Source organism: Taudactylus pleione, unplaced genomic scaffold (assembly GCF_031769625.1).
Source record: "Taudactylus pleione unplaced genomic scaffold, aTauple2 ptg000313l, whole genome shotgun sequence".
Taxonomy (NCBI): domain Eukaryota; kingdom Metazoa; phylum Chordata; class Amphibia; order Anura; family Myobatrachidae; genus Taudactylus; species Taudactylus pleione.
Genome location: NW_028284714.1, coordinates 1266553 through 1392967, shown reverse-complemented (window position 1 = coordinate 1392967; position 126415 = coordinate 1266553). Strand labels below are relative to the sequence as shown.

The window sequence follows — 126415 nt, the reverse complement described above, 5'->3', positions numbered from 1 at the left end:
GGGGTGGTGGCTACCAAATCTCAACCCCATATTAGGTAACAGTCTTAGTACCAGCTACTTGCCTGGTACAAAATAACATAAACAATTCTTATCTCTCACACATGCACAGTAAGCAATAGCATATATAACCAGAACACAGATATAGTGATGTGTCCTGGAATTTCCAGTAGTGCCCAATCAGTTTCTAACATCTTCTAATAGCAACATATAAAAGACAGTACACAAGATTGAGTCACTTGGGGTACAAAGGCAAAACAACATTAGAGGCATGGTCTGGAATAAGCCAAGCTTTAATCATCTCAGAGTATTTAGATGTAAAACATTTGCTCACACACCTAAAGAGTAAAAGGCAAATGCTGGATCCCATATTAGTGTAATGTATCATGCTTGGATATTGTCAAGAGAGCATGGGATTCAGACTTTGGGACACCACAAACAAAAAGCTCATAAAATCAAGAAATGTTGTAGCACCATCTAAAATAAAGCTGAAACAAGAACTGCAGAACAAGTTTCCTACATTGGACATGACAGCATCAGATAGAGTATCTGAGTTAGAAGCTGACAATACAGATATCCACACTCACCAACAAAGTAGAAGTTCTATGAGAAAAAACAAGGAAAAAACAGCCAAGAGATATTCTGAAGAATTTGCAAATATCACAGTCTATGAACCTCAAAATATCCAGGAAGTAAAGTCAAGCATTGACTGTGAAGAATGGAAAACAGCATTAGAACCAGGGGTGTAGCGAGGGTGGCTCCAGTGGAGCACTTGCACCAGCCAAGGTACTGGAGATCAGCCATCAGACGAAGGGCAGAGCACCTGCTGAGCTGAGCATAAAACACAGAAAGAGATTTGTGCCTCCAGATGGGGCATGGTGTGGATGGAGTAGCGCTTGTGGCTCCCCCCACACCAGACCCACAGTATGGATGCACTGAACTCTTTATGTGCTTTAGGCTCAGTTCATCAGCAGGTGATTCCCTTCTCCACCAGTTGAATGCCTAATCTCTGGCACCCTGCAACAGTAAGGAGGGGGAAGGAGATCTGATTAAGGGGAAATATCTGTGTGTATGAAGGGAGGGGAGCTTTGTTAAGTGGAAGAGCTGTATGTGTATGAGTATGTGCGAGGGTTGGTCTGTGTGAGGAGGGTGAGATCTTTGTGAGGGGAGAACTTTGTGTGTGTGTGAAGGAGGGGATCTGAGTGAGAAGAAGTTCTGTATGTGTGTGTGTGTGTGTTTGTGAAGGAGGGGATCTGAGTGAGATTGTGTGCGTGAGGGGAGAGCTGTGTAAGGGGGAGAGCTGTGGTGGGATCTGAATGAGAGGAGATAGTTGTGTTTGAGGGGAGGAGATATGTGTGAGAAAAGGAAAGAACTGATCTGAGTGAATGGGGAGAGCTATATGAGAAATGTATACACTGTTTGTATTTATATATACATTAATATGGAGCCCGAGGCAGTATTTTGCATAGGGCCCTGTGGGATCTTAATCTGGCTCTGGGACTGAATAGAAGGGAGGAAAGGAGGAGCCACGGGCAACAACAAAGTGGGAGGAGGATGTGGTACCCTCCCATCATAACCCCTGGCTTCTTATCTTTTCCACCTCTGAGTTAGGTCCCACCTACCAACCTGGTCCTGACATCAGCTGGCCCAGTTTGCATGGAGGAGAGAACTTGGCGGCTGTGTCCCTGCTGCTGAGGGGAGGCCTGATCCAGGTGCTGCTGCTGCTGAGAGCCTGGGTTGTGGCACCTGTGACTGGGAGAAGTCCTAGTGGGGAGTCTGATGAGGTCACGCCTGTCTGCTCTGACACCAAATGCCAATAAAAAGCACCACTATGGCATGAGTATAAGCAAAACTATTGTGGCATAATGTATAAAAGGGACACTACTATGGAATAACTTAAATAGGAGGCATTTTTTTAGGCATAATGTGATTAAGGGGCACTACTGTGGCATAATGTGAACTATGGACATTACTGTGGCATAATATGAACTGTGGGGACTACTGTCTAGCATAATGTGAAAAAATAGCCAAAACTTTGGCATAACGCAAAACTAATGTGTGGGATAATGTACATTGTGTCCATTATTTTATAACATAATGTGAATAAGGGGCACTACAGTGGCATAAAATGAATAAAAAAACGACTGTGTGGCATAATGTGAATAAGGGGCACTACTGTAGGGCATAACGTGAATTGTGGGCACTATTGTGCAGTTTATTTTTAATTGGTGGAATTACTTTAGTGGGTTGGAATATACTAGCCCTCCATGTCCCGGTTCGATACTGCCCCTAATGTTAATTTTTATTTCTCTTTAATTTGCCCCTAGATGTTGGACACGCCCCCTACTTGGCACACTTGGGAGGCAGGGGCACCTTATCACACACCTTCTCTGGGCGCCGTGGCTACATGCTACACCCCTGATGACAATGGTACATGGACTATACAGTAGTCAACCGGCTAAACCACTGTAAAACAGTCATGAATAAATGGATCCGAATGCAGACGGAACCATTGCCCGTTATAAAGCCTGTCTCAACGTGAAAGGATATACACAAAAATCTGGTACTGATTACAGAGATATCTTCTCTCTTGTGACGAGGTACAGTACATTACATTTAGTTATTTTCATATCTGCCATGTATGATTTATACCAATTAGACTTTGATTCAGCTTTCTAAAATGGAGAATTGCTAGAATAGATTTATATGGAACCTCCCGAACATTACTGTGAAAATATGTTCCAAGAAGGAGAAGTCTGTTTACTAAAGAAAGCTTTGTATGGCTTGAAGCAAAGGGGTCATTGTTAGATCATTAAGCTAGGTGCTGTACTACTTGAAATTGACTTTGAACATTCACAGACTGATCATTGTCTCGAACACAAGTACTGTATATAGATCAGAAATTGTTCATCATTGTAGTATATGTGGATGATCTGTTACTAGCAGACCAAGTGCTGCACATAACAAGTGTTAAGCAGCTTCTATAAAAAAAATTTGCACATCACCTGAGCTTAGAGACATAAACACTCACTATTGATCAGCAGACATACATTGAAGCAATACTTGAGAAGTAAAGGATGTCAGTGTCACGCTTGCCAACAGAGTATTGAAAGCTGTGGTCCCAGGTTGTGGGAGGAAATGGAGGCGAGGGGCCTGGATATAAGATCACCTCATTCACAGGTCTTTAACATTGGCGAAACCTGGTCAATGGTGCAGAATCTAACCTACAGGGAGGTGTTCACCAGTGACCCCTCCAAGAGGGATATGGGCTTAGCTGCACCCTGCAGGCAGGTCACGGTCCTTTGACCAGGTATCCAAGCTTTGTGGGAACAGAGTTTCAAAATATCAATGGCCCAGGGGATATGCCTAAGCAAAGGCACAAATATACAGAGGGAATTCACTAGAAGGTAGTACCCTAGAAAGGACACTCTAACGCACTTTTGCACTCAAAGATGGCACTAGAGGTGAAACACCAGCAGAGACATATTAACACACTTTTGAGTTGAAAGCTGGCACCTGGGATGCGCTCCAGCAGTGGAGAACTGACGCACATTTGCGCGGAGAGCTGGCACTTGGGGTGCACTCCGGTAGTGTTGAACTGATGCACTTTTGCGCAGCAGAACGCACAGAAAACACAGGCAGAGATATAATTGCACTGTTACTTGAGGTGATATTAGTTATAATAATTCACAGGCAGAGATGTTAGTCAAACTGTTGCTCAGGATGACACTGGCAATTGGCACACAGGCAGAGATGTTAGTCGCACTGTTTCTCAGGATGACACTGGCAGTTGGTACACAGGCAGAGATGTTGTATGCACTGTTGCTCAGGATGACACTGACAATTTGGCACACAGGCAGAGATGTTGGTCACACTGTTGCTCGAGAGAACAAACGACAAACATTGTTCAGGCAACTTCCTGGAGTTCTGAACCGCATATATACCCAGGTTTAGCAGTAGATAGGAGCGCAGCATCAGCTGACCGAGACCATGCTACCATTGGTTGGAGATACTGTCAAATGAGAGGAACTACCATGGCAGCGCCCATGACGAGAACTCCGATCCCTGAAACACAAGGCCGACCATGGAAGTCCGCAGGTGCCTAAGGCGGAATACTCAGTGCATCACCCACCACCGCACCAGACGTCTGGCCACACGAGAAGTCAGGGGAAGCCGGTGTGGAGGTAAGAAATGGCCAATCCAAGTCTGAACCCTGACAGTCAGATGCAAAACCGATGGGAACTCCCACTGACAAAAGCAGTAAACTAACCAAAGCCATGTCACCTACAAGTGAAGCAGGGTTAGATGACATGAAAATATAATGTATGCCAGTGTTGCAACTCATCCAGACATCACATATGCTATGAGCCGGGTAAGCCAATTTGCTATTAACCCAGGGAAGCAACACTTGACAGCAGTTAAAATAATCTTCAAATACTTAAAAGATTCATCCTCCTTAAAGCTAGAATTTTTCCACATCTTTCTGTGATGCTAACTGGGGATCACATGAGGATGATGGAATCCCTACGTGAGATATCTACTTAGTTGGCAGGCACAGCCATCGGTTAGACAAGTCCACCACTGAGTCGGAATGCATGGCACTTACAGAAGCATCTAAGGAAGCACTATTCCTAAACAGACTTTGGGCAAATTTTACTAAGCGGCGGGTTCTAAACCCCAGCGGTTTGGTGGCAGTTTGATGGCGGGTTCTATTCTGTTCTAAACCCTCTGGGCTTGGTGGCGGTTTTGCAGCTGTTTCTAAATGACAGCCCTGTTCTATTCTATTCTAAAATGTGTTTTGACTGCGGTTTGGCGACAGTTTTTCTATCTGCAGATTTACTAAGGCCAAAACCGCTGAAAAACTGCCGTCAAAACACATTTTAGAATAGAATAGAACAGGGCTGTCAATTAGAAACTGCTGCAAAACCGGCACCAAACCCCCGGGGTTTAGAACAGAATAGAACCTGTCGTCAAACCGCCACCAAACCACCGGGGTTTAGAACCCGCCGCTTAGTAAATTTTGCCCTTTGTGTCAATTGACTCTTTTAGATCAGGATGAAATCATCAAAGTGGAATGTGATAGTTTCATCCTGATCTAAAAGAGTCATTTCACACATTATGTACAGCCTGTGCTCCTGTACTGCATTGAAGCCAGCCAGCCACCTTTACTAAGATGGCCACAGGTACATGTTACTGCGCATGCACAACCCCGCGCCCTTGCACCATCTTAGAGTGTGTGATGAGTACTGCACGGACATGCAGCACATATTCTTCCAGGGTGTAAGTACCTCTGTTACTACCGCTGTTACCACCCATTGTCTCTTCCTACATATACTGCTTACTCTATGTATTACCGCTATTACCAATGATACTGCTATTACATACTGTATGTAATCGCTGTTATCCTTAATAAACCAGCAAGCCTGATTAAGGACAAACTGTGTGGCCTAAACTCCGTTTCACAAATCTACTAGTGCCTATTGTGAACTTTACAGGTTCTACACCAATAGAACATATCACCAGAATAAGTCACGTATCTCCCAATATTCTACCACAGCTATGAATGGCACAATGCTTTCATAGTATAGTTACATGTTTAACTCATTTATTAACTAATATTATTGTGTTTTCGAGAAATAACATTCAACTACATGTAACTTTTTTTTAGGTCATAATCCAAAATAAGCATTTAGAAATTATATTACATTCATCTGACAGATATTCCAGCAAAAAAACCCCACAGAGAACAACTGGTGTTTAAGTAACAGCAATATCGAGGATCAGATGGCAAATGTTTGGAGAAATGGCACAGAATGAGACTGTGAGCATACAAGACAGATTCAGTGTCACATTCATTAGCAGCATATGAACACCACAGAGAGAAATATATCAGTTTCCAATATCGATACATTCATCTTGCAGACAGCAATTCATTTACAGCATGCACAAGAAAACCAGCTCAATATCCTATTCCCTATAGCTCTACACATGCATTAGGGTTTTTTTTAGATGTCATTCTGCATAAACCTGCAACACACTCTGGGCCTGATTCAGAGCCGCTCATAAGCGGCCGCTAGTTCGCTCCGAGCGATGTTCGCACAATTGCGCATGCGTATGGGTCGTAATGCTCATGCGCCAACCAGTCATTGCGGTCAGAAATCGAGTGCTCGCAAAACAGCGAGTGCCTGCTAATTTGAGTGACAGGATGAGGCGTCTGTGGGTGGTAACAGGAGAAGGTGCTTGAAAACGGGGAGTGGAGATCCGAACGCAGGCGTGCCAAACAGTCAAAACGGGCGCTTTAAGGGTGTGCATAATTAACAAAGCAGCGTCATCGACCACGTCACTTCGTTGTCTCTTAGCCTGAACTGTTCGCATGATTGCGGTAGGAAAATCCAACCACAAGCACTGCGAGCAGTTCAGACGCCTTTCGATGTACTCGATTAATCTAATAAATAGCGGAGATGACGTATGATGCGAGCGGCCTATTTACAAAATAGCGAGCGCATGTTTGTTCGCTCGCTCAGACATAGAGGCGTCAACAGACCGCAAAGAGTGAGCGCTCAATTTATATAGCCGGCCCCTTTTTCTGAACGAGCGAGCGCAAATAGCGTCCGGCTCTGAATCAGGCCCTCTGTATTTATATGCAGATATATGTTCTCATAAATACATAATAATGGATAGATTGGCTCAGGAGAATACAAAGAAAGCCACAACAGACCAAATGCAAGAAGGTTCTGAAGGTTCTGGGTCTGTAAAATATATGCACTTACAATTGCACTAATGCAAGCAGACTTTGGGCTCTTTGTTAGTCCCTTCGCTTCTTTAGGTAACATCTTACCTATATGCAGTTCTCTTTGTCTATGAAAAATGTCCAGTACCAGTTCTTAGAAAATAGATACTGGTACTCATCTAAAATATCAAGTTGGTACAAGATTTAGGACTCTATTAATCACAATCTGCACTTTTATTGCACTGGATCAAAGCTCATCCCGGCAAAAATCTGGAAGCAGAGTGATAGCTGGATTCAGCTCCAGCATGCAAGGGCAGCCGCTGGCTTGCAAATGCATCAGTGGGGGAAGACAGGAAAAATCTGCGTTAGAATAACTCATAGGCTACTGTGGGCTAATTCCATCTTCAGTTTTACAAAAGCAACAGGGGCCAAGATATGGCATGCTGCACTTCAACTTTAATAAGTATTGCCCCTTAGTATCTACTAACTCTGGGCAAGTCTTCAGATACCTATTTTGTTAATTTTTGAAAGGATTTCACAGATTTATTTCTGTTTCCAGAACTTGTTTTAAAAACTAAAGATGTACATATACATTATTTATGTTAACCAACATATATTTATTTTTAAACAATTGTTATTGGTTTTTTAAGAGGCAAGTAAAAGGTACATACAGAATAGGTATATCAATGAAAATAAACAATAGAAGAGCACATCATATGAAATACCAGTAATCAATGCAGATGACAAGGTAAGGATGTATGTGATTAGTCAAACTGAGGAACCCAATATTCCTTCAACCAATTTTATTTTAATGGTTTTTATTGTACAGCCTGTTCTCCCCATGTTTTTTACATTTTTCACATACAGTAGGTTTTAGAAAAAAAATGTGCGCCCGTGTTTTTCAATTGAATACAACGAGAATTGATAGTGTGCATGACCATGGTAATTAAAAAATGGTCACCCCTATGCATATTTAAACCTTTTCTGATGTTACCCACAGATGTGTCCACATTCATCATTGCTCTAGTCACAGCAATCAGGCATCCTAATCGTAGCATTAAAATAGCATGGGTTGGTGTGGTAAGGCATACTAAGGTGCAAGAGGATCCACGGCATGCAATACACAGCTTCACTTCTGGGTGGAGATTGCTGCACAAATTAGAACTACAGTGCTGAATAATACAGCAGTGGATGGATATGGCACTACAGAATACAATAGTTAGCCCTGACCAGCGGGCCAATCACATACAGTACTGCACAGTGTAAACAGTCTTTTTAATATACTTTACTGTAGTAATACTGCACAACGGCCTATTTTATTAAAGACAGCGCATGCGATTACTTGTATAGCCATGTATATTGTTCTACAAGAGCCTAGCGGCATTTTTGGCAGTGATTTGTGGCACTCACACAGTGCTGACATGCCTTACAGTGGGGTTGAGGGACACTCACCACTCAGCTACAAGTGTCAGCACAGAAAAAGGTTTGTTTAGATTAAACACTGCTTGTGCAACTTTTGCATAACTACATTTGTCACACACACAGAGTAATTGACGCAGAAAAGCAAATGCAGGGTTAGGAAACACCAAAATTAAAAAAATATTCAATACGATGAGTTACATTCAATAAAAGAAGATTCTGACACTAGTGTCGTGTATCCTCTGCCTGTTAAACTGCTACTACAGGCAGTGAAGAGCAAGTTATAGCCAACAGGTGTGAAGCTTCCTGCCAGTAGCCTCTGTGGTTCAGTGGTTTAGGTCAATATCTAACAGAATATGAAGACTATATGGTCATAGAAATTCAGAGATATTAGTTGCATGCATTTGCAAATACATGGGAGGCTGCTGGGCCACGTCACGGCTTCTCTGTTACCAGCAGTCCCTAACACAAAGGGGTTCACGTCCAGGGCGCAGTGCACCCCAAAAAACATCCAGCCCAGGACCCCCCCAGGGCATCACACGAAAATAGAAAAAGAGTGACAGTGCAGTGTAAAGTATAGCTGTGTGTGAGTAATCATTAAGTGTGGAATGAGAGGTTAAAATATATGTGAAAAAATACATGAATAATAAACAAACATAAAAGGTGATGTGAAAAGCAACTATGTGTATTAGGTGGTGATGCCCTGAGGAGGCCCAGCCAGACCAGTCCCGGGGGCCCTACGCCCAAACGCTTACCCCAAATGTAAAATATACCAATTATAAGGCCTCATGATAAAGGCACATATATAATTTTGTCAAATGTAAGGCCTCATGATAAAGGCACATACATAAATGCATCCAAATTGAGAGCCAGCTTACCTGGGAGTCACCCCTGGGAACTCCAACTTGCACTACTAGAACCAGCATGCCCTACTAATGCTGGCTCCTTCATGCAACTCATAACAAACAAACAAAAATGGCAGCTGCTCAATCAATCCAGCAGTACTAATCAGGTGCATGAAAGGGAGGGGTCACACTAAGTAGAAAAAGGAGGGGGATTTAACCCCCTATTGTACCTCAGCACACTGAATAATACCTGCAACAATATATGAAGACTATATGGTCATAGAAATTCAGAGATATTAGTTGCATGCATTTGCAAATACATGGGAGGCTGCTGGGCCACGTCACGGCTTCTCTGTTACCAGCAGTCCCTAACACTAAGGGGTTCACGTCCAGGGCGCAGTGCACCCCAGAAAACATCCAGCCCAGGACCCCCCCAGGGCATCACACGAAAATAGAAAAAGAGTGACAGTGCAGTGTAAAGTATAGCTGTGTGTGAGTAATCATTAAGTGTGGAATGAGAGGTTAAAATATATGTGAAAAAATACATGAATAATAAACAAACATAAAAGGTGATGTGAAAAGCAACTATGTGTATTAGGTGGTGATGCCCTGAGGAGGCCCAGCAAGACCAGTCCCGGGGGCCCTACGCCCAAACGCTCACCCCAAATGTAAAATATACCAATTATAAGGCCTCATGATAAAGGCACATATATAATTTTGTCAAATGTAAGGCCTCATGATAAAGGCACATACATAAATGCATCCAAATTGAGAGCCAGCTTACCTGGGAGTCACCCCTGGGAACTCCAACTAGCACTACTAGAACCAGCATGCCCTACTAATGCTGGCTCCTTCATGCAACTCATAACAAACAAACAAAAATGGCAGCTGCTCAATCAATCCAGCAGTACTAATCAGGTGCATGAAAGGGAGGGGTCACACTAAGTAGAAAAAGGAGGGGGATTTAACCCCCTATTGTACCTCAGCACACTGAATAATAACTGCAACAATATATGAAGACTATATGGTCATAGAAATTCAGAGATATTAGTTGCATGCATTTGCAAATACATGGGAGGCTGCTGGGCCACGTCACGGCTTCTCTGTTACCAGCAGTCCCTAACACTAAGGGGTTCACGTCCAGGGCGCAGTGCATGAAGGAGCCAGCATTAGTAGGGCATGCTGGTTCTAGTAGTGCTAGTTGGAGTTCCCAGGGGTGACTCCCAGGTAAGCTGGCTCTCAATTTGGATGCATTTATGTATGTGCCTTTATCATGAGGCCTTACATTTGACAAAATTATATATGTGCCTTTATCATGAGGCCTTATAATTGGTATATATTACTTTTGGGGTGAGCGTTTGGGCGTACGGCCCCCGGGACTGGTCTGGCTGGGCCTCCTCAGGGCATCACCACCTAATACACATAGTTGCTTTTCACATCACCTTTTATGTTTGTTTATTATTCATGTATTTTTTCACATATATTCTAACCTCTCATTCCACACTTAATGATTACTCACACACAGCTATACTTTACACTGCGCTGTCACTCTTTTTCTATTTTCGTGTGATGCCCTGGGGGGGTCCTGGGCTGGATGTTTTTTGGGGTGCACTGCGCCCTGGACATGAACTCCTTAGTGCTAGGGACTGCTGGTAACAGAGAAGCCGTGACGTGGCCCAGTAGTCTCCCATGTATTTGCAAATGCATGCAACTAATATCTCTGAATTTCTATGACCATATAGTCTTCATATATTGTTGCAGATATTATTCAGTGTGCTGAGGTACAATAGGGGGTTAAATCCCCCTCCTTTTTCTACTTAGTGTGACCCCTCCCTTTCATGCACCTGATTAGTACTGCTGGATTGATTGAGCAGCTGCCATTTTTGTTTGTTTGTTATGAGTTGCATGAAGGAGCCAGCATTAGTAGGGCATGCTGGTTCTAGTAGTGCTAGTTGGAGTTCCCAGGGGTGACTCCCAGGTAAGCTGGCTCTCAATTTGGATGCATTTATGTATGTGCCTTTATCATGAGGCCTTACATTTGACAAAATTATATATGTGCCTTTATCATGAGGCCTTATAATTGGTATATTTTACATTTGGGGTGAGCGTTTGGGCGTAGGGCCCCCGGGACTGGTCTGGCTGGGCCTCCTCAGGGAATCACCACCTAATACACATAGTTGCTTTTCACATCACCTTTTATGTTTGTTTATTATTCATGTATTTTTTCACATATATTTTAACCTCTCATTCCACACTTAATGATTACTCACACACAGCTATACTTTACACTGCACTGTCACTCTTTTTCTATTTTCGTGTGATGCCCTGGGGGGGTCCTGGCCTGGATGTTTTTTGCGGTGCACTGCGCCCTGGAAGTGAACCCCTTAGTGTTAGGGACTGCTGGTAACAGAGAAGCCGTGACGTGGCCCAGCAGCCTCCCATGTATTTGCAAATGCATGCAACTAATATCTCTGAATTTCTATGACCATATAGTCTTCATATATTGTTGCAGGTATTATTCAGTGTGCTGAGGTACAATAGGGGGTTAAATCCCCCTCCTTTTTCTACTTAGTGTGACCCCTCCCTTTCATGCACCTGATTAGTACTGCTGGATTGATTGAGCAGCTGCCATTTTTGTTTGTTTGTTATGAGTTGCATGAAGGAGCCAGCATTAGTAGGGCATGCTGGTTCTAGTAGTGCTAGTTGGAGTTCCCAGGGGTGACTCCCAGGTAAGCTGGCTCTCAATTTGGATGCATTTATGTATGTGCCTTTATCATGAGGCCTTACATTTGACAAAATTATATATGTGCCTTTATCATGAGGCCTTATAATTGGTATATTTTACATTTGGGGTGAGCGTTTGGGCGTAGGGCCGCCGGGACTGGTCTGGCTGGGCCTCCTCAGGGCATCACCACCTAATACACATAGTTGCTTTTCACATCACCTTTTATGTTTGTTTATTATTCATGTATTTTTTCACATATATTTTAACCTCTCATTCCACCCTTAATGATTACTCACACACAGCTATACTTTACACTGCACTGTCACTCTTTTTCTATTTTCGTGTGATGCCCTGGGGGGGTCCTGGGCTGGATGTTTTTTGGGGTGCACTGCGCCCTGGACGTGAACCCCTTAGTGTTAGGGACTGCTGGTAACAGAGAAGCCGTGACGTGGCCCAGCAGCCTCCCATGTATTTGCAAATGCATGCAACTAATATCTCTGAATTTCTATGACCATATAGTCTTCATATATTGTTGCAGGTATTATTCAGTGTGCTGAGGTACAATAGGGGGTTAAATCCCCCTCCTTTTTCTACTTAGTGTGACCCCTCCCTTTCATGCACCTGATTAGTACTGCTGGATTGATTGAGCAGCTGCCATTTTTGTTTGTTTGTTATGAGTTGCATGAAGGAGCCAGCATTAGTAGGGCATGCTGGTTCTAGTAGTGCTAGTTGGAGTTCCCAGGGGTGACTCCCAGGTAAGCTGGCTCTCAATTTGGATGCATTTATGTATGTGCCTTTATCATGAGGCCTTACATTTGACAAAATTATATATGTGCCTTTATCATGAGGCCTTATAATTGGTATATTTTACATTTGGGGTGAGCGTTTGGGCGTAGGGCACCCGGGACTGGTCTGGCTGGGCCTCCTCAGGGAATCACCACCTAATACACATAGTTGCTTTTCACATCACCTTTTATGTTTGTTTATTATTCATGTATTTTTTCACATATATTTTAACCTCTCATTCCACACTTAATGATTACTCACACACAGCTATACTTTTCACTGCACTGTCACTCTTTTCCTATTTTCGTGTGATGCCCTGGGGGGGTCCTGGGCTGGATGTTTTTTGGGGTGCACTGCGCCCTGGAAGTGAATCCCTTAGTGTTAGGGACTGCTGGTAACAGAGAAGCCGTGACGTGGCCCAGCAGCCTCCCATGTATTTGCAAATGCATGCAACTAATATCTCTGAATTTCTATGACCATATAGTCTTCATATATTGTTGCAGGTATTATTCAGTGTGCTGAGGTACAAGAGGGGGTTAAATCCCCCTCCTTTTTCTACTTAGTGTGACCCCTCCCTTTCATGCACCTGATTAGTACTGCTGGATTGATTGAACAGCTGCCATTTTTGTTTGTTTGTTATGAGTTGCATGAAGGAGCCAGCATTAGTAGGGCATGCTGGTTCTAGTAGTGCTAGTTGGAGTTCCCAGGGGTGACTCCCAGGTAAGCTGGCTCTCAATTTGGATGCATTTATGTATGTGCCTTTATCATGAGGCCTTACATTTGACAAAATTATATATGTGCCTTTATCATGAGGCCTTATAATTGGTATATTTTACATTTGGGGTGAGCGTTTGGGCGTAGGGCCCCCGGGACTGGTCTGGCTGGGCCTCCTCAGGACATCACCACCTAATACACATAGTTGCTTTTCACATCACCTTTTATGTTTGTTTATTATTCATGTATTTTTTCATATATATTTTAACCTCTCATTCCACACTTAATGATTACTCACACACAGCTATACTTTACACTACACTGTCACTCTTTTTTTATTTTCGTGTGATGCCCTGGGGGGGTCCTGGGCTGGATGTTTTTTGGGGTGCACTGTGCCCTGGACGTGAACCCCTTAGCGTTAGGGACTGCTGGTAACAGAGAAGCCGTGACGTGGCCCAGCAGCCTCCCATGTATTTGCAAATGCATGCAACTAATATCTCTGAATTTCTATGACCATATAGTCTTCATATATTGTTGCAGGTATTATTCAGTGTGCTGAGGTACAATAGGGGGTTAAATCCCCCTCCTTTTTCTACTTAGTGTGACCCCTCCCTTTCATGCACCTGATTAGTACTGCTGGATTGATTGAGCAGCTGCCATTTTTGTTTGTTTGTTATGAGTTGCATGAAGGAGCCAGCATTAGTAGGGCATGCTGGTTCTAGTAGTGCTAGTTGGAGTTCCCAGGGGTGACTCCCAGGTAAGCTGGCTCTCAATTTGGATGCATTTATGTATGTGCCTTTATCATGAGGCCTTACATTTGACAAAATTATATATGTGCCTTTATCATGAGGCCTTATAATTGGTATATTTTACATTTGGGGAGAGCGTTTGGGTGTAGGGCCCCCGGGACTGGTCTGGCTGGGCCTCCTCAGGGCATCACCACCTAATACACATAGTTGCTTTTCACATCACCTTTTATGTTTGTTTATTATTCATGTATTTTTTCACATATATTTTAACCTCTCATTCCACACTTAATGATTACTCACACACAGCTATACTTTACACTGCACTGTCACTCTTTTTCTATTTTCGTGTGATGCCCTGGGGGGGTCCTGGGCTGGATGTTTTTTGGGGTGTACTGCGCCCTGGAAGTGAACCCCTTAGTGTTAGGGACTGCTGGTAACAGAGAAGCCGTGACGTGGCCCAGCAGCCTCCCATGTATTTGCAAATGCATGCAACTAATATCTCTGAATTTCTATGACCATATAGGCTTCATATATTGTTGCAGGTATTATTCAGTGTGCTGAGGTACAATAGGGGGTTAAATCCCCCTCCTTTTTCTACTTAGTGTGACCCCTCCCTTTCATGCACCTGATTAGTACTGCTGGATTGATTGAGCAGCTGCCATTTTTGTTTGTTTGTTATGAGTTGCATGAAGGAGCCAGCATTAGTAGGGCATGCTGGTTCTAGTAGTGCTAGTTGGAGTTCCCAGGGGTGACTCCCAGGTAAGCTGGCTCTCAATTTGGATGCATTTATGTATGTGCCTTTATCATGAGGCCTTACATTTGACAAAATTATATATGTGCCTTTATCATGAGACCTTATAATTGGTATATTTTACATTTGTGGTGAGCGTTTGGGCGTAGGGCCCCCGAGACTGGTCTGGCTGGGCCTCCTCAGGGCATCACCACCTAATACACATAGTTGCTTTTCACATCACCTTTTATGTTTGTTTATTATTCATGTATTTTTTCACATATATTTTAACCTCTCATTCCACACTTAATGATTACTCACACACAGCTATACTTTACACTGCACTGTCACTCTTTTTCTATTTTCGTGTGATGCCCTGGGGGGGTCCTGGGCTGGATGTTTTTTGGGGTGCACTGCGCCCTGGACGTGAACCCCTTAGTGTTAGGGACTGCTGGTAACAGAGAAGCCGTGACGTGGCCCAGCAGCCTGCCATGTATTTGCAAATGCATGCAACTAATATCTCTGAATTTCTATGACCATATAGTCTTCATATATTGTTGCAGGTATTATTCAGTGTGCTGAGGTACAATAGGGGGTTAAATCCCCCTCCTTTTTCTACTTAGTGTGACCCCTCCCTTTCATGCACCTGATTAGTACTGCTGGATTGATTGAGCAGCTGCCATTTTTGTTTGTTTGTTATGAGTTGCATGAAGGAGCCAGCATTAGTAGGGCATGCTGGTTCTAGTAGTGCTAGTTGGAGTTCCCAGGGGTGACTCCCAGGTAAGCTGGCTCTCCATTTGGATGCATTTATGTATGTGCCTTTATCATGAGGCCTTACATTTGACAAAATTATATATGTGCCTTTATCATGAGGCCTTATAATTGGTATATTTTACATTTGGAGTGAGCGTTTGGGCGTAGGGCCCCCGGGACTGGTCTGGCTGGGCCTCCTCAGGGAATCACCACCTAATACACATAGTTGCTTTTCACATCACCTTTTATGTTTGTTTATTATTCATGTATTTTTTCACATATATTTTAACCTCTCATTCCACACTTAATGATTACTCACACACAGCTATACTTTACACTGCACTGTCACTCTTTTTCTATTTTCGTGTGATGCCCTGGGGGGGTCCTGGGCTGGATGTTTTTTGCGGTGCACTGCGCCCTGGAAGTGAACCCCTTAGTGTTAGGGACTGCTGGTAACAGAGAAGCCGTGACGTGGCCCAGCAGCCTCCCATGTATTTGCAAATGCATGCAACTAATATCTCTGAATTTCTATGACCATATAGTCTTCATATATTGTTGCAGGTATTATTCAGTGTGCTGAGGTACAATAGGGGGTTAAATCCCCCTCCTTTTTCTACTTAGTGTGACCCCTCCCTTTCATGCACCTGATTAGTACTGCTGGATTGATTGAGCAGCTGCCATTTTTGTTTGTTTGTTATGAGTTGCATGAAGGAGCCAGCATTAGTAGGGCATGCTGGTTCTAGTAGTGCTAGTTGGAGTTCCCAGGGGTGACTCCCAGGTAAGCTGGCTCTCAATTTGGATGCATTTATGTATGTGCCTTTATCATGAGGCCTTACATTTGACAAAATTATATATGTGCCTTTATCATGAGGCCTTATAATTGGTATATTTTACATTTGGGGTGAGCGTTTGGGCGTAGGGCCCCCGGGACTGGTCTGGCTGGGCCTCCTCAGGGCATCACCACCTAATACACATAGTTGCTTTTCACATCACCTTTTATGTTTGTTTATTATTCATGTATTTTTTCACATATATTTTAACCTCTCATTCCACACTTAATGATTACTCACACACAGCTATACTTTACACTACACTGTCACTCTTTTTCTATTTTCGTGTGATGCCCTGGGGGGGTCCTGGGCTGGATGTTTTTTGGGGTGCACTGCGCCCTGGACGTGAACCCCTTAGTGTTAGGGACTGCTGGTAACAGAGAAGCCGTGACGTGGCCCAGCAGCCTCCCATGTATTTGCAAATGCATGCAACTAATATCTCTGAATTTCTATGACCATATAGTCTTCATATATTGTTGCAGGTATTATTCAGTGTGCTGAGGTACAATAGGGGGTTAAATCCCCCTCCTTTTTCTACTTAGTGTGACCCCTCCCTTTCATGCACCTGATTAGTACTGCTGGATTGATTGAGCAGCTGCCATTTTTGTTTGTTTGTTATGAGTTGCATGAAGGAGCCAGCAATAGTAGGGCATGCTGGTTCTAGTAGTGCTAGTTGGAGTTCCCAGGGGTGACTCCCAGGTAAGCTGGCTCTCAATTTGGATGCATTTATGTATGTGCCTTTATCATGAGGCCTTACATTTGACAAAATTATATATGTGCCTTTATCATGAGACCTTATAATTGGTATATTTTACATTTGGGGTGAGCGTTTGGGCGTAGGGCCCCCGAGACTGGTCTGGCTGGGCCTCCTCAGGGCATCACCACCTAATACACATAGTTGCTTTTCACATCACCTTTTATGTTTGTTTATTATTCATGTATTTTTTCACATATATTTTAACCTCTCATTCCACACTTAATGATTACTCACACACAGCTATACTTTACACTGCACTGTCACTCTTTTTCTATTTTCGTGTGATGCCCTGGGGGGGTCCTGGGCTGGATGTTTTTTGGGGTGCACTGCGCCCTGGACGTGAACCCCTTAGTGTTAGGGACTGCTGGTAACAGAGAAGCCGTGACGTGGCCCAGCAGCCTGCCATGTATTTGCAAATGCATGCAACTAATATCTCTGAATTTCTATGACCATATAGTCTTCATATATTGTTGCAGGTATTATTCAGTGTGCTGAGGTACAATAGGGGGTTAAATCCCCCTCCTTTTTCTACTTAGTGTGACCCCTCCCTTTCATGCACCTGATTAGTACTGCTGGATTGATTGAGCAGCTGCCATTTTTGTTTGTTTGTTATGAGTTGCATGAAGGAGCCAGCATTAGTAGGGCATGCTGGTTCTTGTAGTGCTAGTTGGAGTTCCCAGGGGTGACTCCCAGGTAAGCTGGCTCTCAATTTGGATGCATTTATGTATGTGCCTTTATAATGAGGCCTTACATTTGACAAAATTATATATGTGCCTTTATCATGAGGCCTTATAATTGGTATATTTTACATTTGGGGTGAGCGTTTGGGTGTAGGGCCCCCGGGACTGGTCTGGCTGGGCCTCCTCAGGGCATCACCACCTAATACACATAGTTGCTTTTCACATCACCTTTTATGTTTGTTTATTATTCATGTATTTTTTCACATATATTTTAACCTCTCATTCCACACTTAATGATTACTCACACACAGCTATACTTTACACTGCACTGTCACTCTTTTTCTATTTCTGTGTGATGCTCTGGGGGGGTCCTGGGCTGGATGTTTTTTGGGGTGTACTGCGCCCTGGACGTGAACCCCTTAGTGTTAGGGACTGCTGGTAACAGAGAAGCCGTGACGTGGCCCAGCAGCCTCCCATGTATTTGCAAATGCATGCAACTAATATCTCTGAATTTCTATGACCATATAGTCTTCATATATTGTTGCAGGTATTATTCAGTGTGCTGAGGTACAATAGGGGGTTAAATCCCCCTCCTTTTTCTACTTAGTGTGACCCCTCCCTTTCATGCACCTGATTAGTACTGCTGGATTGATTGAGCAGCTGCCATTTTTGTTTGTTTGTTATGAGTTGCATGAAGGAGCCAGCATTAGTAGGGCATGCTGGTTCTAGCAGTGCTAGTTGGAGTTCCCAGGGGTAACTCCCAGGTAAGCTGGCTCTCAATTTGGATGCATTTATGTATGTGCCTTTATCATGAGGCCTTACATTTGACAAAATTATATATGTGCCTTTATCATGAGGCCTTATAATTGGTATATTTTACATTTGGGGTGAGCGTTTGGGCGTAGGGCCCCCGGGACTGGTCTGGCTGGGCCTCCTCAGGGCATCACCACCTAATACACATAGTTGCTTTTCACATCACCTTTTATGTTTGTTTATTATTCATGTATTTTTTCACATATATTTTAACCTCTCATTCCACACTTAATGATTACTCACACACAGCTATACTTTACACTGCACTGTCACTCTTTTTCTATTTTCGTGTGATGCCCTGGGGGGGTCCTGGGCTGGATGTTTTTTGGGGTGCACTGCATCCTGGACGTGAACCCCTTAGTGTTAGGGACTGCTGGTAACAGAGAAGCCGTGACGTGGCCCAGCAGCCTCCCATGTATTTGCAAATGCATGCAACAAATATCTCTGAATTTCTATGACCATATAGTCTTCATATATTGTTGCAGGTATTATTCAGTGTGCTGAGGTACAATAGGGGGTTAAATCCCCCTCCTTTTTCTACTTAGTGTGACCCCTCCCTTTCATGCACCTGATTAGTACTGCTGGATTGATTGAGCAGCTGCCATTTTTGTTTGTTCAATATCTAACAGAGCCATCACCTTGGGTTCATTTCCCATTAATTTTCATGGGCATATGTGATTTTGTAATCAATATTATTTTATCTGCAGTATACTGTATATTTTTTTAATTTAACCTTTGCATACCATACTGTATCTGCACATTGTTCTGCAAGCGCCTTGCGGCAATTTCAGCAGTGATGTGCAGCACTCACAAAGTGATGACATATCTTACAAATTAACAATGGGGTTGAGGGGCACTCTATGAAATCACCGCTCAACTACAAGTCTCAGCACAGAAAAAGGTCTGTTTAGATTAAACACTGCTTGTGCGACTTGTGCAGCAGCAACAGTATCTGGCTAACTGCAAATATTGAAAGTCGCACACACAGAGTACTTGATGCAGGAAAGTACTGTAAATGTAGGGTCGGTAAACAAACCAAAATAAAAAAAATATTCACTATCATCAGCTACATCAAAGCTGGACATCGGTTCTACTCGGAAACCCCAAATTTGGTTCTGTCAGATCTCTCCGAATCTGATCCGCTCATCTCTAATCCTTAGTACTGTGATAAATTTAGCAAAGCATTATAAAGCACTCTGAAAAACAAGTGTCTCCATCCACCACCACATCTAACACTGTAGTTGATATTGGGGGCTTAAAAATGGCAGGTTATATGTGGGGGATGGGTGGATTCTCAATGGCAATAAAGTAGTAGGAGAGGCCAATAGTAACATGAGGAAATAGGAAAGAATACCATGTGTGCGCAAGCATACAGATACTGTATGTCCTCATACATTGTTGTTTTAGCTGCACAAAATATCCCCTCTTGGCGTGCCAGGGTCATTGCGACTTACCTGCTGTAAGTGTCCTTTTTTTATAAAATCTGTCTTATTTGCACCGCTAAAAGCTTCAGGAAGTGACAAAATGATATTACTAGCATACACTGGGCCTGAATCAGAGATGGAAGCTATTAACACAAGCGCTGCGTATTTGTATGCAGCGGCTGTGTTAAAATATACAAATGCTGCAGGAGGCCTTGTGCAAAAATATTTACAAGAAGAAGCATCATTGGATCAAACTTCGTGAACATCGGTCATCTGAGTAACCCTCAGATTATTCAGGATGTCCAGTGAAGCTGCATCCAAGGACGCAGCCATTGGCTGCAGCACACCAAGAAAACAGGGCCGACATGCCTCTGACGCTTAGGATTCCAATGGTCAGAATACCAGCACCATTATCCAGACTGTCATCAGAATACTGGCTCCGGAATCCCAACAGGAAATATCAGGTTCGGGGTTAGGGTTAGAGGTCAGGTTTAGGGTTAGGGTTAGGCACAAGGTAGAGGGTTAGGGTTAGGCTGTGTGAAGGGATGGTTAGGGTTTGGGGGGAGGGCTATGGTAAGGGTTAGAATACTCACTAATATGCATCGGGATGTTGACTGTTAGGATTCCGGAGCCAGTATTATCACCGTAGAGATTCTGACCACCAAGATTGTGTACCCAACCCCTGCAAGCGACATTGCAGACCCAGATTTACAAATGCGTGTGGCGGGTTCTCCACATTTGCAAATCTCAAAAATTTGAGTTTTGCATAAACATTGCATTCATGTAAATCTCTGAATTAGGCGCACTGATCACTGGGACTTGCTCTACTTATACATTTGTGTGAGACTAAGACGCAAATCTGTGTTAAAAGGGGTCCGATACAAGCGCCTGCAGCTATTCCTACAAGTGTATTCCGTTATAATGAATCTGAGACTCTGTATATGATTTGTACTAATTCCTTTGTGAGAAAAGTCTCAACCTATTATCTCTGGTTCACTGTGAGTGTTTTTTAATGCAGCTACTATGCAACTAAGACACAATATTTAGTGAAATGTTTGCTACACTACTTTGTGGTGAGCATCTCAGACGTGCCAGGTGTAATTGAGAGAACTGACAAAACTGAGGGAGGTCTATGTATCCAATGGAAAGGTCCGAGACAGAGGAGACTCCGCTGAGTGCAGATTCGAGGTGAACCCAGCATTTGGTACCTTTGGGGGGTGTGCCAGGTACCAATTGACTCATTCTAGAGGCTTCATAATATTTATCTAGCGATGGGAGGCCGAGACCTCCTCCTGTAGTACTTTTAAAAAGAATATAATTGCGTATGCGAGGTCTCCTGTTGTCCCAGATGAATTTATCATAAAGCGATTGGAGAGAGGACAAGGGGAACTGCCACAGTGGAGTCTGGAAAAGGTACAAGAGTTTGGGAAGGATGATAATTTTAATCACGTTGATGCGATCAACCTAAGAAATAAATAAAGTCTGTCAATAAGAAATGTCTTGTTTTATCGCCCTGAACAGGGGAGGGTTATTTGCTTTATACAGGGTGTTGTAAAATATTGTACTGTAGATCCCTAAATATTTAATGTGGTCCAATCGCCAGGTGAAAGTGAAATTAAGATGAAGGAGATCTAGGGATGGTTTCAGAATATGGAGGGGTAAAGCTTCTGACTTGTCATGGTTTATCTTGTAACCGGATATTTGCCCATAGAGAGAAAGCTTGTGAAATAGATATGAAAGAGAAATCAGGGGATTGGTGAGAGTGAGGAGGACATTATTGACGAAAAGAGTTTGTAAGAAGAGCCACCAACAGAGATGCCATAGATGTCCGGGTTTGCTTGGATCCTGCATACCAGGGACAAATATTAATGGAAAGAGAGGACGCACCTGCCTAGTACCATTAGAAATGGGGAAGGATTCAGAGAGAATACCTGCAAGAATTGCGGTGGAAGGGCTATGATAGAGGGCCTTAATGGCCTGTAGAAATTTACCTCCAAAGCCGAAACTGAGGAGAGTATTTATCATAAAGGGCAAGGAGACCATATCAAAGGCCTTCTCAATATCATGGCCAAGAAAAAGGGAGGGGAGCCTAATAAAATTGATGTGGTGGATGAGGTCTACTGTATTTCTAGTATTATCAAGGGCTTGACGGAGAGGTACAAAGCCCTCCTTTTCTGGATGGATAAGAGAAGGGAAGGATAGGGTTTATATGTTTGCCAGAATTTTGGCAAAGAGTTTGAGGTCAGTGTTTAAGAGGGACATCGGTCAGTAGTTACAAACCAAGTGGGGGTCTTTACCTGGTTTCGGAATAACCATTATTTTGGCCCTTGTAGTATCTGGGGGGAAGAAGCAGCCCTTGAGGATTTGATTATAAGAGTTTGTGAGTTGGGGAACTATTGAGCCCTCAAATGCTTTATAGTAAGAAAAGGGAAGACCATCCGGGCCAGTTTCCTTAGTGGGTTTCTGTAACTTGAGAGCTTGAGAGACCTCCTCCTCAATTATGGGGAGATTAAGAGTCTCAAAAGTGGAGGAATCAATCTGGTAGAGCGTAAGAAGACAAATAGTCAGTAAAAGAGGTGGGAAGGGAAGATCAGGGAGAAGCATGTTCCTGAAGATTGTAGAGATACTAATAATAATCTTTAAAAATAGAGTTGATTTTAGAGGGACTACTGTTTATTGAAAGGAGTCTGAGGAGTCCTTAAGCATTGTGATCACCAAAGTAGCCTTACGAGCCTTCAAGAAATTAGCTAGGAGAGTGTCTGCCTTGTTGCTCTTTTCATAGAATCGCCGATTCAGCCACCTAAGAGATTTTTCTAGTTTTTCAAAGTGGATGGTATTGAGTGCTGATTATGCTGAGGTGAGTTGGGGAGAATAGATGCATCAGTGAGGTGAGTAGAGATAGGAAGACTACAAAGAATTAGAGATGTGCGCCGACCCCGTGTTTTGGTTTTGGATATGTATCTCCTAGTGTTTTGGATCTGGATTTGGTTTTGCCAACACCGCCTCTTGCGTGTTTTGCTTTTGGTTTTGGATGTGTATTTTTTTTCAAAAATTTATAAAATCTGCTAAAATCACATAATTTGTTTTTTTCTTTTTGCTACAGTATTATTAACCTCAATAATATTAATTTCCACTTGTTTCCAGTCAATTTTGACCACCTCACATCTCACAATATTGATTCTTTAATCTAGTTAAGGGCCAAAAGGTTGCATCCAGCTAGCTGCCTGACTAAGCTAAGCGACAGCAGTGGGCGGCACTAACATGTGGCAGTTCAGCTTCGAACATGGGACAGAGTGACATTGCACTGGTAGACAGGATGGCAGTTTAATAAACTATATGACCCCTAGGAATTTTAAAAACCAAGAATGTTTTACTTAACTAGGTCAAAGGCCCAACAAAGTTGGAATGTTCATGGACTGAAGACAGGGAAAGGACGGAAGGATTGATTAGTTTTTAATTTATTTAATTTAATATTTTGATTCTTAAACATTTATATGAGAGAAGATCAATCTAGGATCTAGTTCTTCAGTTCATAAAAGACATCTTTGATCTGGAGGAGGTTTTTTAATCTCTTATAAAACATGATCTAATAAAAAAAATGAGGTGGCCTTGCTTGTGGAGGTGCTGCTAGCACATACTGTAAACAGATGTTGATTAGTTTGTACTCTGGGAGGATGTTAGGGATAATGGGACCAAGACTTGCTGTTTACTTAAGAGGAATCCAGCCTGTAGTTGTTCGCCCACCCCAGCAATTTGGTGGTTCAGAATTTTCTTTAAAAAAATGAGAGGGGCATGCAGAAGATGCTGTCTGTGGCTATTACAATTTCTGGACACTCATAAACTATAAAATTAAAAATGTTAGGCAGCAATGCCCCAAACAGCACATAATGCAAAGAAAAGAGGTGCAAGATGGAATTGCCCTTGGACCCTCCCACCCACCCTTATGTTATATATATGAAACAGGACATTCAGTTTAAAAACCAATCACTTCAGCGATAGGGACTGCCACTTGTGGCTGAAATGATTGGTTTGTTTGGACCCACCACAAAACAAGCTGCCAATGTGTAGTGGAAATTGGTGGAAATGATCCCATACACAAACTGGCTTTACAACATAGGTAAGATCAGAAGTCGTAATCGTCATCCCCATCAGTGTGTACATCCTCTTCTTCACACAATATTAATTCATCCCCACTGGAATCCACCATTAGAGACGCTTCTGTATTTTTTTGACTTAATTGCTGGTAAAGGTCTTCCTCGTGGAATTTGTAATTCATTTTGATGAACATCATCTTTTCCACATTTTGGGGACGTACAGAAATCTCCTATGCTGATCACTGACAAGGTTCCCGGCTGCGCTGAAAACTCTTTCAGAGTACACATGGGAGGGTGGGCAACTTAAGTAAAGCAAAGCCAGTTTGTGTAAGGGACTTAAAATTGCCTCTTTTTGCTGCCAGTAGTGAAACGAACTGTCTGACATGCCTATTTGGATGCTATCCCTAAAATAATCATCCACCATTCACTGAATAGTGACCATATCAGACAAAGTCACTCAATGTAGGCAGTTCTTTCAGACCCAACCAGATGTCATTAGTTTTTGCTGACTGATCTGCATCACCAACAGCAGTGGGTCTCTTAGGAAAATGTAGTTTTTTCCTGACAGCTGCAGAAACTGATGGAGGAGAAGCCGCCATGTCACATGCTGCTTGAGCTGACAATTTTTTCACCAACAGCTCTTTGCATCTTTTCAGATTTATGTCCGTAGGAAAGAAAGACTTAAACCTAGGTTCAAGTATGGTTGCCAAAATAAAGTGATCTGATTTCAAGCGATTGATGACCCTTGGATCCTGGGGAAACAAATAAAGGGCTTGATCTACAAGTCTGACATACTTAGCGGAATCACTCCATTTCAGCTCCTCCTTCAGTTTTTCAAGCTGCTTTTGCAAATGTCTGATTAGGAGAATGACCTGACTCAAGCTGGCAGTGTCTGAACTAAAAATTCACATGTGGCAAGTTCAAAGAGTTTGAGAACCTTGCACAACCTAGAAATTATACTCCACTGGGCTTGACTAGTGCATTCCTGCTCCTCTCCCTATGTCATAGACCGTAGTGTAGCCTTGGATTGCCTTTTGCTGCTCCTCCATCTGCTGAAGCATATAGAGGGTAGAATTCCACCTAGTTACTACCTCTTGCTTCAGCTGATGGCAGGGCAAATTCAACAGTTCTTGCTGGTTCTGCAATCTTTGACACACGCAGTTGCTAAATGTCGATAATGTCCAGAAATCTTTTGGCCACCGAGAGCATCTCCTGCACGCCCCTGTCATTTTTTTTAAAATGTTGCATCACCAAATTAATTGTGTGAGCAAAACATGGGAAGTGTTCAAATTTGCCCAGATGTAATGCTCGCACAATATTGCTGACATTGGGCCTGATTCAGAGCCGGACGCAATTAGCGCTCGCTCGTTCAGAAAAAGGGGGTGGCTATTCAAATGAACCGTTTATTTAATAAAAACGCCCCCTGGCCGCTCGCATCATACGTCATGTCCACTATTTATTAGATTAATCGAGTACATCGAACAGCGTATGAACTGCTCGCTATTCTTGTGGTTGGTTTTTCCTACCACTATATTGCGAGCAGTTGTGAGTATAAAATAACCCAGTGACGTGGTCAATGACGCTCCTGTTTTAATTATGCACACCCATTAAACGCCCGCTTTGACCTTTAAGCACGCCTGCGTTCTGATCTCCACTCCCCGTTTTCAAGCACCTTCCCCTGTTACCACCCACATACGCCTCATTCTGTCACTCAAAATAGCAGGCATTCGCTGTTTAGCGAACAAACGATTTTTGGCCGCACTGACTGATTCGCGCATGCGTATTATAAACCGTACGCATGCGCAGATGGGCGAACATCGCTCGAACGAGCATACTGCCGCATACGAGCGGCTCTGAATCAGGCCCCTTGTCAGAAATCACAAATCCCGAGGAGAGTCCAAGTGGGGTAAGCCATTTTGCAATGATTTCCCTGAGTTTTTCGAAGAAGTTCTCAGTGGTATACATCTTAGTGAAATCAGTGATACACAGAGTAGCTTGCCTCTGAATGAGCTGGCATTTCTTAGATGATGCTGCTGTTGCTGTTTGCACTGTTGAAGGCAATACACCTACCCAGTGGGCTGTCACAGTCATGTAATCTTTAGTTTGCCTTGTCTCACTTGTCCACATATCTGTGGTTAGGTGGACAGTGGACACAATGGCATTTCGGAGGACATGTCCTTGTACAGATTGGGAATTGCTATTCTAGAGAAGTGGAATCTAGAAGGGACATGGTAGTAGGGACACAGAACCTCCAATAACTGTGTAAAACCCACTGCATTAATGATGGATACTGGATGCACATCTAATACCAGCATAGCTGTTATGGCATCAGTAATCTGCAGTGCAATTGGGTGTCTGCTTGTATACTTGTTCCCCATTGCAAAGGATTGTTTGGCAGTCAATTGTTTGGTTAAACTAAAAGTAGTCTTCTTCCTGGTCCCCTTCTGGGATGAAGACCCACTCACAGCAGTAGCAGCAACAGGCGTAGCACAGAAGGAACCACGGATAGGAGGGGAGTCAATCATTCTCATGAAATTGGATGCAGGATTACTACATTCACAATTGAGGATGTTGATGATGATGCAGGTGTTGGTGGTGGAGATTGAAGGCGCTTGGATGCAGCTAGAAAGGAGCAGCTAGGTGACACTGGACTGATTGTTATTACATTTTTTTTTAGCCAAAGTTTTATGAATTTGAAAAACCCTTTTCAATTTGATGAATGCACTGCAAGTGACGTAATAGGGAGGAGGTTCCTAGATGGTTAAGGTCCTTACCTCTACTCACTGTTACTTGGCAACGGTTACAAATGGCTTGGCAAAGGTTGTCCGAATTTGGGTGGAAATAATTCCGCACATGAGAAGTGGATTTTTTGGTCCTTTTCCCAGGCATGACAACAATGGGATTTTTCCCACCATGGGCAACAACTGTTGCCTGATTTACAGTTTTTACACAAACATCCTCGGCATCAACATCCTCATCATCATCCTTGTTGTTATCACCAACGATATAAATATCCTCCTCGTTCTCCTGGTGCAATTCTACAGAAGCATCCTCGATTTCTACATCAGCATGTGCAGCTAATCCCCACATTTGCAGAGGGCACACAACTGGTGGAAGGAGGATCCTCTTCAAGTACAGTATTAGAAAGGTCAGGCTCACATATGGCAACCGCGGACACACTTGGACAATCCTCAGAGATCTGTGACTTTTCAGAGCACACAGTTGGCTCTGGTGTCTTACTCCTCTTAACAATTTTATTTTTTTTATACCTCTACTACAAGCAGAAGGGCTTAAATCATCACAACTAGAACCACCAGTCATAAATAAAGGCCAATGCCTTATCCTTTCCTTGCTACTTCATGTAGTGAGTGGGATATTGCCACTTTTTTTTGTTTCTCTAAAGCTGACTTAGCTTTAGATTTTTTTTTCTTTAACAGGGAAAGAGTTGATTTTACATGGCCTGACTTAAGCCCTGGGGCATTGGCCTTCATAGATGACGTTGACGGCCTTGCATTGTCATCATGATTCCTGCCGACAGCTACAAGACTGGTATGTGGTTCCTGCTCTCCTGTCATGTAACTGTCCTCCATACTCACTGTGGTATTGCAGCAGTGTCACCAAGCAATTATAGCACAGCTAACGTGCGGCTAACGCACACAACCACCCAAAAAAACCCTATTTTTAAAACTGGGGAAGAGCACCCCTGAACGAGGCAGCAGCCCCTTGATAAATGACACAGGCAGCACCCCTGCATACCTACATTGCTTATAAGTGTGGCTAATGCACACACACAGAAAAATAAACACTTAATATATATTATTTTTGCACTTGGGTGGGAGAGCACTCCTGAATGAGGCAGCAGCCCCTTGATAAATGACACAGGCAGCACCCCTGCACAGCTACATTGCTGATAAGTGTGACTAACATACACACACAAAAAAAAAATTATATATTTTTTTGTACTTGGGGGGGAAAGCACCCCTGGACGAGGCAGCAGCCCCTTGATAAACAACACAGGCAACACCCCTGTTCACCCCTGTTCAACACAGGCAACACCCCTATGTTGCTGATAAGTGTGGCTAACATGCACACGCACAGAAAAAAAGACGTAATATATATTTTTTTGCACTTGGGTGGGAGAGCACCCCTGAATAAGGCAGCAGTCCCTTGATAAATGAAACAGGCAAAACCCCTGTGCAGCTATGTTGCTGATAAGTGTGGCACACACACACAGAAAAAAAACACTTTTTTATTTTTATTTTTTTCACACTGGGAGTGTGCACCTCTTTTGGACAGAGCACCCCCTGGACAACACTTGATGGACTGCAGTGAAACAGGAGCCACTGAAGCCCCCCTCTTCTGTCTGCAGCATAGCTCCTACAGACAACACAGCCCTTATGGACAACAGCACAGCACAGCACAGCCAGCCCCTATGGACAACAGCAGCCAACCGCTATGGACAACAACAGCACAGCCACTCTGGACAACAACAGCACAGCACAGCCCCTGCTTCCTCCTCACTTTCCACAGCCAGAATTAAAATGGTGGCAAGTGCAGGAACCTTTATACAATCCAAAACCCGCAAGAATCCGACAGCAGGATGACATTTTGCCTTGCTTTGAGATCCGTGTCAGTCGGGAAAACCCAAGCCAGACTCGGATCGCACCTTGGATCTGTAAGTTTGGGTGGGTTTGGTTCTCAGAGAACCGGACCCGCTAATCTCTAGTGACAAGGTGAACGAAAGTGAGTTTCCTGCAGATGAACTATGGGCCTGGTTCAGAGCCGGACACTTTGACAGAGCGCTCGCTCTGAATCAGGGCCGGCCTTCTGTTTTTTTAGAGCGTCCTCCTGGCCGCTCGCATAGCTGTGGGTGACCACCCACAGCTATAGCGAGCAGCCAGGAAGATGGTCGCGATGGTCAAGACCATCACAACCATCGGGCTTGCGAGGAGATCCTTGTGGTAGGGTCTCGTTGTCGCAAGCCCCAGAGTGCTTTCGGCTCTAATCCCTCCATTTGGGCAGCCACTCCCCCGGCCCACCCCCCAAAGGGGGCATGCTGTCACTCAACATCGACAGCACGCCCCCTGTGGTACGAGACCCAGAGCGACGGTTTGCCCGTCGCTATCCGGGTCTCGCGCATGCGCACTACAGAGCCGGCTCTGTCGTGCGCATGCGCACTGGGCCACCATCGACCCGCTTGCAAGCGCATAGCGCTCGCGAGTGGGTCTGAATCAGGCCCTATGTCAGCTTTCATTGTCTGAATGGTATGGAATAAAAGCGGACATTTCTGAGAAGTGTTAAGGCCTTGGACATTCATTGAGGCTATAGTCAAAGGCATAGTAAGAAACGGATGTAGATTGTGATGAAATAAAGACAGGAGGGGTGGGGGAAGTAAGAGACACTTTTATAATGGGGAGAAGTGGTGGAGAGGTTAATGTAATAACTTGACAGAGTAAGCTCCGTAACTATAATAGAGTTGTATAACAACAAGTAACATCATGGCATCAAATTGTGGGTAGAGAGAAGAAAAGTAAAATAAAAACATTGCGTGCATAACAAATAGAAATATTGTTTAAACAAGACTTTCAAAGAAAAACAATGCCTTCTTGAATAAACTTGACAAGTCAATTGTATAAATGAAAAAGAGGGGTTGAGGGGGATGGGAAGGGTAGAAGGCAATGTGAATACCGGGAGGGTAGCAAAACACATTTTATGGTTATAAATCAACAACTAATCCATAAACATAAAAGGAGCAGACAATCGGACAGGGTTGATATATGACCACAGGGAGGCGGGTCACTCACGAGTTGCCGAGGTCCCAATCAGGAGAAGGGCCAGATTCTTCCAGGTGATGAAGTAAGTCCTTACAATCAGAAAGATCTCGGATAAGAATGGTCTTACCATTCAAGTTGACTGTAAGCTTGAAAGGAATCCCCCAGCAATATCTAATTCTCCTATCTCTGAGGGCCTTGGTCAAGTCACGGAAGTCTCTCCTCTTAGCAATCATCAGGGGGGAGAGGTCTTGGTAGAATTGGAGCTTGACTGAGTTGAAGAGAATGTGAGGTTTACCTTGGGTATCTTTGTAACTGAGGAATCTCATATGACGTCACACGTCCATTGTCCCTAGGCTTTGGTCGAAAAGCTCAATGTACCCTTTCCAGGGGTAATGTTCTAGAGCCAAGATCAGGAAGCAGGAAGGAGAAATGTTTATGGAGATATGATTCCAAAACATCTGGGTTGATGGATTCTGGGATGTTACATATACTTATATTATCCCTGCGTTCACAATTTTCCATATCTTCGTTCTTAGGGCCTGATTCAGACCCGCTCACTAGGCTGCATTCACACGCAGCCTGCCGATGTTTGCATTCTGTGCATGCATATGCATTGCAGTGCGTGTTCTTGAACTAGTCCATGAGATCAGGAAGCGTTTGCTCGCTGCGCAGAGATAACTCGCTAGATTGAGTGACAGAAGAAGCCTTTTGTGGGTGGTGACAGGGGATGGTCGGTGGAAATGGGGGAGTGGTGGTGCGAATGCAGGCATGTCTGAGCATCTTAACGCCGTTTCAGAGGCATGCATAATTAAGACGTAGCGTCACATGGCTGAATATTACATTGAAGCACTCAAAGCGCTTGCTGTAGGGTATGGACAACCACAAGTGCTGCGTTCGCTTCCGATGGTACTCAATGTTACCGATAGTTGCATACACATTCTGGAGATGACATGCATAAGTGGACATCTTAAGACAGGCAGGTGGGTGTGTGCATACATACCGTGTTCACACGCCATGACATAGTGGGTGTGCTAATGGTTTGCTGTGCGATAACGGATTTGCATACTTTAGCTGCGTGCAAACACATCTAGCAAGCGGGTCTGAATTGAGCCCTTATAGTACGGATATCAGAGTATTCAGTAACGATGTGATCCAGATCTCTGCCGGTTTCATACAATGCTTTCTGGAGACCATCTTGGCCAGATTCAAGTTTAGTGGTACTTGCAACGAGGGTTGAGACTTCAGCTTTAATGGAAGCAACTGCTTTGTCAAGTTTTGTTTCGAGAGAGTCCTTGAATTCTGTGATAAGGGAATGGAAAGATTTGGTGAGTGATGTGGGTGAATGCAAACCATCCTTGTCCATGGCACCTAAAGGGGGGGAGGGGGGACCTCTTTCCTGAGAAAATTGTGTGCCTCTGGTGAAGTGTTGCAAGTTGTCCCCTCTCCCTTGTTTAGGAGTCTTGGGAGAAAATTTCTGCAGTCTGGGGCACCGGGAATGAAACCACAGGAGAGAACAGTGCCAGTGAACTTATCAGGGGGAAAATAAGGGAGAGAAGGAGTAAAGTAGCACAGATAAAATAAAGTGCACACATCAGGGAAAGGTATTGGGATCGGAGCAGCCAGGGGATGGGGGTTTGCCTGCTAGTGTGACATTATAGTCAGGCAATCAGGGTTTAGAAAAACCAGGAGGAGTAGTAGTAATGGCTGAAATATAGAAGAAACGAGAAAGGCTGAATTAATTACTTTGATAGAGCACCACAATAGTTAGGTATAAGCACAGATAGTGTATAATGTGGCTGTATTCATGTACAAACTATCAACAGGTGTTGTAAGCAGCACTGACAGGTAGACAGAGAAAGCTGCTGTAATGAGGTGTGATTACAATAAACAGCCACAAGAGGGAGCCTGAGGAATAAAGGCAAACCAGATTACCTAGAAGTATATAATAATAAGGGGTATTGTACAGAATAATAGATATTGCCCACCTAATTGTTATTTTGAGTGAGGGTAAGGAGGGCAGTTAAGACAGGTTACTATAAAAAAAATGGAGGGACTGTAACCAAGGGACATGGAGGGTCAGGCATTCAGAAGTAGCATTGTGGCTCTATAGAGACTCAACCCCACTTCACAGGATGAAGAGAGGGGGATCTTTTGAGGGTTCCAAGGTCAGGGATCGGCTGCTTGACTTGAGGGCACTGGTCGCGGTCCAGCCAGCAACTAGTATGCCTTTACGAGTCAACTCCAAAACAGACGCCACAGCTGCTGGGAGATCCAAGATAGCAGGCTGTTGGTGAAACTGGGAGCGAAGGGCACAGGTCCTGATGCTGGAGTCGGAGCATCTGAGTGGTGAGTATAGAACCCCACTAATCAGGTGCCGCAGCACAGTAGGAACTACAGCAGACGTGGTGGGAGCAGGTGAGTTTGTAGCAACGGGCGTCAGGACCTCTTCCAAACTCCAGGTCCCAACTTTGTAGTGGTAGGTAGGCTGCAACCTGCAAGGAGGCCCCACAGACTCCACCACCCGATGAGAGTTAGCTGGGGTGCCCAGGTGGGGCACTGTAAAGGCAGCCAGTTGTTCAAAGGTACAGTATAAATGGGCAAGGTGTAATAAGTTAGCCAGGAGTCCTAAGGAAGCACATCCGCTTTCAATGGCTGTCAAGCCTCATCCCGTGTGCACCTTTTTTTAATTTGTCATCAGTACACTGTACAGTAAATCATGACAAAAAGACCTAATGCACAAATAATGCATATTTTACTCATGTGTATCTGCATGTGTGCAAATTCGTGTACTACTACTGTAGTAAATGTAATATCAATAATGTGTGTAAATAGCCTCCGCGCATGTACATTTTCCGTATTACTAATGATAATGCTAATATTAATGATGATAGACAGTATAATACTGTACTAGCAATTATGTCATAGAGTCTGTGCCAGTGAGTTTATATAAAAGAAACAACTGTCATGTGTACTAATACTATTGTTCTGATTATGGGCAGGATGTATCATGTATCACATGTCACATGTAATACATCTAGTGATCAGAAGCATTTATTGACAGGGAAACCCTGTCCCATATTTTACCAATGACTGCACACATTCCACCTGATGTACTTCCCACTGTTATCAAAACACCATCACAAAGCCACAGCTGTATCACCCCACAAGTGTAGACAATAACATCTCTCACAGAGACACTGCTCACAGAAAAGCAACACATAACTACCTCACTGACAGAAATACACATCACTGCTTCACTAACAGAACTGCATATTACTAGCTCACTGACAGAAATGTACATTTCTGACAGAAAAATGTCAAGAAATGTTAAAATCACTACATAACTCAAAGGACATGACATCAATCCTCACCAAGGAGGACTGGTACAATAACGATCTATTCAAAGAACTTGAATATGACTTACCTGAGCAGCCGCTTCAGAATCCAGCATGTCAAACAGTGAGTAGACATGCTAACCTTGACCCTGAAGAAGCATTAAGCACTTCCTGCCAGTACAATTCACTGTTCAATACGTTTTCTTCCCAAAATGAACCAACTTAAAGTGACAGTAGTCATTAATGTTTAAACAGCTTATTCTGAATGTTACAATATTTTATTCACTCACACTGTTATCCAGTTAAATATTAATTCATAAAAATAATTAAAATGAAACAGCCTATTCTAAATTATTTTTATCTCCTATTCCATATCAGTTTCACCCTACATCATATCCACATACAGCTTCATAGAGCTACTTTGTCAAAACAGGGACCATTTTATAAGATAAATATACCACTCTTGGGTGTGAGTCATGCTCTGAAATACCACTCTTGGGTATATGTATTAGATGAGTGGTTTGGATTCCTTGGAATCCGAATACAACTGAACATTGGGAATCCAAGTAGATCCAATCGGCGGCTCATATCTTCTGACTCTGATTCCACTTTGAGGCAAAACATCATCCTTGCAGCGTCAGATTTTTGCGGGTTTTGGATTCTATATAAGGCACCGCAGATGGGACACAGCACCATTTCCTTGTGAAGCACACTGCTATATGCTGCACTTAACTCTGCTGTGCTGTGTTAGTAATGTCTATATATATGTATAGGGTGTGCACACTGCTGTGTTGTACTCTGCATTATAGGCTGTGTCCAGATTCACAATTCACAAGTGGCTGTGCTTATTAGTCAATGTGTAGTGTATAGGGGGTGCAAACTGCTGTATGCTGTGCTGTACTCTGCTGTATAGGTTGTGTCCACACTCAAAAGTCACAAGTTACTGTGCTGCTTAGTCAATGTGTATAGAGGGTGCATGCTGCTGTATGCTGTGCTGTGTCCAGACTCCATCAATAAGACACACATATATAAGCCCTTTGACTCCACTCCATGCTATTTGAATAGAGCTGCTCCTGCGACATCAAAAAATAAAAAAATTAAATAAAAATATTGTATTGTACTGTTTTGTGTGCTTTGTTTTGCTGACAAGCATATATAAGCCCTGTGGCTTCAGTGCATGCAGGAATACAGCTGTGCCATCAACTAAGAAAAATAATTGTATGGTTTGTACTGTTTTGTTTACTATGTTTTGTTCATGTGCAAATATAAGCCCTGTGGCTCCAGTCCACACAAGAATAGAGCTGAAATAAAAAAAAAGAATAATAATTGTACTGTTTGGTGTGTTTTGTTCACGTGCTTATATAAGCCACGCAGTGATCTGTGAATTGAAAAATAGATAACGTTCCGTTTAGAGAACAACAACCAAATACTGTCACTGCAGCTGCTGCCACCAGTAATGATGATAACGCTAGTCCTTCAACATCATCTACTAAAGCTGATCTTCAAGGGCATAGATGGTCTAAGTCAGGGCAACTAAAATAAAATAAAATAGACAATACACAGTCCTAAAAAAAAGCACATCTAATAAATTAATAAATGCTGTTGCTGCTGGGGATGGATCTTCATCCACAAGGGAACCAATAAGACTATTATTTAAAAAAAAAAACTGACTGTGAAACAATCCTTTGCAAGTGGAAGCAAGTATGACAGCTCTCGCCCAGTCGCAAAATTGAATATTGAAAACAATATTGTGAGCTGTTAGATGGTCAAAATTGATTGGAAATTAGTGGAAATTATTGTTATTGAGGCTAATAATACTCTAGGATTAAAAAAAAATTAAAAACCAAACCCGGACGACAAATTAGAACCAAAATCAGCAAAAATGGTGCAGCGCACATCTCTTATATATATTACAGCAGGTACACAGAATCTTCCATACAGCAACACAGTTCTTTTAGTGGACCCTCAGGTCCAGGATCCCTAACACTAGTCATCCCTGAGCCTATAACCTGGATTACTAATTCACCATCTGGATCATTGTGGATTGCACTGACACAACTGTAAAGACAGATAACAGGTGCTGCTAATTAGCCTTGCTTGTGGCTTACAAGTGATCCCAGGAAAACCTGGACTGGATCTCATTACCATACTGTTTATTGCTACATCTCTACCCAAACCTGCTGCTCCACATTAATTTCATGTGAAAGAATGCTGTCCCTGTCACACTCCTTCCCCCTTAGATTCAACCACTCTGGTGAAGCAAAAACTTTTTCAGGCAAGCTCTCTGCCTTGCTCATCTCTATTTGCATCATCCAACTGGGAACACAATCCTCTACCACTTTCCTGAGCTCACCTTGCACCCCCTAGCTTCACCATATGGTTGCTCGTAGGTTCGGGACCCACGAATCTTCTGGAAAAGGTATCAGCACTGAGGTGCTGTTTCCGTGGTTGATGCTGTACCTCAAATTTGAATGGCTGTAAAGCCAAAAACCAACGGGTCACCTGGGCATTCACCTCTTTGTTTGTGTGCATCCACTGTTTGGGAGCATGATCTGTGATTAGTGGGAATTCTCGACCCAACAGACAATATTTTAGCGACTCTACTCCCACTTAATCACCAAGCACTCCTGTTCCACAGTTGAGTACTTGCGTTCTCTGGGCAGCAATTTCTGGCTAAGATAGAGTATATGTTTCTCCTCCCCATCTACCTTCTGGGAAAGGACTGCTTCTAAGTCTGTTCCAAAGGCATCAGTCTGCAACACAAACTGCTTCTTAAAATCAGGCACTTGCAAAACAAGCTCTACACAAAAGGCTTGTCTTAAATCCTGCCAAGCAGTCTCTGCTGGCCTAGACCACATTATCTGGTCTGGGGATTGTTTCTTAAGGCACTCAGTCAGTGGAGCCGCCCTAGTGGCAAAATCATGTATGGATCTGTGGTAATAACCCACCAGACCAAGGAATGTTCTGAGTTGTGATTTACATTTGGGTTTAGGCCAGGTGAGGACTGCTTCCACTTTACTGGGTTGAGGTTTAACCCACCCTTTGCCTACAATATATCCCAAGTATTTCACCTCCACCATTCCAATGACACAGTTCATAGGGGTAGCAGTAAATCCATGTGCCTGTGAAGACTGTAATACTGCCTCTACCTTTGGAAGGTGTAGCTCCGAGTCAAATCTAAAGATCAAGATGTCTAAATATGCAGCTGAATACTCCCTGTGGGGCCGAAGTAACTTATTCATAGCCCTCTGAAAAGTTGCTTGGGCTCCATGCAAACCAAAAGGCAGCACTTTGTACTGGAACAAGCCCTCTGGGGTAGAGAGGGATGCTTTTGCTTTAGCAGCTTCAGTTAAAGCCATAGGGTAGGCATCAAACTGAGAAACTTTATTTAACTTGCAAAAATAATTGCAGAATCTTAAAGCCCCCAAAGGCTTAGGCACTAAGACAATGGGGTTACTCCATTCACTGTTTGACTCCTCTATGACCATTAAGTGCAGCATCTCCTCCACCTCTCATTTTATTGCTGCCCGTTTTGACTCAGGTATGCAATAGGGTCTCTGCTTTATTATCACCCCGGGAGGAGTAACAATATCATACTGTATGATTTGGGTCTTTCCCCGAATAGCAGAGAATAAATCTTGGTTTCGTGCTACTAAACTCACCACTTCCTGTTTTTGGCTAAGACTGAGGGTGACCTCAATGGGTACGTGACAGTCTGGGTTTTTTTGCCACTAAAGAGGGCTGACTGGCACTTTCTTTCCAGGGTTTTAATAGATTTACATGGTAAATTTGTGCCTCCTTCCTTCTACCCTCCTGTTGTACCCTGTAGTTTACAGGTCCCCCCGCCTCTATGATCTCATAAAGGCCTCACCATTGAGCATACAACTTGCTTTCAGTAGTAGGCACAAGCACTAGTACCTTGTCTCCTTGTTTGAAAGATCGGTCGACTGTGGTAACATTGTAATTGTGTTTCTGACGCTGCTGAGCTCTGTCCATATGTTCATTCAGCAGTGGCGCAATCTGCCTTAACCGGCCATACAATTGGGACACAAACTGAACAATATTAGAATCTTGGCATGCCTGTTGCTCCCACCCTTCCTTTAACACATCTAAAATCCCTTTAGGTTGCCTCCAATAGAGGAGTTCAAAGGGACTGAACTCCATGGAGGATTGGGGCACCTCTCGAACTGCAAGCATCAAATCCCAATCTCACTTTTCTTGTGACATCACCCTCTTTATCATCTTTTTAAGGGTCTGGTTAAAGCATTCTACTAGGCCATCTGTTTGCGGGTGGTAATCCTATCTAGCCTTAATAGTCAGCACAAATTTTTTATTTCATTAATTTAGATACAAAATGGGTACCTTGATCCGTCATAACCTCTTTTGGTATTCCCAGACGGGTGTATAGTATCAATAATTCCAGGGCAATAGTGATAGATTTCATATTACGTAGCAGTATGGCCTCTGGGTACCTTGTGGCATAACCTACTACCACTCAGTGTTCTCCCCAGGCTGTTTTTGGCGGGTACACCACCCGGCAAGAAACAGCCTACCACCCGGCACTTTTGGAGCCTGCAAGTGGGGACAGTATCTGGTAGCTGTATAAAAAGGACAAGATCCTACAGACTTTGCAGCTTTTTCATAATCAGACGACTGGGCCTTTAATAAGAAGATAATTAATATATAAAATGTTATTTCAAGTTTAAATAATTTATAAAGTCAGGGTTTAAAACATTTTATTATTGCGAAGGCCCCCACCTGACTAATTCTTGATGCCACCCGGCTGGAAAAATTTTCTGGGGAGAACACTGCCACTAATATGTATTGATGCCCATGAGCAGATTTTTTCTACTGGCCCTATCAGATCCATACCAACTCTCTCAAAAGGTACAGAAATGTCAGGGAGAGGAACCAAAGGTGCCTGAAACCCTGGTCGTGGAGCGGTCTTCTGACACACTGGACATTCTTAACAATATTTTTTTTACTGCTGCATGAATACCTGGCCATAAGAATCTTAACTAAATATGCTGGAGAGTTTTCTCCTCCCCTAAATGGCCACCCCACAGATGTGTATGAGCTGCCCTCAACACCAACTGCTCGTGTTTCTGGGGAACCAACAATTTGTCTACTCTATTACCCTGCAAATATGTTACATGATATAACAAATTATTTTTATATGCAAAGTATGGAACACCTTCTGTTGGTAAAGCCATAATTACTTTACCATGTACTTCTACAACATTTTCAAATGCGTTTATCAAGTTCCCATCATTCTGTTGGTCTTGACCTAAGTCCTGTAAAGGCACTTCCTTGCCAATGGGAATCCACTGTGCCTCAGTCTCACTCCCCTCCTGCTGCTCACTCACCAAGGAGGGTGTTACAGCCACCAAACTTTGGGATACTGCAGACCTTGGCTCTTGGGACACTTCTGATGTGCTCCGTCTGCTGTCATCATGCCAAGTATCCACCTCTTGTGGTAACGGAAAATCCAGACCTAGGATCAATGGGTAGGGTGGTCTGGTGGCTACTGCGGCTACCACCTTCAGAGATTGCCCTTTTATCACTACCAGGAGGTGCACTCGGGGACATTCTTCTACATCCCCATGTACACATATTATCTTTACTAGGGGTAGCACCTGATCAGCCCCGGTTGGAACCAGGTTAGCAGAGATAATAGTTAATTCACTGCAGTATCTACTAAGGCCCAGAACTCCCAACCTTCCACTTGCACCATCAACCAAAACAAGGTAGTCTCCACTGGGGAAATGCTTCCAGCAGCCATGCTAAGCACCGGTTGAGTTGTTTTTCCCACACTGCAGTCCATCGGCTTGCCCTGCTTTGGGCAGTCCCGGTGCACATGACCAGGCTTGCCGCAATGAAAACACACAGCAGGAGGTGGGTTGTTCGCTTTAACAACTGAGACCTGGGTTTTAGGCTTGGGTACTAGCTAGATCCCCTGCTTGGCTTTATTACTTTAGAGAACATGAATATTGATCCCACATAGGAAATCCATCAGATAATATTTTTATATAACAAATAAAGTGAAAAAACAAATAATTGCTTGAAGACACTGATATACAATCTAAATTGGAAGCATAAATTTAGTGGTGCTCCCCAGAATACAGTAAACAGTACTCAAATATATAGTTTTAACTAGAACTAGACAAGAAATTCCTTTTTTGGGGCGCACTCATTGACAGAAAAATTCTTACTATGACAAAATGTGAATAGTGACATAAATTGTGCGAATACCCATTCTTGCAATTTTTGAATAAATGATCTACAATTGTAATCTAGCAGCTTATTATGTAAGTATGTTGTATGGGAATATAAGTAACTCTTATGCTGCCCATCCACTAGGCGATTTTGACAGGCGATTGCACGATAACGACGTCGTTATCGTGCAATCGTTTGCAAATCGTCCACAAATCGGGCAGTAAAATGTTAAAAATGACCAGCGATGCATGCGCCTGCTGATCGTTTTTAACATCTATCAGCGCCCGAACATGACGTTGAACCTGATGACCGTCGTCAGGTTGCCATGTTCGGGGATGATTGATCTGCATACACTGAAAGTCTGAACATTCAGTGTATGCACTTCACCCCTAGGGGGACGACGGCATGATTATGATATCATAATCGTGCCATCATCCCCGCATCTAGTAGTAGATGGGCAGCATTACACTAATGTGTAACTATGTGATTTAAGCTATAATACAACAATAGAAACACAACTTTTGCAATTGTGATTCATGGGACTGATGCCTTACATATTTTGATTAATGAGCATCCACTCTTGCATATTTGATTAGTCACTGATATGATGAGAGGAGATGTGCAATGGTAATAAGATTATGGATAAGGATTCTTTATCCTGATGATTAGAATTAATTTTTCCTTCTGCTTCAGACTATATATGTATATTTGTTGATATGCATTTAGTAATTGAAAAATTTGCAGATGCTTAACAATACACTTACTTTTATGTATGCTTGTTAAAGAGAAAAGATTGATAATTCCAATATACTGTATGTGACTGATTCTGGAAACAGATAAACTAACAAGCTCACCTGTTACATAAATAAGTATTGTATCTTTCAGTGATGAAACTGATTTTAAATATTTGGGTGGACTTATTAATTACAGTAGTCCTGAATCCCTATTATTTTATGATATATTAATAAAAGGTATGTTTTAATTTATGTCAATATTAACACTCTAGAATTTTGTCATAGTAAGAATTTTTCTGTCAAAGAGTGCTCCCCAAAAAAGGAATTTCTTGTCTAACTCTAGCTAAAGCTATATATTTGAGTACTCTTTATTCAATTTCCCAAGTCAGGTACAGCTCAATTACCAATGTTAACTCCTCAAATGTTTGGGGTCAGCTTGTAGAGCCCATTGTTGTACAACTCAGTCTAATGCCCATATAGCATGGTCTAGAGCAGTGATTCCCAACCTCGGTCCTCAAGGCACACTAACAGTCCTGGTTTTGGTGATATCCAGGCTTGAGCACAGATGGTTAAATCAAAATAACTGAGGTACTAATTAAGTCACCTGTGCTCAACTATGGCTATCTTCAAAACCTGGACTGTTAGTGTGCCTTGAGGACCGTGGTTGGGAACCCCTGGTCTAGAGCAACCATTTCCACCACACACTGTGCAGAATTTTTATCTGGCTGCAACTAGGCTTTACTCAGTCTGGCTATTTTTGCCAATTGTACTCTAGGAGGCTCAGATGGGTACAACCACCACACATGAAACTCCCGTGCTTTACTGGGGCCAGTCACCCCAACCCTGCTGAGTATAGCCTCTTTCAGATGAGGATAGGAGCTGGCCTCAGACACTGTTAAATCAACATATGCTCTTTCTGTCTCCCCTGTGAGACAGGGAGCTAATGTGGCAACCCACTCCTCCTCTGGCTATTTTAAGCGAACATCAATACGGTCAAAGGTGCACAATAATGCCTCAATATCATCTGTTGGTGTAAGCTTTTGCAACAGCTCCCGCTCCTGCCCAGCTTTTCTTATTTCCTGTAAATCAGAATGTAGTAACTGTATTTGAGTTTGCTGCCCAGCAGCCAGAGTTTGCTGACCTGCAGCCAATTCAGCAAACACTTTCTCCACTTCCTCCATATTACACTGTTCTTCCACTTTGTGGATAAATATAGCAGGCTTAATTAACTCTCTCTTGCAAACCAGATTCCCAGCAATATATATCAGCTGGTTTCCTTTACAACTGCACTACATTCCCGGGGCTCCCAGCTCCATATACAGGAATTAAGCAGTTTTATATTGTGCACAATTTGCATATACACATGGACTAATTATCACTGTGAACAACTGCCATTTTATGGCTGGCCTGCCACACTCACCTACCCAGCTGCTAGTAATGCGACTCAGACTCACCAAGCCACTGCGCAGTGGGTAGCATCCTGCAATGCATCTCACTGCCACTGTGGGTGGATCTGGTCACTGTATCTGGGCTCTTGCTGTGTAGTAGTATCCAGTAAGGTCCCTGTTTGGCTGCCAAATGTTATAAGAATCAGATAGGCTGGAATAAAATCCTACAGAAGCTTATTTTATCACCAAAGGCAGATATACAGGTCAGTGCAGTGTTCACAGACAAGATGTTACAGCAGGTACACAGAATCTTCCATACAGCAACACAGTTTTTTTAGTGGACCCAGGATCCCTAACACTAGTTATCCCCGGGCCTATAACCTGGGCGACTAACCATTAGGATCATTGTGGATTTCTACTGACACAACTGTAAAGACAGATAACAGTTGCTGCTAATTAGCCCTGCTTGTGGCTTATAAGTGATCCCAGGAACACCTGGAATGGATCTCATTACCATGCTGATTATTGCTCCATCTCTGCCCAAACTTGCTGCTCCACATTAACTTCATGTGAAAGCATGTAGTCCCTGTCACAATATAAACAGTATATATATATATATATATATATATATATATACACAAGGAATAACGGAAGGCACTCAAGAAGACTTAACAGCTCCAAAAAACTGACAGCAAAACTGTTGCTAAATGTCAACGTTTCAGTGACATACACTTTTATCAAGACATGGAAAAACAACATAATGACATACCTTAAGTAGTGTTCACCCTGTGCGCCTGCACCACGCTGTCTCGTCCCAGCCGGAGTCCGATGACGTCACTGTTAGCGCCAAAGCGCCGGCGTCATCGTCATCGCAAGGGGGCGTGTGCACCAATGTGTAACCCATCACCTAGGTAACAAATACAAAACGAGTCCTGTAAACGAAGATGACTGGACTATGAATAAACATAAGAGGCTGTGTATAATCTACTGTCATGTGTAGCCTCATGATGTAATATAGCAAGAGAAAAGCAGGGAGGGGAACAGGTACAGAAAGCAAGTATATGAATTCATTTCATTGAGACTGATAGGATGGAGTGTCTGAAGATTGTTGATCCAACGTGATTCATGTTGCAAAAGGATCCGTCCCCTATCACCACCTCGGGTGTTGGGGGGAATCCAATCTATCATTTTACACTGTAACATGGATAAACCATGTTTAAAGTCCCTAAAATGTTTAGCGACAGGCTGATCCACTTCTTTGCCCTCTAAGGCAGCTCTGATACTCGAACGGTGTAGAGCCATACGTTCCTTAAGTTGCCTGGTGGTCTTGCTGATATAAAGGAGACCACATGCGTGGCTCCGAGCTTTGCCAATCTATATATGTGCGAAGTTGAAAGGGATCTGTTTTTTTCATCATCTGAGATTCGAGGATGCATCTCAACATACTTACGATATATCGATGACATTTTTATCTTATGGACAGGCACCAAAGAATCGTTCTCCCACACTATAGATTATATCAATGCTACAGATTCTCCTATTAAATTCACGTTTGATAGCAACTTTGAATTAATACACTTCCTTGATGTAGCTGTGTCAATCAATGAGAAATTAGAAATCGGCACTACGATCTATTTCAAAGCAACAGACAGAAATACGTTCCTACAAGCAGGCAGTTTCCACCCACCACCTCTCAAAAAAGGTTTGCCATTCTCACAGTTTCTCCACATTATACGGATCTGCAGTGACCCAATAGATGCCAGACAACAGATTGATAACATGCTACTCAAATTCTTGTCCAGGGGATACAGTCCTAAACTACTTAAAACAGCAAAAATCAAAGCTCTGCAAATTTCCAGAATGGCAGCTCTCAGCAACACAAAAAAAAATTCAAAAGAACCCAAAATATTATGGGTACAGGATTTTTCCAACAAATCGCGTGATCTGATACATACTGCCAAATCAGCATGGCCCATCCTCACGACGGATCCTTCCCTGAGGATGCTCCAAGGTACTGGGATAACCCCTGTGTTCAAAATGGGTCGCAACATCAAAGATTGGATCGTACGCAATGACATCTCCCAACATAAATCACAAACCTCTGCCCATTTCCTCACCAAAATGCCAGGAAATTATAAATGCACTGGCTGCATTACTTGTAGTCATTTAGAAACAGGCAATGCCTTTGTCCACCCTCACTCTGGCCGTAAACTACACATTAGGTATGTCCTAACGTGCACCAGTCGCTTTGTAGTCTACTACATACGTTGCCCATGTGGTCTCCTTTATATCGGCAAGACCACCAGGCAACTTAAGGAACGTATGGCTCTACACCGTTCGAGTATCAGAGCTGCCTTAGAGGGCAAAGAAGTGGATCAGCCTGTCGCTAAACATTTTAGGGACTTTAAACATGGTTTATCCACGTTATGGTGTAAAATGATAGATTGGATTCCCCCCAACACCCGAGGTGGTGATAGGGGACGGATCCTTTTGCAACATGAATTACGTTGGAATCACAATCTTCAGACACTCCATCCTAGCGGTCTCAATGAAATGAATTCATATACTTGCTTTCTGTAACTCTTTCCCTCCCTGCTTTTCTCTTGCTATATTACATCATGAGGCTACACATGACAGTAGATTATACACAGCCTCTTATGTTTATTCATAGTCCAGTCGTCTTCGTTTACAGGACTCGTTTTGTATTTGTTACCTAGGTGATGGGTTACACATTGGTGCACATGCCCCCTTGCGATGACGATGCGCTAACAGTGATGTCATCGGACTCCGGCTGGGACGAGACAGCGTGGTGCAGGCGCACAGGGTGAACACTACTTAAGGTATGTCATTATGTTGTTTTTCCATGTCTTGATAAAAGTGTATGTCACTGAAACGTTGACATCTAGCAACAGTTTTGCTGTCAGTTTTTTGGAGCTGTTAAGTCTTCTTGAGTGCCTTCCGTTATTCATTGGATATTTGTGCTGATTGCATTTGGAAAGGGCACCGGAGCCATACCCACTTGTGTTGCGAGTGCCGGGTCCACTGGTATTCTATATATATATATATATATATATATATACATACATACATACATACATGGGCACAAACGTGGGGTGTTTAAGGGGATACACCTCAAAAGCTATTAGTGGTACCGGGCTGAAATTTGGCATGGGCGAGTATAACTGTTGCTCGGTGCTGCCTGCAAAATTTCAGGGCAGAAACATAAAAATTGAGGATTTGGGAGTAATTCAAAGCTCCAACTGTCACTTCTTTCTGACATTCTCAATTAGGACAACTTTTCTGCAGTTCTCTATGGGGGATTTTTGTGAAGGCATAACTCAGGGTAGGGGGCAAATTTAGACTTGGGCTTTGTTTTATTATGTAGCTATTGTCCCAGAATAGGGCCTTTTGGAGTTCAGGTAATTGAGAAAGTTACAGTTTTTAAACTATTACTTCACAACTCCGCCATTATACAGATAGGAAGTTTCAATTCTTTGCGCAGCCGCAGTAGGAGCTTTCAGCAGGTGTATTCACTGTGGCTTATAAAAACTGGAAATACACGGACCTTTGTACATTAGTAGTGTTCTTAGAGAACACTATTACCCGAATGACAGCTCCGCCTGGGATTTCAGTTCAGAAATCCCAGTGCGGCGTGCTCATTGGTTGAGAGAGGCGAGCCTTCTGCCTCTCAGCCAATGAGCTGTTCTCACCATTGACTTCAATGGTGAGAACCGAGCGTGTCCTTTTCAAAAATGGCACCTCAGCGCCATTTTTGAAGTTCAAAGATGGCCGCCACGAGCCAGTCATGGCTTGTGACGTCATCGTCCAGCCCCCTTGGCTGACTTATATACAGCCAGCACGAGGTGCCATGCAGTCAGTTGTCGGCTGGGGAGCTGGAGAGAAGACCAGCTGAAGCAAGAAGATGCCGTGGAGGCCTTGGATGGGCGGCGGCCAAGGAAAAGAGCTTAAAGGCCTCCGCTCTCCAGGTGAAGATGCCATAGAAGTCCTGGGGGAAGTGGCAGCCATGTAATAGAGCTTAAAGGCTGCCACCCCCCAGGTGAAGGTGCGGCTAAATAAAATACTTTAAAAACTTGTTTTTATTTTAATATTTATTTTGCAGGGGTACTATAGGTACCAGCAGGCCCTTAATGCCCCACCTGATGGTACTTGTGGTTCTCCAAGTGCCAGTATGTGGGGATGCCTGTTGGGACATGTAATACTCCTGAAAAAGACAATATTTATATTGTCATATGCACCACACTACACAATCAACCCAGCACCCACGCACAGGGGTGCTGGGGATAGCCCTGGGCTATCAGGCTGGCCCTGGGGTGCCCTGGAGAGTGGAACTCCTTTATTGGGGGGTCCCCAGCTCCCCAGGGATCCCTAGCCTGGGCTGACTAGTGGTCAGGGGTGGTGCTTCTGCTGGGGGGCCCGGTGAAAGGGCTCCCCTGGCTGTGGCAACACCTCCCATTAGAAAGAGTCCGGTGATGGTTCTGGTAAAAATAGGGGGACCCTACACATTTTTTTGCCCTGTATTTCCACAACAAGGGCTGGCCCAGAGCCCAGTGCTGGTTGCGCAGAATATGGGGGACCCCTATGTCATTTGTCCCCCGTGTTTTGGCAACCAGGACTGGTTCTAAAAAGCCTGGTGCTGGTTGTGCTTCATACGGGGGACCACTACATCATTTGTCCCCTGTATTTAGCACAACCAGTACTGGCTTTCCAAAGCCTGGTGCTGGTTGTTGTTTCTGAGGAGGGGGCCACTACATTTTTTTTTTACACAGGTTTTATTTTTATTAAACAGAATCACAGATGGGTCTCACTGACCCATCCCTGCTTCTGTGTTTTTATAAATACAGGTATCATGGATCATTCAGATCCGAGCCTGCATCAGTCTGCTTCTACCTTCCCTGGGTCCTGCTGCCTGCACCACTGCCGACACTAACAGCATGGGTCCCAGCCGCAGCTAATGCCTGCTATCTCCCAGGTCCAGTTGCAGCTTATGGCTGCTTCCTTCCCCAAGGCCACTGCCACTACAACCCACACTGACCTGCCATCTTGGTGCACCCAAGTGAAGCCACAGTGAGTACACCTGATGGAGGCTCCTACTGAGGCTGCGCCTCAAGTTAAAACTTCCTATCTCTATCATGGTAGATATGTGAGGTAATAGTTTAAAAACTGTAACTTTCTCAATTACCTAACCCCAAAAGCACCTACCCTGGAACAATAGCTACCTAATAAAACAAACCCAAATTGTAAAATTGCCGCCTACCCTGAGTTATGCCTTCCTGAAAATCCCCCATAAAGAACAGCAGAAAAGTGGTCCTAAATGAGTGTCAGAAAATACTGACAGTTGGAATTGTAAATTCCTCCCAAGTCCTCATTTTTTATGTTTTTGTTTTAGCCCATGCCAAATTTAAGCACCATACCTCCAATAGCTTTTGAGGTGTAGCCCCTTAAACACCATGCCCCCTCGAGGATTTCTCTAAGGGAAAATTCAGTTTTTTTCGAGAGGACCCCTACATCGCTTGTCCCCTGTATTTTGGCAACCAAGACTGGCTCTGATTAGCCTGGTGCTGGTTGTGCTTAATACAGGGAACCCCTACATTGTTTGTCCCCTGTGTTTAGCACAACCAGCACTGAGGATCCAAATCCTGATGCTGGTTGTGCTGTGGAGGCATGTAATATTTTTTATTATATTACACATTCATTTTTTAAAACAATACTTGGATGGATCTCACCAATACGTCCATGCATCTGTGTCTTATTGATTTGATTTTCTCAGGTGCATGCCCAGCACCAGTGAGTCCCTCTGTCACCTGCTAATGCTTCTGTGCATGCCCGTTGCTGCCACTGCTCCACACCTCCACTACTGTCACTGCCCCACACACCTGCAGCCTGCCCCTGCAGCCGTCTCTCCCTCTGCACCCTTAAAACACCCCCTGTGTACTGTCTTATGGTTTTACATGTCCCATTAAGGCTTCTTAGATATGATCTGTAATTTCACAAAACCTACTGAATTTGTTCCACTCAAACTAAAAAAAGCAATGAATTTACAATCATTAAGGCTGACGCCTTAATGAACTTGTTCATTGCGCAATACAGATATGGTATGCCATCACACCCTGTGGTTAACTGCAGATTCAGCGCTCTCACAGAATGAGTTTGTTGTCATTCACAAAATGGTGGAGCTGCTAATTCACATAATTGTGTGGTTATTGGAATACACACATGCAGTCTATGCAACAGAGGTCTAAGCAGAAAATAGAGTTGTACAGATGGGATAAAAGTGATGTGGATGGGGGAGGAGACAGAGCAGTGTGGATAGGTGAGATGAAAAGGCATGTAGAGGAGAGAAGATTAAACAGTACAGATGGGGGGGTACCCAAAGTGATGCAGATGGGTGAAAAACAGTGGTGCAGATAGGTGGAGGAACAAAGTAATGCAGATGGGTGGAAGACAGTGGTGCGGATGGGGGGAAACAGTGGCACAGTTTGGGGGGACAGCGACGTGGATGGGGGTAGAGAGTGGCATGAACTTGGGAAGACAGTGCAGTGCAGATGGGTAAAGACAGATTGGTGCGGATAAGGGAATACAGACTAACACAAATGGGAGAACACACATCAGTAGGGATTGAGGAATACAGATTGGTGTTAATGGGTAGGAAGACAGAGTAATGCGGGTGGAGGGAGGAGACAGAGTTCCACAGTTGGGGGGGACAAAGTGGTGCAGATGGAGGAAGAAAGAGTGCCGCAGAGGAAAGGAAGACAGAGCGGCGTTGCTTAGGTGAAGGCAGTGGTACAGAAGAAAACAGAGTGGTACAGATGCAGGGTGGTGTGGATGGAGAAGGACAGATGCAGGGTGGATGAGAGAACACAGACTAGCACAGTTCAGAGACCACACAGCATTAGGGATTGGGGAAGACAGATTGGTGTGGATAGGGAGGAAGTGGTGGCGATGGGGGGGACAGAGTTGCACGGTTGGGGGGACCAGAGTAGTGCAGATGAAGGAAGAAAGAGTGCCACAGATAAGAGAAAGACAGCAATGTGGCTGTGGAGAAAGAACAGATGCAGGGCGGTGCGGCTGGGGAAAAACAGATTGGTGCTGTTGAGGGAACACAGACTAGCACAGTTGGGAGACCACACAGCAGTAGGGATTGGGGAATATATAGCAGCATGGAGGCATATAGGAGAAGAAAGTGTACATGCATAGCAAAGTATGATAGTTTTAAAAATAAGGGAGCTGAATGTGTATTCTAAATGAGATAAATGTACAGAGCGAGATTGATGTTGGAAGCCAGTGAGATTGTTGTGGTGATCGAATGGGAAGATTGTGGACACTGAGTTAGTTGTGGGAGCCACATAACTACTCAAACCTCAGTTGCATAGACTGCATGTGTGTATTCCAATGAGCACACAATTCTGTGAATTAGCAGCTCCACCATTTTGTGAGTGACAGCAATCTCATTCTGTGAGAGTGCTGAATCTGCAGTTAACCGCAGGGTGTGATGGCATACCATATCTGTATTGCACAAGGAACACGTCCATTAAGGCGTCAGCCTTATTGATCGCAATTTCATTGTTTTTTTAAGTTTGAGTGGCACAAATTCAGTAGGTTTTGTGAAATTTTAGATCATGTCTAAGAAGCCTTAATGGGACATGTAAAACCGTAAGGTTTTTGTCTATGGAATACACATATATATATATATATATATATATATATATATCATATATAAAAACAAACACCCACACACATATATGTGTGTGTGTGTGTGTGTGTGTGTGTGTGTGTGTGTGTGTGTGTGTGTGTGTGTGTGTGTGTGTGTGTGTGTGTGTGTGTGTGTGTGTATGTGCTAGATGATTTTAATAGGTGTACGAAATCTCAGGCGCTTTTAAATCTTTAACTAACTTGGCTGTAATGACATAATATGAAGAACAGGTGCAGATTTTATGAGTTTAACTAAATTTTTTTCACAGAATGATTCTCATCATCTATCTTCATAGAACTACAAGCCTCTTGCTGATGCTGATAAATGTGGTACAGAATATACAATTAATAAAATCGGCAATATTTCACAGATATAGTAAGAGTAATAGTGTGAGACAAACAGAATTTGCATGAAGGAAAGCATGAAGTATTTTGATACAGGAGAACAGTTCTTGATATGAGCACTGAACTGTCTGAGCCTGTCCTTTCTACTCTAGATCAATCAGGTCCTTAAATATAAATTATAATCTTTGCAATACCTGTGCATGTCCTGGAAATCCACCTGCAGAAAATACTGCACCCTGCCTTCTGATAATATCTATGTAGACTTGCATTGAATTTTTACACAACAGAACAGTTATGAAATTCACACGTCATTAGGGAAATGTCATTGTAAGATTATCTATCTGAAACTCAAAGAATAAATCAACACAGGATACATTTACCTATATTCCACAGTAATGTCAGGAATATATTTAAAAGAAGTTATTTCACTAATCTTACTTTTGCCACTGCCAGGTACTGTATCTTTAAATAGTGTAGGACAAGTGGTGATGTTGCCCATAGCAACCAATAGGTTCCAGCTATCATTTATCTATTACATTCTATAAAATAATAGCTGGATTCTGATTGGTTGCTATTGGCAACTGATCCATTTTCCTAAGTAGATGTTTTATTAAATCTTCCCCTAAATTCTGGGACTATTCTACAAGAGATCTGCAGCAGCCACATATATACATAATAATGTTTTGGGTATAAAAGTATACAGTTAATGGCCCTATATCCAGCAATCTTCATTTTGATTAACCAAAACTTTGTTATACTGAGACATGACCTAGCCGAAGCAGCATTTAGACTTGTCCATCTGCAGCTCCTGCAATTGTGAGGCCCTGTGCCATTCTACTTGGGACCTAAAGGCTGTTGTTGCCTGTTGGACCCCTGCATCCTCTCCCAGAGCCCATGTGGCATGCACGGTAGAGTGTGATGAAAAAACTAAATTGTGAGTTTGAATATCCAATAGTTGGACTCAAATAGATAGAAATCTTTGGAGTAGACATTTAAGAGGGGGTCCGTGCCCTCCCCCCCCCCAAAAAAAGGTCAAAATATTTAAATTTTCTACGAAATGCCATCTTTGCCGCATGTACTCCTGAGATCGGCTGGCACTATTTTCAGGTATTCTGACAAAAAAAATTTGAGAGGTAGGGAGTAGGGTTAGACCTCGGAAGCCTACCATCAAATGATGGCTGGACTTTCACCGTTGAAACTTTCGATGCAATGGTAACTAACCATCACATCAAAGTATTGAATAGTAAAAACTATTTATATGATTTGTGCATGCGCAAAAAAACCTGCAGCACAGTTGGCAGGGGCTAGGCTTGGGGCATGGCTAGAGGCAGGGCCTGGAGCAACATATATACTGCATCCTCTCTTGTGTAGCTAGCAGCACTGCTGTGCTGTGGGGACTGAAGGGAACACTATATTTAAATATATAGTCCGACTCCAGAGTCCATCATGTCCGGCACTGGTGGGGAGGCTACTGAAATGAGTAGTATGTTACAGCCACACAGTGAGGAGCAGAGACACAGCCAGTGGTGTAGCCTGTTGCCATGGCACCCCCGGAGCATGTGTGTGCTATCACCCCCCAAGTATGCCAGGTAGGGGGCGTGTCCAGTAAAGGGAAATAAAAATAAACATATGGGGCAGTATCAAACTGGGGCATGGTACAGATGGGGAAGACAGGGAGGATGGAGCAGCAAGTCAGGATGAGAGCTGGAAGGCCTTGATGATATATTTCAACCCACTAAAGTAATTCCACTAATAAAATAAAAGCCACACAGTAGTGCTCACAATTCATGTTATGACACACAGTAGTGAACCTTATTCACATTATGCCACAGAGTAGTGTCTTTTAATCATGTTATGCTACAGTGGTGCCAATTATTTACTTATGCTACACAGTAATACCCACAATGCATGTTATGCCACTCAGTAGTGCCCCTTATTCAAGTTATGCTACACAACAATGCCCACAATGCATGTTATGCCACATAGTAGTGCCCCTTATTTACATTATGTCACAGTAATGTGTTCTATTCATGCTATGCTACACATAAATGCCCACAATGCACATCATGCCACAGAGTAGTACCCATTATTTCACGTTATGTCACAGTTTGGGCTATTTTTCACATTATGCTACACAGCAGTCCCAACAGTTCATATTATGCCATAGTAATGCTCATAGTTTACATTATGCCACAGTAGTGCCCCTTATTCACATTATGCCTCACAATAGTGCCCCTTGTTCATGTTATGCCACATTAGTGCACCTTATACACATGCCACAGTAGTTTCCCTTATTGGCATGTGGCATCAGAGCAGTCAGGCGTGACAACACTTACCGCTCTGGCTCCTCCCAGTCATGAGTGCTGTGGCTAAGGCTCTCAGCAGCATCACCTGGCTTAGGCTCCCCTCTGCAGCAGGGGCACCACCACCATTTCTCTCCTATATGTGAACTGGGCCCAGCTGATGTCAGGGCCAGGGTGCGAGGTGGGACCCATCTCAGAGGTGGCAAAGAGGAAGAGCCAGGGGTGATTATGGGAGAGGACTGCCTCTTCCCCCTTTGTTATTTCCTGTGGCACCACCACTCCTCCCTTTTGCTCAGTCCTGGAGCTTGATTAAGACCCCACAGGGCCCTACACAAAATACCGCCTCAGGGCTCCATATTAATGTATATACAGTATAAATACATACAGAATATATATTACTCACACAGACCCCCTCAATCAGATCTCCCCCCTCATTCAGCTCAACTCCCCTTACACAGTTCTCCTACCTCACTCACCCTCCCCTCACACGCACAGTGGTCTGTCACCTCCGATCTCCCCCCTCGTCTAACCCCATCCCCTTAGCTCTCCCCCTCCCTCAGCCCCCCGCACACACAGCTTTGCCCACTCACTGAGATCACCCCACATAGCTCTCTTCCCCCTCACTCAGATCCCGCTTGACAAACATACAGATCTCTCCCTCACAAGGACCTCCCCTCCTCACACAGACCAACCTCCACACACACACAGCACTTCTTCTTAACACAGCTCCCCTCCCTTCACACACACAGATCACCCCCTTACTCAGATCCCACCCCTGCCCGTCTGAGGTCTGATATCCCCTCCACACTGTTGCAGGGTGCCTGAGATCAGCCATCTGACAGGGTGGTGGATCACCTGCTGCTTAGTTGAGCCTGAAGCAATAAAGAGATCAGTGCCTCCACACTGGGGGCCTTTGTGTGGCTGGAGCCACAAGTGCTGCTCCTCCCACACCATGCTCCCTGCCTGTACTCTGGAGGCACTGATCTCTTTATGTTATGAGCTTCAGACTCAGCTCAGCAGGTGCTCTGCCCCCCGTCAGATGGCTGATCTCTGGCGCACTGGCCGGAGCAGACGCCCGGAGCAAGAGCTCCACTGGAACCACCCTTGCTACACCCCTGGACACAGCTGACACTGACAGTGTGAAAGTGTGTCTCTGTGCTGTGTAAGTGACCGCTGCTGGGCGAGGCCTGTGCTCTGATTGACTCTCTGTGACAGTGAGGGCTGATCAGAGCTAGAAATGTGCCCTGTTGCCGAGCAGCAGCCTAATGAGATTCCTGAGACATGGCTAAGAGCATTAGAGGATCTGTTCAGTGTCCTTTGTTTGGAGCGCCTTGCGATTTGCCAATCAATGTTCTTCCGTCATATGCAGATGTCAGGTGCAAGCTCAGATTGGAGGAAATCCAAAAGCTTCTTTTAAAGTAGTTGCTTATACAGTTGCCAAAAACATTGAGGGTGTATATGCTAAAGCCTCAATTACCTCTATTAGTCATCAATGTGTAGTTCAACTTATTACAGTGTACCACAAAAAATATGAAAACGCCATGAAAACCTATTAAAGCAAGAAGATCCTTGAATCTAAGTCATGCCAAGAGAAAGTCCATGCTTTCGTGTAGGACGCTAACTCTCTGTTTGATATTGCAGCTTGCAATTGCCGGCCTGTGGAATGTTGCACTTGCGACAAGTCAAGAGAGGTTCCTCCTTCTGAACAGGAGTTTATGAATGACCAACGAACTTCCAGGCTTATGTTTATAGAAGGAATAGATGTTAAGGTGACTGAAGAAATTAGAAAGTGTCTAAACAGGAAAGAAACACATGTACCAGCACAGACTGGTGACTTAGCTCCTGATCCTTCGCCACATTCATCTGTTCTTCAACCTGCACGTGCACACATAGGCTATGTCACACAATATTCTTCTAGTGAATCTAAAAGTGATTCAGACACCGGCGAAGATTATTTTAAGCCATTAAAGCTTGAAAGCTCCTCATCGCAAATGCACATTAGTCTTTCAAACACTGTAAGTGATCGATATAGTATGTCACATAGGGAAACTGCTGCCATATCAACTTCAGTTTTGTAAGACTCATCAGTTATTGATCACTCCAAAGTGAAGAGAGCGAGGTCAAAATTGAGGTCAAAACTGACAGACACTGCCAAGGATGAGCTGAATCTGGAGGCATTTTGATGGCCACAAGGACAACACAATTTGTCAAGTTAAGGAGTGGGCTAAGTTTTACAGAAGATAAGTCATGGAGGAGCATATATCTGTTGACGAAGAACCAGATAGTCGGTATATTGGTTATGTAACAACTCCTGGAAATTCTGCGTCCGACATCGCTGATAGCACTCTTCAGTACCTGGTACAAAGTAACATTAATACAGACTAAATAAAGGCTATTGGCTGCGATGGCTCAGCCACTAACACAGGTCATAAGGTTGTTGGAGATAAAACTAAACTGAACACTTCAGTGGAATATCTGCATTCTGCATTTGAATGAATTGCCATTTCATAGATGGCCCAACTAGCGGTCCTTCATCACATTCATGTGCTATAAGAGGCCAGTTGTCTCACTGTGATAGCCTACCAATCAAAAAATTTAATTGCATAGACGTTAACTTACCTGGTTTCGATTCCAAAGAACTCAGCAAAGACCAGCAAACCCTGTATGAACTGTGCAAAACAATCAATTCGGGACATTGCCCTCATGACGTCTCCAAGCGCGATCCTGGCACGATTTCTCGCTCCAGATGGCTGTTTCAAATTAATTGCAGTTTCTAGTACAGTATAAAATAGAAAAATAGAAGATGATGAAGTCTTATGGTTTTCTTAATGTATACCATCAATGCTATTGGAAGCCTAAGTGCGGCCTTAGGTCTGACAGAGCATTTGTGCAGGACATTAGAGTTTGAGAGTTTATGATGTACCAAACAGATGTGTAATATAGGTTGTAGTCAGCATGTCATCATTCATAATGTCGACAGTACAATGTCAACAGTCATGATGTCTACATTGCAAAATGCTGACAAGTTCACAATGTTGACATCATAAATGTCGAAAAGTGAAATGATGACTTTTGCAAAATGTCGACATTAGGTTTAGGGTTTGATTTAGCGTTAGGCTTAAGGTACTTACCGCCGACACAGCAGCACAGCCGCACCACTGATTGCCGACATTGTTAGCATTTCATCAGTGTCAACATGCTCAATGTTAACATGGTCAGTATGGACATGTAACAAATCGATATCATGACCATGTTGATATGATGAGCGGGGGCGTGACTGGACACTGTTCCTGGAAATTCCGGGAGAGATGAGGCCAGGGTTTACATCGGTGGACGTATATTTCCTGGCCGCGCGACGACCAGAAGCTGGACAGGTTGTGGTAAGCTTCAGCTTCCGCAGCCTGGCCAAAGGAACAGCCATCACGACTGACGGTCGCAATGGTTGTGATGGTGATCCCAGGCTGTGACCTCGGTCACAGCGCTGGAATCGCAGATGCAGCAAGGTGGTGTCTGTTACCTCCAAAAGCCTCCTGCTATTTTAGATGGATGGAATAACACAGCTGCTTGTGTGCAGCTCTGCAATTTTGTCCATCTCTAAAACAGACCCTAAGAAAAACAACATGGGTTTGTATATTTAAGACATTTGGGAAAAAAATTGATGAAGCAACATTGTTGATTTTAGGACATCAACGAATCTCAAATAAAAAGTATAATTAATGATGAGTATGAGATATAGTATGTGATGAGTGATGCATGATAGGTACCGATAGGTACCGCGGTAAGTGATGATTTAGGAATGTTGATTGTGATGAGCAGCAAGTAATGAGCGATATGTAATAGCAGACATGAGCTGAGAGATACAGTAGCATGAGAAATGATGGGGGAGAATGAGAAAGCCTTATTGATACCTTACCACACCATGTTTTGCTTATTTAAGTTTATCTCCAAATAGAAGCACGCACGTCATTAGAGAAAAGGAACATAGAAAACACAGAAAGTTTACAGTGATCTTTACTTTGCACATTACATTTTACCCTTCAGTAGTCTCCATTCCATTTACAGTCTCTGGTGACTTTATCAGGTAATTGCCAATCTGTTAATGTACATACAACTTCTATATATATGTAGTACATGGAAAGGAGCAGTGAACACATTTTATATCATTAAATATAGCATATGCTATTTGAACCAACTTGGACTGTGACCTGCTCTTTAAAACGCCAACTATTTTATTGTTGCACATACAGTACTGTAAGTCCATTTGCATCTCATAATAGTGTGTTTTGAAGTGCTGTGCATGACTCAAAGCTTACACACCTATATTTAGAATTACATGTAAGTTGGACTTGTAGCCCGTTTTATCTGGAGAGCTGTATGGGGGCATCTATGTGAACGCTCAGTAAAGTAAGGGCATGCACATGTAAGTTAATTGTGCCCCTTGGAGACGCATCCTATATAGGAGTCATTCATGCTACAGTACTTTAGTTTTCTGTGTGAGCTTGTATATCAGGATAGAATCACCATGTTTTATTTTTATCTACTGCCTAACATGCCACAATACATTGCAAGGACCCGTGTGGCTGTTAATTGACAGCCATGCAGCTTACAGCCAATCAGCGGCCACTTAGCGGCCTCTGATTGGCTGGAGGCCTGGCAAATGACAGACACCACCCGGTCTCCATAATTTACCGGGGTAGTGATGTATGCATAATACATACATCTCTAGAGTGTCTGCATGGTCCAGGCTATTCATTTTGTTATGTTGCAAAATCTCTGGGACTCTACTAGACAAGAGGACCAAAATACGCCAGGAGATAGGTGAGTATTGGAATTTTCCTTTTAGGAATACTGTACGAATTCTACTGGACAAGGAGACCAATCACCTGGTAGAAGGTAAGTATGTGTGAGTGTGTTTAGTATGTAATAAAACTTTAGCTTTCTATGGTGTGTGGGTAATGTGTTTGTTTTTTTTTACAGTGAGGGTACGGGTGCCGGCAACTTGCTGGCACTTGCAGTTCCACAAGTGCCAAAAGGCAGACACACTGGCACAGGGCCGTAACTAGGGTGGTGCGACCTGTGCCATGGCACAGGGCACCGCAGGGAAGGGGGTGCTGTTTGGGCCTGTCAAATTTCCTATTTATTATCATTCTCACTTTTGGCATCCTCTACTTTTATCCCCAGAATGTCTTGGCCTCCCCATGAGGCCATGGAACTTTTTCAGGTGCACTATCTTATGTCCCTATTTAAAAAATGGCGAGGGGGCGCCAAAGCTCTCTCTGGCACAGGGCCCCAAAAAGTCTAGTTACAGCTCTGCACTGGCACCTGTAGTCCCCACTGTAAAAAACAATAGTAAACATATATTAATCTCACTATTACCCCTGCACTCACCTGCAAGGGGTGCAGGGAAAAGCCCCGGGCTTCAGCCTAAGCCTGGGGTGCTCGGGAGAGGAGGGGACCCCTTTATTGACCCCCTCTCCTAAGATCCCCGGCTTGGTCTAACTAGCTTGAGGTGTTAATGCTTTGGCCAGGGTGACCTGGTAAAAGGGTCTCCTAGCTGAGGCATTACATCCTGGCTAGTTTGAGTCCTTTGCTGGTTTAAAAATTAGGGGGAACCCCACGCCATTTTTTCCCCCTATTTTTAAAACCAGGACCGGCTCTCAGAGCCCAGTGCTGGTTCATAAAATACGGGAGAACCTTACACATTTTGTGCCCCATATATTTAGAACCATGACTGGCTCAGGAACTCCACGTCATTTAAAAAAAAAAAAAACTTTTTTTTTTTTTAGCTATTTACAGGCAGAGACATACACAGATCACACTGATCTGTGCATGTTTTTCCCAAACATGCAGCTCAAGAGGTACTGTATTTGAAACTTCTATTTAGGGCTGAGTTTGATAAATTTTCACCCGTGATTATAGTCATGATTCTTGGTAAATTTCTGAGTTGTATTTCTGGCTATAAAAGTACCTCCGAGTTTGGCCAATGGTGTATTTATTTCTATTTATGTTTTCATCTGAATTTTTAGGAGAGTTTCATGATTTCTCATCCAAGTTTGCCTTTAGTAAATTTGTGAGTTGCAATACCCAAACACACCTGTGCTTGCAATCTCGACCACAATTCTTCATGAATTCACTCAATTAAGTTTAAAAATGTACTTGGACATCCAAGAAGAAATAGCAAAGAGACCATTGGAGATACGAGTCAAGAGAGAGGGGGAGAGGTCAGGGGAGGAGAGGTAGATCTGAGTGTCATCAGCATAGAGCTGATATTGGAGACAAAAGGAGCTGATGAAAGGTCCCAGAACAGAACATTAGGGGACATCTACCATTAGTGAAAGTGAGGGGAAATGGAGTCATGAAAGGAGACAGAGAGGTAAGAGAGGGCAGTATCACTCAGGCTGATGGAGTGAAGGATTTGCAAGAGGAGAGGGTGGTCTTGGGATTTGGCAGCAAGTGGGTCATTGTTGACTTTCGTGAGGGCAGTTTCAGTTTAGTGGAAAGGATGGAAGTCATACTAAAATGGGTCAAGCAGGGAGTGGGAAGAAAAAAAGGCGGAAAGGTGGTTGCAGGCAATATACTCAAGGAGTTTGGAGGAAAATGGTTGAAGAGAGATGGGGCAGTAGTTGGAGAGACTGCTAGGATCATGAGTGGGCTTTTTAAAAATAATGGGGGAGACAAGGGCATTCTTGAATGCAGAGGAGAGAGTGCCTGATGTGAGAGACAAATTGAAGAGATTTGCAAGATGGGAACATGCATTAGGATAACGGCACCGGATAAGGCGGGAGTGGATAGGGTCAAGGGGATAGGTGGAAGGGAAAGGACCAGAGGGCCATGACTTCATCTTCAGATACAGGGGCGAAAGTTGTCAGAGAGGTGGTCTGGGAAAGGAGTGGATGGGGTGCTGAGGGTCTGGTGGGATGAGATGTCCTGATGTATGGAGTAAACTTTAGATGTGAAGTGGGTGGCAAAAGTCAAGGGCAGTGAGTGGGGAGGGGAGGCAATTTATGATTGCTATGGTTATGTGAACCTCAATTCTGGTCAGGAGATTACCACTCTGTAATCTGACCATAGTCATGCATCCCAATGAAATTGCCCACGCTGTCCCATACATGCTCATACACAAAGACACATCAGCTATAAACATATAGTCCCACAGACAAGTGAAAAGAACTGTACAGTGATTGTACAGCAGCATATTTCAGTGAATCAAGTATTGGGTATATTGTATACTCTTTCATGCTTCAATAAAATATAAATTAGAAAAAAAGATAGGGGCAATCAAGTTCCTAAGAACGACTGTCCTTGCACCTGCAGAAGGAAAGCCCCTGCCATCAGAGGAAATCCCAGTGAGGGCAACTTAAGGTTTCCCCTCAGCACTAGACAGCAAAAGGAGACAAGATCCATTAATCCAGGTCAAAGGTACTTCCTCCACTCCCACATCCCAGACACTACAGTACAGTTAGTGGGCTAACGAGAAACAGGGCAAATATAAGTAGGACACAGAGACCCATCATCCACATCAGGCAGGCAGAATAAAACCAATCACCTGTTCTGCAAGCCTGCACGACTACCCAACAGTGTGTTAAAAGTCTGCAACCACTGGTGCAATGACTGAGTTGCTATCCAAAGCTGATGGACACAACATGCCAAGGACATAAAGACCTCAAGCAAGAGCATAGCTATAGTAGGTGCAGAGGGTGTGACTGCTACAGGGCCTGGGCTGCCTCTGGGGCTTGACTCTTCCCAAGCATCCAGTTGCATTGCCAATGGGCGGGCATTTACCACCTGAGCCCCAGTGTGCTGTCCTGGCCGGCTCCATCTCTGCTCACTGATGCTGGGAGTAGGTATTGCTGTGCTGAGTGCTGTGTATATTAATTTGCCTATTAAATGACAGCTACATTAAAACATTGGGCAGTCTTGCGCAGAAGTCGCCGGTGCCTGCAGTCCGCAGACAATTACATTTACCCCCTTGTCTGCTAGATATTATATTACATACTAAGGTGAGCTTAATTTGTGTCTTTAAAAATGTCACTTATGTCTAAGAGCCATACATTATAAAAATAGATAATACCTGAACATAATGTATTATTAACATTTTAATATAACAATGAAATATCCATTTAATTTCAACATCCTAAAGAGAAATGCTCCACATTGTTAAGTCTGCTTAGTGTCAAATATGTTTTAAAATATATAAAAATAATATAGAAATATTTAACATTTTCCATGACACTAGTGTTTATGATCATAATTGTCTTGAAAGTTACAGCTATATACTTACAGATTACTGTAGCTCTTATTAAAATTTTTACTGACAGACCATACACATTTCTTCCTGTGTGTTCTTGTGCTTCCTGTCAGCTATCACTATGGAGAGCAAAATGTACATTCATTAAGTACAGTATAAGCATTAATAATTTTATTGTACCATACAGTAGTTTTTTATACAATTACATTTATTATTATTATTATTATTATTATTATTATTATTATTATTATCACTTTTATTAGTAGTTTTATTCAACTTAAATCCATTTTACATTACCCATATGTTTTACTTCCTGGGGACAGTGCCTGACTATTAAACCAACTATTGGTAATTTAACGAACAAATGCACACAGGGGCTGATTCTGAGTAGGAAGCAAAGCACAAAAGAGCAAGTAACTTTACACCTAGGTAATACCATGCTGCACTGCTGGTGGGGCAGATGTAACGTGCAGAGAGATTAGATTTGGAAGGGGTGTGTCCTAACTGAAATATAAATCGCAGTGTAAAAATAAAGCTGTCCAGCATTTGTGAGCTACATGCAGTACAGCCAGTATTTACCCTACATGCAAAAAAAATGTATTTGCACCCCTTGCATTGAAACATGGATTATTGCAGATACACCGTTAATTGTTGTTTTTGCTTTGCTCCCAAGTACTATAACTCCATATAAATCTAATACCCCTTTCATGCATACAGCAAAATAAATAAATAAAGAATAACACAAAATGATATATAGATATGACTGGGATATATGATCCTCCTTATTCGAGTTCTTCACAGACTTATGGTAAACTGCTGTGTTCTGATTAATCTGGATAGAACTCACCAAATAGAACCTATACGGGTCCTTGAAAGGTTTCTTTAGCTTTCTCTTCCTTTCTCCTACCGGTTAATGGTTATCCTCACACACATCAAGCTTATGGAATAGGACTCACCTATATACCCCTTGTCACTTTCACATAAAGGTATCTCTGTAGAGGGATAATGTCCACTAAATTACACCTCCGTTTTCAAAGTAGAGAGAAATCGGATAAACCCGGGGAGCAAGGTGATCTCAGCCAGATGGAAAAAAAAACAGTCAGATGATATAGAATTTCTTCTATTCAGGTATATTCAAGGTCCACCACCATCAACGATTTTCAGACCACAAGGTCCTTCCTCAGGATGTGGCTTGGACCCAACAGGAGATGGTATTTATACCATATCCTCTATACAAGTGATTAACATAAAAAAATACTTATTGTACTTCTAATAAAAACATACATTGATAACATCCCATAATATAGATATCCCAATGGTGCAGTGTATTTCAAAACATCCACTCTGAGATTTTAATCCAGTACTCTCATATCTAAGTGTTACTCCCAAGGAGCACATCTGTATTAGGAGTCCGGATAACTTTGCTGGCTCCCATATATAATTCCATCTGCATATAGGTTCCTCCGTGTAATGACTAAAGGAATAAGATGCCCACTGTCAGCATCTATAGATGCTGAAATACAGATTGGTGTATTTGAGATGCACCATCAGTCATGCCATCCAAACTTGTACCAGCCCTATGGCAGGAGCAGTCTCTCCACCTGAGCATGGTCTCCTATGTGTTGAGCTAGTGGCACGCCCTTGACACTCTCATAACACGCATAGACCATCTTTATGCATCTAAATATCCAACTCCCAGTCACCACACAGGAAGACCTACTACATTTCCAATACACTTCTCACTGCGTGCATCCAAAATAGCAACTGCGACTCTGTACGAACACAATTGGGACGCATGCGTAGTGCGGCTTAGACTATGCACAGCAGAAAAATATGCTCCACTGCATCTGACATCAACGGTGCCTGCAACTCAGAATCAGGCCCTTTGGCTCTACAGCTGCTGAGGAAGTAGAAATCACAGCATGCAAGAGCTTATAGTTCTACAACAGTTACCGATCTGCTGGTTGCCCTATTGATTTATATCATGCTGCCTTTTCAGCCACTGGCTGTCCAGCTGTTGTGAAACTACAGCTCCAATCTTACTAGGACTTTTAGTTCTACAACAGCCGAAAATCAGTCTGCTACTCTCCAACTTCTGTGGATCTATAGGTCCCAGTACATATGCTGGGATGTGTTATTCCACAACAACTGGGGCTGCACAGGGTGGCTCTGCTCTACACAGTGCGATTTGGTTGCTTATTTTTTAAGCGGTTTCTTGTGAGGTTGTTGGTGGTGGGTGGGTGGGTAAATAGTACAGCTAGTGTTGGATTACATCATGTTAAAATTAGATTATTTTACAGAGTTTTTTGAATGGGGCCAAGAATAGAAATTCTTTGTGCCAAAATTCTGCCATATTTTATAAATGGCAGCAAATGCCTTTTTTATATTTTCTTACATCTGCTTGCAAATTTAAATTTATTTTTATATGCAAGTTCCCAGCTACAAACACTTTTTATTCACTTTGTATCAGCCATCTACAAACTCTGTTGGAACAGACACTGTCCTGCCATCCCACCCTGGGCTGCAGGGGAAAGGTTGGGAGGTTGAGCAGCTAGTGAATAGATGCTGCTCACAGGCATGTGGCATCTAATCATTACAAAGAGGAACTGAGAGCAGCTCAGCAGCTCGGATTGTCTTAGGCATGCCCGCAGCGTGATGAAAAATGAGGGAATGATGTACAGTCAACCCCTCTATTCAATGAGGCCATGCTCTCATGTCAAGAGGCCGAACCCCCTTTCCACACGAGTGCTGTCCTGCTACCCACCTCACAAATGGTGGGATGTATGCAGTTGCCAACCCAAAGTTCCATCTGGGTCATTGTTCTAATGTCTGGGTTGTACAGCTGGTCGGTTATTTTTGTGAGATGAGGAGTTTAGTCTTACTGTTTAGCACATACTGTATAATCAGTATGCTAATAAAAAAAAGCCTTATTGAGCCAGCTCATGTTGTTAGTCTAATTGATTAAGTACCAACATTACCTCATAGGAAGGGTTTTGTGTTAGCATATAATGTGGGCATGGCTTTGATTAAATATAATACCAACTAGGTACTTGCCAGCGCCATTCAATTCTTGATACGACACAGATTTCAACAAACTTTAAAGGCATAATTTCTATGTGCTGTTATTTTTGCCAAGTACCATAATCAGACTGCTCTACGATGTGTTTTACAGTTTACTGTACTTTTACTCTCTCTATAATACGTCCAGCTGTGAGCCATAGACATATCTGAAACTTTCCTGTAAATTCCTACAAACATTAAGGGCTCTATTTATTACAATCCGCATTTAAAATGTGGTTGTAGTATGATATTTTCACCTAAGTTCGCATTGCGAATTTAGGAAATATCACAGTGATTTATCAAAAATTCCTTGCAGGGACAGAGCTTGAGATAACGCTCTGTCCCTGCGAATCCCCTCTGCAGTCATCTCACTGTATTTTTCGCAAATCCCCTCACCCCCTCTCCGTCACACTTTCCTTGGTGATCGGTGCTCTAGTGATGTCCTGTGGGGCTCCAGTCAGCTGGTCTCCCATCTCCTGCATTGTGACCTCGGTCAGCTGTTCTATGCAGCAGCTGACCAGGGTCACAGTGCAAGAACCAGGAGACCAGCTGACCGGAGCCCCAGAGGACATCACTGGAGCACCAATCATCGGTCCCTGGATGCAAGTAAGAATTTATTTTTTAGCTATTTTTTTTCCAGTGATCAGCTTGTGGTCTTATTTAGACCACAAAGCCCCTCACCCGGCTCCCAGCTCTGCTCTGCCTTTTAGAGCAGAGAAGGAGTGGGGGGACCGAGGGAAACCCTGGATAACGCTATCTCCAAGTGGCATTATTATGACAGGGCTTCCCTCTGTATTTTTTCCCATTTTATTTTTAGTAAATCTGGCCAGATAACATTTCCCATTACAATTATGGGAAATGCTATCTCTTAGGGTTTGGAGCAGAATTTTACAAATTCTACTCAAATTGCCCTTTAGTAAATTTATGTGAAACTAAAATAATGTGAAAAGGGTGTGAAAACACCCTTTTTACTGTGTTCTAGTAAAAATAATGTTAATAAACTTAGCCCTAAGTAACAATAAATGAGCACTTACAGTTTACCCTTCCCAATTTTCTTCAGGAGTAGCTTTAGTTACACAATAATTACATCACCCCCACCAACATCAACAAGGACTGCAATGCTAAATATGCAAAACAATATTAGTGTTTTTGGAATTGTCATCTGGTATTTAAGGTCTGTCATGTCACTTCCAAGGGAGAATATGATAAATGAGGATCAATGAACAGAGCTTTATTTCCTAAAGACCTCTACAGTTGCTTTGTGCATACAGTATAATCTGCTGTTGACCATTGCCATTTTATCTGTGTCATTCTGAAACATTTACAAACCAACAGTTTTTATCAACTGGCCTTTTAAATAATCGAAGGATTTTATTTCTTGAATAGAGAATGTTCCCAGTGCATGTATGTTTGAAGGTGATGGGTTACCATTAATCTAATTAGGCTGTAGCTTAGGGTGCCAAGCCTAGGGGGGGGCACTACACAGTTGGTAGCCAGGAAATAAAATTAAGATCTAATTAATTCCATGTTGGCAGCAGCCAAATAGCTTAATTAAAGAAGCTTGATAATTATCCAGCTGTCCCAAGGTGGTGTTTAGGGAAGTACTTAAACTGACCATTAGATTGCTGCTCTGATGTGACCATTTAACTTACTGCTAAAACCTTTACTTTATTTACTGTAAACTGTGCTACAGCGCTATCTTAGTAACCTGAATAACTTCATGTGATTATCTTTCAAGTCGTCCTTACACCCCACTCAAGCCAAAGTTTCCTTTACACTCCACAAGCATCATTAGATACCAAGATCATACACAATGTGCTCCGTATTTAACAGTATTATAGGGGGCGCTACAAGTGTATTAGCCTAGGGCATCCAGAACCCTTAATTAGGTCCTGGGTCAAAAAGGTGTCTAGGTGGCATAACTTTACCAGTCTAGGTGGCATAACTTTACCAGTTTCGGTTAGCCTATGATGGGTTGGGTATGAAATCCCAGCTGTCAGGATGCCATGGGTCAGAATACCAACAGTGGCATCCCGACAGCCAGAATCCAGACACCCATAGAAACACATGGTAAGTATTTTCCCAATCCCTACCCTAACCCCTACCCTAACCCTCCCTCCCCGGTGCTAACTCTAACCTCCCCCATAGTGCCTAAGCCTAACCTCCCCCTCCCCGCACCCTAAACCTAACACCCCCACCCCAGTGCCTAAACCTAACCTCACCCCCTAGTGCCTAAACCTAACCTCCCCCTCCCCGCACCCTAAACCTAACACCCCCTCCCCGGTGCCTAACCCTAACCCCGCTACCTAACCCTAACCTCCCCCTAAAACCCCGATACTTACCTTCGGGATACTGGTGCCAGGATCCCGATCTGTCGGGAATTTGGCGCCGGTATTTAGACCGTCGGCATCCCACACACTGGGATGCCGACTACATCCCCCTATGATAGCTTACTTATTCCTACAGAGTATAACTTTGTGAGTGAGATGCAGGCAGCAGTGTGACTGTTTACTCTGCATCATCACTGCTTGATACAACTTTGCCAGTAGTTACTGAAAATAGTTAATTTTACTGTATGCCATTCCTTTTTCTGAGGTTGCTTTGCAGTGCACAAAAGTGGACATCAGTTTTCCCTTCTTTAGATTCCCTTCTATAGTGTCCCATGTGTATATTCAATATCCAGACATTACAACCTAGATGGTTCTGAAAGAGCCCCAGTCAAGGCCAGCACTAGGGGTGTGCAAGCAATTTGGGTTCTCCTATTAAAGAACCTGATGTTGACTTATATCCTTTACAAAGAACTTCCAGAACCACTATCAGTATAAAACCATGTTGTGCCTCAAAACCATTACTCATTGACAAAAAGTAGTGGTTAAAGCAGTGAACTGACAAGTTTAGGGTCAGGAGTTTGATCTTTAGAAGGGGAAATAAAATGATATTGATGTTTATAGGATTTTGCTGGAAACTGTACATTCCTTGTATTGGTGGTTTATGCAAGCTGAAATTGTGTTACTTTTTTCAGCTCTCTGTACACTGTTTGATATTTTAGATTCATTATTGTGTGTAAATAAATGTTTTTTGAAATAATGTTATATGTGTCCCAATTGACTTAACTTTTGCCATCTCATATTAAAGCACTGTACTGTATTTTTCATAGCGCAGTTCTTATTTATTTATTAATTTTTGCATTGGGCTAATATAGGTGAGTTTCCACATACTTACCATTAAGATACTGCTTCTTTAATTACAATTTTGCATATACTATATTAATAATTAATTATATATTTTTAAATATTTACAATTGCATTTCTTTTATTTATATATTAGCACCAAACGTTTATGCTATTCCTTCATTTTAGCATCACTTATGCTGGGCATACACTGCCAGATAAAATGTCTGTCAGACCGACAGACATTTTATCTGGCCAGCTGCCAGCCGCAGATGTCCCCGGCATAGACATCCGCGCTCCGCCCCCGGGGGAGGAGACATTTCCCTGTTCCTTCCATAGGAAGGAACACAGGAAATGTCTGTCTGTCGGCTGCGCTGGGCATACACTGCCCGATGCGGCCGACAGTTTCCCGGGAAATATCGCATCAGACGGGCATGCTGGACAATCCAGCATGCCCGACCAAGCAATATTTAACCCTCGGTCGCCCCCCCCACACGCTACAATTATCGCGGCGATCCGCCGATATCGGGCGGATCGTCCCTATAATTGCAGCGTGTATGGCCAGCATTAGAAGTGGAAGCCTTCCTCTTTGGTACATGAAAGCTTCTCCATCTTTGTTCAAACCATTTACAAAGTTCTTCATAAGTCCGAGTTTGATGTGTAAAGGGAGCAGAAGAATTTAGCTTCAACCAAAGTACTCTGGTGGCCATTTTTTCCTTGGCCTACAATGGTTACATGGCCTACAATGACTCAGCATGCCTGTATTTAGGATTGCCAACCTATATATTCCCTACATGCTTAAATTCTCTAGTATTTAACATAATACCCTATTCATCATCATATATGGGCTATATCTTGGAGAGTTTTAAATATCATATTTGTTCTTCCCGTGCTGAAATCAATTAGAAGTAACTATTTTCACATTCACTGTTGCGCAGTATAATCATTTATGTATGTTACTGGTTCCTATATAGGGTATATCAAGGTTGTCCAAAAGCATAGGCGGAAGTGACAACTCGCGTATCCTGGTCAATAATAATAAGGCCTTATAATAAAGGGCTTCTCAATATGGTAATAATAATAGTCATTCATTTCAGAGAATAACATCTGCATAATAATAAGTGCTGCCTCTGCACAAATCATTTATACAATATAAGAATAAAAAAGGCTACAGTGTCAGTAACATAATTAAGATATCAAGGTCATCTATGTTGTATATCTTTATATTAAACAGAACCTACAGAGACAGAGCTAAAATTTCCATGGAAATGCTTGTTAGCAAAAGTGCAGTTAGAATAGAAGCATTATGAAAAAACATGTAACATATATTATTATGATGTGCTTGCATTGCTTTACTATCGGTTGTAGGTCAAGCTCTGTGAATAAAGTAATTGGCACATAGGCATTTGTTATACTGAAGATATCTCCGAAGGAGGTGTTATTACTGTTTTATGTGCATAGCTTATACATATAGATGTGTCTATCTCATCACTCTTGATTTGTCTCCACGGCTTTGGTTCTTACTTGCCTTTGGAGTGAAACTAGTCATAGAGTTAAGAGTTGGTTCTCTTAAATGAGCTAGCGAACATGTTTGTAATACTGTATAGATGTAGAAAGCATTAAACTAGCACCTGGCACATCCTGCTGTCATTCATGTAATACTTTATGGCACTTTAAGGAATGATCAAGAATTCCTTTGTCTAACAATCCCGGTATCATAAATGAAAAAGTTTATAGCCATAAAAGTTTATAATCCTCAAAATACTTTGGTGTAAATCTTGCCATACATATTTATAGAGTAACAGGGTCAGTGTGGTCTAGATTAACCATTTGTGTTAAGATTAATTGAGAAGAACCGAAATTAACTTTGGTAGATGGCAATAGATGGCAATAGAGCTTCATACCACAAAATCTAAATAAAATGTTACATACTCTGATAAAGAGATAAAAGTAAAAAATGCCTTATCAAGTTTTCTTTTGGATAATATTACTAAAGAACATAGGCCCTGATTCAGAGCCGGACGCTCTGACCAGAGCGCTCGCTCTGAATCAGGGCCCGCCTCCATAATTATGGAGCGTCCTCCTGGACGCTCGTATAGCTGTGGGTCACCACCCACAGCATATACGAGCGTGCAGGATGATGGTCGCGATGGTCTTGACCATCGCGACCATCGCCACTGCGAGCCGAAGCCTGCGGTTTTTTAACCGCAAGGCCCGGAGTGATTTTGGCTCTATCAGAGCCAAAATCACTCCCACTGACATCACTAGTGATGTCAGTGGGGCCGGCTTCTGACGGTAGGCGTTCCCTTGAGAACGCCCCCGTCTGGGAGGCACGCCCCCGGCACACCCACCAAAGGGGGCGTGCTGTCAATCAACATCGACAGCACGCCCCCTTTGATCAGACACAACGAGCGAAGGAAAGTCCTTTGCTCGTCGCGTCTCGCGCATGCGCACGACGGAGCTCCCTCCGACGTGCGCATGCGCAGTGCAGACCATCGACCCACTTGCGAGCGGACAGCCGCTCGCGAGTGGATCTGAATCAGGCCCATAATGTTTTCCCCAATACTATCCTTCTCAGTAATGCAATTATGTACAACCTTGAATAACAAATACAAAACAGATAAGATTATACTATGTACATAAAAACAATTAAATATTACTTAACACAATATTTTGTGCAGATATGCCTATGTATCAAACTAATGCAATAAAATACATTGAGCATATTTAATCATAAGCTTATTGTTAACTCGTAATGTGCCTCCCCAATAAAACACAATGCATTATTGGCTGTATAACTAAAACACTTAAAAGTGAGTGATTTATCTGCCTTTTCGTGTCTCCATTTAAGATCCTACAGTACCCATTGTATTTAATGGAGGCTTTACAGGAACTGTATTTATATAGATGAGAGAAGCTTTTCTGGATGGCATTGTGAGTATTTTTGCCTGCTTAAGCGGTGTTCACTTCCTGCTCTTTTCCACTGCCTCAGCTGGCTCTCTTCTCCCCAGCTGGCTCCTCCAGACAGCTCTCTTCTCCCCCAGCTGGCTCTCTGCTCCCCCAGCCGGATCTCCTCTCCCCCAGCTTGCTCTCTACTCACCCAGCTGCTCTCTTCTCCCACAGATGGCTCTTCAATCCCCAGCCAGCTCTCTTCTCCCCCAGCTGGCTCTCTTCTTCCCCAGCCAGCTCTCTTCTCACCCAGCTGGATTTCTTCTCTCCCAGATGGTATTCAACTCCCCCAGCCATTCTCTTCTCCCCCAGATGGCTCTTCACTCCCCAACCAGCTCTCTTCTCACCCAGCTGGTTATCCACTCCCCCAGCCAGATCTCTTCTCCCCCAGCCAGCTCTCTTCTCACCTAGCTGGCTCTTCACTCCCCCAGCTGGCTCTCTTCTCAGCCAGCTGGCTCTCCACTCCCCTAATTGGCTCTCCACTTTCCCAGCTGGCTCTCTTCTCTCCCAGCTGGCTCTCTTCTCCCCAAAAAGGCTATCCACTCCTGTAGCTGGCTCTCTTCTCCCCCAGCTGGCTCTCTTAGCTAATGAGGTGCTACTTTCACTAAATAGACCCCTAATATCTATAAAAATAGTAACTAATAAATGATAAATATTTAAGGAAGGACAAGCAGAAATATACAGTTCCAGATTTAAAGCAAGAAAACACCCAGAATAACTGTTACGGTTTTCCCAGGATACCCTGCGTAAACCCCCAAAACTCAAAAGATGAGATGCGGCTTGGTTAACCATGCAGCTACGAGAGCCGGAGGATATGGTGTGGCCTGATGACTGTGGAATGGCTAAGAGAGATGCAAGAACAGAGTCCAGAAGCAGGAACTGGAAGGCCACATACAGAGACGCAATAGCCGGCAAGGCCGTGAAGATGCCGCCGGATATTTAACAGATGAAGAACCAATCAAAGTAATGGAAGATCATTCAGTGTTACAGTAATACGTGATATCGTCCGGCGTCCAGATCGCCTAGCAACAGATGGTGCAGTACTTGTACGGCAGGCGGAAGTAGAAGGAGTAACCATCGAAGTGCTGGAAGGTAGCAAGTCGTGCCGGCGACTTGTAACAATAACTTAATAGCAGCAAAGTAAAAGGTAAGAATTTTATATATAAGGACAAAATTTGATATATAAGGACAAAAAAATCATGTGAAGTATATAACAATAGACATTTGTCCCTTTTATTACAATGTATAATACTGAGGAGATACAAATTAAGGATGTTCTTAATAAAAAATGAGATTGTAAAACTCGATGCGAAGCTAAAAGATAGTATTTCTAACAAACCACAATTATTCTGTAAGAGAACTAGGACCCTTACAAATACACTAGCACCTAGTAATTTACAAACCTGTAAAGAAGATGGAGAAACTGGTTTGAACAAAATGAAAGGCTTTTTTCATTGTACACATTGTAAAATGTGTCAGTATTGTCATAGGGAGAGAAATACGTTTTTTTAACTTTGACAACTCTGAAGAAAGAAAGATTGAAAGAATGATGAATTGTCAGACTACATTTGTAGTATATCAAATTAAATTGAGGTGTTTGAAATAATATAGAAGGAAAAACAAAGTGCAAGTTAAAGATACAAATACTTTAACACACCAGGAACATTGGGCAAAAAATGTGTCAAAATTCGTCTTATGATGTATTTTCATTCAAAGCTACAGTATAGGCTAAAGGAATTAGGGCCTGATTCAGAGATGAACGCTCTGACCAGAGCGCTCGCTCTGAATCAGGGCCCTCCTCCCTGAAAATGGAGCGTCCTCTTGGACGCTCGCATAGCTGTGGGTGACCACCCACAGCATATGCGAGCGTCCATGATGATGGTCGCGATGGTCTTGACCATCGCGACCATCGGGCTTGCAACGGAGACCCTGTGGTAGGGCCTCGCTGCCGCAAGCCCAGGAGTGATTTTGGCTCTATCAGAGCCAAAATCACTCCCACTGACATCACTAGTGATGTCAGTGGGGCCGGCTCCAGAAGGTAGGCGTTCCCATGGGAACGCCTCCGTCTGGCAGGCACGCCCCCGGCACGCCCACCAAAGGGGGCGTGCTGTCAATCAACATCGACGGCACGCCCCCTTTGGTGCGAGACCCGGAGCGACATCTTGGCTGTCGCAGTCCGGGTCTCGCGCATGCGCATGACGGAGCTCCCTCCGTCGTGCACATGCACAGTGGGGTAACATCGACCCGTTTGCGAGCGTCCTTTGCTCGTGAACGGGTCTGAATGACCCCCTTAGTCCAAAGGGAGACGTTTTGGATACATACTCTAAACATCCCTTAAAATTAAAGGGGAGAGTGCTCATGGGGGGAGATGTATCAAACCTTCTAGAGAGGTAAAGTTGAGAAATTGCCCATAGCAACCAAAAAACTTCTGTCATTTTATAGACTGTGCTAGATCAATCATAGGTAGAAGCTGATTGGTTGCTATGGGCAACTTTTCCACTTTATCTCTCTTAAAGGTTTGATACACCTCCCCAATAGTGTAGTATGTACAGCCTCTTAATCCTTAAAGTGTTAGCAGAGGTGTTAGTTACCAGATCAAATCCTTCTTTACTTTCATTGTCAGTAGGCACACACTGGAAAGCTCTTTGTGGTAAAACTATTTATAATAAACTGGTTTGGTTAACAGCATACAGACATGACAGGTATATAGATGAACAACAGACATTTCTTCATAACATCAGGTCTTCTTCTGGAATATTTCTGTAACAATAACCAAGTACATAACTGTATACAGACGGATCAACACATTTTGTAACAGCGCCACCTGCTGTCCCTCTAGTGCAATCATTCTAAACTCTAAGGGGTCTATGTACTAAGCCTTGGAGAGAGATTAAGTGGATGGAGATAAAGTACCAACCAATCGGCTTGTAGCCGGCACTTTACTTTTTAAATCTAATTTTGTCATTCTAGAAGCGTTAAACTGAAGCGAAATAGAAGGATAACACTCTAACTTCAAACTTTCAAAAACCTAAACAATATATGGACAAAGTTGAATCAAGAAATGCGAGTTCAAAATCTCTTTACTACAAGGACCTGTTGTCTGCATAACCAGGACATTCCTCATTGGACTCCCTGTTTGGTTGCTGCAAGAACTTAACACTTTACTTGCTACTATTTGTGCTGTCTCTCTGGTTTTCACAAACATCTCAATGCATATTGTATCTGTACCAATGTCAGTTTACCTCTTTATTCTTAAGGTGTGTACACACTAGACAATGTGTGTATGCAGTGATGCAACCGGCGATCCCCCCACCAATGGACCAACATATCGGGTGGCCCGAACACACTTGACAATTCACTGCCTGATATGTCGGCCCCTGCCACAACCTGCTGCATGGGGTTGTCAGCCGCATCATCGCTGCATGGGGTTGTCAGCCGCATAGTCAGGATGGCCCTACATGATTTACACTTCACCCTCCAATGTGAGTGGCCACTCACTTGATCTGGTCTGCACTCACTGTTGTGATATATATCATTACTCCAATTCCCCATTTCTCCTCTCTGACCATCACCTTCTCTCTTTTAACATATCCCTCTCTCCTTCCTCTTTTCTACCTCCTAAGGCCACCATCACTAAGAGGCTAATAACACTGTTTCTTTTTCCTCCCTGCTTGACTTTTTCTCTCCCCTATCCTCTTTCTTCTGCCCTGAACAAGCCACCTCCCTATACAATGCCTCTCTTACTTCTGCTCTTGACTCTGTTGTTCCGGTGATCACTACTCACCCACGCAGATCCACACCCCATCCCTGGCATTCCAAATGCACCAGATACCTGCATAAGTGTCTATGAACTGCTGAGCGACAGTGGAGAAAATCTCGACCTACGGCAAACTTCCTCCATTTCAAATGTATACTCTCATCCTACAGTGCTGACCTTATCCTCTCTAAATAGTCATATTACAAAAACCTAATTTCCTCCCAGTCATCAAATCCCCAGCATCCTTCGCTACTTTCAACTCCCTCCTCTGTCCACCCCCTCCTCATTTCCCCTCCTTGCTCTCTGCCATTGACTTTTCCACTTACTTTACATCTAAAAATTACAGCTTACATTAGGATATCTTGTCTAACCAGACCCTCAACACTGAACCCTCTACTTTCTCAGCTCACCACTCCCCACCCATCTTACCAACTCTGTAATCTTTCTCCCCTGTATCTGGAGAGGAAGTCATGGCCATCATCCAATTCTCCCCACCTTCCACCTCGCCCCAGGACCCTATCCCTTCATGTCTCCTCCACTACCTCAATCTCTCCCTCTCATCTGGCACTGTCCCTTCTGCATTCAAACATGGCCTGGTCTTCCCCAGTCTTAAAAAACCTACCCTTGATTCTAACACTATCTCCAACTACTGACCCATCTCTCTCCTCCCTTTTGTCTCCAAAGTCCTTGAGCATATTGTTTACAATCACCTTATCTCCTTTCTTTCCTCCCACTCCCTCGACCCTTTCCAAGCTGGTTTCCATCCTCTCCACTCCACTGAAACTGCCCTGAAACACGAAAGTCAGCAATTACCTCCTTGCTGCCAAATCCATGGACCACTACTCTCTGCTCATTCTCCTCAACCTCTCTGTTGCTTTTGAAACTGTGGACCACCCTTTCCTCCTGCAAATCCTTCACTCACTTGGTCTACGTGACTCTGCCGTCTCCTAACTGTCTCTTTTCTGTCTCCTCTCATGACTCCTCTTCCCCCCTCTTCCACTTACAGTAGATGTTCCACAAGGTTCTGTTCTTGGAATTCTCCTATTCTCCCTCTATACTTCCTTTCTAGGTAAACTCATCAGCTCTTTTGACCTCCAATATCATCTCTATGCTGATGATACTCAGATTTACCTTTAATCCCCTGACCTTTCACCCTCTCTCCTCACTTGTATCTCCAACTGTCTCTCTGCTATCTCTTTCTGTATGTCCCAGCACTTTCTTAAACTTAATATGTATAAGAATGAGCTGGTCATCTTCCCAACCTCCCACATAACCTCACTTTCCACAATTTCATTATCAATTGACAGCACAACTATCTCCTCTAGCCCCAAAGTGCACTGCCTTGGAGTTATCTGGACTCCTCCCTCTCCTTCAAACCACACATGCACCATCTCTTGCAGTCCTGCCATTTCCATCTCAAAAAGAATTCCAAGATCAGACCGTTTTTCAACCAGGATGCTACTAAAACCCTTATCTACTCACTGGTCAACTATAGAGTGGACTAGTGTAACCTCCTCCTATCTGGCCTCTTTGACTCCCGCCTCTCTCCACTCCAATCTGTCCTCAATGCTGCTGCTTTACTCATCCTTCTCTCCAACTGTTCTACATCTACCTCCCCTCCTCTACAAGACCTCCACTGGCTCCCCTTCCCCTTTAGAACCCAATTTAAGGTTCTTACATGCACTTACAAAGCCCTTACCCATTCCTCTCCCATTTACATTTCTTTTCTCAACAAATGCACGCCGCCTCTCCTGCCAACTAATTACTTTCTCCCACTCCCGTCTCCATGATTTTGCCCATGCTGCTCCCAACCTCTGGAACTCTCTACCTCTCCCGCTCAGACTCTCCACCTCTCTACAAATCTTCAAATGGGCTCTCAAGACCCTTCCAGCTCTCATCCTAATGCACTGCTACATACTCCTTCCTCCAAATCTACCCCATTTCAGTCATGCCTTTTTCTCTGCCCAGCCCCTTTAGAATGTAAGCTCTCATGATCAGGGCCCTCTACCCTCTTGTGCTTCTCCTTACTTATACTTTCATCTACTCCTCACTCTGACACTTAACACTTGGTTGCTTACGCCCTGTTGTTTATTTAAGTTTTGTGATCACTAATGCAGCAATATGTTTAAACCATGTCCTTGTCCTGCATTGTTTTGTACTTTTAGTCACTGGTTTCTTGTTCACTTATTTGTCTATGTACTTTGTAAGGCACTGTGGAACACTTGTGGTGCCATATAAATAAAGGATAATAATAATAATAATAATAATAATAATAATAATAATAATAATAATAATAATAATAAAAATTACAGTCTGTGTTTGCAAAATAACAGTTAGGAGCTCATTGGTAGGTACTTTAGCTCCATCCACTTTATCTCTCTCCAAGGCTTAGTACATAGACCCTTAAATCTCAGTCTGTTGTCATATCTCAAAACCCCTTCTCAACATATGATGCTTAATACACAAGACCCATCATTCTAAATAATCTCTGACTTCTTTTTCCAGATTTTCTTCCTGCTTGGAGTACAGTTAGAATCCATGTCAGGTTATCTTGCATGAATTTAATTTCTTATTTTGCTGCTTCTATCCATTTGTCAGCTTCCCTTTCTGGTAAGTCAGATATTTCTTCCCAGGATGTGGGTTCATGTATATTGATTGTGTTAACTTTATACAACAGGCGCACAGGTGTTTTACGTTTGTTTTCTCTGGTTGAGTGCCTTACTTCACCTGCCATGCTCTCATTGCTGCTGATTTCAATCTCTTGTTTAATGGCTGTCTTGATGGTAATCTTTAGAGTTAGTGTTCTCTTTATTCAGATCTGCTGGGATCATAACAACATTTCTCAGTTCCACAACAAATGTCACACTATTGCTTATAATTACTTTTTCTGATTTTGAATTTAAGATTTTGTATCCTTCGAACATTCACTATACCATACAAGAATCCCATCCACTGCCCAGTTCTGCAGTTTACTGTATAGTTTCTGCAGGAATGTAGACAAATACTTTACATCCGAAAACTCTAATATATTTCATACTGAGTTTCTTGCCATACATACATAGTTTTATCCACTGTTCTGGAGAATAGTCTGGTCAGTAAATAAAGTGGCTATCATTGTGGCTTCACCCCAATATTTTCAGGTAGTCCTGAAACAGTTAACATGTATTTGATCATTTCAGTCAGAGGGCCTGATTCAGCTTAGGAAATAGAGTGAGATTTAGCACTTAACTGTTCATCTTGGTGAACCCATGCTGCACTGCAGGTGGGGGAGATTTAAAATGCGCAGAGACATTTAGATTTGGGAGGGAGGTGTCCAAACTGACATCTAAAGTGCAGTGTAATAATAAAGCTGTGCAGTATTTGTCGGCTACATACAAAAGCAGTCAGTATTTACACTACATGCTAAAAAAAATTATGAATTTATACCCCTTGCATTGCAACATGGTTTAATCAGGTACACAGTTACTGTAAGTGCTAATTCTCGCTCTATTCCCAAAGCTGAATCAGGCCCAGAGTTCTGTTCATTCTTTCTCTCAGCTACCCCATTCTGTTCTGGTGTATATTGTACTGTTTTGTGGTGCTCTATGAGTTGCCTTAGAAAGTGCACTACTTTGTGTCCTGTGAATTCACCTCCGTTGTCTCTACAAAATGCAAGTGGATTTCTTTGAAATGTTTTTCTTATCATTGTTACATAATCCTGTATCTTGTTCAGTACTTCAACTTTGTTTTGAATCATGTAAGTGCATACTTGCCTACCCTCCCGATTCGGCCGGGAGCCGCCCGAAAATCAGGTGCCACTCCCGGCCCCCCTGGAAAGGCAGGCAAGCCTCCCAGGCTCCAGCGACCCGCCTACCCCCCTGCACTTTTCAGATTAAATCTCGGCAGCGGATGGGCCAGTGACTCGATTTGCACTAAATCTCATCATCACGGCCCCACCCCCTGCCTCACAATGCCTTTAATAATGGCACTGTGAAGAGGGGGTGAAGCCACAATGACGCAATCGAGATGTCACTCCCCCATGCTCCGCCCCCAAATTCACGTAATCGCCTGGCCACGCCCCCTTTTGCAGAGACCTGCCCCCTGCCGACAATGCCCACAGCTCCCTCCCAGAAGAAGGGAGTGAAATGTCGGTAAGTATGGGTAAGTGACTGTGTATCTGAATTGAAAGTCACTATATATCTGTTACCTCCTGGTGAGCACACATCCATTGGGCCACACACGTTGCTGTGTATGAGATCAAGTGGTCTCAATGCTCTACTCTCTCTTTGTTTTGGGATTGTTATTCTTGTGACTTTTGCTTTTATACTAGGGGTGAGCGGGTTCGGATTTCTGAAATCCGAGCCCCCCCGATCCGAGGCCGATCCGAGTCAGGCTCGACTTTTCCCGCCAGACTCGGATCTGAAATCGAGGCAAAACGTCATCATCCCGCCTTCCGGGTCTCGCGGGTTTTGAATCCTATATAAGGTACCCACGTCGGCGCCATTTTCTCACTCGGCTGTGGACAGTGAAGAGGGAGGGTGGGAGTTAGGGCTGTATTAGTGTACAAAGTAGTGCCAAGCGTGCGCCTGTGTCATAAGTAAAGGGCCGGCTGGCTTGACCGTTAAAGGGTGCTGTAACCCCCAAAGTTCACTCCAAACCAAATAAAAAAATATTTTCTGTGTTTGTGAATTGTGTGCGCAGTAGCCGCACGTGCATCAACAAAGGAGCAGCGCCAAGCGTGCGCCTGTGTCCCATAAGTAAAGAGCCGGCTGGCTCATTTCTTAAAGGGTGGTGTAACCCACAAAGTGCACTACTCTCCAGCAAAAATAAAAAAATATTTTCTGTGTTTGTGTGCGCCTTAGCCACACGTATATATCAATATAACATAAATGGAGGACCAAACTTTCTTCGATAAAAATAAAATAGGGAAAGATCAAGAACCACTTCCTCCTAGTGCTGTTGCTGCTGCTGGGAGTTGTTCATCATCCCAGAGAGGAAGTAGGAACACCACTTCTTTTACTAAACAATTGACCCTCCAACAGTCCCTAGCGATGAGGATGAAGTATGACAGCAGTCATCCTGAAGCAAAACGTATAACTGAGGCCTTGACTGCTATGTTGGTGTTAGACGTGCGTCCGGTATCCGCCATTAGTGCAGTGGGATTTAGACAATTGATGGAGGTAGTGTGTCCCCGGTTCCAAATCCCATCTAGATTCCACCTGCATCCTCAAAGCAGCAGCGACAAGTGTGCGTCTGTCTGTTAAAGGGTGGTGTAACCCTCAAAGTGCGCTCCACAAACAATAAAAAAATTCTTCTTTTTTTTCTCTTTGTGAAATGTGTGGGCTGTAGCCGCACCTGCATCCTTAAAGCAGCAGCGACAAGCGTGAGTCTGTCTGTTAAAGGGTGGTGTAACCCTCAAAGCGCGCTCCACGAGCAATAAAAAAATTCTTCTTTTTTTTTCTCTTTGTGAAATGTGTGAGCTGTAGCCGCACCTGCATCCTTAAAGCAGCAGCGTCAAGTGTGCGTCTGTCTGTTAAAGGGTGGTGTAACCCTCAAAGTGCGCTCCACAAACAATAAAAAAATTCTTCTTTTTTTTTCTGTCTTTGTGAATTGTGTGGGCTGTAGCCGCACTTGCATCCTTAAAGCAGCAGCGACAAGCGTGCATCTGTCTGTTAAAGGGTGGTGTAACCCTCAAAGTGCTCCAAAAAATAAAAAACTATTTTTTTTATGTGTTTGTGACTTGTGTGCGATGTAGCCGCATGTGCATCAACACAGTAGCAGCGCCAAGCGTGCGCCTGTGTCATAAGTCAAGGGCCGGTTTGGACATCTGGTCCGGACTGAAGGACGTGCCAACAATTTCGGACAAGTCTACTGTCACTGCATATGATACTGTCCTCAAAGCAGCAGCGACAAGCATGTGTCTGTCTGTTAAAGGGTGGTGTAACCCTCAAAGTGTGCTCCACAAACAATAAAAATATTCTTCTTTTTTTTTCTGTCTTTGTGAAATGTGTGGGCTGTAGCCGCACCTGCATCCTTAAAGCAGCAGTGACAAGTGTGCATCTGTCTGTTAAAGGATTACATCGGTGACAGCATCCAAGTAGGCATGTCAGACAGTCCGTACCTGTACTGGCAGGAAAAATAAGCAATTTGGAGGTCCCTGTACAAACTGGCTCTATTTTACCTGAGTTGCCCCCCCTCCAGTGTGTACTCCGAAAGAGTGTTTAGTGCAGCCGGGAACCTTGTTAGCGAAAGGTGTAGGAGGTTGCTTCCACAAAATGTGGAGAAGATGATGTTCATAAAATGAATTATCAACTCTTCCAGGGAGACCAGCCTCCAGAACGTACAGAGGGACCTGTGGTGGTGGATTCCAGCGGGGATGAATTAATACTCTGTGAGGATGAGGATGTACACAACACTGAAGAGGGTGAGGAATCGGTGGATGAGGAGGATGAGGACGACATCTTGCCTCTGTAGAGCCAGTTTGTGCAGGGACAGATTAATTGCCAGCTTGTTTTGTGGGGGCCCAAACGAACCAATCATTTCAGCCACAGTCGTGTGGCAGACCCTGGCGCTGAAATGATTGCTTTGTTAAAGTGTGCATGTCCTGTTTATACAACATAAGGGTGGGTGGGAGGCCCCAAGGACAATTCCATCTTGCACCTCTTTTTTTTCTTTGAATTATGTACTGTTTGGGACCTAGTTTTTCAAACTGCCATCCTGTCTGCCTCTGCAGTGTCACTCCTAGATGGACCACGTGTTTGTGCCGCCCACTCGTATCTCTTAGCATAGTCATCCAGCTACCTCGGTGCAACCTTTTGGATATAAAAACACTATTGTGAGGTGTGAGGTGTTCAGAATAGACTGGAAATGAGTGGAAATTAAGGTTATTGAGGTTAATAATAGCATAGGAGCAGAAAAACCCACAAATTCTGTGATTTTAGCTGTTTTTATGTTTTTTTAAAAAAAAATACAGATCCAAAACACAAAACCCAGAACCCAAAACACAGAAGGGTGGTTTTGGCAAAACCAATCCAGATCCAAAACACGAAAAAAGATCCAGATCCAAAACCAAAACACGAAAAGTGGCCGGTGCACACCCCTATTTTATACAGCATTCACACCTCATGGTTGTTGAAAAGTTTGATACTGTGAGATCCTTTGTTAGGTCTCTCATTTTGAATTCTTTAATGCTGTCTGGGTGTTTGTGTCCTAATTGTCTGTGCCACACATGAATATGGTCAGTGTGTCTGGGCATGCTTATAGTGATTACTTTTCTTCCATTATGAATAATGCACATTATCTTATCATTTTACAGTAAGTCTTTTAGCCACCAAGTACCTTACAGATAATAGTCCACCTTCCAATCTAGGAACATACACTGTAATACATATTTTACTAGCATTGGTTACTTACTGCCATTAATAGTAGAACATATGAGCAGACCGTGCCCCAGTGGCATCACAAGGGGGGTGCGGGGGGTGCGGGCCGCACCCGGGTGTCACCCAACGAGGGGTGACACCAAGGTGCAGACCCCCCTTCAGTGACAGGAGCCAAGTGCTGCACTGTTGCATTAAGTTCAGCACTCAGCTCCTGACATTGTAAGGAAGCCGGGACTGCAACAAGGCACATCCTGCACCCCCCCTCCAGCAGCAAGAACGGGACCACCGGGGTTCGGGCTGCAAGGCCACTGCCCAGTCTCATGAGGCCACGCCCCCATCCTGCAAGGCCATGCTTCTTTTCGGTGGCACGCGGCTCCCCGCACCAGGTGACACCGCCGTGCCCTATACCTTTCGCAGCAATATTGGTACTAACTGCAACATAGATTGCTTCTTTATGATTCATGTCAAGCTCAGTGAAGTAATCTCTGTCATTTGTCATGTGACTTGTTGCTCCTGAATCTACAGAATATACCAACTATTGGTCAGATGAGTTACTGTCATTCCACTTGTTTGTGTATATGTCTGAGTGTAGTTTTTACTCTCTGCTTAGACATTTTAAAGATAGTTTCTGCTGCCATATTGAGCAGTTTTTCTTTAAATGTCCACTTTTCTTATATCTGCTCTTGTTTCCTTATTATGTAATTGGGTATCTGTAACTGAATGGGCTTTTCTGTGTCACTGTCCATGTTATCCTGTGTAATTTATTTTCTGCACTGATATTCATCTATGAGCCTGTTTTTTTTTATTCTAGAAAATCCAGTGGGTGTTTTTTGCTTCAGGCCTTGTTTCCAGAGCATTTATTAGGCACTGTATCATACTTGCTTACTTTTGAAAATGACTTTGAGGGAGATTGCAGATGGCTGCAGAATGCGTCGCGCGCAGTGCGGCGCGCCATTGTGGGGGCATGGTCTGCTCCACCCTAAGGGCGTGTCTAACTCCACCTTTGGGCGTATATATTCCTATAAGCTGACGCCCTAGCTCCCCCACTGACATTAATACATCTCTACCCTGCCATATTGACATTAATAGATTCCCCCCCACACACACACATTCATTTATATGCATAGATTCACACACAAACACAGTCGCACACACACATCCCATGAATAGATTCACACACACAGTCTCACACACACACAGGACCTCATTCAGAGTCGGTCGAAGCGGCCGCACGGTCGTACGCCACCGATGTTCGCTATACTGCGCATGCGTACAGTTCGCAATGCGCGTGTGCAAACTAGCCGCTACGATCAGAAATTTCTCTCTCCTTGAACACAGCCAGGTCGGTAGTTTGAGTGACAGATTGAGGCGTTTGTGGGTGGTAACAGGGGAAGGTGCTTGAAAACGGGGGAGTGGAGATCCGAACGCAGGCGTGCCTCATTATGCGAATGGCGTTTTATGGGAGTGCATACGGTTTATGGGAGTGCATAATTAACAAAGTAGCGTCATGGCACATGTGATATGGGAGGTTTTTACCCTGACATGATCGTAGAGCTTAAGAGAGGGTATGGTCAACCTTAAGCTCTACGACCAGTTTCGATGGTTGCCGATGGTCTCGATTAATCCTTATATGCCCGGAGATGACGTGCAATGCGTACGAGAAGGGGGCGTATTTTTTTGTCTTCCGACCGCTTCCTCCTCTTGGTCGGCCAACTACCGATCTGAACTTAGCGATGCAACTTGCGAGGGAATCATTTGAATATACGGCCCCTTTTCGCGTATGACCGTGCGGCCACTTTGACCGACTCTGAATGAGGTCCACAGTCTCACACACATCCCATGAATAGATTCATACACACAGTCACACACACACACACACACACATCCCATGTATAGATTCATACACACAGTCACACACACACATATCCCATGAATAGATTCACACACACAGTCTCACACACACATCCTATGAATAGATTCATACACAGTCACACACACATCCCATGAATAGATTCATATACACAGTCTCACACACACAGTCACACACACACACAGTCTCACACACACATCCCATGAATAGATTCACACACACAGTCACACATAGTCTCACACACATCCCATGAATAGATTCATACACACAGTCACACACACACCCCATGAATAGATTCATACACACAGTCACACACACAGTCTCACACACATCCCATGAATAGATTCACACACAGTCTCACACACACACAGTCTCATACATGCAGTCTCACACACACTGTCTCACACAGGGGCCTATTCATCAACACTAAAATAATGTTTTTAAGGACATTTTCCTTAAATAATGTTATTTTGGTATTCATGAACAGACTTAGCACAGGAGATATCACAGATATCTCCTTGCTAAGTTCCCCTGCGTTAATTTCCACACTCCCCATACATTAGTATGGGGATGTGGAAATTGTGGTATTCATCAAATTCCGAAAATTATGAATTTTCAGGAATTTGATGCAGTTACTATTCGCGACTGTGAGGTGGCGAATAGCAGAATCGACTTACCTGTATCTGTGATACCCCAAAGTAGCATCTATTGATGAGTAATTTCTCACCGTTCTAGTTGTACCTGTTTCTTCTAGTTTTCCACACCACAGCAGAGAGGTAGGTGGTTCCCAAACAACAACACAATAAATGACACGATAAATAAAATAGTGTTCACTTTACTAAGTTGGAACTCTTCAACAACTCTTGGTCTCCTTAAGCACACAGTTAGCAACAACACTTAAATATATATCACAATATATAGCACAATATAATATATTTATGCAATACTTTACATTTATATCACATCACCAATTCTCAGGAATGACTACTTCCAGTTACTAAGTTGACAACCATACTGTACATTATCTTGCTGTACTAATAGTTAACATATAAGATATAGGCAATGTACCCACACAAAATATTTATAACTCTCTAAGAATGTCCCCTGACCAGTTTTAAATGTTGGTGCACATACTGTATATGGGAAATCTACTACCCGGGTTATGTGGACTCCTTTGTAATTATGTTCTGGTGAGTATGGGTGACTTTAGGGATTGTCCTCCTGTGATAGTCTGGTAATGCAGATTTCATTGTACACAGAAAGTGAGAGCTGCCACTGTCTGTGCTGCTCTGTATAGGTATAACCCACTCCTGAGGTACAGCTGGAGCTCAGCACTATCTATCTCAGCAGTACTCACTGATTCCTTGTTTTCAGCTCAGCAACACTTTCAGGCTGCCAGTCTATGGAAGCCAGGACTCTTATTAGTGTCTCACCAGGGTCTGCCCCCAGTTATGCAGCCACCTCCCTGGGTCTGCCTTGATGTGCCGTCAGCAGCAGGGACACAGCTGGATGCCTGTCTGGCAAGAAGGGGTGGCCAGTCTTAGATCCCAGCTCTATCTGGTCTGTACCTCCAGAATCTCCACCTCACACAATTCTGGTCTCCATCACACTGCAGTGCTCACACCCAGCCATTCTGTCAGTCAGCACTTCAGCAGTGCAGCTCCTCTTTCCCTAGAGGTTACCTCAGCTCTGCCCTGATCAACTGCCACCTCCAACTGTTACTTGCATTACCACCTGACACACTCATGTGACATTGTGCGCCTGACCTCTTGAGCAGTTGCAAAGACTGCTGGGAGTTGTAGCCTGCCTGTGTAATGCATATACATGTCAGGGCAATCCACAGTATCAGCGTAATAATACGCATAGCCGGGTATTACATACTTCCCCGCTGAAAATATGCGTGTCCTCACGCTGTAACATATAGATTCCAACATGCAACAGTCTTTTACATTTTTTTTTCTTACAAGTAAAACTATTTACATCTTATTTTTGTAAAAATATTAACTTCTAAAGACAAATGTTTACAGGCTAGTGTGTATACTGAATACGCCTAGTACCTTTGTTCCTCTTTCCCGACTTTCCCAAAAACCCCTGCAAAATGAATGCTATCTCACTGGAACATATTTCCGTATATTCATGGTCTGGGAATTTATACTCTGATGGTACAGACATTAAGGGCTCTTTGTTTGAAATATATGGTTCCTCAATAATAATAGATTCACTCTTCTGTATAATAGAATCTAAGCAATTTGGTTCAGGGACCCCAACCTCTCCGCTGTGGCTGAGTCGATAGCACTTTCAGTGTCTTCTTTACAATTAGCAGCACACATATCTGGTTGATTATGGTGGGCCATTCTATAATGGGTGTCATCCATCCTGGGTTTAATCTGACATAATGGCTCTGAAGGAGGTTGTGGTTGGACAATTCTCTGTAGACTCTGCTTCATCATTTTACCATGTTCCTCTACATTTTGCCCAACTGTTCTTCCCAACAATTCACTTTGCTCTGGAACGTCGGGATATTGTTGTTTGTGTTTATATGGTCTTCCTGGATAGCATAGTGGGTAGTGATGCCTCTGGTATGGCCATTGTGGATTATCATCCTCTCCCTTTGCCACACTTTCAACGTCTTCTGGTCTCTCTTTATAATCATTGTATTGATAGTTATGTGGAGGACCTCTGAAACGTGGGTAACGCCAATAATGATTGCAATTTACTGCATATTTGCTGCCTTGGACTGGAACACCACCAGGACCAGTTACATTAGCAGCTCTGACACCCTTCTCTCGAATCACCACATCAAACTCAACTATCTCTCCATCTCCCACACTGCGGAGGTACTTCCTGGGGTTGTTCTTCTTAACTGCAGTATAGTGTACAAATACATCTTCTTTAGTGTCTGCTCGGTTTATGAAGCCATACCCACGTTGTACACTGAACCACACAACTTTACCCAAAATTTTCCTTGTGCTCGTTCATGGAACATTGCTAGCATGTGGCACACTGACCACTTTAACCTGGCTCTGCAATACTGTTTTTTTACCTGCATTTTTGGGTTGTTCTTCTTCCAAAGGTGGATCTATTCTCTCTTCTTCCTGAGGGCTGGTCCTCAGCCTCAGGTCTTTGTATTTTAAATCCTCTTGAGGCCACTGTCGTTCTATATGCCTGCTTCTATGACATCCATGATAAAATGGTCTTCGCTGTGGATTGAATTGATCTTTTGGCTACCTTTTCATCCTTGGTGAGTTCCTCCAATTACTTCCAAAAGCCCTTTGCTCACTCCTCCGGTTTTCCCAATTTTTTTTTTGTTCTTTTTTCCAAGCTCGCAATTCTTTAGTAAAATCCGCTAAGTGGCTACTTAATACCTCAATTAGATCTATGAAACCCTGCTGGATTCCCTGAGTTACTGTGACTGGAAAAGACTCTCGATATTGGTGTTCCAAGACATTGTTAGGGCCTATTAACTGGATAGCCATTTCTTTAAAGTCTAAAAATTAATCTTGTGGGGCTTGCAGCCGAAGAAGTCGCAATTGGGTTTTTATTATTTCTCCCCTGATGCCTTCAATAAATTGTTCTATCAGAGTCTTGTCGGCTTGCCGGACCTCATCTTCATCTGTCTGATGAATGGCTTTCAAGGCTTCCTGAAGCCCAAGGGCAAAATCTCGTATCGATTCCCCATGTCTCTGTTTTTGGGCATAAAAATTAATTTTTAATTCCGAAATCGATTTTGTTTCAAAGATAGTGGTTAGCCGATCTAGAATTTGCTCAACCGTGCTTCTCTCACTACTCGGCCAAGAATTTACCTCTCTTAGAGCAAGGCCACTCAATTGTCCAAGAAGTACTTCTATTTTCTGAGGCTCCGTCAAGCAATATAAGCGGAACAATGACCGCATTTTACATTTGAACTCTGGAAGGTCTCCTGTCTCGGGTATGTGAGAATCTCCTGAATAACTCGGCAACCAAGGAGCTCCGAAGTAATAAGGCATGGTTATAGGTGAAACGGTTGCTATGGAAGGAGTTCCTTGACTGGGTCCATCTCCTTGACCAACTGATGCAGCGAAGGGTTGTTGCTCTGACTGTGACATCTTGTATTTACATGGAAGGGAGCCACCTGCTTTTGACTCTGTAGTTGATCCTGTTCGCAGACGCCAACAATGTGATACCCCAAAGTAGCATCTATTGATGAGTAATTTCTCACCATTCTAGTTGTACCTGTTTCTTCTAGTTTTCCACACCACAGCAGAGAGGTAGGTGGTTCCCAAACAACAACACAATAAATGACACGATAAATAAAATAGTGTTCACTTTACTAAGTTGGAACTCTTCAACAACTCTTGGTCTCCTTAAGCACACAGTTAGCAACAACACTTAAATATATATCACAATATATAGCACAATATAATATATTTATGCAATACTTTACATTTATATCACATCACCAATTCTCAGGAATGACTACTTCCAGTTACTAAGTTGACAACCATACTGTACATTATCTTGCTGTACTAATAGTTAACATATAAGATATAGGCAATGTACCCACACAAAATATTTATAACTCTCTAAGAATGTCCCCTGACCAGTTTTAAATGTTGGTGCACATACTGTATATGGGAAATCTACTACCCGGGTTATGTGGACTCCTTTGTAATTATGTTCTGGTGAGTATGGGTGACTTTAGGGATTGTCCTCCTGTGATAGTCTGGTAATGCAGATTTCATTGTACACAGAAAGTGAGAGCTGCCACTGTCTGTGCTGCTCTGTATAGGTATAACCCACTCCTGAGGTACAGCTGGAGCTCAGCACTATCTATCTCAGCAGTACTCACTGATTCCTTGTTTTCAGCTCAGCAACACTTTCAGGCTGCCAGTCTATGGAAGCCAGGACTCTTATTAGTGTCTCACCAGGGTCTGCCCCCAGTTATGCAGCCACCTCCCTGGGTCTGCCTTGATGTGCCGTCAGCAGCAGGGACACAGCTGGATGCCTGTCTGGCAAGAAGGGGTGGCCAGTCTTAGATCCCAGCTCTATCTGGTCTGTACCTCCAGAATCCCCACCTCACACAATTCTGGTCTCCATCACACTGCAGTGCTCACACCCAGCCATTCTGTCAGTCAGCACTTCAGCAGTGCAGCTCCTCTTTCCCTAGAGGTTACCTCAGCTCTGCCCTGATCAACTGCCACCTCCAACTGTTACTTGCATTACCACCTGACACACTCATGTGACATTGTGCGCCTGACCTCTTGAGCAGTTGCAAAGACTGCTGGGAGTTGTAACCTGCCTGTGTAATGCATATACATGTCAGGGCAATCCACAGTATCAGCGTAATAATTAGGGGTGTGCACCGGCCACTTTTCGTGTTTTGTGTTTTGGTTTTGGATCTGGATCTTTCTTCGTGTTTTGGATCTGGATTGGTTTTGCCAAAACCACCCTTCCGTGTTTTGGGTTCTGGGTTTTGTGTTTTGGATCTGTATTTTTTTTTTAAAAAGCATAAAAACAGCTAAAATCACAGAATTTGTTGGTTTCTCTGCTCCTATGCTATTATTAACCTCAATAACCTTAATTTCCACTCATTTCCAGTCTATTCTGAACACCTCACACCTCACAATAGTGTTTTCATGTCCAAAAGGTTGCACCGAGGTAGCTGGATGACTATGCTAAGCGACACGAGTGGGCGGCACAAACACGTGACCCATCTAGGAGTGACACTGCAGTGGCAGACAGGATGGCAGTTAGAAAAACTTGGCCCCAAACTGTACATAATGCAAAGAAAAAAAAGAAGTGCAAGATGGAATTGTCCTTGGGCCCTCCCACCCACCCTTATGTTGTATAAACAGGACATGCACACTTTAACAAATCAATCATTTCAGCGCCAGGGTCTGCCACACAACTGTGGCTGAAATGATTGGTTCGTTTGGGCCCCCACAAAACAAGCTGGCAATTAATGTGTCCCTGCACAAACTGGCTCTACGGAGGCAAGATGTCATCCTCATCCTCCTCATCCACCGATTCCTCACCCTCTTCAGTGTGTACATCCTCATCCTCACAAAGTATTAACTCGTCCCCACTTGAATCCACCACCACAGGTCCCTCTGTACCTTCTGGAGGCTGGTCTGCCTGGAAGAGCTGATAATTCATTTTGATGAACATCATCTTCTCCACATTCTGTGGAAGCAACCTCCTACGCCTTTCGCTGACAAGGTTCCCGGCTGCACTAAACACTCTTTCGGAGTACACACTGGAGGGGGGGCAACTCAGGTAAAATAGAGCCAGCTTGTACAGGGGCCTCCAAATTGCCTCTTTTTCCTGCCAGTACAGGTATGGACTGTCTGACATGCCTACTTGGATGCTGTCACCGATGTAATCCTCCACCATTCTGTCAATGGTGACAGTATCATATGCAGTGACAGTAGACATGTCAGAAATTGTTGCCAGGTCCTTCAGTCCGGACCAGATGTCCAAACTTGGTCCTGCCTGCCCTGCATCACCGCCAGCGGGTTGCTTAGGATACCTAAGTTTTTTCCTGGCAGCCCCAGTTGCGGGAGAAAATGAAGAAGGAGCCGTTGACGTGTCACGTTCCGCTTCAGCTGACAGTGTGTTCACCAGCAGGTCTTTGCACCTCTGCAGGCTTGTGTCGGCCGGAAAGAGAGACACCACATAGGCTTTAAACCTAGGATCAAGCACGGTGGCCAAAATGTAGTGGTCTGATTTCAACAGATTGACCACCCTGGAATCCTGGCAAAGCGAATGAAGGGCTTCATCCACAAGTCCCACATGCCGAGCGGAATCGCTCCGTCTTAGCTCCTCCTTCACTTTCTCCAGCTGCTTCTGCAAAAGCCTGATGAGGGGAATGACCTGACTCAAGCTGGCTGTGTCTGAACTGACTTCACGTGTGGCAAGTTCGAAGGGCTGGAGAACCTTGCACAACACGGAAATCATTCTCCACTGCGCTTGAGTCAGGTGCATACCCCCTCCTTTGCCTATGTCATAGGTGGATGTATAGGCTTGTATGGCCTTTTGCTGCTCCTCCATCCTCTGAAGCATATAGAGGGTTGAGTTCCACCGCGTCACAACCTCTTGCTTCAGGTGATGGCGGGGCAGGTTCAAGAGTGTTTGCTGGCGCTCCAGTCTTCGGCACGCAGTCGCTGAATGGCGAAAGTGGCCAGAAATTTTTCGGGCCACCCAAAGCGTCTCCTGCACGCCCCTGTCGCATTTCAGAAAATTCTGCACCACCAAGTTTATTGTGTGAGCAAAACATGGGACGTGCTGGAATTTGCCCAGATGTAATGCCCGCACAATATTGGTGGCGTTGTCAGATATCACAAATCCCCAGGAGAGTCTAAGTGGGGTAAGCCACTGGGCGATGATTTCCCTCAGTTTCTCTAAGAGGTTGTCGGCGGTGTGCCTCTTACTGAAACCGGTGATACACAGCGTAGCCTGCCTTGTAACGAGCTGGCGTTTCTGAGATGCTGCTACTGGTGACGCTGCTGCTGTTGCTGCGTAAGGTGATACATCTACCCAGTGGGCTGTCACAGTCATATAGTCCTTAGTCTGCCCTGTTCCACTTGTCCACATGTCCGTGGTTAAGTGGACATTGTGTACAACGGCATTTTTCAGGACACTGAGGACACTTTTTCTGACGTTTCTGTACAGTCTCGGTATCGCCTGCCTAGTGAAGTGGAATCTAGACGGGATTTGGAACCGGGGACACACTACCTCCATCAATTGTCTAAATCCCACTGCACTAATGGCGGATACCGGACGCACGTCTAACACCAACATAGCAGTCAAGGCCTCAGTTATACGTTTTGCTTCAGGATGACTGCTGTCGTACTTCATCCTCCTCGCTAAGGACTGTTGGAGGGTCAATTGTTTAGTAAAAGTAGTGGTGTTCCTACTTCCTCTCTGGGATGATGAACGACTCCCAGCAGCAGCAACAGCAGCAGCGGCAGCAGTAGGCGTAGCAATGCAGGATCCTCCAGAGGAATCCCGGATAGGAGAGTCAGTCATGCCAGTGACATGGCCTGCAGGACTACTTCCGATCCTGACTAAGGAGGAAATTGACGAGGAGGGAGTTGACGGTGTGGTTTGCAGGCGCTTGGATACAACAGGACAACGGGATTTAGGTGTCCCTGGACTGCTTACGGTCTTAGCCAAAGTTTCTGAACTTGACAGTAACTTTTTATGAACGCGCTGCAGGTGCCGTATAAGGGAGGATGTTCCTAGGTGGTTGACGTCCCTACCCCTACTTATTTCACCTTTACATATGGTACATATGGCAAGACAGTTGTTGTCCAGATTTGGATAGAAATATTGCCAGACCAAAGAGGTGGAATGTTTGGTCTTCTGCCCAGGCATGACCGTGATGGGCTTTTTCATCCCACGGACAACAACTGTCTCCCCCGGAGCCTGATTTAAACAAACCACATCACCATCAGAATCCTCCTCGCCAACTTCCTCCTCAGCGCCAGCTACACCAGTATCCTCATCCTGTTGTACTTCAACAGTGACATCTTCAATTTGCATATCAGCAAGTGGACTGTGGGTGCTCCTTTCAGCACTTGCAGGGGGCGTGCAAATGGTGGAAAGAGCCACCTCTTCACGTCCAGTGCTGGGAAGGTCAGGCATCGCAACCACCACCACACTTGGACTCTCCTTGGGGATTTGTGATATCTTCTTAGAAACACAGTTCTTCGTTGTGCTTTTGCCAGCTTAACTCTTTTGATTTTTTTAGTGGGAGGAGGGCTTCCATCGTCATGTGAAGCTGAACCACTAGTCATGAACATACTAGGGATCGACCTTAGCCGTTCCTTGCCACTCCGTGTCGTAAATGGCATATTGGCAAGTTTACGTTTCTCTTCAGCTGATTTAAATGTCTTTTTCAAGGTCATTTTCCTGAACTTTGCCATTTGGGATTGTATGTGCCCTCTACTATGACATTGGGCATCGGCCTTGGCAGACGACGTTGATGGCATGTTATCGTCTATGTCATGACTAGTGGCAGCAGCTTCAGCACTAGGAGGAAGTGGTTCTTGATCTTTCTCTATTTTATTTTTATCGGAGAAAGTTTGGTCCTCCATTTATGTTATATCGATTTGATATATACGTGCGGCTAAACACAGAAAATAATTTTTTTTTTGGTTTGGACTGGAGTGTACTTTGTGGGTTACAGCACCCTTTAACGGTCAAGCCAGCCGGCCCTTTACTTATGACACAGGCGCACTCTTGGCACTACTTTGTTGATGCACGTGCGGCTACTGCGCACACAATTCACAAACACAGAAAATAATTTTTTTTTGGTTTGGACTGGAGTGTACTTTCGGGGGTTACAGCACCCTTAACGGTCAAGCCAGCCGGCCCTTTACTTATGACACAGGCGCACGCTTGGCACTACTTTGTTGATGCACGTGCGGCGACTGCGCACACAATTCACAAACACAGAAAATAATTTTTTTTTGGTTTGGACTGGAGTGTACTTTCGGGGGTTACAGCACCCTTTAACGGTCAAGCCATCCGGCCCTTTACTTATGACACAGGCGCACGCTTGGCACTACTTTGTTGATGCACGTGCGGCTACTGCGCACACAATTCACAAACACAGAAAATAATTTTTTTTTGGTTTGGACTGGAGTGTACTTTCGGGGGTTACAGCACCCTTTAACGGTCAAGCCAGCCGGCCCTTTACTTATGACACAGGCGCACGCTTGGCACTACTTTGTTGATGCACGTGCGGCTACTGCGCACACAATTCACAAACACAGAAAATAATATTTTTTTTGGTTTGGACTGGAGTGTACTTTGGGGGTTACAGCACCCTTTAACGGTCAAGCCAGCCGGCCCTTTACTTATGACACAGGCGCACGCTTGGCACTACTTTGTTGATGCACGTGCGGCTACTGCGCACACAATTCACAAACACAGAAAATAATTTTTTTTTGGTTTGGACTGGAGTGTACTTTCGGGGGTTACAGCACCCTTTAATGGTCAAGCCAGCCGGCCCTTTACTTATGACACAGGCGCACGCTTGGCACTACTTTGTTGATGCACGTGCGGCTACTGCGCACACAATTCACAAACACAGAAAATAATTTTTTTTTTGGTTTGGACTGGAGTGTACTTTGGGGGTTACAGCACCCTTTAACGGTCAAGCCAGCCGGCCCTTTACTTATGACACAGGCGCACGCTTGGCACTACTTTGTTGATGCACGTACGGCTACTGTGCACACAATTCACACAGAAAATAATATTTTTTTTGGTTTGGACTGGAGTGTACTTTGGGGGTTACAGCACCCTTTAACGGTCAAGCCAGCCGGCCCTTTACTTATGACACAGGCGCACGCTTGGCACTACTTTGTTGATGCACGTGCGGCTACTGCGCACACAATTCACAAACACAGAAAATAATTTTTTTTTGGTTTGGACTGAAGTGTACTTTCGGGGGTTACAGCACCCTTTAACGGTCAAGCCAGCCGGCCCTTTACTTATGACACAGGCGCACGCTTGGCACTACTTTGTTGATGCACGTGCGGCTACTGCGCACACAATTCACAAACACAGAAAATTATTTTTTTTTTGGTTTGGACTGGAGTGTACTTTGGGGGTTACAGCACCCTTTAACGGTCAAGCCAGCCGGCCCTTTACTTATGACAAAGGCGCACGCTTGGCACTACTTTGTTGATGCACGTGCGGCTACTGCGCACACAATTCACAAACACAGAAAATTATTTTTTTTTTGGTTTGGACTGGAGTGTACTTTGGGGGTTACAGCACCCTTTAACGGTCAAGCCAGCCGGCCCTTTACTTATGACACAGGCGCACGCTTGGCACTACTTTGTTGATGTACGTGCGGCTACTGTGCACACAATTCACAAACACAGAAAATAATTTTTTTTGGGTTTGGACTGGAGTGTACTTTCGGGGGTTACAGCACCCTTTAGCGGTCAAGCCAGCCGGCCCTTTACTTATGACACAGGCGCACGCTTGGCACTACTTTGTTGATGCACGTGCGGCTACTGCGCACACAATTCACAAACACAGAAAATAATTTTTTTTTGGTTTGGACTGGAGTGTACTTTCGGGGGTTACAGCACCCTTTAACGGTCAAGCCAGCCGGCCCTTTACTTATGACACAGGCGCACGCTTGGCACTACTTTGTTGATGCACGTGCGGCTACTGCGCACACAATTCACAAACACAGAAAATAATTTTTTTTTTGGTTTGGACTGGAGTGTACTTTGTGGGTTACAGCACCCTTTAACGGTCAAGCCAGCCGGCCCTTTACTTATGACACAGGCGCACTCTTGGCACTACTTTGTTGATGCACGTGCGGCTACTGCGCACACAATTCACAAACACAGAAAATAATTTTTTTTTGGTTTGGACTGGAGTGTACTTTCGGGGGTTACAGCACCCTTAACGGTCAAGCCAGCCGGCCCTTTACTTATGACACAGGCGCACGCTTGGCACTACTTTGTTGATGCATGTGCGGCTACTGCGCACACAATTCACAAACACAGAAAATAATTTTTTTTTGGTTTGGACTGGAGTGTACTTTCGGGGGTTACAGCACCCTTTAACGGTCAAGCCATCCGGCCCTTTACTTATGACACAGGCGCACGCTTGGCTCTACTTTGTTGATGCACGTGCGGCTACTGCGCACACAATTCACAAACACAGAAAATAATTTTTTTTTTGGTTTGGACTGGAGTGTACTTTCGGGGGTTACAGCACCCTTAACGGTCAAGCCAGCCGGCCCTTTACTTATGACACAGGTGCACGCTTGGCACTACTTTGTTGATGCACGTGCGGCTACTGCGCACACAATTCACAAACACAGAAAATAATTTTTTTTTTGGTTTGGACTGGAGTGTACTTTCGGGGGTTACAGCACCCTTAACGGTCAAGCCAGCCGGCCCTTTACTTATGACACAGGCGCACGCTTGGCACTACTTTGTTGATGCACGTGCGGCTACTGCGCACACAATTCACAAACACAGAAAATAATTTTTTTTTTGGTTTGGACTGGAGTGTACTTTCGGGGGTTACAGCACCCTTAACGGTCAAGCCAGCCGGCCCTTTACTTATGACACAGGCGCACGCTTGGCACTACTTTGTTGATGCACGTGCGGCTACTGCGCACACAATTCACAAACACAGAAAATAATTTTTTTTTTGGTTTGGACTGGAGTGTACTTTCGGGGGTTACAGCACCCTTAACGGTCAAGCCAGCCGGCCCTTTACTTATGACACAGGCGCACGCTTGGCACTACTTTGTTGATGCACGTGCGGCTACTGCGCACACAATTCACAAACACAGAAAATAATTTTTTTTTTGGTTTGGACTGGAGTGTACTTTCGGGGGTTACAGCACCCTTAACGGTCAAGCCAGCCGGCCCTTTACTTATGACACAGGCGCACGCTTGGCACTACTTTGTTGATGCACGTGCGGCTACTGCGCACACAATTCACAAACACAGAAAATAATTTTTTTTTTTGGTTGGACTGGAGTGTACTTTCGGGGGTTACAGCACCCTTAATGGTGAAGCCAGCCGGCCCTTTACTTATGACACAGGCGCACGCTTGGCACTACTTTGTTGATGCACGTGCGGCTACTGCGCACACAATTCACAAACACAGAAAATAATTTTTTTTTTGGTTTGGACTGGAGTGTACTTTCGGGGGTTACAGCACCCTTAACGGTCAAGCCAGCCGGCCCTTTACTTATGACACAGGCGCACGCTTGGCACTACTTTGTTGATGCACGTGCGGCTACTGCGCACACAATTCACAAACACAGAAAATAATTTTTTTTTGGTTTGGACTGGAGTGTACTTTCGGGGGTTACAGCACCCTTTAACGGTCAAGCCAGCCGGCCCTTTACTTATGACACAGGCGCACGCTTGGCACTACTTTGTTGATGCACGTGCGGCTACTGCGCACACAATTCACAAACACAGAAAATATATTATTTTTTTAGCACTTGGGGGGAGCGCCCCTGATGGACAGAGCACCCCCTGGACAACACTACAGCTCTCCTTTAGGACTGGGACACTGCACAGGACTTTGGAGTGGACACAGCCCCTATGGAGAACTGACTGCACAACACAGTCCAGCCAGCCCCTATGGACTTTGAAGTAGTGGACACAGCCCCTATTAACAACAGCAGCACAGCACAACACAGCCAGCCCCTATGGACTTTGAAGTAGTGGACAACAGCAGCACTACACTACACTACACTACACAGCCCTAACTCCCACCCTCCCTCTTCACTGTCCACAGCCGAGTGAGAAAATGGCGCCGACGCGGGTACCTTATATAGGATCCAAAACCCGCGAGACTCGGAAGGCGGGATGATGACGTTTTGCCTCAATTTCAGATCCGAGTCAGGCGGGAAAAGTCGAGCCTGACTCGGATCGGACTCGGATCGGGGGGGCTCGGGGGGGTTCGGATTTTAGAAATCCGAACCCGCTCACCCCTAGTAATAATACGCATAGCCGGGTATTACATATCCGCGTGTGCAGGTCCCCCGACGAGTCCCTCCGGCGCTTTGCTCCGTCCTCAGGCTTCGGAGGCTGGTCAGACACGTGTGCTCCCCAGCAGAGCACAAGAAAGTTTAGACAAAAAAAAAAGTTTTTTTTTTTTGTCTAATCTGTCATGTGGTCTGCTGGGAAACCACATGACAGACCAGCAGGACAGAGCCGGAGGCTGCTGTGCGGACAGGTAAGTCGGGGGGGGGGAGGTGAGCGGAGGGGGGAGGGGGGGGACACAAACTTAACGCATCTGTAGGCAGTGCTGCTATTGCGCTGGTTTTACAGATGTAACGGCGCATGCGCAGCACTGTTTCCAGATGCGATAAGGTAGTGTAGAGAGGGAAAAGTATCTATTTCCCGAAAAGCTGTTATCGCAAAAATGACAGCTTTTCGGAATAGATACTTATGGAGAGGTGGAATGATGAATTCCACCTATAATTAGCTAGAACTCCATGAGAGTTCTAAACCTAATTAGCTCTAGAGAATTTTTAGGTTTAATGAATAGGCCCCTCAGTCTCATACACAGTCTCACACAGTCTCATACACAGTCTCACACACACAGTCTCATACACACAGTCTCACACACGCAGTCACATACCTCCCAACTGTCCCGCATTCAGCGGGACAGTCCAGTTTTTCTGGGACTGTCCCGCTGTCCCACCCGCGGGCCACAGTGTCCCGCGGTGGGTAGGAAGTTGGGGAGAGCACACCCGCTGCCATGCATAGCAGAGCAGCAGGTGTGCAGAAGGTGAACAGATGGCGTGCGGTGCACACAGCATCTGTTCACTAGTGTAGGGAGAGCCTGGGGGGCTGCCCAGCATCTCGGAGAGTGCTGGGCACGCCCCCTATGATGACGTAAATGTGGGTTTCCGCAAGGCACTGCCCGTTTTGTAGGTGACACGTCCCTTTTTGGGAAGCCCCACCCCCTTTTCGGGCGTGCGTGCCTTCGGCGTGCAAACAGTCCCGCATCCCTGCTTTAGAAAGTTGGGAGGTATGCAGTCACACACAGTCTCACACACACATCCCATGAATAGAGTCACACACACACACACAATCTCTCTCACACACACACATACATCACATTACTACACACACACACATATAAACACACAGTAATAGATCTCCCTCCCCCACGGCACTGACATGAGTTATACATTTGGCAGGAGCTGCAGTGAGCTCTAACACTCACAGCCTCAGGCAGCTCCTCTGTCTTCAGTGTCCTTCGGCGTCGGCTCCTCCCCCCTCCATCCTCTGTCATCACAGGCTGGCCAGAGAATGCTGGGAGCAGCAGTGTGTGAGCAGGGGAAGGCATGCACAAGAGACCTCCGGGCCAGCAGCAGCCACACTCAAGCCTCCCTGCACCCGGTGAGTACGCCCCTGCGTTTTAAGCTCAGGCCCCGCCCCCTTTACCTCCGGACTCGCGCATGCGCAGTCCGGAATTTTAGACAGGGCAGTGGGAATGCGGGGGATTCAACCTACTTTGCGGGGTAGCAGGAGCTCCCACCTTTATTCAGGAGACTCCCGCAAAATTCGGGAGGGTAGGCAACTCTGCACTGTATGTGTCAGATAAGCTGCACAGGAGCATGGCTACAATGTGGCTATATTTCATATCTTCTATTATTTGCTGTTCAAACTGGTTAGTTCATGTAATCTCTGTAGTGTGTTCCCCTTATAACCCTAACACATTTATAGTAGCACCTGCCTGTCTGTTTTTATTGTCCCATTCCTGATTATCAATCTCTGGTCTGTCTGTAATTATAACTTCCCACAAATCATCTTTAGACAACAGCATTTCAACTTTAAATCCCCATAGTTGATATTTATCATTAGACAGCTTGGCTACTGCTAGCCTAAGAACTGAGCTGCTTGTCATCTCTTCCCTGTATGTATGTCTTTATTCCCTCTGTAGTATAATACTGGGTCACTGTCACACTCTGCACAAATTGTGTGACTTACCTTGCCATTTGCTGCAGGTCAGGATGACCTTGTTCGGGAACCATGCAGTGACATCACCATCATGCACTATGTCAGCTGATAGCATTCTTCCAGTGAGAGTGCTACTGCCTCAGCTGACCTCAGCAGCCTATCATGGACTTGCAGCAGAGTCATATCCCCAGTGAGAACTCCCACTGGTGCCTGAGCAAAGTGTTGCTTCCTGGAGTTCAGTTCTAACCTGTGGCTCCTTTGTGCAGAAGACCACCACTGCTATCAGGCTCATTTACCAGACTCCAGCGTTCCTGTGATATTCCGTTACCTGTTCCTGACCTTGGCTTCGTTTATGACCCTGATTTTGCCTGACCCCTGGTACTGCATCTGATATCTGGTATTGACTTTGGTTATTCACTGTGACCTGTTTATTCCTGCTCCCTGGTACCGTCTATGTCCGTTTGGTTCTGACCTGGCCTGTCGACTAAGCTATACATCTTCTCCACTTCATCCGGAGTTTACCAACACCTGTATAAGGGAACCTATCCTGAGGGCCGCGACCTGTGTGTCGGACGCAGCCAAGCCCATACCTTCTTGCGAGGGTCCCTGGTGAATACCTTTGGCACATTAGACTCCGCACCTCAGGCTTAGGTCTAGCCAACTCCCTAATATGGGCCGCATCCATAACCATCCAGGTGTTTTGACAGTCACTCACTGCTTCTTTGTGGATTTTTTTCTCAGAAGTGTTTTTTGTGCCTGTGTCCTTGTCACTGGGTCTCTGGTAACTGGGTTCTGTAATCATTTTTGTTTGGGTCTAGGTTCCTTATGGTTGTGACTGGGTCTGGGGATGCCTGGGCCCATAACCATGAGCAGAGGTATTATTCCCTTTCAGTAGGCACATACTGGAAAACTCTTTGTGGTAAAACTATTTATAATCTGGTTTGGCTAACACCATACATACATTATAGGTACAGATGTGTCCTTGTTCATTTAGCCTCAATATGCCATGCAGTGCAATATGCTTGGAGTGAGTGAGCCACCAGGTCCAATGTAACTCTACTAGCCTTGGGCATCTTTTTGTGCTGAAAATGTATCCTAAGTCACAATATACAGATGTGTCCTCTCTTTCTTTGCTGTAGTCGCGCCGAACACCTGGCCCTGTGCAGGGGTGGACTGGGATGGAAAACCGGGAAAATTCTGGAAGCAGCCCTTATGGGGATGGGTCTGTTGATGGTCTGGGTCTGTTGAGGAAGGCAGTACACCAGGGCTTGCAAAATACGCGCTATAGCATGTATTTACTCGCTAAGGGCAATGAGGGACTCACTTTTTAAAAGTCAGTGGGTCTTGCAGGACGCGCTACAGCAGCCGGCCCAGCATCTTCCCAAACCAATCAGCTTCGGGTGGCAGCGTCTCTTCATCCAATGAGGAAGACGCCCACTCCATCCCAGGCACCCACTAGATATCGGAAGACATGAGGGGCCTGGATTATACAGCACACAGCAGCCGCCACCACAGAAGGGGAGGACTGTGCATAAGGAGCCGACCCAGAGAGGCGAAAGCTGGAGCATGTGCTCCCCGGCACTGCACATCTGATCCCAGTACAAGCGGAACCTCCGATTCTCCCCCAGTATTGGCACTGGCAGCACCTACATCCCCATTACAAGTGGCACATCCGATTTCCCTCTCCCCCCCGTACAGGCACTGGCAGCACCTGCACCCTGGACAAGAAGTGCAAGTGCTACCTCTGAACCACCCCCAGTCAATGTGGCACCTGCACCTCGGCTCCAAGCAGAAGAAGCAGGTGTCAGTGGAGCCCTTTTCCAGTCACCGGCGTCTGCACTCTCCCGGCCGCCGCAGACCGAGGGCACTGTGTCCAGGACTCAGGTGAGAGGTGGCAGGGTGGCTGGGGCTGGAGGGGTGTAACGTGACAGATGGAGCCTTTCTTCAGGCACCATCATCTGCACTCTCCCGGTGGCGGACCGAGGGCTCTGCACTGGGGCACTCTGCCCAGGACCCAGGTGCCCTTTGCTGTTTGGGTGAAAACAGGTTTAAAGTAATGTGGGCAGGGTGCAGCTCACCTCCAGACCTATTACTCTCTCCCTGGGGACATGGAGGATGTGAAGTTCAGGAAGGTGCGTGAGTTAGGCCCTTTGTGTGGTAATTCAGGGGAAAACAAAAGGCATGTATGACCTTATCTGATCCCCCTCTTACATTATTCTTATTACATTTTATTTCTGAGATGCTACAAGGGTCCTGTAAGGCTGTACAGGGGGATAAGATACAGACAGAATATAAATTCACATACACAATACAAGTGTGCAGTTGGCTTAATTATGTATAGTAGAGAAAGGGTCGAGGGATTACAATCTATAGCGATTATGTTGTCCATACATTGGCAGAACCGGTTGTTTGGCAAAGGAATTGAGCAGCCGGTTCTGTGCCGTATTTGGCCACAAACACACATTACCAAACTAGGCTGAATCAGTGGTGTAACTGTAGTACCCGCATCGGCAGATAGGATTTATAGGCAGCCCTGATGGACATGTAATTGATCCCTATCAGCTGATGTTCAGGATTGTTGATTATTTTGGGACCAATTTGGTAATCCAAAGGGTGGGACGGATAACGTGTGGGGGCCATACTGACAAGGGGAAAGCCAGAGTAGTGGCAAGTAAGACTGGTCTCCCTGTCTTAATTGCCCCAGGGTGCTGGCAGTGTGGTGGGACTCTTTTGGTACAATGCCAGTGAAAGCCCATAACCCCATCCTTGAACCCCAGTACTATGCCAGCTATCTACCTTTGCCACCTCCCTACCCTCAGCACTGCCTGCCTTTACTTCCCTCTAGATCTACCCCAGCTTCTCCCTGCCTTTACCCCCAGTTCTACCCCAACTGCTGCTTGCCTTTTATCCCCTTTACCCCATCTGCAACCTGTCCCCAGCACTGTCCCAACTGCTGCCTGCCCTCACTCCCCATAATATGTGAAGGGACCCAGAATCAGTGGAGTAGGACCCCAATTTCTTAAAGTGAGAGGTCCCAGGGACCCACAATTTTTTTTGCTTAGCGCGATCACTGGTATACTCCCTCCTTTTAGGGCCTGGAGGTGCTTTTGCAAGCCGCTGAGAGGAGCAGGGTCGGTAACCGAAATCTTGGTGACTGATAAACCGTCCATCCCTCTGCACTAGGTACAGGCCACTCACTTTGGAAGTCTTTTCTTACCTATATGGTGGTTTATCTGTCATGGGGAACCTCTGAAGAATTTCAGCCTCACTGAACAGCATTTTCAGCTGGTATTCACTATTCATGTAGATCACACTGTCTGGAAGATGCCTGTTTACGTAGAAATATAACCAATGTCTTCACCATAACCAGATAATGTATAGTAACAGAAGTTTTTGTGCAGGACAAAATGTGAATTTCCCTGATCAAACAATTTCTGTGTTACTCCAGACCCTCTTACATCTCTCCAGTCTTATGGCCCCCCTGTGGTTCTCCAGGCTCCCTGCATCTCTTCCTCTCCAGGGCTCCATGTCTCTCCATCTACAGGACCCCATATGTCTCACCAGGCCTCCGTGGGTCTCTCCATCCCCAGGCCCACCTGTAGCTCTCAGTCTCATTCCCCCAGCTCCAGTGTATCTCAACCCCATTCCCTCCAGCCCCAGTGTGTCAGCCTCATTCCCTCCAGCCACAGTGTGTGTCAGCCTCATTCCCCCCCAGCCCCAGTGTGTCACCCTCATATCCCCCAGCCCCAGTGTGTGCCTCAACCCGATTCCCCAGCCCCAGTGTGTGTCTCAACCCCATTCCCCAGCCCCAGTGTGTGTCTCAACCCCAATCCCCAGCCCCAGTGTATGTCTCTACCAAATTCCCCAGCCCAGTGTGTGTCAGCCTTATATCCCCCAGCCCCAGTGTGTCAGCCTTATTCCCCCCCAGCCAGAGTGTGTTTCTCAGCCCCAATGCATGTAGCCTCATTCCCCCAGCTGGGTGTATGTGTCTCATCCCTATTCCCCAGCCCCAGTGTGTGTCAGCCTCTTCCCCCCCAGCCCCAGCGCGTCATCTCATTCTCCCCCCAGCCCTAGCATGTGTCATCCTCATTCTCCCCCCCAGCATGTGTCCCAGCCCCAGTGTGTCAGCCTCTCTCCCCCCCAGCCCCAGCGTGTATCATCCTCATTCTCTCCCCCCAGAATGTGTCATCCTCATTTTCTCCTTCCCAGCCCAGCATGTGTCCCAGCCCCAGTGTGTCATCCTCTTTCCACCCTAGTCCCAGCGTGTGCCATCCTCATTCTCCCCCCCAGCCCCAGCGTGCCATCCTCATCCCCCCCCAGCATGTGTCCCAGCCCAAGTGTCAGCCTCTCCCCCCAGCCCCAGTGTGTGTCATCCTCATTCTCCCCCAGCCCCAGTGTGTGTCATCCTCATCCCCCCCCAGCCCCAGCATGTGTCCCATCCCAAGTGTCAGCCTCTCCCCTCAGCCCCAGCATGTGTCATCCTCATTCTCCCCCCCCAGCCCCAGAATGTGTCATCCTCATTCTCCCCCCCAGGCCCAGCATGTGTGTCAGCCTCATTCCACCCCAGTCCCAACGTGTCCCAGCCCCAGTGTGTGCCATCCTCATTCTCCCCCCCAGCCCCAGTGTGTCATCCTCATCCCCCCCAGCCCCAGCATGTGTCCCAGCCCAAGTGTCAGCCTCTCCCCCCCAGCCCCAGCATGTATCATCCTCATTCTCCCACCCCCAGCCCCAGTGTGTGTCATCCTCATTCTCCCACCCCCCCCAGCCCCAGCATGTGTCCCAGCCCCAGTGTGTCAGCCTCCCCCCTCTAGCCCCAGCATGTCATCCTCATTCTCCCCCCCCTCCCCCCTCCAGCCAAAACATGTTAGCCTCTTTTCCCCCCAGCCCCAGTGGCAGTGTGTGTCTCAGCCTTGCCCCCCCCATCCCCCCATACCGCCGCTGCATCTTGGAGCTCCTCAGTTTGGCTGCCCAGCTGCTGCTTGCTTGTCCCGTCGTCACCGTCAGCAGGATGCTGAAACTGTAGGTGGGGGGTCAGGCCGGGCCGCAGAGGGGCAGGAGGCGGAACCGTCAGTAGTGACTGACAGGCTCCACAAAGGCTTTTGGGAGGAGCTGCTGCGACTGGGCTTGCGCAGCGGCTCTCCCGTCAGCTTTTTTTTTTTTTTTTTCCAGCAGTATCGCAGCAGAAGACCTGAAGCTGCAGAGCTGCCCGATCGGAGAGCTCAGATCGCGGCGGCAGCGGGCATGGTTAAGTCCTTGGAGGCTGCCGACCACTGCGGGGACCGGCCCAGCGGCAACCGGCCCGGTATCCCGGTGGCCCAATCCGCCCATGGCCCTGTGAGACTCTGCTCCTGCCGAGCATATTTTTTGTATCCTTTTTTTTGTTTTTTGCTGAAAATGTGTCTAAGGCCCGTATTCAATTACAGGCTAACATCCGCGATCGGAAAAAAGTTTTTCGCCGATGCGCTGTTTTCGAAGTATCTCCCTATTCAATTCCAGGATGTTTTCACCTAGGCGAAGACTCCATAGGCAAAAACAGGCAAAAAAATTTCTCCACCAAAAAGCAGGAGAAAAGAAGTGCAAAATCCATATTTTGGGATAAAATGTGGGAGCATGGGGTCTCATTCAGACCCGCTCGTAAGCGCTGAGCGCTCACAAGCGGGTCGATGTTGAGGCACGTGCAGCGGCCGCACTGCGCGTGCGCAAGCGGGGCACACTACAAAAGGGGCGGCTGTCGATGGTGATCGACAGTTCGCACCATTTTGTAGGTGGGGTGGGGGGTGGCTGGCCAAACAGAGGCGTTCCTGAAGTCGTGATGTCAGTGGTGAGCTTCCGGCTCTATTAGAGCTGAAAGCTCACTGTGGCTTGCGGCAGACGAGACCCTACCACAAGGGTCTCGTCGCAAGCCCCGATGGTCGCGATGGTCTTGACCATCGAAAAGGCATCTGAACTGCTCGCAGTGCTTGTGGTAGCTTTTTCTACCGCTGTCACTGTGAGCAGTTCAGGCTAAAAGACAACCAAGTGACGTGGTCGATGACGCTCCTTTACTAATTATGCACTCCCATTAAATGCCCTTTTCACCATTAGGCACGCCTGCGTTCGGATCTCCACACCCCCGTTTTCAAGCATCTTCCCCTGTTACCACCCACAAACGGTACATTCTCTCAATCAAATTAGCAGCCCCTCACTGTTTGGCAAGCACACAATTTCCGACCACAATGACTGGTTTGCGCATGTGCATTACGACCCATACACATGCGCAGTTGTGCGAACATTGCTCAGAGCGAACGAGTGGCTCTGAATCAGGCCCTGAGATCGCAGTGGCTATGCAGACCCACTGCAGAGTGATTGACAGGAAGTGACAGTTTGAGGGTGGTGACAGGGGGTGGTCGACGTAACACAGGCGTGCCAGTGTGTCATTGCAGGGGCATGCATAAATTAGCCACTGCAATGCCATACACAGCCTAAGTTCTCACTGCGTACCAGAAGGTTAGCAATATCTGAATAAGGACTGACCTTGTGCAAGTGTGCATGAAGCTGCGATGGTACTCGATGTTACTGATGGTTTTGCAGTCTTGCTAAGTATTACGGATGTGTGTAAAGTAAAGTGGGCGTCCTTATGCTGTGCTGCAACGGCATAGCTATCACAGTGGATTAGCATATGATCGCAGTGAGACTGCGTGCGTAATCGCTATTGCAATCGCATCTGCGATCCTTGCTGAATCAGGTCCATAGTTAATTCTTTTTAATGAGGCCTAATAATTTTATGAATAAGAATAGATGTCTATTTTTAAGTACAGTATGTTATATTGATATTACTTTTAGAGTTTTATAGATTTTATATTTATGGGTATAGATGTCCAATCTTTGTGATTTAATATCCATTTCCCTTTTTAATAAGAAGTCTTGAATTAAGTTATGTGCAACAAGAAAATGGCATCAATACAAAGTGTACTAAACAATAAAAATTCTTATCTGATTAAAAAAATATATATCTTCTATGTACCCTAATCTATTAATTCTTGCAGTTTATCTTCATATTCAATTATTTACTATTTTATAAATATGTATTTTATGAATTATTATAATGTCTTTATAGAGGAGTAGTTCTGAAATACGAATTGGAGAAAACAAAATGGCACCTGGAGGACAGTCTTAAATTTACATTGAAGTACTGTAGGAGTTTTAAAATGTATTATGTATCTATGTAATTGAAATGGATGCTATGATTATGTATCTTGTATTTAAAGTGATAATCATCTAAATGTATTAATTAAAAAAGATCATGTTAATAATTGATGGATCCGTACTCATGAAATGGAGCTTGGACAATACTAGTACAACCCCCTGATGAAGTGAACAATGCTGAAACGTGTTGGTCATGTTTGTGTAATCGATACTGCTTGGAGTAGGAGAAACACAACAAGGCTTAAAATTGTAGATGAATACAGAGATATTGCTGAGAAATGCAGTGTATATAAAAATAGCTAATCAAAGTTAAACCATATTAATGAATTACATTTATTAGTCTAAAACTAATAACAGGACCAGTAATATCAGGAATCATAACCCTACATGGCTATGCAGCTAAGGTTATAAACAATATTGGGAACATAGTGGTGCCATTATAATAGGCCATGGTCCATGCTAGTCCCCTATCCATTATATTAAATAATAAGCAAATAAAAGCACACACAAAATAAACATTTCCCAAGCCATTGTTTTCCACTCTATTAAATATAAAATAAAATACTTTATTAAAACTGTGATAGTCAAATGGTAAATCTAAACTCTTCATTCTTCTCCTACTGTCTAAATCTTCTATAATCCAAAGAAGAAGCAGCAATAAAATATATATTTTTGTGTAGGACTGTTGACAACTCTAATATTGCTTTGATAGCAATAAAAAATACAATGTACTGACTTTGTGGGCAGTGGCTCATAAGGGCAATTCTAGTCAGTTGTCTAGATCCAGCACAAGTGTAAGATATGCTCAGTGGCAAACACATGTAGAAGAGATGGTATATGTAGACCCACAGGTCTTCAAATAATGTACAACAAAACAGTGCAGGCCATGTGGTATTTTCTTGTACTTTTACCTAGTATGGTTCTCCTCTTGGTCTTCTATAATTGGGAAGATCTTTAGTAGACTGGGCCCAGTAGTGGTGAAGCTAGGCTTTTTTCACATGGGGCAAAGACTCAGTTTAGCATTTATAAAGCAACTGAGGTATGCGGGGCACCAATGGTGATCAAACACTTGACTCATTAAAAACACTATTGCTTTGGTGAGCTTTTTGTTTGGAATGAACAAATCTCTGATCAGCAGCACTGTCTGCCTCCTGCAGCCAGGAATTATAGCACCTACCATTTCCGCACCCCAGCCTGGACATCAACAAAGAAAAAGCATGTTAGGTATATGTAATAGACCGCTTCCTATCAAGCTATGAGTGCATCAGGGAATCTGGGCTGCAGGGCAGAAGTAAGTGTTAGAGGCGCGCTCTGCACTGCCTATGTTTCCGGGCCAACTAACGCAAAGCACTAGAACTTGGAAAGTTTCTTCTGCTGGAGGTTTGGCACCTGACCTGATTTTGACATGTGAGAGTGGATCACCTCCCAACCCTCCACAATCCAGGACTAAAATCCTGATTGTGGGATGGCAGGACAGTCCTATAAAATCAGTACTGTTCTGCCAAAAGCAGGATGGTTGGGGAAGGGGGGGGCATGTATAAATGCCATGTGCAATAAGTACTATAAATGTTACTTATTTCATTAACAGTTTTTTGTTATATAGCATCTACATATTACTGCTTTACAGAGAATATTTAATAAATCAGATCAGTCATTTTACGAATGGATCTTACAATCTATATTGCCTATCTCACTCAGACACATACAATCTGTGGTTAATTTAATCAGAAACGAATTAATCTATCAGTATGTCTTTTAGGTACATTATGTAGTAAGGTCTCACAAAAACATGTGTCGACCATTTGCATGTCGACCATAAGTGTCGACCTAATGACCATATCGACCTTCAGTACCTGTCAACCTTGTTACTAGTCGACCTTTAGTGTGTCGACCTTAAGACCCTGTCGACCTTCAGTCCCTGTTGACCTATTGCCTGTCTAACTTCCATTGTCTATCTAGACAATGTAGACCTAATGATCCACACCCGGGAATTATGGGAAACCAGTGAAGCTGAAAACTGGCCCTGGTATTAATTTATCACAAATGTTTATACCCAAAGGAAATTCTTTGGGGTTATATATGGTACGTGTGGTCACTATATACCATACGGTCACTATATTGATTTTAAAGTGTCAGCCATCATTACCCATTGTGAGCGCCTGAATGTTATATTTTGTATTTTACAAAATATATTAATCTCTATATTTGAGAAGAATTCACTATTGTTCTACCCTCTTGTATTCTCCCTACTTTACCTACATCTACTTCTTACTCCCCACTAGGGCACCTAATACTTGGTTGTTTATGCTCTGCTGCTTGTTATGGTCGCTAATGTAGCAATGTTATATTATCCATGTCCTTGTCCTACATTGTATTTTATTGTAAGTCACTGGTCATGTATTTGTTTATGTACTTTGTAAGGTGCTGCGGAACACTTGTGGTGCCATATACTGTAAATCAATGATAATAATAATATTGTATTGTACTAGGTGGAGCCTCTTGCCTTTTGTTTTATCACAGAAATTCCACCTGCTTGGGATTGGGATGTAATTGGGATGTAGGATTTGGTGTGCGGCAGCCTCTGGAAAACCCGGAGGGTGCCCTAGAAGAAATCCACACTGTGTTGGAAAGATGCTCTATATTTGGGTTGGTTATCGAGTTAAGCACCATTTACCACTAATATATATATATATATATATATATATATACACAGATACAGTCAGGTCCATAAATATTGGGACATTGACAGAATTTTCAGATTTTGGCCTCTATTCACAACCACAATGGTTTTGAAATGAAACAAACAGTATGTGCTTTAACTGCAGACTTTCAGATTTAATTTGAGTGTAATTACATCCAAATCGGGTGAACGGTGTAGGAATTAAAATGGTTTCAATATGTGCCTCCCACTTTTTAAGGGGCCAAAAGTAATGGGACTATCAACTCAAAAGCTATTTCATGGACAGGTGTGGGCTATTCCCTCATTATTTCATTATCAATTAAGCAGGTAAAAGGTCTGGAGTTGATTCTAGGTGTGACATTTGCATTTGGAATCAGTTGATGTCGACTCTCAATATGAGATCCAAAGAGCTGTCACTATCAGTGAAGCAAGCCATCATTAGGCTGAAAAATCAAAACAAACCCATCAGAGAGATAGCAAAAACATTAGGTGTGGCCAAATCAACTGTTTGGAACATTCTTAAAAAGAAAGAACGCATCGGAGAGCTCAGCAACACCAAAAGACCCGGAAGACCACAGAAAACAACTGTGGTGGATGACAGAAGAATTATTTCCCTGGTGAAGAAAAACCCCTTCACAACAGTTGGCCAAATCAAGAACACTCTCCAGGAGGTAGATGTATATGTGTCAAAGTCAACAATCAAGTGAAGACTTCACAAGAGTGAATCTTTCCCTATTTTATTTTTATCGGAGAAAGTTTGGTCCTCCATTTATATTATATTGATATATACGTTAGGCTAAGGCGCACACAAACACAGAAAATAATTTTTTATTTTTGTTGGAGACTAGTGCACTTTGTGGGTTACACCACCCTTTAAGAAATGAGCCAGCCGGCCCTTTACTTATGGGACACAGGCGCACGCTTGGCACTACTTTGTTGATGCACGTGCGGCTACTGCGCACACAATTCACAAACACAGAAAATATTTTTTTATTTGGTTTGGAGTGTACTTTGGGGGTTACCGCACCCTTTAACGGTCAAGCCAGGCGGCCCTTTACTTATGACACAGGCGCACGCTTGGCACTACTTTGTTGATGCACGTGCGGCTACTGCGCACACAATTCACAAATACAGAAAATATTTTTTTATTTGGTTTGGAGTGTACTTTGGGGGTTACAGCACCCTTTAACGGTCAAGCCAGCCGGCCCTTTACTTATGACACAGGCGCACGCTTGGCACTACTTTGTTGATGCACGTGCGGCTACTGCGCACACAATTCACAAATACAGAAAATATTTTTTTATTTGGTTTGGACTGGAGTGTACTTTGGGGGTTACAGCACCCTTTAACAGACAAGCCAGGCGGCCCTTTACTTATGACACAGGCGCACGCTTGGCACTACTTTGTTGATGCACGTGCGGCTACTGCGCACACAATTCACAAACACAGAAAAAATAATTTTTTTTTAGCACTTGGGGGGAGCACCCCTGATGGACAGAGCACCCCCTGGACAACACTACAGCACCCCTTTAGGACTGGGACACTGCACAGGACTTTGGAGTGGACACAGCCCCTATGTACAACTGACTGCACAACACAGTCCAGCCAGCCCCTATGGACTTTCAAGTAGTGGACACAGCCCCAATTAACAACAGCAGCACAGCACTACACAGCCAGCCCCTATGGACTTTGAAGTAGTGGACACAGCCCCTATGGACAACAACAGCACAGCACAACACTACTCTGCACTACACTACACTACACAGCCCAGCCAGCCCTAACTTCCACCCTCCCTCTTCACTGTCCACAGCCGAGTGAGAAAATGGCGCCGACGCGGGTACCTTATATAGGATCCAAAATCCGCGAGACTCAGAAGGCGGGATGATGACGTTTTGCCTCGATTTCAGAATCCGAGTCAGGCGGGAAAAGTCGAGCCTGACTCGGATCGGACTCGGATCGGCCGGGCTCGGGGGGGTTTGGATTTCTGAAATCCGAACCCGCTCACCCCTACTTTTAAGTAATCTATTTTTAAGGAATTAAAACTCTTTGTATTCATACTAATACGCGGCCATTGGGCCATATGTGTTGGTTGATTCTTTGGTGAATGGGTTTTTTCCAGAAGAACATCACCACACAATTGGGACACTTTGTCGATTCAGAAAGAAATATCAACTTCCCCAAGAGTCACATTCGAGGGAGAATTTGCATCATGAACTTAAATCAAACATTACAAAGTGTATATCACAAAGGACCTAGGGCCTCATTCAGACCCACTCGCAAGCGGCTGTCCGCTCGCAAGTGGGTCGAAGGTGTGCACTGCGCATGCGCACGACGGAGGGAGCTCCGTCGTGCGCATGCGCCAGACGCGATGAGCGAAGGACTTTCCTTCGCTCGTTGTGTCTGATCAAAGGGGGCGTGCTGTCGATGTTGATTGACAGCACGCCCCCTTTGGTGGGCGTGCCGGGGGCGTGCCTACCGTCAGAAGCCGGCCCCACTGACATCACTAGTGATGTCAGTGGGAGTGATTTTGGCTCTAATAGAGCCAAAATCACTCCAGGGCTTGTGGTCAAAAACCCCGACCACAGGCTTCTGGTCGCACTGGCGATGGTCGCAATGGTCAAGACCATCGCGACCATCATCCTGCACGCTCCTATGTGCTGTGGGTGGTGACCCACAGCTATACGAGCGTCCAGGAGGATGCTCCATTTTTATGGAGGACGGCCCTCATTCAGAGCGAGCGCTCTGCTCAGAGCGTCCGGCTCTGAATGAGGGCCCTAGTGCCCTATGGCTTAATTGTTGTATGTTTATTGCTAGGTACCCACTAACAGGGGTACCACAGTGAGGTGCAGCTTTAATCTTTGTGAATCCCTGTGTGGGATAAAGATATATGGTGTTGTGTGTTTGTGTGAGTGTATATATATATATATATAACACTCCAAAAAGGACGGCACTACAATAACAGTTCAACAGTGGCTCCGGTGCCTCCCGATGAGCGATCCCCAAAAGGACCCCAAAATACATACAACAGTAGCGGTGGCACTCGAATCAATAATCAGCACACAGCAGCAGGTAAGTATAAAACTCCAACGTTTCGGAGCGTACTTTAATGCTCCATCTTCAGGGTATAATACATACAAACAAAATCACTCACTTTATAACACCACCACCACACCACGTGCATTGCGGCTCCAGGACTCCGGAAGTGTCGGAGGTCAGGCGCTCAACTGTGGTGTCATCGCCCCGCATCGGTAGTCATGGAAACCGCTAAACATAAACAAAAGATCGTGGATCATTACACAGAGCTCAAGGTTTAGACTGTATTGTAACACTATAAAGAGGAATCCAACTTGAATCCTCTACACAAAGTAAGCCATAACAAATTGCATCATAACAGACTCAAACATGAACCTACATATTACAGTAATATAATGCCATTAAGACACTCCCCATTATCGTCATTCATATAGCTAATCAAATGCTATACAAAACAATGTAATCCTAAATTTTCATCAAGGCCCTTTGGGACCAGGGTCCCTAATCAATAAATCCACTGTGTTTCACATTGTAGGAGTTTAAGTGACCTATCCCCACCCTGTATCAATTTTGGGATGTGGTCAATAGTAATATACTTCATGGTAGCCACATTGTGTCCTGCCTGAGCGGAATGTTGTGCCACCGGTTGGTCGCTGTCACCCGTGGAGATGGCTGCCCGTATTGCCGAACGGTGGAGTGCCATACGTTCCCTTAATGTTCTATCATTCTTGCCAACATAGGCAAGACCGCATGGACAATTGAGGAGATAAACTATAAACCTAGTAGTGCAGGTCACCCTATGTCATATTAAATATCTTTTACCACTAAAAGGATGACAAAAACTGTCACTCACAGTTAGGTAACGACATGTTAGGCAATTTAGGCATCGAAAACACCCATTCTTAGGCCTCAAAAAGTGACTACCAGATTGCATACCTAGGCCCGTAATATCAGTCTTGACAAGCAAGTCCCTGATATTACGGCCTCGAGTATATTATGGCATAATTCTCTTATTCTGTAATTTCAATTCATGGTCAGATGTCACAATAGGCCAATGTCTGTTAGTAGCCCTTTTGATATCATCACTACGTTCATTGTAATGTTCAACCCAAGGCATTCTCACATCCATTTTAGCTTTCTTGTCAGAAGACGTATTAACCGTCATTAAAAGGCTATCACGTGGCCTAGCCCATGCTTTTTGCATAGCTCCATCTAATAATTTGGCACTGTACCCCTTAGCCAAAAATTTAGTCTGCATAATCTTCATATGACGCATTGCAGACTCATCATCACTGCAGATTCTGCGAGCCCTAATGAACTGTGAATAGGGCAATCCAAATTTCAACGGCTTTGGATGGAAACTATTACAATGTAAAATTGAATTTCGATCAGTGGGCTTGTTGTATAAGGATGAAGATAATCTCCCATCACACAATCGTACCCGTACATCCAAATAGTTCACATATTCGAAATCAACACAGAAAGGGAACTTCACGGGACTATCTGATTGGTTATGGTTAACAATGAATGTCTCCAGCTCATCCCTAGTACCAGTCCAAATCAAAAAAATGTAATCTATGTACCTGACATAGAAAAAAATCCTGTCAGATACATAGGAGTTATTGAAAAAAATATCATCTTCCGCCATAAACATAAACGCGTTGGCGTACGATGGGGCCACATTCGACCCCATCGCACAGCCAACGAGCTGCAAATATATTTTGCCATCAAAAAAGAAAAAATTGTGCGTGAGAATCATCTCAAGTAAATCTTGGACCAGATCAATATCTGGTCCATTGTACACTTTACTCTGAGTGATTAATTGGCGTACCGCCTTCAAACCCTCATTCTTCGGTATAATAGTATAAAGGCTATTAATATCAATACTACATAATAGACTATTATTAGGAATATCACCCAGATTATTGATTTGATTAAGGAACATGGTCGTATCCAATAAAAATCCTGGGTGTTCCATCACACATGGCTGCAGAATTGCATCAAGATACACTGAAGTAGCCTGAAATAATGACCCCCGAGCAGAGATAATAGGTAATAGGTCTGCCCGGGGGATTGTCAAGGCCTTTGTGTATCTTGGGCAGCATATATAAAATCGGGATAATTGGATACTCAGGCACCAAAGCCCTACTCAAATCAGATGAAATAATACCCCGATCAACCGCTACAGTTAATCTGTCTCTTAAAGCCTGTTTAAATAGTAGAGTGGGATCAGAATCTAATAGCCTATACACATTAGTATCAGCCAATTGCCTTTCAATCTCAGATTTGTATTGTACCAAATCCTGTATCACCACAGCACCTCCCTTATCCGCAGGGCGTATGACAATATTAGAATAGGAAGCCAGATCTTTAAGTGCCTTCCACTCACCTGTGGACAGGTTGCTGTGGGATCTAGGAGTAAGAACATTCCAGACACACTAGTTTGAACATCCTGATCAACAAGGCGTATAAACATTTTAATAGCAGCATTTTTAGACACTGGATCGAAATGGGATCTACCCAACAATTTACAAACCTGTATAGGTATGTCACAAGGTTGATTCGTCATGGATGGAGGTGGGGCTCTTACACCATGAAAATATTCATGCAGTTTAAGTTGTCTATTGAGCTAGTATTTTTAACCTCCCACCTCAATCCATCGAATTTAGCAGTAGGCACAAAAGAAAGTCCGCGACTAAGAACAGACATCTCACAATCGGACAACATATGGGAGGAGAGGTTAAACACTATCTCCTCCTGGATAGGGGTGGTCTCCCTACTCGTCTGCGACCGCGACTGCGCCCATTGGTGGCTTCGTCTAGTAGGCTTACTCTGCGGTCTGTTGTTTGATTACCACCCATTGTCCCTAAAGGGTTCACGCTATGATTGTCCTTAGCATGACTGTTGTCAGAGTCACTGGTAGAATAATTATAAGGTGACATATCCCAATTCTCACGTGGTCTTCTTACACCTCATTTATTGGATCACTGGTGTTCATTGCGTCCACCGTGAATCCAGTTATAAATGGTGTTATGTTCATAGTCAGCAGTAACCTTAGTCATTTTAGATCTCTTGAACTGAATAAGGTCCTGTCGGTATGCAGACACTTGTTTGTTTAATTTATCAAGCCATGCACTATCTGTGTCAGATTTAAAAGTCTTTTTATGTGCAGTCTCAAAGATATCAATTTTCTCGCGTACAATTGTCAATTCTCTAGTCGCCTCTTCTATGACAAGTAACATTAGGTCATAACTGCAGTTATTAAGCACGGAGATCCACTTTTTACATAAATCCAGACTGTAACGACCAATAGTCGGGCAGTACTTAATTCTAAAACCGTGGGGAATGCGTTTCTGTTTGTAATATTCACTGAGAGTTACCCCATGATAGTAGAAATCAACCTCACGCTGTTTTAGTTTGAATGACGATAATGGGGAGTGTCTTAATGGCATTATATTACTGTAATATGTAGGTTCATGTTTGAGTCTGTTATGATGCAATTTGTTATGGCTTACTTTGTGTAGAGGATTCAAGTTGGATTCCTCTTTATAGTGTTACAATACAGTCTAAACCTTGAGCTCTGTGCAATGATCCATGATCTTTTGTTTATGTTTAGCGGTTTCCATGACTACTGATGCGGGGCGATGACGCCACAGTTGAGCGCCTGACCTCCGACACTTCCGGAGTCCTGGAGCCGCGATGCACGTGGTGTGGTGGTGTTATAAAGTGAGTGATTTTGTTTGTATGTATCATACCCTGAAGATGGAGTACGCTCCGAAACGTTGGAGTTTTATACTTACCTGCTGCTGTGTGCTGATTATTGATCCGAGTGCCGCCGCTACTGTTGTATGTATTTTGGGGTCCTTTTGGGGATCGCTCATCGGGAGGCACCGGAGCCACTGTTGAACTGTTATTGTAGTGCCGTCCTTTTTGGAGTGTTTTATGAGGGGTGAGACCACTGAGCAGGAGTGTGCTCGCCCTTGGACTGGTCACCCATGTTATTTAGGTGCATGACACCGCTATTGCAGCACTTTCTTTTGGGACTATACTGTTATTTTTTGTAAGCAGTGAGCTGTTTTCATTGCATGGATTTCAGTGTGATCATTACTATGGCTGAAGGGCGTGATGGCAGCCTAGAACAGGTATTTGAAGCCATCAACATTGCCAAGCTTACACAAGGCAGCACGCTTATGTTTTCAGACTCTGACGCGGAATCCATCTTATTCAAGGACTCATTTAGTGAGGATAATGCCTCTAAATCCCTACAGAGTTTATACCGTGATTGGCTCAAACTAAAACAGCGTGAGGTTGATTTCTACTATCATGGGGTAACCCTCAGTGAATATTACAAACAGAAACGCATTCCCCGCGGTTTTAGAATTAAGTACTGCCCTTAAGTACTACAGTCTGGATTCCTGTAAAAAGTGGATCTCCGTGCTTAATAAATGCAGTTACGACCTAATGTTACTTGTCCTAGAAGAGGCGACTAGAGAATTGACAATTGTATGCGACAAAATTGATATCTTTGAGACTGCACATAAAAAGATTTTTGAATCTGACACAGATAGTGCATGGCTTGATAAATTAAACAAACAAGTGTCTGCGTACCGACAGGACCTTATTCAGTTCAAGAGATCTAAAATGACTAAGGTTACTGCTGACTATGAACATGACACCGTTTATAACTGGATTCACGGTGGACGCAATGAACACCAGCGACCCAATAAACGAGGTGTAAGAAGACCACGTGAGATTTGGGATATGTCACCTTATAATTATTCTACCAGTGACTCTGACAACAGTCATGCTAAGGACAATCGTAGCGTGAACCCTTTAGGGACATTGGGTGGCAATCAAACAACAGACCGCCGAGTAAGCCTATTAGACGAGGCCACCAATGGGCACGGTAGCGGTCGCAGACGAGTAGGGAGACCACCCCTATCCAGGAGGAGATAGTGTTTAACCTCTCCTCCCATATGTTGTCCGATTGTGAGATGTCTGTTCTTAGTCGCGGACTTTCTTTTGTGCCTACTGCTAAATTCGATGGATTGAGGTGGGAGGTGGAAAAATACCAGCTCAATAGGCAACTTAAACTACATGAATATTTTCATGGTGTAAGAGCCCCACCTCCATCCATGACAAATCAACCTTGTGACATACCTATACAGGTTTGTAAATTGTTGGGTAGATCCCATTTCGATCCAGTGTCTAAAAATGCTGCTATTAAAACGTTTATACACCTTGTTGATCAGGATGTTCAAACTAGTGTGTCTTGTAATGTTCTTACTCCTAGATCCCACAGCAACCTGTCCGCAGGTGAGTGGAAGGCACTTAAAGATCTGGCTTCCTATTCTAATATTGTCATACGCCCTGCGGATAAGGGAGGTGCTGTGGTGATACAGGATTTGGTACAATACAAATCTGAGATTGAAAGTCAATTGGCTGATACAAATGTGTATAGGCTATTAGATTCTGATCCCACTCTACTATTTAAACAGGCTTTAAGAGACAGATTAACTGTAGCGGTTGATCGGGGTATTATTTAATCTGATTTGAGTAGGGCTTTGGTGCATGAATATCCAATTATCCCGATTTTATATACGCTGCCCAAGATACACAAAGGCTTTGACAATCCCACGGGCAGACCTATCATCTCTGCTCGGGGGTCATCATTTCAGGCTACTTCAGTGTATCTTGATGCAATTCTGCAGCCATGTGTGATGGAACACCCAGGATTTTTATTGGATATGACCATGTTCCTTAATCAAATCAATAATCTGGGTGATATTCCTAATAATAGTCTATTATGTAGTATTGATATTAATAGCCTTTATACTATTATACTGAATAATGAGGGTTTGAAGGCGGTACGCCAGTTGATCACTCAGAGTAAAGTGTACAATGGACCAGATATTGATCTGGTCCAAGATTTACTTGAGATGATTCTCACGCACAATTTTTTCTTTTTTGATGGCAAAATATATTTGCAGCTCGTTGGCTGTGCGATGGGGTCGAATGTGGCCCCATTGTATGCCAACGCGTTTATGTTTATGGCGGAAGATGATATTTTTTTCAATATCTCCTATGTATCTGACAGGATTTTTTTCTATGTCAGGTACATAGATGACATTTTTTTGATTTGGACTGGTACTAGGGATGAGCTGGAGACATTCATTGTTAACCATAACCAATCAGATAGTCCCGTGAAGTTCACTTTCTGTGCTGATTTCGAATATGTGAACTATTTGGATGTACGGGTACGATTGTGTGATGGGAGATTATCTTCAGCCTTATACAACAAGCCCACTGATCGAAATTCAATTTTACATTGTAATAGTTTCCATCCAAAGCCGTTGAAATTTGGATTGCCCTATTCATAGTTCATTAGGTCTCGCAGAATCTGCAGTGATGATGAGTCTGCAATGCGTCATATGGAGATTATGCGAACTAAATTTTTGGCTAGGGGGTACAGTGCCAAATTATTAGATGGAGCTATGCAAAAAGCATGGGCTAGGCCACGTGATAGCCTTTTAATGACGGTTAATATGTCTTCTGACAAGAAAGCTAAAATGGATGTGAGAATGCCTTGGGTTGAACATTACAATGAACGTAGTGATGATATCAAAAGGGCTACTAACAGACATTGGCCTATTGTGACATCTGACCATGAATTGAAATTACAGAATAAGAGAATTATGCCATGTTATACTCGAGGCCGTAATATCAGGGACTTGCTTGTCAAGACTGATATTGCGGGCCTAGGTATGCAATCTGGTAGTCACTTTTTGAGGCCTAAGAATGGGTGTTTTCGATGCCTAAATTGCCTAACATGTCATTACCTAACTGTGAGTGACAGTTTTTGTCATCCTTTTAGTGGTAAAAGATATTTAATATGACATAGGGTGACCAGCACTACTAGGTTTATAGTTTTTCTCCTCAATTGTCCATGCGGTCTTGCCTATGTTGGCAAGAATGATAGAACATTAAGGGAACGTATGGCACTCCACCGGTCAGCAATACGGGCAGCCATCTCCACGGGTGACAGCGACCAACCGGTGGCACAACATTCCGCTCAGGCAGGACACAATGTGGCTACAATGAAGTATATTATTATTGACCACATCCCAAAATTGATACAGGGTGGGGATAGGTCACTTAAACTCCTACAATGTGAAACACAGTGGATTTATCGATTAGGGACTCTGGCCCCAAAGGGCCTTGATGAAAATTTAGGATTGCATTGTTTTGTATAGCATTTGATTAGCTATATGAATGACGATAATGGGGAGTGTCTTAATGGCATTATATTACTGTAATATGGAGGTTCATGTTTGAGTCTGTTATGATGCAATTTGTTATGGCTTACTTTGTGTAGAGGATTCAAGTTGGATTCCTCTTTATAGTGTTACAATACAGTCTAAACCTTGAGCTCTGTGTAATGATCCACGATCTTTTGTTTGTTTAGCGGTTTCCATGACTACCGATGCGGGGCGATGACGCCACAGTTGAGCACCTGACCTCCGACACTTCCGGAGTCCTGGAGCCGCGATGCTCGTGGTGTGGTGGTGGTGTTATAAAGTGAGTGATTTTGTTTGTATGTATTATACCCTGAAGATGGAGCATTAAAGTACGCTCCGAAACATTGGAGTTTTATACTTACCTGCTGCTGTGTGCTGATTATTGATCCAAGTGCCACCGCTATTGTTGTGTGTGTATATGTTTATATATATATTATATACTAACAAGGCAAAATTATTGTGTCATCCAGTGGCGCTGGATATAAAATGTTGCAAAACACAAAGTATTGGGATAGTACTTAATCCTTATCAGAAATTTGAAATCCTGCTGGTCATCCTTTTGTATCTGGAGTTCTCAAAATCTTCATACTTTGTCCATATGATACATGTAACAAAAATAGTAAAGGAATGTCTTAATAGTCTGATGTAATTTTCCTATTAATGTTCATATGCAGAATGACGTTGTTCTTATCAAATGGGCACGTATGGTTGATGCGTACCCCACTCACATTAGAAAGTGTGGTTTAACTCCTAAAAAGGTTTCTTTACTCTTCCTTCCTAATTGTTATTCCAAACAAGTCTTTTTATATCGTGACACACAAATGTTTATGAGGGGTGAAGTGATGCGTACCCTACTCACATGGTGTAAATGCTGTAACCTGCATATAATGGTTTCTTTTCGGATATCCTCCTGGAGTATCCTCGGGGTTAATTCCCATATGATGTTTCCTGCTTCCAGCTGGTGAGGTCCCCCGGCGTCCCCCGGCGTCTTCCTCCGGCACTCTGGTCTCTCCTCTGGCTCCGTCTGCTATGCTGACATGACAGCATAGCAGACGGAGCCAGAGGAGAGACCAGAGCGCCGGAGGAAGACGCCGGGGGACCTCACCAGCTGGAAGCAGGAAACATCATATGGGAATTAACCCCGAGGATACTCCAGGAGGATATCCGAAAAGAAACCATTATCTGCAGGTTACAGCATTTACACCATGTGAGTAGGGTACGCATCACTTCACCCTCATAAACATTTGTGTGTCACGATATAAAAAGACTTGTTTGGAATAACAATTAGGAAGGAAGAGTAAAGAAACCTTTTTAGGAGTTAAACCACACTTTCTAATGTGTGTGGGGTACGCATCAACCATACGTGCCCATTTGATAAGAACAACGTCATTCTGCATATGAACATTAATAGGAAAATTACATCAGACTATTAAGACATTCCTTTACTATTTTTGTTACATGTATCATATGGACAAAGTATGAAGATTTTGAGAACTCCAGATACAAAAGGATGACCAGCAGGATTTCAAATTTCTGATAAGGATTAAGTACTATCCCAATACTTTGTGTTTTGCAACATTTTATATCCAGCGCCACTGGATGACACAATAATTTTGCCTTGTTGGATTATATGTATTGGAGTCGGGTGAGCCTCCATTTGTTGTGTTGAACTGGGGGCAGCAGGTTTTGCGCACCATACCTTATAGTCACTTTTTAATAGACTATATATTATATACTGTATATATGTGTGTATATATATATTTATATATATAATATATACTACCGTTCAAAAGTTTGAGGTCACCCAGACTATTTCCTGTTTTACATGAAAACTGACTTTTATCTATCAAATGAGTTGAAAAATGAATAGAACATATAGACAAGACATTGGCAAGGTTAGAAATAATGATTTTATTTGAAATAATAATTTTGTCCTTCAAGCTTTGCTTTCGTCAAAGAATTCTCCTTTTGCAGCAATTACAGCATTGCAGACCTTTGGCATTCTAGCTGGTAATTTGTTGAGGTAATCTGAAGAAATTTCTCCCCATGCTTCCTGAAGCACCTCCTGCAAGTTGGATTGGCTTAATGGGCACTTCTTGCATACCATACGGTCAAGCTGCTCCCACAACAGCTCAATGGGGTTGTGATCTGGTGACTGCGCTGGCCACTCCATTACAGACAGAATACCAGCTGCCTGCTTCTTCCCTAAATAGTTCTTGCATAATTTGGAGGTGTGCTTTGGGTCATTGTCCTGTTGGAGGAGGAAATTGGCTCCAATTAAGCGCTGTCCACAGGGTATGGCATGGCGTTGCAAAATGGAGTGATAGCCTTCCTTATTCAAAATCCCTCTTACCTTGTACAAATCCCCCACTTTACCAGCACCAAAGCAGCCCCAGACCATCACATTACCTCCACCATGCTTGACAGATGGAGTCATGCACTATTCCAGCATCTTTTCACTTGTTCTGCATCTCACAAATGTTCTTCTGTGTGATCCAAACACCTCAAACTTCGATTCATCTGACCATAACACTTTTTTCCAATCTTCCTCTGTCCAATGTCTGTGTTGTTTTGCCCATATTAATCTTTTCCTTTTATTGGCCAGCCTCAGATATGGCTTTTTCTTTGCCACTCTGCCTAGAAGGCCAGCATCGCGGAGTTGCCTCTTCACTGTAGACATTGACACTGGCGATTTGTGGGTACCATTTAATGTAACTGCCAGTTAAGGACTTGTGAGGCATTTATTTCTCAAACTAGAGACTCTAATGTACTTGTCTTCTTGCAAAGTTGTGCACTGGGGCCTCTCACTTCTCTTTCTACTATGATAGAGTCTGTTTGTGCTTTTCTCTGCAGGGAGTAGCACACACCGTTGTAGGAAATGTTCAGTTTCTTAGAAATTAAGGCTATTCCAATGCGAGAAATTGCCAAGAACAAGAATAGACTGTCGAGTTTCATATGAAAGTTCTCTTTTTCTGGCCATTTGGAGAGTATAATCAAACCTACAAATGTTATGCTCTAGATACTCAACTAGCTCAAAGGAAGGCCAGTTTTATAGTTTCTCTTACGAGCAAACCCATTTTTAGCTGTGCTAACATAATTGCACAAGGGTTTTCAAGGGTTTTCTAATAAATCCATTAGTCTTCTAATGCGCTTAGCATCCACAATGTACCATTAGAACACTGGAGTGATGGTTGCTGGAAATGGGCCTCTATACACCTATGTAGATATTCATTTAAAAACCAGCTGTTTGCAGCTAGTATATACATTTACCACAATAACAATGTATAGAGTGTATTTCTGATTAATGTAATGTTATCTTCCTTGAAAAAAACAGTGCTTTTCTTTAAAAAATAAGGACATTTCTAAGTGATCCCAAGCATATATATATATATATATATATATATATTAACGATACTGGATCAGAACCTCTATTCACTCCTTCCTATACCTTCTAATATCCTGCCTATACCTTCTAAGGATGACGCTAATTTGCGTACGCAGTCATACAGTAAATAAAGACTTAAGACCTGGAATCTGTGGTTCCAAAGCACAAGTATTATTCAAGTAAAGGTACAGTCAGTTACACGCTATTGACCCAGACACAATTTGGCACAAAGGAATTATACAGACCCAAGTACAGTATACATACGCAGCACTTCTGGACCAGATGTTAGGCATCAGCAAGAAACCCCTCGTCTATTAGCATTCAGCACGAAGACTAAAACCCAGTGTTGGAGCACACATATTTATACCCCCCAGAAATAGACAACACAATAGAGAAGTTTGTTGCTGATGCCATTGGTTCCCAAGGGGGATACATCTGTTACAGAGCATTTAACAGGCTGATTCAAATAGACACAACCCAGCCTCCAACAACTGAGGGTCTCTGGATTCCCGCCACATGCAACATCCTAACAGTTATTCATATCATATACATTTTGTTGCTTGAAGTCTCTGCGGTCCATAAGTTGAGAATGCATGATGCGATCTCCCCATTGATAATACCAAAATACTGTGGAAAGAGTACGCATCAGTACAAAACCAAACACGGCTTACTTATCTTGTATAAAACCTTAGTTACCAAACAATCTTTATTTCATAGCATTTATACTAAATGAACAAACTTAAATCTTATACCTTAAAGCTTATGAAACCTTGTATGTAGATATGTAATGTGTGACTATGCGGGGTTTGATATAAGGACGCTAGTTAACTTGGTGCAGATGCGTGCGCATAGAGCTAATAAACAGCGCTTTTATATAGGATCTTATGCATTTGCTAATATGCAACTAGTTAACAGCGCAATTGTGCATATTACTGTGTATATGAGAAATGATGAAAGATGCAATCGCATGGTGCTAATAGTAATCTCGCCATATGTACTTAATTGTGAGTTTATCTAAAATGGCACTGGGGCGGCCATTCACAAAATGGCATCTTGTGATTTCATTTCCAAGATGGCGTCTTGCGGCCAGTCGCAAGATGGCGTCGCTGCGTTTCAATTTTAAACTGATCTTGTCAGGCAATTATCCAGCTTCGACAATATATATATATAATATATATATATATATATATATATACTGTGTATATATATATATATACTGTGTGTGTGTGTGTATATAAATATATATATATATTAGGGGTGAGCGGGTTCGGATTTCTGAAATCCGAACCCCCCCGAGCCCCCCCGATCCGAGTCCGATCCGAATCAGGCTCGACTTTTCCCGCCTGACTCGGATCTGAAATCGAGGCAAAACGTCATCATCCCGCCTTCCGAGTCTCGCGGGTTTTGGATCCTATATAAGGTACCCGCGTCGGCGCCATTTTCTCACTCGGCTGTGGACAGTGAAGAGGGAGGGTGGGAGTTAGGGCTGTGTAGTGTAGTGTAGTGTAGTGCTGCTGTTGTCCACTACTTCAAAGTCCTTAGGGGCTGGCTGTGTTGTGCTGTGCTGCTGTTGTTAATAGGGGCTGTGTCCACTACTTCAAAGTCCATAGGGGCTGGCTGGACTGTGTTGTGCAGTCAGTTCTCCACAGGGGCTGTGTCCACTCCAAAGTCCTGTGCAGTGTCCCAGTCCTAAAGGGGTGCTGTAGTGTTGTCCAGGGGGTGCTCTGTCCATCAGGGGTGCTCCCCCCAAGTGCTAAAAAAATAATATATTTTCTGTGTTTGTGAATTGTGTGCGCAGTAGCCGCACGTGCATCAACAAAGTAGTGCCAAGCGTGCGCCTGTGTCATAAGTAAAGGGCCGGCTAGTTTGACCGTTAAGGGTGCTGTAACCCCCGAAAGTACACTCCAGTCCAAACCAAAAAAATAATAATTTTCTGTGTTTGTGAATTGTGTGCGCAGTAGCCGCACGTGAATCAACAAAGTAGTGCCAAGCGTGCGCCTGTGTCATAAGTAAAGGGCCGGCTGGCTTGACCGTTAAAGGGTGCTGTAACCCCCGAAAGTACACTCCAGTCCAAACCAAAAAAAAAATTATTTTCTGTGTTTGTGAATTGTGTGCGCAGTAGCCACACGTGCATCAACAAAGTAGTGCCAAGCGTGCGCCTGTGTCATAAGTAAAGGGCCAGCTGGCTTGACCGTTAAAGGGTGCTGTAACCCCCAAAGTACACTCCAGTCCAAACCAAAAAAAAAATTATTTTCTGTGTTTGTGAATTGTGTGCGCAGTAGCCTCACGTGCATCAACAAAGTAGTGCCAAGTGTGCGCCTGTGTCATAAGTAAAGGGCCGGCTGGCTTGACCGTTAAAGGGTGCTGTAACCCCCGAAAGTACACTCCAGTCCAAACCAAAAAAAAAATTATTTTCTGTGTTTGTGAATTGTGTGCGCAGTAGCCGCACGTGCATCAACAAAGTAGTGCCAAGCGTGCGCCTGTGTCATAAGTAAAGGGCCGGCTGGCTTGACCGTTAAAGGGTTCTGTAACCCCCAAAGTACACTCCAAACCAAAAAAATATATATTTTCTGTGTTTGTGACTTGTGTGCACTGTGGCTGCACGTGCATCAACAAAGGAGCATCGGCTAGCGTGCGCCTGTGTCCCATAAGTAAAGAGCCGGCTGGCTCATTTCTTAAAAGGTGGTGTAACCCACAAAGTGCACTACTCTCCAGCAAAAATAAAAAAATATTTTCTGTGTTTGTGTGCGCTTTAGCCGCACGTATATATATCAATATAACATAAATGGAGGACCAAACTTTCTCCGATAAAAATAAAATAGGGAAAGATCAAGAACCACTTCCTCCTAGTGCTGTTGCTGCTGCTGGGAGTTGTTCATCCTCCCAGAGAGGAAGTAGGAACATCACTACTTTTACTAAACAATTGACCCTCCAACAGTCCCTAGCGATGAGGATGAAGTACGTCAGCAGTCATCCTGAAGCAAAACGTATAACTGAGGCCTTGACTGCTATGTTGGTGTTAGACGTGCGTCCTGTATCCAACATTAGTGCAGTGGGATTTAGACAATTGATGGAGGTAGTGTGTCCTCGGTTCCAAATCCCGTCTAGATTCCACCTGCATCCTCAAAGCAGCAGCGACAAGCGTGCGTCTGTCTGTTAAAGGGTGGTGACACCCTCAAAGTGTGCTACACAAACAATTAAAATATTGTTCTTTTTTTTTCTGTCTTTGTGAATTGTGTGGGCTGTAGCCGCACCTGCATCCTTAAAGCAGCAGCGACAAGCGTGCGTCTGTCTGTTAAAGGGTGGTGTAACTCTCAAAGTGCACCAAAAAATAAAAAACTATTTTTTTAATGTGTTTGTGACTTGTGTGCGATGTAGCCGCACTTGCATCCTCAAAGCAGCAGCGACAAGCGTGCGTCTGTCTGTTAAAGGGTGGTGACACCCTCAAAGTGTGCTACACAAACAATAAAAAAATTCTTCTTCTTTTTCTGTCTTTGTGAATTGTGTGGGCTGTAGCCGCACCTGCATCCTTAAAGCAGCAGCGACAAGCGTGCGTCTGTCTGTTAAAGGGTGGTGACACCCTCAAAGTGTGCTACACAAACAATTAAAATATTGTTCTTTTTTTTTCTGTCTTTGTGAATTGTGTGGGCTGTAGCCGCACCTGCATCCTTAAAGCAGCAGCGACAAGTGTGCGTCTGTCTGTTAAAGGGTGGTGACACCTCAAAGTGTTCTACACAAACAATTAAAATATTCTTCTTTTTTTTCGGTCTTTGTGAAATGTGTTGGCTGTAGCCGCACCTGCATCCTTAAAGCAGCAGCGACAAGCGTGCGTCTGTCTGTTAAAGGGTGGTGTAACTCTCAAAGTGCTCCAAAAAATAAAAAACTATTTTTTTAATGTGTTTGTGACTTGTGTGCGATGTAGCCGCAAACAATAAAAATATTCTTTTTTTTTTTCTGTCTTTGTGAATTGTGTGGGCTGTAGCCGCACTTGAATCCTCAAAGCAGCAGCGACAAGCGTGTGCGTCTGTCTGTTAAAGGATTACATCGGTGACAGCATCCAAGTAGGCATGTCAGACAGTCCGTACCTGTACTGGCAGGAAAAAGAAGCAATTTGGAGGTCCCTGTACAAACTGGCTCTATTTTACCTGAGTTGCCCCCCCTCCAGTGTGTACTCCGAAAGAGTGTTTAGTGCAGCCGGGAACCTTGTCAGCGAAAGGCGTAGGAGGTTGCTTCCACAAAATGTGGAGAAGATGATGTTCATAAAATGAATTATCAACTCATCCAGGGAGACCAGCCTCCAGAACGTACAGAGGGACCTGTGGTTCCAGCAGGGACGAATTAATACTCTGTGAGGATGAGGATGTACACACTGAAGAGGGTGAGGAATCGGTGGATGAGGAGGATGAGGATGACATCTTGCCTCCGTAGAGCCAGTTTGTGCAGGGACAGATAAATTTCCAGCTTGTTTTGTGGGGGCCCAAATGAACCAATCATTTCAGCCACAGTTGTGTGGCAGACCCTGGCGCTGAAATGATTGGTTTGTTAAAGTGTGCATGTCCTGTTTATACAACATAAGGGTGGGTGGGAGGGCCCAAGGACAATTCCATCTTGCACCTATTTTTTTTCTTTGCATTATGTACAGTTTGGGGCCTAGTTTTTCAATGCCATCCTGTCTGCCACTGCAGTGTCACGCCTAGATGGGTCACGTGTTTGTGCCGCCCACTCGTGTCGCTTAGCATAGTCATCCAGCTACCTCGGTGCAACCTTTTGGACATAAAAACACTATTGTGAGGTGTGAGGTATTCAGAATAGACTGGAAATGAGTGGAAATTAAGGTTATTGAGGTTAATAATAGCATAGGAGCAGAAAAACCTACAAATTCTGTGATTTTAGCTGTTTTTATGCTTTTTTTCAAAAAAATACAGATCCAAAACACAAAACCCAGAACCCAAAACACGGAAGGGTGGTTTTGGCAAAACCAATCCTGATCCAAAACACGAAGAAAGATCCAGATCCAAAACCAAAACACAAAACACGAAAAGTGGCCGGTGCACACCCCTAATATATATATATATATATATATTCTGTGTGTGTGTGTGTGTGTGTATATATATATATA

The 126415-nt window shown here is 44.1% G+C and overlaps 1 pseudogene; it reads right to left on the bottom strand.

Moving 5' to 3' along the window:
• Nucleotides 1-21726: 21726 nt before the first annotated feature.
• LOC148510682 (uncharacterized) lies at nt 21727-86348 on the bottom strand (annotated as a pseudogene).
• Nucleotides 86349-126415: the final 40067 nt, after the last annotated feature.